At 42.0% G+C, this 139,018-nt stretch overlaps 5 protein-coding genes across 6 annotated transcripts; 1 reads left to right on the top strand and 4 right to left on the bottom strand.

Annotated features, from left to right (window-relative positions):
• Positions 1-7,387: 7,387 nt before the first annotated feature.
• Positions 7,388-22,583, bottom strand: C1D (C1D nuclear receptor corepressor). Of its 2 annotated transcripts, none has more exons than XM_054383647.1 (5): positions 22,540-22,583; positions 12,532-12,678; positions 11,173-11,239; positions 10,694-10,749; positions 7,388-7,862 (listed from the first exon to the last, which is right to left on the bottom strand). In XM_054383647.1, exons 2-5 carry the CDS (start codon positions 12,676-12,678, stop codon positions 7,686-7,688), a joined length of 447 nt encoding a protein of 148 aa, XP_054239622.1. In that variant the 5' UTR covers positions 22,540-22,583; the 3' UTR covers positions 7,388-7,685. The 2 variants fall into 2 exon arrangements, with proteins under 2 accessions (XP_054239622.1, XP_054239623.1); XM_054383648.1 differs by lacking the exon at positions 22,540-22,583 and adding an exon at positions 17,729-17,762.
• A 13,714-nt stretch (positions 22,584-36,297) lies between these two features.
• Positions 36,298-45,600, bottom strand: DNAAF10 (dynein axonemal assembly factor 10). Its single transcript, XM_054383495.1, has 8 exons — positions 45,415-45,600; positions 43,995-44,095; positions 42,885-43,015; positions 42,309-42,410; positions 40,867-40,982; positions 40,270-40,404; positions 37,800-37,897; positions 36,298-37,062 (listed from the first exon to the last, which is right to left on the bottom strand). The coding sequence occupies exons 1-8, from the start codon at positions 45,598-45,600 to the stop codon at positions 36,855-36,857; spliced, it is 1,077 nt and encodes a 358-aa protein (XP_054239470.1). The 3' UTR covers positions 36,298-36,854.
• A 199-nt stretch (positions 45,601-45,799) lies between these two features.
• PNO1 (partner of NOB1 homolog) lies at positions 45,800-50,095 on the top strand. The gene is made up of 7 exons (XM_054383735.1): positions 45,800-45,952; positions 46,112-46,261; positions 46,975-47,058; positions 47,931-47,991; positions 48,724-48,841; positions 49,360-49,430; positions 49,883-50,095. Exons 1-7 carry the CDS (start codon positions 45,800-45,802, stop codon positions 49,948-49,950), a joined length of 705 nt encoding a protein of 234 aa, XP_054239710.1. The 3' UTR covers positions 49,951-50,095.
• Positions 50,096-53,855: 3,760 nt separating this feature from the next.
• Positions 53,856-95,466, bottom strand: PPP3R1 (protein phosphatase 3 regulatory subunit B, alpha). The gene is made up of 6 exons (XM_054383564.1): positions 95,426-95,466; positions 70,143-70,182; positions 59,867-60,043; positions 57,393-57,452; positions 56,338-56,522; positions 53,856-54,158 (listed from the first exon to the last, which is right to left on the bottom strand). The coding sequence occupies exons 1-6, from the start codon at positions 95,426-95,428 to the stop codon at positions 54,111-54,113; spliced, it is 513 nt and encodes a 170-aa protein (XP_054239539.1). The 5' UTR covers positions 95,429-95,466; the 3' UTR covers positions 53,856-54,110.
• A 31,994-nt stretch (positions 95,467-127,460) lies between these two features.
• CNRIP1 (cannabinoid receptor interacting protein 1) lies at positions 127,461-133,588 on the bottom strand. The gene is made up of 3 exons (XM_054383802.1): positions 133,410-133,588; positions 132,584-132,728; positions 127,461-127,625 (listed from the first exon to the last, which is right to left on the bottom strand). The coding sequence occupies exons 1-3, from the start codon at positions 133,586-133,588 to the stop codon at positions 127,461-127,463; spliced, it is 489 nt and encodes a 162-aa protein (XP_054239777.1).
• Between the last annotated feature and the right edge of the window lie 5,430 nt (positions 133,589-139,018).

Raw genomic sequence — 139,018 nt, forward strand, 5'->3', positions numbered from 1 at the left:
TTTGAAACACAGCTGCCCAATACAGTAATCAGCAGAGAAAGAAGAACATATTTTGGTGCTCATTTCTGTGGATTTTGTCAAATAGCGTAAGCCCTCTTAAAGAAGAAGAGAGAGTCGGAATAGATTAGAACCTTCCTGGGGAATCCAGGGCCAGATTAAGGAAAAAGGCAGTATAAATATTTTTAGTAAGGAAAGAGTCTAGATAAGGATATATATTGACTTCAAGGAGACGGTATTGAGCGGTCTGACAGTACTGGATGACTGATCTGCACCAAGCACCTTCTTGAATTGCTAAGTCAGATGTTCCTGGTTCTAGAAGTTGTAGTACCTTTATGTAGTACCTACCAAAAGCCAAATTCTCAGTTTTTCTGTGCTGGATTTTTGCTGACTTAAAGCAATGGAGAATTAAGCTTGTGATGTTACACCCAGGCTCCAACAACAGCGTGTCACTAATACGCACTTTGTATTCTGTTGCACACCAAGAGAAGAACTTGTTGCCATTCAGGAGATATATAACACGCAGGTGGATTTGTGATGTGTACATACACAGACAGCACCTCGTGAGATTAATGGCCTCGAGGAAATGCTCTCTCCATGGCAACTTTGCAGCAGAAAACATGTTTTGTCTTGTGAATTGGGGAGTAGGTTTGTCAACCCAGGGCAGTAAGTCAAAAAGACTGTTTATGCTGTCCAACTTGACAGTGTTTGTTACCAGCTATTTCTCCTTCTTACCTTTTAATAAAGGGGAAAGCAACTCTGTGCCTTTAAACAGCAACTGATTTGTTCCCTTGAGGCCAAAAACTCATTCAAGTGACAAAGAAAAAATAAACATTCTAGGAAAAAAAAGCGTAAAACATACTCATGAAAATGAACATTCATATCAAATGAGAGGATATCAAAGACTGTTGCTTTTTCAGACAACTTTTCACTTGCATAACTCAGCAGCTGCTCATTTACTTTAACTGAATCTGCTGGTAAACAGCAGCTTAGGAATTTGCCACCCAGAATTACTACTTTAAGAGTTTACTTGCAAGCACAGCTGAGCTTTGTTTCTTTTCTGCCTGTTCTGGATGATTAATATGCAAGATATATTAACATGAATCTGAAGTGATTCTTAGCTTGAAAACTCTTTGGAGTACCTTTGTCTTGATGTAAAGCTGCAACACCAGAGTGCTGAATTAGACCCATTTTCTATCACTTAATATAGGCTTTAAATTCGTCCACAGAATGCGTCCACACTAAACTGAGAAGAAGCCTCTTGGCAATACCGAATTATCATATGGAATTGCTTCCATCCATTTGCTGGGGCTGCCAAATTGAAATGATGCATGTCAAGGCAACCCTACACTGAAAAGTAAAAGATAGCCTCTTAAATGTTCCATTTATAAAGCTTTTTATTCACAGTCAAATTTAGTACCCCCTCTGAAATATATCACTTTACAAAATTGATACCTTGCCATTACAAGATTTCCACACCATATTCACTCAGCTTAGTAGTAAAAACAAGCTTTTGCTCTTTTCCCTTTGGTACAGCTGATGAAAACTGAGCAGTTCAAGGTCTGCTTCTTAGATCACCAGCACTAAGTATTCCATAGATCTGTAATCTTCTCCTACAGGGCAGGTTAAAAGTCAGCAAAAAGGCAAACTGTTAGTTCTGTCAATAAAATATTGCAAGTGCATCAGATTGGAAGACAGACATTGAAGAAGCTGGGGTGCTACAAGTGATATGCAAAACAAAAGCATTCATGTGGACTTTCTGAAACTCCCTACAAGGAATATCACTCAAAGCAAATTAGCAAACAGAATAATTACAGTCACAATAAAAAACTTGAATGCATTTTTTTTCCTAATACTTGTCACGTGATTCTAAAATGACAAATTGCATTGTTTACTTTATTATTGCCCTGAATTCCAGCAGCCTAGCATTTTTTTTTAAACCAATAGCAAATTAACTTCTAAGAAACAGATACAGTCTTTATAGCTAAGGCCCTGGTTTGGCATCTTTACCTCTCAGTTATTGACAAAGGGATAACCTGCCTACATTTGGGATGTAACCAGTTTCAATTATTTTGGCCCTCTTCAGTTAAAAAGTTTCTTTGGCTTAAAGTTCGTCAAACTTACATTTTGGAGAAGCAGAACATTTCCACAAAGGCTCGCCATCATTTCTCCAATTATACTCTGATTCGGAGGTCACTGTTTAGCTAAACTAAGCTTTTTTGTTTTGTTTTTTCCCCCAACTTCAGATTTGCATCAAAACCAGCTTTCTGTGTTTTCCTAACACTTTTAACTCTCCAAAGCAGCCATACTTTACTAGCCCGTCCTGTCTGACAGAAGAAAGAAATGAGATTCTGATCATTTCAGTTCTTCTTATGGACAACTTGGCACAAATCCCAGCTTGTAGTGATGTTAAACAGAGGAAAAGGCTTCCCCACCTCCCCTCCCTCCCCCCCGGGTGTAAGGGGCTTTTGCAGTTGCTTGCAATAGACAAGAATCTGCAAGAATTAAGTCAAAAGTTCATTGGGATCTTGCCAGAAGGAACTGCGTGTCACAAAATGCCACTTAGACCAATATACCTCCACCCATTTCCAGTTACGGATTAAGAGTTTGTTATTCCTGATTCCCAAAAGGCTTCTTGTGGTCAGCAGCTGACAGAGCCTTCATCCAGGTAACCAAGGTGTCTTCTTCTGAGGCTGCAGAACCAAGTCTTCATCAATCCCTGGGCAAAGCATGTGTCATTTACTATGAAAAGCAGGATTTTCCCACTAAATTTCTAATGATCTCAGCTCCACAAGTGAACAGTGAATTTCCATCTACCTTCTTAAATCCAAGAAATTCTGAGAGCTAGTTTGGTTTAACTTTTATCATTCCAGATAACTATGATTTGAGGTGATTTCAAGTTCAACTGCAGCACTAATATTTTTTGACATAGCTTTATGCCAGGAAAAAAAAGGGAAAACCATCCATGCTTGAGGATGCAGTTCTCCAATCATAAAAAGACTTTAAGGAGCAGAAATGAGCACCAGTGTTGTGTTGACTGTCCAACTCCTGGCTTGCATTTATAAGGGTGGGAATTGAAGTTACAGTGAGATTCCTCCTTTGTATGCAGCTAGAGTAAACTCTCTGTCATAGAGAGGTTTTCTAAGAGACTTTATGCAGCTCAGAGAATAACAGAGTTTGTCAGGTCAAAGATACCCATTTTGTTTTGGTAAAAATGTCTTTACACAGCTGGGAGAGTTAATGACATGGAGTTTTCTCCCTGCAATATTTTTTTTGAGAAACTAGGTGTATAAGGAGGGAATTTTTCACTAGACATGTAAAGATGCATCTAAGAAAAAGGTAATTCACTGACTGAAAAAAAAAAACAAAAAACAACAAAACACTGCATTGTGGCCAGACATCTACTACAAAGGGCCAAACCACTGATCTGATAACTGAGTAATTTACTTTTCCTGTCCAGCTGTTCAATGAAGCCAGCTAGCTCAAGAACCAACATCCTTGAGGAACAGGTAGAATGTTTCCCACTAACTCAGTGAGTCAAGTCCTTACTATCCAATGTCCTCCAAATTTTGCCAAGCACTGAGCTTCCCAGATGTTCCCAAGTCCAGTTGTTGAACACTAACACTAGGGGGGCTTAAAATCTTGAGTTGCTTTTTAATTTCTCTTCTGAAGTATGGGTTTTTTTCCCAATCTTTGAAAATGCCCCATGTAACCTCAGATCAAATTTTAGCCATAGCTGCTAACCTCACATGTTCTTGCCAAGCTCATCAGTTTCCTGGTGCAAAGATTAGAAAGCAAGAAAAGTTCCAAGAGCAGGTAACACATTAAGCACATTTATCAAAACACAATCTTTAACAGAATAAAGACTATTGTTCACGTTTAACTTCAAAACCTGAACACAAACTCTTCTAATTTTGACATCATGGATTACAGAATTGCAATATCTGCTTGGAAGAGACCCCAAAGATCATCCAGTTCAACCCCTGACCCAGCAGCACACCTAGCTCTCGTCAGTCCAACTACATATATATACATATATATACATGAATCAGTTAAATAGGAATTTGGAGTTTTACATCATTTGCTCCTTGCATTAGTTAGACACATTCTCAGAAACAGCAATTTAATTTGTGCTTCTCCTAGCTGGTATGCTTAATATTAATTGACTCATATTTATAGCACAATGAAGACAAAACAGGAAAGTGTTACACACACCTTAATGTTCTCTTCAAATATTTGAAGTTCATTGAGACTGTAATTCGCTGTTACTAGTAACTCACTATTGTAATAACAATTTTTGGCATTGCCATTGGCATTAACAAACAGCCATGGGACTGGAAGTCTCCCAGATCTTTCCTTCCGTTTCAGGCCCTGTAGAGGCATTGTACAAACGATGGCTCACCCGGGTTTCTGCATATCATCAGATGTTCTTGCCAGCCTCCTATTTCAAGACAGGAAATCCACTTTTTATTCCCATAATTCTGTAGCTTTACCAGGGAGTAACTTCCACAAACAACGTTCAGTCATGTCATTTCCCAATGGAGGGCTCAGTGAAGTTAAATATGTATCCTGCAGCCCAAGTGTTCCAGGAACACTTCAGTGATACAAAAACCCTTAGCATTCATGACCGTGTACTTCAAGCCTCCTTCTGATAGGACTCTTAGTGAATAACAAGCCCATGATGATGTCCCTCTGTAGGGCATTTGTCTGGGTTGTTTTCTTTGTGTTGGAAAATTCACAAATTCAGGCTATGAATAGCCATACTGAATGATACAAGCCTTTAAAAAAAATACAAGTTTACAAAGTCACATTTGTAACATCTATTTAAGCTGCCCTATCACAAATATCAAATAACTGGATATAATTAATTACACCAGATGGACTTCAGCCTCAGTCTTGCCTAATAGCCTTGTATTATTCTTGTTTAAACATTTACCAATTAAACCTGTGTACTTTCCTGGACACTGAATTATGATCCCTTTCAGAAATTACCCTTTTAAGACAAAAGCTATAATTGAAGCTTAAGAGGAAAACCATGTAATGGAAATGTCCATCAATCCCCTTTAAATTAACAGCATCGGGCACAAATACAAGCTGAGCTACTCATTTCCTCAAGACAATGCCTCTCAAACTATAAGATGTTATCTCTCAGAAACCCCCTGTATCGAAGTGCTTGTGCCACTTCAAACTACTTCTATCCTATTGTCTTCCCAATTAGTTCATAGGGCACATGGCCTTTTTCCAAACTGATGGGTTTGAGATTAACATTTTGAACCTCAAGCTCTGGCTTTACACATGCAGACCTCTACATCCACACAAACTCCAGAAGTCTGTTTAGAATAACCTGCAACTGCCATTTGCAGTAGCAGGTTGAAAGGGGTAAAGACAGGACACAGACTGCTGGATGAACTCTGTCCAAACCTCCTGAGCACACCAAGAACTACTTCACATGAGTATTGCTATCTTTGGTTAAGAACACACTTTGGGTCTTTTGCATTTTTTAACCTTAATTGCACAAAAAAAGACTCCCAAGTCCAACAGCTCATTTGGCACAGCCACACCATTAACCTGTAAAAACAACAACATTCTCATTTTAGCTTTGCAGCTGGCAAACGTCTGTGGCCCTCTGACATGCACACTGACAAGCAGCAGTCCTGTAGATCAGTAGGCAGCAGTTAGGTACCTGAGTGAACAAATACACAATCAGGTTCTCTTGAAGGAATTGCTATTTATTCAAAGAGTTTATCATAAACAAAACTGTGTAAATTCATACCAGTCACTTTAAAAGTTTCTAGAGCTATGCAACGATTGTCTGAGTTTAATAAGCTTCTCAGTGTATTGAACTTGTACTTTCAAGCATGTCTTTTTAGATAGCCAGTGACAAGAGAACCTTCACTTTAGCACCTAATTCAGTTTAGTCTGTATTGAGCACAGGTATTCTGGACCCATTCCTTCTTTCGTTTAGTTTTTCACACTGACAATCTTCCCCAACCACTTTTGTAGACTGCCAACCACACTGCATTTTGGTGAAGTAATTTGATTACTGGTAACAACTGCTTTTGGACAGATAATTGGGATTTGCTTTGTAATATACTGAAAAATAAATTAATGAGGTTCTTCTGAAGGAAGTAACACACCTCCTCTCCTAAATGACTGAGCTTCACCTTTTGAGGAAAACAAGTATTTCAAGACAGAGCAGTAGTTTTTATTGCACCTGAGAATGCTTTCCCTGATGAACGATTGAGAAACAGCAATGTATGACCACACTCAGCATCATAGAATGCACTGGTTGGAAGGGACCTCGAGAGGTCATCTAGTCCAACCCCCCTGCAGGAATCAGGGATATCCCCAACCAGATCAGCTGGCTCAGAGCCCCATCAAGCCTGACCCTGAATGTCACTAGAGAAGGGGCCTCCCTCACCTCCCTGGACAACCTCTTCCAGTGTTCTTCCACCCTCACAGTAAAAAGCTTCTTCCTGATGTCCAGTCTAAATCTGCCCTTCTCTAGTTTCAAACCATTGGCCCTTGTCATACTGCTACGTGCCTCTGTAAACAGTCCCTGCCCAGCTTTCTTGTAGGCTTCCTTCAGATACTGGCAAGTCACACTAAGGTTTCCCCAGAACCTTCTCTTCTCCAGGTTGAACAACCCCAACTCTCTCAGCCTGTCTTTGTAAGAAAGGTGCTCCACCTCTCTGATTATTTGTGTGGCCCTCCTCTGGATCCTCTGGATCCGGTACATGTCATTCTTGTGTTGAGGGGAACAGAGCTGAACAGAGCAGAATCCCCTCCCTCCATCTGCTGGCCATCCTTCTTTTGGTGCAGCCCAGGATGCTATTGGCCTTCTGGGCTGCAAGTGGACATTGTTGGCTCATATCCAGGTTCTCATCCACCAGTACCCCCAAATCCTTTTCCGCAGGGCTGCTCTCTGTATCACATCACATCACTCCTACCACCTCTGAGCACACTTCTCTTTCTCACAGTGTCAGCAGCCAAAATTCCAAGCTATTTGCTAAGAGCTGTCCCCAGCCTGCTCCATAATTCGGACACTACAAATATTCCCTTGGGGATAATCTGGTTTTTCGATTGACCAAACAAGGTGGCTGAGAATGGAAACCAAGCTGCCTGCTTGTGGCCCTTGACGTTCAGCTTTCTCAGAGGCAACAGAAGTAAGGAGATATGGCATATGTTCAAGTTCAGAGGCTGAAAAGGAAACAGTTTAACACAGTAAATAAACCTCACAAAAATACAAATACAGCATTTCATACAGTGATGTAATGAGAAAGCAAACATGGCTCTTTTACAAACACCACAGACTGGATAGCACTGGTTTAGACTTTTTAATACTCATGGGAATAAAGACATATAAAAAAAAGTGTAAATCATTCAGGTGTTAAAAAAAGAGAAAAGGGGATTCTTAGGCATTATGAGCAAAGTATCACTTGTATCTATTACCATTAAGTGTATGTCAAGTCACTGCCATTTGAACACTGAAATGTGCCTTCTCTCATATCAGATGACAGACACACACCTCAGTGTTCTGGGCAAAATGAAACCCTGTCAACATCCTTAAATATACTTTCATCAAGGTGTTGCAATACAACACCTTTGCAAGATCCGTTCAGTATACAAAACATTTCAAAATCAGTTCTAGGTGTCTCACTTTTACATGAGGGGAAACAAAGTCCCCTTTAGTCCATCTTTCTCTTTTTCCCTTTAGCAGGGGTTTTGGAGGTATGTTCGTTTTCAGCACTTGGTTCCCAGAGTGCATTTCTTACAAATCTAGAAGCAGCTCCTTTATTGAGTTTGGATGCCTTTTTCTTGTCTGCTATTTCTTTGACCTTGTTCATGTAGGTTCTTACTCTCTCCTGAGGAGAAAACAGGAATAAAAGAAGAATGAAAAAAAAAAAAAATTATATTTCACACCATTCTCCCAAGACTGCTGTTACAATAAAATCAATGAGTAGAAGCCCTCCACACCATGCATTTCTGTAATAACTAGAAAAATACCATCATTTAAATATAAATACCAGGCTCTTAACTAACTTGAGCCTTCCCCTTTAACTAATCTTCCACCACAGGTGCCTACCATACTAATATCTGCATGACATCCACTGTCTTAGGAACATGAAGTCTACAGAGACGAAGACTCTAATCTAATCTACAGTAAGACAAGAATTGTTCTTGCAAGCAAAGTTAGAAAACAAAACCCTGGATTCAGTTTGGAGTTTGGCCTGCACAAAGATGGCAAAGTAATATTTAGCTATTTCCCATACTTACAGATGAATTGTTCTACCTGACTACTGCACCACCCCCCCCCCCCCAAAATTACAATTCAGCATGTACAATCAAAGCCAAAAGCATCTTACACAAAATCAAAGACTTCACAAGTGTTACACATGTGGCTACAGAGAAGTTGTGGTTAAGATCCTGAAATGGTCAAGGAAGCTTATTAGAGAGCCTATTTAAGGCAGCTTGATGAATTTCCAGCTACACCAAAGTTCTTTCTATGATGTAAATTAAAAAAGCTTATTTCCACTGCCATTCCATAAAGCAAGGAGATACTGCCTTGCCATCTTAGCCTACCATATTCATTCAGTGCCTAAGGGGTTTTGGAACAAAGCACGGCTTAGCTTCAGCCCCACCTAAATACACCTTCCCAGTTTAACAACATCATTTATGTGCCTACTCATCTTCATCTACTTCTGCAATCAAAGAAAATTATTCTGAGAGGGTAACCAAACCCTTCTAAGATGGAGGAACCACCCTCTGTTATGTGCCTGCTTCTCTTCCCTGACTAGAGAGGATACTTACAGTAATTCTGTAAAATACATGAAAGTTTGGTTAACAGATTTCATGTCTACACATTTAGCCTAATAAGGCCTCCAACTCCGGGGCCTTTAGGTGTTACTGGAATGAAAACTTAATGAAAATATATATAGGAATAATAAATGTGGATTAACAGAACATTTATGGATACCCCTAACTCAAAAAATGTTATGCAACCCACACGTTTCTCACATAGCCACTGACAGCTGTTTGAGTCTGGAACGTAAGTTACAAGACCTGCATTACAGAACTGATCTTCAGTTCTGCAGGATTCTAAGCAATTGATTTGCTGAGACTTTGGCCTCTTTTTCTGTATCAAAAACATAGCTTTAATGAGGAGAGCTTTACAAGGTCTGAAACCATGATAGACTGTCATATTTCTTTGGTGACTGAGATGGCTAATGAGAACAGATGGCAAACCCACATCTATCAGCTTGTGGAAAATAGCTGACAAGTGCCAATGTGACAAAAGGAATTAACTCAAATAGCTTGAATCTAAGTTTTAATAAAACACTCTTGTATTCCCTGTACATACACAAGGAAAACAACTCTAAAAACAAAGCAATTGTGGCAGAATAGTCTTTTTTCACTCCCTTTCCACATGAATAAGAACAATCACAACACTCTTGGAAGGAAGGAATGAAGGAATGTGCATTTATTCACCTTGATACTTGTAAAAGGGAAGGAGAATTGACTAAGAACCTAGGCTGTGACAATTTGATCATTCTTCAGAGTTAAAATGACTGGCAACTGTGAAGTAAAATACCAGCATAAAATATCCACAGCAGAATTTTTTTTAGTATCACTAAATTAACACAATATTCAGACACTACATAACATAGAAGGAACAAGAAATTGACTGAAAGCTCATGAAATATTAACTGATCCATTTTTTTAATATGATCCAGCCTAGACCACTGATATTAAAAATAGAAGCATTCTTATTATTCAAGCTAGCTTTGCCACATTTTTTCAGTCCTATCTTCTGCTGGTTATGTAAGGATTACATTTAAGCTAAGTATTTCCCTATTGCCCTGATGTAATATTTTCATTTATACAGGAATTAAAAGGGGTAACTGTAAGTTTTGATTTCTTTTTTTTTTTTTTTCCCCTTCAGGCTAAATGATTTGATTTTTTTCAGTCAGCAGAACTTTCAAGATAGCTGGGCCTTCTAGACTGTAGTCATGCATCTAAATGGAATATAAAGACAAACCCAGAAGATTTATTATAGGTTGTAAATATGTCACTAATGCAAAATTACTGGACAATACACATACAACTGGTGCCAAAAAAGCTTTTAGCTTTGTTGCTGAACTGGATTCTTTACTGCTGAGAAAATGAATTAATGGAGGTCTTGGAAGGGGGAGGGGAGCTCTTTCTTGTCTTCGCAAGTAAATCAACTGCGTTATGCTTCCAGAGTCATACCAAAGTAACGAAAAGCAGCCTCGGAGTTTAACATGATTCCACGTATTTATAATAAAAAAAAGTCATAGTGGAACTTATAAATTATTATCAGACATGTAACATTTTTTCATTTAACAGATAAAAGTGAAAAGCTGCTCTGTTCAGAATCCAGTTCTCAAAGGAGGAGAAAAAAAAAAAGATGACACTATTCATTTTCTTCTTTTCTAATTTCCGAAGACTACAACTTTGCTTTAAACAGTACTTTTTGGAACTAAAAATAGAACTATTTTAGTTTTAAGAGCCCACCAGGGCATATGAACAGTTATTTAACACCAAATACCATACGCATACTAGTATGACAACATAGCAATTCTAAACATAGACATAAACATTTTTTTACTTCAGTGTGAGTTAACCGTCCTGGACAAGTAAAATATCGCAGTGTATGCAGCAAAAGAAATCTTACCAATTCTTGTTTCACTGGATGTTCCTTTGGATTGATTCCCTGAGTAACCAAGTATACTAGAATAAAAAAAAAAAACATGGGTTGTTTTTTGAAACTGAAGGCTGTCGTGACTGAGGACCCTTCCACATAAAACCATTAATATGAATTGGAGTTAACTGTGTTAAGAATCTGACAAACTATTACCATCAAAACAAACCCAACCCAATAAACTTAACATGGTTAAACTTTCTGTCCTTAAAAGGACACAAAATGTTGTCATGAAAAAACATCCTCATGCACATTGAGAGTCAGATTTTGAGAATACCCATTTCTGATTTGGGGTTTAAACACCGTTTACCCCATGGATGGCAGTAATTTGTGTCCTCGGGGTAATTACAAGTTTCTAATTATTTAGCACGAAGTCTGATTATTTTGCAGCTGTCTAGAAGGTGCTTAATAGCAATCATAAGTACTACTCGTTCCTCCTACCACAGACTTACCCCAGAACATTGAATTCAATGTGTACACCGAAACCAAATCTAGCTTTGCTTGCTCAAGAGGGTCTAACTAGAATGAAAAACAAACACACGTTTGAACATTTGTGCACATATTACAATGGTAATATGCACGTTTTACAATGGTAAATGCATTCAGAATACACACTGAATGAGTCCACTTTTGCACCACAAGTAGATTGAGACTATGCCCATTTCTGTGCCATCACAGAACCACTCTCCTCTGAAAGTATTAACATCGTTTTTCCAGCCTGATGTTAAATGCTGCAGTCACAGATGGCCAAAAGCGCAACAATCTCTTGGCCTGTAGCTCTTAGACTACTTTCCCCATAATCAGAAATAAGTCCCTATTTTTCCACAGAAACTTAATTCAAAATAGTTGTTGCTACCAAGGGGTAAAAAACCCCAAAAGCCAAGCTGAAGCTCAAATGTGACTATAGTGGCTGCAGACAGTCAATGAGTATTTACACCACACATGGCAGACTCTGTTCAATGCATTCTGGAATACTTAGGGCTGTAATGCAAAAGAGGAATAAAGGTAATGAGGTTTTTTTTCCCTTGGCTGTCAAAGTCAATTTATTATTTCAGTCCTATAGCATTTCCAGAAACACTGATAACATCATTGTACAGCTCACTAGTTCTAGCATGGATACTGTCAAAAGATCAGTGTTGTCAAGACTGTTTTCTTTGTAATTTATTTGTGTTAGAATCCTCAGAGGATGAAGAAGTTCCCTGAAGTGCTGGCTTTTTCTTGCCCTACAGAAAGAAATTTTGTGTTAGGCTTTCAATGCCAAAAGACAGAGGGGCTTGTATGAAGTCTTTGGGCAGTACCCTGCTTTGCCTTTAAGCCCTGAAAAAAAGCCCACATTTTACAGACTTATGCTTCATAACATACCTAGAGGACACAAGTGCCAGGTTCTGCAAGTCTAGACTTCTAGAATCAGATCAATTTTCACCACCGTCAATTCACCTTCACTTCCTTCTGGGCATACCCAGTTCCATTTAGTCTGTCATGAAAAGGTCTCAAAAATGTGAATGACCTCCCTGTGATGAAAGAGCACCCAGCAGGCACTTCAAGGAAAGTCAGGAATAAGCTAGAATGTCCTCTACCTAAATGACTCACTGGTAAAATCATGACTTTTCAGCTTGACAGAACATGTCTTTAATTGTTTCATTTGTAAAATCATCTGGATACTTTGGAAAAGTAAGAATTTAACATATTCAGGTATCAAATGTAGGAAGTGTCATAGTTGTTACTTCTCTGTATGCTCTTTTATTTCTGTTTGGGTTTCCAAGGATTCTTGTGTTAATAACAAAAGAGCTATCAAAAGCCAGATTATTTACCTTTTGGAGAAGCTCACTCCTGGGAACTGACATCATTGTCTTCAACATCTCATCTACAGACCCAAGAGATTTTTCAAAGGCTGCAAGATAATCATGAATCTCAGTGGGGTATTCTTCCGTGTTAGTGTCATCTTCTGACATTTCCATCTGGAAAAAGGAAACAAAACTAATCATCCTTCTCCATTAAGGCCCTACAGAGTCAAAAGACTGAATTTTATGATACAAAGCACTAGCATTCACTCATCAAACATAAGAAATGCCTACTTCTGAAGAGCTCTGGCAGGTTATGTCAACAGTGACACAGCTAAAGGTCCTGTAGTTTCCGAGGTGTCTCCTAACTGCTGTGCAAAATGGCATAAAGGAGTGTTACAAATGACACAGCTATAAGTAGCTACCCTCCTAACAGTCCCAAACCAGTATTTAGCTTTTATGGTCTGTGATAGAAAGAAATTATTTGCTTGTTTAAAAGAAGTGCTCCATAAATCACAGCATATAAAGAGCTACACCAAGTAACAGGCAGGACACTAAAAAAAGAAAAAAAACCCAGACATTACTTCAGCTTTAGATTCAGCTTTAGAGCAGTCATACAGCACCATTTAAGTCAGGCTCAGTTACACCTTCCAGTGCTAAATTTAAGGGTTGGTCCAAGAAATCCTTTGTGTGAGCCCTGCATCCAGTTTTCCTGAATTCTCTATGGGATATTACAGTCTGTGATATAACTCTACTAGCAACAAAGCTGAGTTGGTTTGGAGATTTCAGAATACTCTGGAAATCTTGTAGACACATCTATGCACAGCAACTCTGAGAAACAAAAAAACCCAAAGCACTCTTTTTTTGATCCAGCATTCATGGTAACATGGCATGGCTATTGCCAAGCCATCTGGCTGCTGCCTTACAACCAGTATTCTTTAATTCCTCTCAAATCATACATCACCATCAATCTTGGGGACTTAATGGTACTGACAGCTAGCTTATTTTCTACAACCTTCTACTGACTGAGCAACAACATTTGGAATGTTATAAGGAAAGAAGAGGAAAAAATAAATCATTTTGTAAGTTTTGGTAAGATCCACTGATCTGGATCTTACTGGTAAAATCACCTCTGAAACACTATGTCCACTTCTGGGTTCCCCAGTTCAAGGACAGCGACTTGCTGGAGAAGGTACAGAAAAGGGCTACAAAGATAATTAGGGGACTAGAACATCTCCCTTATGAGGAGACTGAGAGAGTTAAGTCTTTTTAGTCTGGAAAAGAGAAGACTGAGGGATTTCATAAATGCTTATAAATATCTAAAGGGTGGGTGTCAGGAGGATGGGGCCAGGCTTTTTTTCAGTGGCACTCAGTAACAGGGCAAGGGGTAAGGGGCACAAACTTGAACATAAAAAGTTCCATCTAAACTTGAGGAGGAACTCTTATTTAAGGGTGGTGGAGCACTGAGCAGGATGCTCAGAGACGTGGTAGAGTCTCCATCTCTGGAGGCATTGAAAGCCCACCTGGACATGTTCCTGTGTAACCTGCTCTAGGTGAATCTCCTTTGGCAGGGGGGTTGGACTCTGATCTCTGGATCCCTTCTCTTCTACTCCCTACCATTCTGTGATTCTGTGACTTTCCTGCTCATTTGGTGAGCTGCATCTAGAACAGTGGGAGCATCTGGATCCCTGCAGTCCTTCCTACTTAAGATCTGATAATCCCACTACCCAGCTGCTGTGTACAGAGCAGGGGCACATAAATTGTAGAAACTGCACTTTATCTACAAACACCAAGTGCAAACAGCAAGGAAACAGCAAACAGCTGTCACATCACTGGAGTTTGTTTTAGATAACGATTTGATCTTTCCCTTTTCCTGGCAAGAACAAGGTATGTGTGAGAGAAGTTTCTTTTTATTTATATTGTCTCCTGGAGGTCAAACAGGGGGAAGACTGGGAGGAAAAACAGTCTGGAGCTACTCAAGCTTGTCTGCAACTCCAGTTTTAACTGCACCAGTGTGATTTCAGAAATATCAGCCAGTTAACAGGCCCAGTTTCACCACTGCTGTTTGCACAGTTCAGTATTATAATCCTGCTCAGCTGCATGACTTTTCATCCTGAGCTGGTTTTCAGATTGAGTACAGAATCACAATGCTAACAATGACACTGAAGGTCCCCTCCCCACCCCAGCATGCAACTCACACACTTAACTACTATTCCAGTCAGCTGCAGCACACCTAAGCAAAAAAACATAGCTGAACCCACATGATATTGCCCCCAGAAGAAAGCTGAAATGGACTTACAATATTGCCCCCAAAAACCCCAAGCAGCAATACAATTATTTTTGCCATTTAGGATAGCATTTTTTGTGTTTGGTTCTGTCCTGGCCACTTGCATTATAATCACCCTTCTTAGGCTGATTAAAAGAATTCAGAATCCACGTTTGTTGTTAACTTTTAGTCACATAATACAGCACAGAAAATACTCAAAGCTACAGAAGAAACTACATTTTCCCAGCTGTTAGCAGAGTTAAGCTTGGTTAGAAGGTGTCTGTCCATACATACTTACTATCCTTACACATGCAGGGAGAGAGGTGTAATCCAATCTAACAATCACCTATGGAGCTTACCATCATGACAACTTAATGTACTATGGTCTTAATTTGATGGACAGGCATGAACATAGGGATAAATTCCAACTTTTCTCTCTCCCTTTATCAGAGCATCCAGCAACAGCAACTGCAGGAATAAATAAAATTAAAAAAAAAAAACCAAAACCAAAAACAAACAAACAAAAACACCAAAACCCCACAGCAGGAATATGTTATCAGTAAAAACTAATTTCATCTATTTTATGGCATTTGCAAGGATAAGCAGCCACTAGAGTATATATGATATTCTTTCTAATATCCCAAGCTAGACCAAAAGAACAAGACAGAGAAAAAATGGCAAGATGGAAAGATAACAGAGACAGTCCAAAACATATTTTTCTATGATTGTTGCCTCATGAACCAGGAAAAAAACCCTAAAGTTCCCCTCATATGACCAAGTATTTCCTTGACATTGTCAATTAGCAAGGAAAGAGGAAAAAAAAAAGAAATGCATCATCCTTCAATGGATGGAGGCTGCCCATTAGCCCACATACAGTACTCTTCATTGATAAGTCTGCTCCTTCTGCCCCAGGAGGAGGAAGAATTTGTTGAACTTGGGTTTTCTGACCGTTTTAACAGGAACTAGCAAGTTCCTGCTCCTGCTGTGGAGGGACCTCTCATTAGACTGTTGTTTCAGCATTACTAATCTCTAAGCAGGATATGTTACAGTGTTGGCACATGCCAGCAATAAGGCAGCAGTCAACAGCCTAAAATAGTTTTGGTAACATTAAATCAACAAGAGCAAACTCACACTACATTACAAAACATGTACACCGGAAACTCCCCAACATGGTTTCTGCCAAAATCAACACACAGACTGCAAAGTCACACCTGCAGAATGACAAGGCCAAGGACAGGAGGAACCAAGACCACATCAGTGATTCTCTAAACACACCCAAAGGCTACACTGCACTCAACAGTTACTAAACCACAGACAAAATTTACCTCACAGTTTACAAGTGCATCTCTATATATTCTGAACAGTTACAAATTTAATTCAGTTCCTGAAGTCAACGTTTACCACACAGTTTCAATGTTGAATTTGCTGACCTTCTACCAAATTTTGTTTGACACAGAGGAAAAAAAATAAGGACAGTAAAAATAGTCAGAGAAGTTAGGAAAATACTTGCTGAGTGAACATGTGAAAAATAGGAAAGCCTAAGGGAAATAAGGATGGTGGCATTTTGATGACGAAGTAGTAACATTATTCATAGATTCACAGAATTCTTTGGGTTGGAAGGGACCTTAAAGATCATCTAGTTCCAAAACCCTTGCCATGGGCAAGGACACCTTCCACCAGACCAGGTTGCTCAAGGCCTCATCCATCCTGGCCTTGAGCACCTCCAGGGAGGGGTCACCCACAACCTCCCTGGGCAACCTGTGCCAGTGTCTCACCACCCTCACTGGGAAGAGTTTCTTTCTAATATCCACTCTAAATCTACACTTTTCCAGCTTAAATCCATCTCCACTCATCCTATCACTACAAGCCCTTGCAAAAAGTCAATTCCTGGCTTTTTTATAGGCCCCTTCAAGTACTGGAATGCTGCTATAAGGTCTCCCCAGAACATTCTCCAGGCTGTACAGACCCAATTCCCACAGCCTGTCCCCACAGGGGTGGTGCTACAGCCCTTTGATCATCTTTGTGGCCCTCCTCTGGACCTGCTCCAGCAATTGCATAGAATCATAAAATTGTTAGGATTGGAAGGGACCTCAAGGATCATCTAGTTCCAACCCCCCTGCCATGGGCAGGGACACCTCACACTAGATCAGGTTGCTCACAGCCACATCCAGCCTGGCTGCAAAAACCTCTAGGGATGAGGCTTCTACCACCTCCCTGGACAACCTGTTCCAGTGTCTCACCTCCCTCATGGTGAAGAACCTCTTCCTCACATCCAATCTGAATCTACCCATTTCTATTTTTGTTCTATTCCCCCTAGTCCTATCATTACCATGTCCCTCTTATGCTGGGGGCCCTAGAACTGACCACATTACTCCAGGTGGGGTCTCAGAAGAGCAGAGCAGAGCAGAATCACCTCCCTCATCCTGCTGGTCACACTTTTTCTGATGCAGGCCAGGACACAGTTGGCTTCTGGGCTGCCAGAGCACGTTGCCAGCTCATACTGATGCAGAACACAATCTATGGTTGTGTGCATGATGGTAATACTCCATATGATCTTTAATTTTGAGAACGCAAACCAAATTTCACAACCCATAAGCATAAAATAGAAGAGACAAAGCCTGCCCTAAGGACCCCGAAGTAAACAGACAGTGATGAAAAATGTGGTATGACTTCATAATACCAATCTATCAGAAGCAACTTTCCCTTTTTAACCCTAAGCTTCCAACACTGCCATGTAGTTTATTGGAAGACAGTACCAAAGAGAAAGCTATTTGAGAAAGAAAAGGACTTCACATCACAGAAGTAAACTATTGTCATCAGAAAGCTCACTCATTGATTATTCTGATCAAAAACTATTGTATAAAATTAATTTCTGTGGGTGGCAAAATCTCTGAACATTCTCAAATTCTTGAAAAATTCTGAACATTTTTTTCCCCTCCCCAGAAACATGACTACACTTACGTTAACTTCTGCTTAGGAAACAAGAAACACCTTGTTTTCTCTCCAGCCAACAGAATATAAACTACGGCAAGTAATACATTCAACCTGCCAAAAAGGGAAGGGAGGAAAGTATCAGACATTATCAACCACAGAAAAGACACAAATATGAAAAGAAGAAAGCAAGGCAAAGATGACATCTTCTGCAGACTGCATAAAAAAAGACTAAAACAGCTGACAGACAGAAGCAGTTTACCATTGTGCTAACGTGGCTATTGCTCTAAGATCCAACCAAGTTAAATGCTATATTAAGGAAGTTTAAATACAAGAAAACAAAACATGGGTGACTGTGTAGAATACAAAAATCATCCATCTTCCCATTTAGCTTTCAGTGGAATGATGAGAAGATCTCTGTAGACTCCTTGCAAGAAAAGCACACCCATGACTGGCATACAAAGGTAAAGGAAAAGAAGGAAAACTGCAGACAATTTCCAGGTAGCTTTTATGACTTGTCATTAAATATATATGGTGCTTTAACACATGGCTTAGAAAATAATTGCCAGCTGGTTTAAAAAGCAAGAACATACCTCCCTTCCTGCATACCCCAACAGGAAAATCGTATCTGTCATAGAGACAGATTCTAACTAGGCCCTGGGTACCTCCGAGAGATTCTGAACATAAACAGTGAAAGCAATGCATCCATGCAGCTATCAACATGAAAGCACAGAATAGTTTAGGTTGGAATGAACACGGCAATAGGAAACCCAAAAAAGACAGAATTAAAGATTGCTCAGTGTTAGTGCACATAGTCTTCAAGTGGAATTAAAACTGCCAGTTCAGGATAAAAGTGGTCTGCCTGAAACATTTTGTAACATGCAAACAGAAGGCAAAAGTAATCTAGCATCCTTCATTATGCTTAATATTGCAATTCACTTCAGACTTGTGAGGCTGGAAAAGACCTTTCAGACCATGAAGTCCAACCATTAACCCAACACTACCAAGACAGCTGCTAAACCATGCCCTTCAGCACCACGTCTGCATGTCTTTTAAATTCCTCCAGGGGTGATTCAATTACTTCCCTGGGCAGCCTGTTCCAGGGCTTGACAAGCCTTTCAGAGCAGAAATTTTTCCTAATGTCCAACCCTAAACATCCCCTGGCACAATTTCAGGCTGTTTCCACTCATCCTGTCACTTGCTACTTGGGAGAAGTTTATTCTGATCTGTCTTAAAAGAGAAGGAATAATATTTTTTGAGGCTCACTTACACTTAAGTTTAAACAACTCATACTCACTACAGCTCCATCTATATCCAGCAAACCAACTCTACTCTAAATCTGCATGATTCATACATTTTTACTCTGAGCTGTCCTACATTCCATGTTTGATGGCATAGTCATCTCCCCTTCCTAACAAATCCAATACAGCCTGGCTCTTGTTCAGCTCCAACCTGTAGGAACAATAACCAGTAAGTACTGAGCTTTCTTTAGGTATGTCCAGAACATGTCTTAGGGAGAGGTTTTCATAAAAGCTGTCACTCAGACTATGCTACCACAGCTCACTTCAGGAATGGGACTTTGAAGTGATGGTAGTCAATTTGTACATCTAAACTGGTCTGTAAAACATCCACTTTTGGTTGCACTGAACCTAGCAACAACTTCTTGTGCAGCAAAATAACATCTGCTTGCACAAAACAGTTCAGACAGAGTAGGGTTTTGTTAATGACAGCAATCACTACTGAACACTTCTGTCGTACCAAATCTGCAGTGAACGAGAAATAAATCTGCTTGCAGTTCCTGTATGCCCTAAGATTAAACTACCTCTTCTAAAATTTGCTGCCACTCTCCATTGGTATCAGCACCATGAATATCCAGAATTAAAGCCAAGGAGTATTTTAATCCTTTTAACTGTTGACCTCCTTTGTTTCCTTTAGACACTAGTTCCACAACATTCTGTGTAACATGTGACAAAGCCCTTCCTCTCATCAAAATTCAATTTCCTGTATTTGCACTGCATGCAGGGTCTTTCTCTAGCTGTTTAAAACAGCAATCCCAATCTATTTTTGGTTGTTCATTACCTGACTGTGCTAAAAAAATCTGTTCAACTATTAGGAGCATATTTACCCACTTTTCAGTTGAACATAGCACAGTAACTGTGGGATGTTGTGTTCTAAGCATTGTATTCCAAGCATCAACCCTTACTGATGGGGGGAGAATCTGTTTTTTTTCCCCTTCAATAGAATTTAAGGCTTTTTCCCTGAATAGAATTTAAGAGCTGATGACCTGACAAAAAGAAGACCAACTACTATCAGCAAAGGGATGTGCAAAATCACAGAAGTGATGGAGTAATAGGGAAAACTTACTTCATTTGAGGATGTGGAGTTTTCACTGGGATTGGAACACATGAAATAAAACCTTGCGAGATGGAGAACAGAGGTGCACTCTAGCCTAGCACAGGAAAATAACACATGGCAATAACTACAGCCTGACACAAAAGGGACAACAAAAAACTAGAGAGAACAGAAGAAGCCAATATAAAGGAATTCAAGCTACTTCCTAGCACAGCAAAATGGAGTTTGTACAGAACAGCATGCATGGGGAACACGGTCACACAAAGAGATAACTAAATGTAGTGTTACACCACAAGCAAGCCTGCATGAAGAATGAAGACCAGCCAGAGTTACAGGGAACAAAGAGAGCTCAGACAAAGATAATACAGTCTGCAGCCTCAAACCTTTCATAGTCTGTTATCACATCCCTAGACATCATCTCTACAGTTAACAATATCAAGCTTCACTCTCATTGTTACTCCTCAATCGACCACCTCTCTTTCTTCTCTCTGTGCCTGCTTCTGTAACCAGGAGCTGTAGTGACCAGCACCATTCCAGTGTACTCTTTATGTGTTTAAAGGAATTCATCATTTCTCAGCTCACCATTCCATTCCCATACACAGCCTACAATTTTCCACTGCTGCCATTAAAAGCAAACAAACAACTTCACTAAAGGCAGGCAGTCCACATGAAAAGCAGATCAACTGCACGGAGATGAAGATTTGATTCCAAAAATCTTAAACCACTTCAGAGAGAAATGCATTTGTCAGAAAGGTCTGCGTCAGGTCTGTGTGACTGCTGCACTACATGCCTGAAAGAAAGCCTAAGAATTCTAACAAGCACTTCCAAGCCTCCCATGCTCTGAGCTATAGCTTTAGGTTAAGTGCTTTCCGAATCCTTTAGCAAGAGTCATCCTGCCACTCAATTAGTGACATCCATGTATTCCTCTTTGGAAGTGTTATTCTACGTTGTTAACCACAAAATGAGCTAGACACCTTTCAATTTTGATTTATTTTTACAATCAAGTGTTGCCATTTTTGTCTCAGAAATGAGGCCTTTTAATTAGCATAACCAGAAGTGTAATTTGCAAGGCAAAGCCCCTTCTAAGTTGCTAGCAGCAACTAAGCTTGCAGAAAAGCTATGACAAAGCATAAGAAAGGGGACATCTTCACCCTTGCAGCAACATCAGAGAAAGGTGACAAGATCAACTTCATTACAAGCACCTGAGCTTAGTAATTTTAACTATCACCTGCCTTTCCATCAGGGGAAAAGAGTGGTGAACTACTTTAGTCATGACCTGGATGTGCAGGCTGTATCTTCTATTTGAAAAGAATGTTCTTCTTGCAACAACTACCAAGTTCTCACAGTTGCAACACTATTTTCCTCACTTTTAACAGGAATGTACACTGTTTACTGCCCAAATATAGCCTTCCTGAGTACAACCCTTCTCAAGGCATGACTCCAGCTGAAAATCCTCTTTTTCATGGGCAGCTACACAAGTCATGAATTCAACTGTGCTTATGCTTACTAACAAAATCAGTATCACACATGACTCCACCCTCAGTTCTAGAATGTTTCAGAAGAGCATCCACACTTCTGGGACAGGGACTTAGAGCTCCCCTGGAGGCCTAGTTCAGCTCTCTGGCCTCACATGCATTCCAGGTGAAGTAGGTATGCATGCAAACCAAGGCCTTCCCAGCAATTTAGAGACAAAACCCCCTGTTCTAGCACCTCTTTGAGAAAAATTAAACACTGTAGCGATTCTTCACACACAGCAAAACCGGATTTTAAAGGAGGCCTGTAAGAACGACAGGGATAGGCTGGGCCTGTTATGACAGGCCAAGAGGTAATGACTTTTTTAAACTAGGATTTTTTTTTTTTTAAGATAAATGGATTTACACAGCAGATAAGGAAGACATTTTTTTAGAGACAGAGTGATGAGACACTGACCCAGGTTGTCCAGAGAGGTGGTATAAGCCCCATTCCTGGACACATTCCAAGTGAAGTTGGAAGGGGCTGTCAGCAACCGGCTCTAGTTGCAAATGTCCCTACTGCCTGCAGCGGGGGTGAACTAGACAACCTTTAGAGGTCCTCTCCAATCCAAACCATTCGGTGATCCTGCGATTCTTAGCATCCGAACCGAATGCTTTCGGTTACAAAACTTTCTCAGGGAGCTGGAGGTACCCTTGAAGGCCGACACAGGACTGCTGCTTACAGTACATCGCTAGGGTCTGACACTGATCTTTTCGGCCAGCCTCACCTCCACTTCTAAACAGACTGGAACCCCAAAAGGTCATCACAACGCACTTGTGAGCCGCTACCAGAGACCCTGCCTCCCACAACACAGCTCCCCCTTTTTCAACGCCTCTGAAAAGCCCTAAGAAGCACCCGGAGCAGCAGTCTGACTGCCTGGACGACACCCCTCACCCCAAGCCAGGTTCCTGTCTCTCCATCCTCCCTGGCCCGCCGGCTCTGCGAATCCCCAAAAGAGGGGAAGAACAGGCTCTTACCTGCGGGCCGGCAGCCGAGCCCCACAGGCCGCGCCGCCAGGAGAGGTACGAGGAGGCGGGGACTGCGCCGGCGCGCGGCGGTGACGTCAGTTCCCAGGACGCTGGGCGCGGGCCGCGGGGCGGAGCAGAGCAGGCAGCGTAGGTCACAGCGGCCGCCGGTAGCTGTGGTACTGCTGTCGTGCCAGGCACCGGGATGGCGGTCGCTTCTGTCCTTACGGAAGAGAAATCGGGCCCGCTCTTTTAAGGCAGAAAACCTTGCTGCCCGGCAGTCAGCCCTGTGCGGGTGGAGAAGGGAAACAGCCGCGTCTCTCAGGCTGTTCCCAAACGCTCCAGTTGACTCCTGGAAAAAGGGGAGGCGCAAACTGGTTTTCGAGGGGGAGCGCCGGCGATGCCTCGTTTACACGGAGGTGTCCCAGGGGAAGGGCTGTATCTGGCTGAGGTTCACAGCATGGCAGGAGTTGGAAGTGACCTGTGAAGATGATCTAGTCCAAGCTCCCAGCTAGGCAGGCTCACCCAAAGTAAATCGCACAGGAAGGCGCCCAGGCGGCTTTGGAATGTCTCCAGAGACAGAGACTCCACAACCTTCTCTGGGCAGCCTGTATCCCAGTGTTCTGGCACCCTCAAAGGGAAGAACGTTTTTCCTTATATGGAATCTCCTGTGCTCAAGTTTGTGTCCATTGCCCCTTGTCCTGTCACTGCATGTCACTAGACCCCACTGAGAAGAGCGGCTCCATCCTCAGACACATCTTCACCTAGTCTTCCAGTAAGGGTTAGTTTCTAATTGCATTACAGGTTGTAACTGCCACATTTTGTCCTCAAGATTTCAGCAAATAAATCTGGGTTCAAAATGCAGTGGATTAGTATTTCCCCACTGCAAGAGCTTAGTGAGTGGAAGACTGTGTAAATACATCTGTGGCTTCCAAAGATAAGACCTATATTTGACACATTTAACTTCTGGAAAGTGCTAAAAGAGAAGCCTGCATCTGCATCAAAAGCATTGGCATTACTAGCCAAAGACCTCTTTCTCCTTGTTTCTGGTCACAATCTTATCTGAAGCTTACTATAACTAAAGCCTGCAGCCTATCCCCTCGAGGGTACATTAAGATAGGATCACTGGAATCCTTCAGCGTAGTTGAAGAGGGCCAGTTCTCAACTGTAGGTTAGCAGGAGTGCATGTGGCTGATTAAGTCATGGTTGGTTGCCTGAATGGAATGTGCTGAGCTGGCTTACTCAGCATCAGGGTTTCTAGAGAAAGAGAAAAACACGTCCAGTACGAAGAAGGACAAGGTCACGGCTGGGGAAAGTGGAAGAATGTATTCACAGAGGGAACAGGAATAGAAGTTTGGGGGCCTTACTTGGCTTCAGAGCACTTCTCTGTGCCTTCAGTGCAATTTAAAATACTGCAAAAGTGAGGTTCTTGTTAATATGTTCATTTACATCTAAGTGTTATACTATGTCTATTCTAATTAAATCAGTATGAAATGCAAATAAGAGTCTTTTCCCCTACTCCCAGTTGGAAGCATATCTAAAGATCTTAAGATCGAGTAGTTACTTGTTTACATCTTGTCATCTCCTTTTCCTTCAGGAGATTTAGAGGTTTAGGTTTTCAGTTTTAACCAAAAATGTCTGCAAAAGCAATACAATTTTTTTTCTAACAGAGTATTTATAAAAGCATCAAACAGGGATTCTTTAAGAGCCCTTCAGCTGTATGTGGGATGTATATACAGATAGAATATCTGGGGCAGGAGATGGTATCCCTGATGCTTTTTTCATAACCAGTTCTTAAATGCAAAAAACAGTCTGAATTATTTTATCTTGGTCATTTTTACTACTACAAATACAGAATTATGCACTGTTGGTAAAAGGAATAATATTTCACTGTTTTGTTTTTTTCATAACCATTTCTTACTTTCAAAAACCACCACCTAAATTATTTTATCTTGGTCTTTTTTACGTGTATGAATATAGAATTACACACTTCAGATAAAAGGGAATTTGGAAGACATTTTAAAGTAAAATAAAATTTTAAAATTAGAAATGCAACAGCCTGAGAGGTAGCAGAGAAATAGCAGGACCTGCACTCCAAAATAAAATAATACTTTGCATTTCCAGTGCACAAAGTGTCTACAAGGACCTCAGAACACTTGACATATGTTTAGCTCATTCCTACCTCCGTATTCACGTGTCACAGGTTGGGAAATACAGAGAGGGAAGTCGACTGATAGACTAATTGATTTACCAAATGTTAGGTGGAAGTTTCTGCCAGAATCTTATTTCCTAAACCCAATATTTTGTTTCAATTACAAGATGAAAGGGAAAGGCAACACACGCTGATCAATGTTCAGATTCAGCCATCTCTGTTTGTAGAAGATTGTAACCACGTCTAGCATTAATGCAACACAGGTTGTACTCAGAGCATTTCCTGATCCTACAGAGTGGCTCTCTGTCTCCTTCCAGTGGTTTACATTTGTTATAGATTGGCTACTGGCTCCAAACTACTACAAAATGTGTATTTGTCATTCCATTTAGTGGAGTTCCTAAAGTATGAGTGCCTTAAGCCTTGGAATTTCTTGGGGCTGTTCACTCAGACAATTACTAGGTATATAAACATTTGTTTTCTGCTTAAAATGCCTGTGTTGCTTGGTTGGTTTGCAAAAGCAGCAAGTGAGGAGTTAAGGATTTACATTTATCCCAGACAAAACCTGACTGAGATACAGCTCATATAATTCAATTGTTTTATGCTGGTGCCACTCTGAAAATATATTATGATTTTATATATATGGATATCTATACAGCAATCTATCCAAGAAATGCTCTTCTGCCAGCCAGTACTTAATGGAAGCCATTTCATTTGAGACCCCTATGAATGATTATTGATTTTTCTCTACGATCCCCAAAACCACAGAAAACAATCCTGAATATTTTCTCCAAAGTAGCTGAAGTGACAGGCCTCTTTAACATAACTACTCCTTTATTATGATGTACCTCACTCGTTGTGCATACTCTATATTGATTCCTGCAGAGTCAATGTTCTCTGTGGAGCACACATGGAGGCCAAATCTTGCTGTCTTGACCTCAGCCTGGGTCAGGCAAAGCACCACAGCCTGACCTAGAGACCAGCTGTGGCAACCCCAGCTCCCAGAAACAATGCCATTTGAAAAGCTCACATAGAAGGTAACATTTAAAATAGCCTAGATTCTTCTTCTGTTAATCTGCTGTGAGTACAAAGGAGGACGCTAGAAGCTGTTTGTGGCAAAAGGGTTTATAAATCGTCAACAGGATTAAAAACAAAAACAAAACCAGATGCTACAATCAGTCCAAAAGCAAAAAGTGGTTGTAATAAGCATCTGTAGTTATCCTAAGGGAGAAAATAAAGCAACAGAATTGCTTTCTCTGCACGTCCAGCTGCTTCTGGCACTAACTCCTCTTTTTGGCCTTTTAAGGTGCATCCTAATGCAGAGATACTTCATTAAATAATTCACCCTTTCTAAGTAGACACTTTTATCATGTGTACACCAAAAGCCCTTTCTAGCAATTACTGTGAAGCCCATACATCCAAACATGCAGGGCAATTCTCTTTTATTGAGTTTGTTTCTTAAACCTCTAGAGGTTCAGCAACCATGCTGAAAATGCTAAACCAGCGCTGGCTTACATGAGATTTAGTCTGCAAGAGTGCAGCCATGCTGGGTTGAAGCTAAACTGAGACGTTTTGTGTTTGCAATCTGGAGGATGTGTTCAAAACACCTGTGCAACGTCGCATTTTAAACTGGTTCGAGAGTTCGTTCATACCTGGGGAACCTGAGCTGCAGTCCAGAAAGAGTTCCTCACCTATCCTGTTTAAAGTCCAGTTGTGGCCAAACTCATTAAAAAGCAGAGTATGAATTGGTACCTATTAAAATCCCAGGTGAGGGCAAGCAGACCAATTTGAGAGACCACACAGAATCACAGAATTCTAGAGGTTGGAAGGGACCTCTGGAGATCATTGAGTGAAACTCACCTCCCAAGGCAGGTTCACCTAAAGAAGGTTGTGCAGGAACACATCCAGGTGGGCTTCGAATGTCTCCAGAGATGGACACTCCACCACTTCTCCGGGCAGCCTACTCCAATGCTCCAGCACCCCTAAATTAAAAAAGTTCCTCCTCATGTTTAGATGAAACTTATGTTCAAGTTTGTGTCCTTTATCTTTTGTCCTGTCACTGGGCACCACTGAAAAAAGCCTGGCCCCATCCTCCTGACACCCACCCTTTAAGTATTTATAAGCATTGATAAGATCCCCCTCTGTCTTCTTTCTTCTAGACTAAAAAGACCCAATTCTCTGCCTTCTCTCACAAGGGGAATGTTCTAGTTCCCTAATCATCTTAGTAGCCCTCTTCTGTACCCACTCCAGCAAGTCCCTGTCCTTCTTGAACTGGGAAGCCCAGAAATAGACACAGTATGTCAGAGGTGGCCTCAACAGGGCAGAGCAGTGTGGGAGATGTTAGTATGTGTAGTATGCTTGGGTCTGAAGAGCCTCAACCACCTTAGCTGCTTCTGGGGTAGGCATTTAGTGGTTATGAGGCCAGGTTCCCTGCAGTATCATCTAATGAATTTGTACTCTGATTTATAGGCAGGCTGGCAAGTTCCCAGCAGAAGGTGCAGCAGGAGTAAACTGAAGCATGAAGGTCCATCTGCTCATCAGTACTTGCACTGGCCACTCAGTGGAAGATGGGTGAGTACCTGATGTTTCCTTTGACATATCAGAAGACAAAATACTTGCAAAAGGACAGTTAGAGGCAGCTGCCTGGCTCAGTGGCATATTTATGGTAACGTGTCTCTGCCTGTATTCTGCAGAGACCAGATGTATGCAGGGAGAGGGGAGGCAGGGCAGCAGTAGAGTTTACAGAGATTTATTGCAAGGTGGATGGCGAGCTCAGGAAGAGAGCTGGCTGCCAGCTTTGTTCCCTAGCCACTAGGCAGGGTAAGAAGGGGAACAGAGTCTTGAGGCTAACCCACAGAGATGCCCCACCTCTTCAGGAACTAAAAAATCATGTAGCAGTGACACTTAAGATACTGGAAAAGAAGTGTAACCTCCAAAATTTTCTATGATGTGATACAGTTTGCTGGAATTGAGGACTGAGTATGTGGCAGCTTAAGCCCAGGTGAACTTAGACTCACCTTTCACTTAAAATGCTCTGGAAATGTCTTTTTTTCTTTTTTTTTTCTGCACTCAAATTAAATTAGAATGGCTTTAAACTTACTAAACACAGGCTCTTTTCCCTTTTGAAAACATAACATTCTTAATCAAAATACAGATGGAAAGGTACATGGAAAGAAGTAAACTGAGCTTGATGTAGGTTTGTTTTAGGGAGGAAAAAGAATATAATTCAATAAGACTAGCTCAAGCCCTCTGATTAAAGCTTTTTTAACATAACAGATAGGGAGGATGAGATCTACACTGAGATAAAGATAGTTAGTACAGATCAAAAGAGCTTGTGTTCATGCCAACCAGATTAAATGACAGGATGTGGTGAAGTGCTGGGCACCGTATCTGGTTCCTTTCCACACAAAGCTTTATTGGCTGAGTGCAGATACCTCTATTAGGTTACATGCATTTATAGGTGGGAACTGGAGAAATAAACTGAACACAATCTATCAGCTGTAGACTGTTCTGATACTCTTCTAAGACTGCATTTCTTCCTTTTTATTTCTTTTTTTTTTTTTTAATACCTCTCACTAAGATTGTGGAAGTAAATTGTGTCCAAAATTGAGGTTTGTTTCTAACTGCATTAGTAATGCACTGTTCTCACTCATTAGCTTCTGTGCATAAGTTCAGCAGAACCATGTATTTCATACTCCAGCTTCCTTGTATCAGAAAGCCTAGGACAACTTTAGGAGTAACTTAGAATTCCAGTTGTCTTTTTTTAAAGGAGTCTTTTATATTTATTTCTCTGCACATGGCCCCTGAAGTGGCAGGATATGGGACTGGGAAGGCTCTTTGGTCTAACCCAGCATGGCTGCTCTTGTATTCTCCTACACTCTGCAACAGCAGGATGCGGGAGGAAGGGAATGTGAATGTCAAGAAGGGAAAACTACCGGATATGAAGATGCCACAGGCCTGTGCCACTGCACATTTCAGCAAGGCAGCATGAAGGGCCTCTCCCCATCTGCTGAACAGGCTGCAAAGTCCTGCCTGGTTGAGCTATGTCAGAAAGAAACATGAAGGAGAGGTTCTGTCATCTGTGCAAGAAGACTGATGACTCAGAAAATGAAAGGTTTAGCATGGGGTGCAACTGAACAGATTTCTTTAGCTGCTCCTACATTTTATTGTTATTTTGCATTGTTGATACAGCACTGCCTAGAAACCTGAGCCTCACAATACTTCATGGTGCAAATAATCAAGAGAAGAAATCTCAAACTATCAGCAAAAGACAAAAGCTGAGAGGAGGAAAAAGCCTTTAGTGCACAGAGGATGTCTATAATGTTGGGTTATTTCTGGTGGACAGATGCAGAACAAGCTGGAGCAGCATCCCAGCATAACCAGAGCCAGAAACAGCTACAACTGCAGCAGAAGAGGTGCATGGTTCCATTACGACATGTGACATGGGGAAAGGGGGTAAGAGGCTGCAGCTTCCTCTGCCCTCCCAGCAAATCCCCAACTAAGAACCATGTGTAGTCATTCACACCTATGCCAAGTGAGAAAGCAGCATTTCTATGCTGATGGAAGTGTTTGCACAGAAAAATATCAGGTCCTCAATACTGTCTGAAATAGAAATATTGTCAGTGGTGGGGTTTAACGCAAGCAGACTCTGCCTGCAAGAGAAGGAACTGATCTAGTTGGACATGTCCCTGCTCACTGCAGGGTGGATGGACAAGATGACCTTTGAGGATCCCTTCCAACCTGATACATTCTGTGACTCTGTGAAGTGGAAGCAGCTGGGACCTGGAAGACTTAACCATTCATTTACTTTATAAGAAATAGCAGTTTCAACAGCAAATCTTTACCAATGAGGCAGCTGGCAGCTGATGGATACAATGCAATCTGGTAAGCAGGCCAAGCTGCTATTTGTGAATCACTGCCACAGAAAAAAGGCCCATCAGATCTTGGCTGCTCTGCAGTCCTGCAGGCCTCACTGCCACTCTGCAACACACACATCCTCTAGCTTCAGAGAACGCCTTAAATGTTTCATAACCTTAAAATCCCAAGCAACGTGGGGGAGCTTGCCTGTGCTTGTTTTATTTATGTTACTGATGGGCTTTTCATAGTGATGGAAAAACAGCTTCATTGCCATGCTTAAGGAGGTCAGGGTGTAACGTTCTGATCAGGAAACACCCTGAGAGGCTGGAGACTTTAGGTGGCCTCTTGCACATGGACAAGAGGGAAAAAGCATTGGTTTGGGAAGGGAATCCCAAGCTGTGCATCTGCACAGGCTGGTTTTACTGCCAGGCTCAACAGAGGAGGGAACTCAGGGGTGCCTCCACACAGTTGTGCAGCTCAGCTCCCTCTGCATATCCCCAGACACAGAGCTGGTGACTAAAGATTTACTAACACTGTGGTAGCAGGGGAATACAGGCAGGAAGGAAAGATCTCTTCAAAGTAAACTGGAGGAGACACATCTGTTCCAGAGACTGTAGCTGCACTACTGAGCTAAACAGCAATGGGTTTGTTCTCTGGATAAGAGAAGAATTGGCATAGCTTCTGACCACACTGCTAAATTGAGCTGGTCTCCAAATCAGAGCTGCCACACATAAGCTGCCTATTAGGAACAGCCTCTGTTCATCCCACAGTCCTGAATCACATCTGCAAGTCATTGGGCCAGTTGCCAAGGTCAGCTACTGAAGAGTAGTGAAGAGTATTAGAGGGAAGAGATACTATTCTCTGATTCCCTTTGCTACAGGGTCCTGCAAAACTTCTCTGCCTCTTCACTGTCAATTGCCTTATTGGTGGCTTAGGAGGAAGAAGGTCAGAGCATGGGGCTGCTACTTACTGTCCTCAATACTCTTGCAGCTGTGAAGCAACACTGACTCACTTCAGTGTCCTCTGCAGACAACACTGCAATTTTAAGGGCAGGCTATGTGGTAGGAAGCAGGTCCTCTCAAAAACACCAGAAAGGAATGAACACCTTTTAGGGCCAAGGCCAGAGCTGGCCACATCACCAAGTCACCACACAGTACAGTTTGGTTACACAGAAACCCATCAAGCCTGTGCTCTGGGTAGAACCTGCCTGCCACAGATTTACAGAGCCATCCTTTACACAAAAGGATTCTGCTCTCAGCTCTTGCCCCAGGTGACAGCTGCCCTTGCCCAAAGGACTGGGACTTGCATTTGCTGCTACAAAATATCTTGCATGCACAAAGAATACACTGCAGACAGATAGATGGTCACCTGGAGAGTCTGAGAAGTGGGCAGTTGTTCTCTTCAGAGTGCCCACTACTGAAAACACAGCAGGGACAGCATCACAAGAAAGAAAATGCAGGCTTAATAATTGAGAAAATAAAAAAGTAGTAAATCAGTATCTTTTCAGGCAGGTTGTCAATACCAACTTTAAAGTTGGACAGCTTTATTACGCTGATGAATATGCAGGCCACAAGTTCGCGGCTTCTTACTTATAAATCAGTCAGTTTAGCCAAACAATCCCTACTTGCTATTGACCAGATTTGATGGCAATCATTTAGGGAAGATTAACTGAACTGTATGGCCAAGATGAATCTGCCCTGTCTGATGCTATCACTGAGGGCAGATTTCTTTTTCCCACCTAATTCTCTGTCTTCCTTCTGCACACCAGTTCCCATGATGGCTCGAACAGCACCAGTGGCTCTGAAAAGGCCAACTCTGCCCTTCTGTTACAGCTGCCAGCTTGGATGGCACAAGCAATAAGTAATCATAAACTAATGCAGTTCAGAGATGAGCTGTTCTGACTTCATTGGGTAAATTCTCAAATGCTGGCAAGCTACTTAATTTCCTCCTCAGTCCTTTCTTCTGTCATGGCTCTTTTGTTGCTGATTCTGGATTCAGATACCTTCTGTATCACAGCTGATGTGATCACTGCTGGTGAATGCTCCACAGAGAAAGACCTTGGAGTCCTGGTGGGCAAAAAGTTATCCTTGGGACAGCAATGTGCCCTTGTGGCCAAGAGGGCCTGTGGTATCCTGTGAAGCATTAAGAAGAGTGTGGCCAACAGGTCAAGTGCCCTAGTGAGACCACATCTAGAGTATTGCGTCCAGTTCTGGGCTCCTCAGTTCAAGAGGGTCAGGGATATACTAGAGAGCATCCAACAGATGTCCATGAGGATGGTTAAGGGACATCTGTCTGATGAGGAAAGGTTGAGACACTGGGGCTGCTTGGTCTGGAAAAGAGAAGACTGAGAGGGGATCTTATTAATGTTCACAAATATCTGAAGGGTGCGTGTCAAGAAGAAGGGGCCACGCTTTTCAGTGGTGTCCTGTGATAGGACAAGGGGCAATAGTTGGCCTGGAACACAGGGATTTCCACCTCAATATGAGGAAGGTTCTTTACTGTAAGGGTGACAGAGCACTGGTGCAGGCTGCCCAGAGAGGTTGTGAAGTCTCCTTTTCTGGAGACTTTCAAAGACCCATCTGGATGCGTTCCTGTGTGACCTGCCCTAGCTGATCCTGCTCAGGCAGGGGGGTTGGACTCTATGATCTTTGAAGGTCCCCTCCAACCCCTACCATTCTATGGTTCTATAACTGGCCTAGCTATTAAAAGATAAATCCTGTGTCCCTAGCCCTTCTCATCTCTGAGGCACAGCAAGGGGATTCATCTCTTATTACCAAATGTATCCTTCTTTAAGTGCAACAGCAATAGCTGGAAATTTGGGCAACGCCTGTTAAAAACCAAACCAGCCACCCAAGGTGTGCAAGAAGTGCCCTTATCCTGGCTGCAGGAGTGCCCATGAACAGATTTTTCTCTTCCAGGAGCACAGAGCACAGGTTTGCACAGGAAACGAGTTACAGCTGCCAAGCACACACACTTGTAAAACGTGGTCACTCCTGGTACAGCCATCAAGCTCAGCAGCACATTCCATCCCCTGGCCCAGAGGGAGGCAGGGGTTTTCCAGAATGCTCCTCAGTGCTGCGTCAGAGGGTTTGGCCCTCTGCACTTCATCTCTGATGCATGATGATTTTATTTAGAACAAGCTTTAGCTCGCCAGCCTCCAGGCTACAGAGGCAAAGTGCCAGTCTTCAGCAAAAGGAGAAAGGGCTATAAATAGGGCAAGCTGGGCTGCCACAGGCAGCTTTTGGTCTGCCTATGTTTTTTTGTTCAGCCTGGCAGAAGCAGAAATCCAGTCTGCTGAGGAGATACAGCATAGAACAGGCACTAGCAACAGCTCTTTGCTCCAGCCAGTAGCTACCTTTTGTTTTTTAGGTACATAGATTCCACCACTTACCTTTGCTGGACACCAAGGGCACAGGCACCTCTCCTGTGCTTCCCTCCAGCCCTCTGGGTTTTCTGCAAACCACCATGCATTGTCATGAAACCAGCTACTCAGGAGGGAAATGCATTCCTTAGTTTCAAAACAATAACATGAATCTCCCAATTAAGTACCCAGGGGTAACACACATTTTATCTTCTGGAGAACCCTGCAGCTTTAATAAGTGTTGTTTATTAGTTCTTGCTCTAATTTGTGTCACCACCATGTGGGCTCCCTAGGAGCTCTCTCCCTGGAGTTGTTCGTATAAGGAAACAACTTATACTTTGCTGCAGGCCAAGTACACAATAAAAATACCACCAAGAGCCCAGTCCTGCACTCAAGAGTTCTTTATTCTCCCTCACAGGTACCTGAGCTTTCTCTTCTCTGTGCTTGGCTCAGAATTACTGTTACAGACAGAAACCATACTTCCACAAATTGCTGCTGCCTAGCCTATTTTTTAAAGAGTACATTTTACTTACAGCACAAAGCTAATGGAGGCCATCTCTGAGCAGTGCATTTTTGACTCACAGAATCACAGAATGCATCAGGTTGGAAGGGACCCTCAAAGGTCATCTTGTCCAAGTCCCCTGCAGTGAGCAGGGACTAGATTGGCTTGCTCTGGACCCTATCCAGTTTGACTTCCAATCTCCCCAGGGATGGGGCCTCAACCACCTCTCTGGGCAGCCTGTTCTACTATCTCACCACTCTCATTGTGAAGAACTTCCTCCTTATGTCCAACCTAAATCTGCTCTGCTCCAGTTTGAAACCATTGTCCCTCGTCCTATTGCTACAATCTCTTCTAAACAGTCCTTCCCCAGCCTTCTTGTAGGTCCCCTTCAGATCTTGAAATAAGGTTTCCCTGGAGCCTTCTCTTCTCCAGCCTGAACAGCCCCAACTCTCTCAGCCTGTCCTCAAAGGAGAGGTGATCCCAGCCCTCTGATCATCTTCACGGCTCTACTGCAGACCAAGCACTTGAATCAATTCTTTGAATCCCACATCCCCAGCTTTTCAAAGCCAGCTACAGCCCAGCTGGCAGAGCTGTGATTCCCCCTATTCCTTTCTGCTGGGATGCACCCAAAGAGGGAGAGCATTTAAAATAATTTCAGAATATGCTCTCAGCACTTTACTATGCACACAAGCAGATGGGATTACTTGTGTCAAAAAGAAAGAAATCATATATTAAATATTACACTTGAAAGCAAACCATTAAGTCTTAAGGAAAGCAGCTGAGTCTCATAAATCTTTGCCTTCCACCAAGCAGTTAGCCTGCATCACTTGGTAGGGCCCTTGCAGACCTACATCTAACATACTGCACAACCTGCCATTACTTGCCAAGCCAAAGTGAACCTGCATGTACACCAGCAGCAGAGCTTAGCTCAGCACCTTTCTGACAGATGGACAGACCTTGGTAGCCCTTGCTTGGGGATCCTGATGTTCTGGCCTCAGCCTTAACAGCTTTGATGCTGGCCCCCACAGCACTGGAAACCTCACCAGGTGGCCCTGTGGCTCTGACCATGCTGGAGCACCTTCTCAGTACCAAGCAAGATGCCTCCTTCACAGGGGGCTGGATTCCCACTGGTCAAATGTAAGGGCAGCATTTCTGGAAGCCAGCCTGTTCCAGTTTCAGATAGCCTGCTTTGTTACTGTTCATTATTATGCTTTCAGCCCTGCTGGCCCTTGCTAAACTGGAGGTAAGAGAGTGAATGTGAAGGCAGGCTAGAGCCCAGCATCAGTGACCTGCTGACAGGAAGTCCATCCTGCCATGGACTCCCACAGGTACCGTGGGTTTATGGCCCATTGCAACCTCCCTGCTGGCCCCACTCTGCTATGCAGGCATGAATGATTCCTCCACTCCACAAGATTTAACAGCCTGTGATGAGCCTTCTGCATTCTTTTTTCCTCAGCTGGTCTAATCAGTTAAAATACCCAGGAGTTAATAAGGACAATTTTATCCCACTTGTGTTGGATATCTCAATAGAAGTCTGAAGTTTCTCAGTGCAAACCTTGTCACCTTGTGCTCTCCAGAACTGACTGACAATGCACAGGCAAATTTGCATCCCATTTTCAAGTTGTGATTCAGCTATCCCAAAATCAAACACAAGCTGGGGCAATCTTTCTAGATGTGGGGAAGCTGATGAGAATAGAAATACAGCAAGATCCAGTTTGGATCCATCAGCACATTCAGACCTGCCTTTACCCTCTACCATGTCACTTGCTGAAGCAGAGAACTCATCAGTCCCTAGCAAACCATACAGACAATTTTGGCACAGGTTTCCGAGCTGCTCTCCAGCAGGCAGAGGACATTGCATAGTTCCAGGTCTGCACGTTTGCTGTCTCTCACTATCTAATCCCAGCCTCAGTGTCACCCTGCCACAGCTCACCTCTCCCTCCAGCCCACCTTCCCCTTCTACTTTCAGTAGTCTCTGGCTTCCATACTGCTTCCCCCATCTGCCACTTTCCCTACCTGAACCTCCAGTATTTGGCACTTTCCTCTTCCTCCTGCATCTTCCTTGGACACCAGTTGGTGGCAGGACTGGTACAGACATAAGGCCGTAGGACCTCTCTCTCTACATGAAGCAGCCTCTAGTTCTCAGGAGCAGTCCCCTAGTTAGGCTTGATGTGACACAGGTGGCACCTGAGTTTGTCAGATCCCAGTTCCTCACACTCAAGTCTGAGAAAACAGAGCTGCTCTGCAAATGGCCACCAGGGCTTTTCTGCTGTCACCCTGGACAGAGCCAACACTTTCCCATCACAATCCAGCTTCAGACATCGTTAAATACTTTTACCAGAAACCTGCATATGCATGTAGAAGTCAGCTGAAGGCTAATGCCAGCCAAAGAAGTGACCTATTAAAATCACCTGACCTTCCTGAAATTAAGGAATCCCACACCACACATCCACGGAGAGAGGGCAGAAGCTGGATGTGCCTGCTGAAAGGAACCGGCAGCAGCACGCAGCAATAAAATGTGAGAAGAAACACACCAGGGGGTAAGGGGAATTAGAGAGGTGAAACTACAATAGCAAAGCTACTATCTCACATGGGGTTTGGAAGAAACACTGAAGAAAAAAAAAAACACAACAAAATAAAACAAAGAAAGTACTTGTGAAGTATTTTTCCATGCAGGAGGTAAGATTTAGTGTTTTTTGCTGCAAAATCTAAGCACTGCAGGCTGTAAACCTACACAAGAACATTCCTCCTCCAAACCCCTGGATGTCTGAACAGTGGGACTTTGCTCACATTAAGACAACACTCTATATAACTTTATTTGTAGAATACCAAGTTGCAAACAGATATAAAAACAACAGAACATAAAAACTTGTTATCAAACCAAACTAAAATAATCTACCAGTCCATTTTGCTCTATAGTTTCAGTACGGTCTTGAATAAAAATCTCAAACCTGAATATTTCAGCATTCACTGTAGTTTTTATAATGTATTAAAGAATTCTAAGTCAATCTAACAAACATTCTCATTAATATATCGAGTAACACACAGAGTTTCTGTGAGGGAATGAGCATAAAGTAATATTCATTGCATGAATGTATATGGACAATATGTAAAAAAAGCCAAACTGTTTAATGGGGGTGAAGAGATTTGCACTGTAATTAAACTGAACACAAACAATTTAAAGTGATTGCTAAAAATCACAGGTTGCTCTAACACAGAGGCACGTTTTATTGTAACTCTAAATTCACATTTCTAGAAGGTAAAAGTCTTGTGCCCAGGCAACTTCAAGTCACTGCAGCACAATCAGTCAAACAACTCTAACTGCATGTATCTGAACTTTCAATAGAAAGATCTGGTTTCTATTTCTTTACTCCAGTTTTAATAAGAGAGGAATTAAATTAGAAAGAGGAGGGCTCTCCCTCCCATGTTTACAGCCTGCAGACCATACTGTTCTCCAATCAAACTTTGTTAAGCTTTGTAACTATCAGCACCCTCACAGTTTGGTCAAAGGCACCACAAACACACAGTCCCTTTTTGTCAGGGCTCCAGTCTAGGCTAGAGATGGGCTGCGTGGACAGAGTCACATTCTGCAGGAGACTGACAGAACCTGCCACCCCCATCTCAGCTCCTTCAGAATCCTTCCTCGAGCGCTGAGCTGGGTACTCACTGCCAGTGAGAAAAGTAAAAAAAAAAAAAACAAAAAAAAACACCGTGCACTTAGAATTTACCAATACAAACACATCATCATCCTCTCTAAGAGAAGAGTTTCCTCTGTTCTATAGGTAAGACAAATAAATGTCTGAAAAATAATGACCAATCATACCCAGCTACCTCCACACTGCACACTGAGTAGATATTTCATTAAAGACAAAATGAGGCAGGCAGTCTTGAATCCTCACACCCCTCTCCTACAGCCCTTCATTTTCTAACCATTTGGCTTTTGCCATAGGAAAGAAAATTTCATCTCAGCTATCCCTCCGAAACTTAAAGCACCTACTTCACTGCTTTCAGGAGGATTCAATTATTTTTTACATGTAGAAGAATCATTACAAGTCCAGGCTTTCAACATTCTCCTCAGACACAACTGCTACCATATGAGAATTTTAAGAAGCCTGTTTTCTTCCATCTATCACCTTCCTAACCAAGGATATAATTACACCTTGCTTATGTGAAGAAAAGTGACAAGGGCAAGATTCATCTCTGCTGTTGTCACATTCTTTTAGGGATTACCTCAAGATTCCAGATCAAGTACTGACACTGAAATCACCCTTTCTTCTGCATTTTAACTGGATAGTTTGAGGTCAGAAACAGAAGCCCACTTGCTTGCAGGAAGATTCTTTCTTAAAACATTAACAGGTTGGTTTCTTACTGCTCCTGTGATAGGCTGGAGAGTGCTCACTTACTATTTCCAGAGATGAAGGCTCCCAGCTCCTCCACTTGTCATGAAGATGTCCCTGTTCTGTGGCAGGTGCCGAACCTGCCATATGGTAGACTTTTGTGCCTAATAAAAACAAATCAAAACAAAAATCAGCATTATGTAGAAGTCAGCTGTGGGTGAGCTTCACAAGAAAGGACACAGAATCTTAAACCAGCAATCACTTCTGTGACAACAACCCAGCCTTTGCAGAGTGGATATCGGAGTATCCATTGTGAGGAAGCTTCCCTTCCTGCAGGCCTGCTGCCCCAGGAGCAGCCAAGCCAAGTTCCCACACAGCAGAAGCCAGGTCAGGTCTCCAACACACTACGTTCTTCCACAGGGATAAGGCAGCAGCCCTGCCAAAGCTACCACTCACCAGAACTTCAGCTTCTTTGGGACTGCTCATGGCAGCAGGGTTAAAGAGAAGTAAAGTGGCTGTCTACACAGATCACAGAATCACGGAATGCTTTGGGCTATAAGGGACTTGAAAGATCTGGTTCCAACCCCCGCCTCGCCATGGGTAGGGACACCTTCCACTAGACCAGGTTGCTCAGGGCCATGTCCAACATGGTTTTAAACACCTCCAGGGAGGGGGCATCCAAGCTCATCCTGGGCAACCTGTTCCCATGTCTCATCACCCTCTCTGTAAAAAATTTCTTACTGGTATCTGGTCTAAATCTCCCCTCTTCCAGCTTCAATCCATTCTCCCTCATCCTATCACTACAAGCCCCTGTGAAAAGCCCTGTTCCAGCGTCTCACCACCATAACTGTAAAGAATTTCTTCCTAATATCCAGATCTTTTGGAACTACTCTAGAACTACAGGATTCCCAGGCTCTTAGGTGACAGTTCCCACAAGTCACCACAAGGTGACAGTCACCACAAGGTTAATTTCACTCTCTGAATGACACAACGGGAATGGTTGGAAGGGACCTATGGAGATCATCTAGTCCAACTCCACTGCTAAAGCAAGTTCATCTAGATCAGGTTGCACAGGAACACATCTGGGTGGGTTCTGAGCATCTCTGGAGAAGAAGACTTCACAACCTCTCTGGGCAGAGTGGTCCACTGCTCCATCACCCTCACAGTAAAGAAGTTTTCCCTCATGTTCACTTCCTGTGTTTCAGTTTGTGTCTGTTGCCCCTTGTCCTGTCGCTGGGCACCACTGACAAAAGTCTGGCCCTATCCTCTTGTCATCCACCCTTTAGATATTGATAAGCATCTGACATCACTTAAAATCACTACTGGAAGAGAATATACTACAAACACTGTATAAACACAGCAAACCATCTACAATTCAAATTTAAATCTCAGCCGGGGCACAAGAAAATCACACAGCAACACAAATGACTCAGGGAAAAACTTCAACACACATACTCTGACTTAATGCATATCTGTCTTCAAATGTCCAAAAGGAAAAGCTGAAATGCAGTGAATGAAAGATCAGAAATTTGACATTTTGCCTATCAACACCACTAATTCAGTAAATACTTTTGCATTGTCTCATCAAAGTACTGCCAACATCTTATCTGCTTTGAATTGATATTACAGAATCATAGAATTGTCAGGGCTGGAAGGGACTTCAAGGATCATCCAGTTCCAACCCCCCTGCCATGGGCAGGGACACCTCACACTAGAGCAGGTTGCTCAGAGCCCCATCCAGCCTGGCCTTAAAAACTTACAGAGATGGGGCTTCTACCACCTACCCTGGGCAACCTGTTCCAGTGTCTCAGCACCCTCATGGGGAAGAACTTCTTCCTAATATCCAATCTGAATCTACCCCCTTCTAGTTTTGCTCCATTCCCCCTAGTCCTGTCACTACCTGACATCCTGAAAAGTCCCTCACCAGCTTTCCTGTAGGCCCCCTTCAGATACTGGAAGGCCACAAAAAGGTCTCCTTGGAACCTTCTCCTCTCCAGATTGAATTAGCCCCAACTCTCTCAGTCTGTCTCCATAGGAGAGGTGCCCCAGCTCACTCCCAATATGCCATCCAAATATGTTTGGTTCTGAAGGACAGCAATGACTTCTGTGTCTCATATGAGGTCTGGTGACTGCAGGATGAAAAACATTTGCAGAGGGCTCACTTGGTTTGGAGATATATTTAAGGTTTGAATCTGCACGCTCATCACAATTTAATATGGCCTCTGCTAAACATGACTCCCTGACTAGGGGCACAGCTGAGTGGGCAGAGATACAACTGCAGCAGGCCCAGACCAGGGAAGCCCACATATCAGGTTATAAAAGGGAGGAGGAAACCTGAGTGCTGGCAGCTGGACACGCAGGAGCCCTTTAACTGCTTGCCCCTGGAGCCACACCATCCACACCACCACACTGCTTGTGCCCCAGTAACCAAGGCATCTATCTAACCTGGCAAAGACAGGAGGTACAGCCCTGTACTACTTTGCTGGCATACATTCAAAACGTTTGTCTCATACTGAGAAATTCTGTCACTCCATACCTTCTCTGAAACAGAAGCAAAACCTTTGGTTGGATGCTGAGTTCTCATATCAAAAACGTGAAATTTTCCTTCAAGTGATGTGGCCACCAGCTTGTTCATATTGACATCTTTTCTGTCAAACTCCACACTGCAAACCTGGAAATATTTAATTATATATATATATATATATATATATATATAATATATAAAATATATTTTTACTATAGAAATATATATTTTTATATATATAATGTAAACACATACATATTTTCTATTTTTTATTTATTTGTATATTCAGCCATTGAATTTAGCCATTGATGAAAAAGAATTTTGAGGTTTGTGATTTGTAAATACACATTAATCATTAGTTATTTTCACGATGACAACATCACCAACTTGAAAACAAGAAAATCATCTGAAAACACGAATTCACTGGAAAATATCCTATGCTATCCATACCAAGAATTTGAGGGATACAATTTGCTGAACTTAACGAAAATAATTCCTTGGTACAGTCTCAGCAGAAGTATCTTCTGGGTAAATTTCAGAGTCCTAATAATTTTTCCATCTTTTCCAGCACAGGAGCTGGAAACAAAGAGACTTTTCTGGTTTCCTTACCCCATTCTTAATGCTGGTCTCCCATCGCAGTGACATGGTTTTTAAGTCAAATAATTTAATATCCCCATTGTCATACCCAGCACACACAACACGTTCCTCTTGGTTGTAAGCATTGCCTAGGTACAGAGAAAGAATTCATCAGAATACAGAAACCCCCTTTAGTCTGTACATTTCAGACCTCCTAAGCTGCCAGTTTCAACCTATATTTATGCCAGAAAAATATTACTACCAGGAAATGAAGATTTAATGAACCAGCTGGGTTCCAAACCTGAAGGGTATAGAAAAACACAGCTTCAAAACTGGCAGTCTGCTTCTTTTCAATATATGAAGAGAATTTTCTCCCCTCTGTCAAATCCTGCCTAAACCACACAGACTGAGCTGTTCCTTCACACCTACACAAATATCTTCCTTCTCCTGAATCTTCATCTGCTACAAACCGTGTTTCCCAGGCAGCACCATGGCACCACACTGGAAAGCAGTTCCGCAGTTCCTTGACAAGCCTCTCAAGCACAAAATGTTAATGGGACAAGAAGACTTTTCTGTAGACCCAGACCTGTAGGGAGGCCTTGGGTGTTAACACAGCAGAAGCCTGCTTCAAAAACTCTCAGCTGACAGGAGCAGGAAGCTCATCGGCATCTGAAAGAAGTCAGCCCAGAGTATGCAGCTCAGGATGAACCTGGATTTGGCTCAAGGTGCACTAACTCAAAAGAAAACTGAAGTAAATATGAGGCCACTTTTATTATCCATTCATCAAAGAGGGAGACAAAGCTATCAACAGCAATGAGCATTATAGCTGCACCTTCTTGCCAGGCAATTTCATCTCCTTACTCTCAATTTTGTTACTGTAATCCATGCACTTACTAGCAGCTTGTAAAACTTACTCCCTGACTCTGGAGGCAAAAATGGAGTTAATTTTCTAGAGCAAAAGCAGCTGACTCTCTCCAAAAGAAAAAGTGCCAAGCACATACCAAGCATCGCTATTGTCTTTCATCAGTCCTTAGCTGTAAGGATCTTCTCTCAAATTGATGCCTTAAGGCTGAGAGTTGGAACTACACAACATCAGTGACTGCTTCTCTGTGCACTGCAACATTTACATTCCTTCAGGGAAATGCAGCTGGATGTACAGGCTTTATATTTCTAGGCATAGAAATGAAACCTGCACTGTGAAATGATGAAGCTTTTCTGTGAAATCATAGAATCATTTAGGTTGGAAAGGCCCTTTCAGATCACCAAGTCCAACCACAAGTGATGACCAAAGGTGATGAGTCCAAAATCCTACTATCACTAAATTGGTTTCTTTTGAATAAAACACTGAAAACAAATTCGACAACATTGAAAAGCAAAACCTCCTGCTGACTGGTCCACAGAAAATAAACCATTCCATTAACATCCTGAAATCCTTTGGTAACTCTCAAAGCAATGTTTCTCGTCTGGTAAATTACCAAATGCTACTGTCCAGCAGTCTCTTTTGCTCTCGCCCTCTGCAGGCTCCATGTTAGCAACAGGAGTGTCTTTCTGCCTCGGGTCCCACACCTTCACAGTTCCTGTGAAAGAAGGACAATGGATTTTCTGTTATGGATACACTGCCATGTTCTGATGATCTTCCCAGGAAAGGCCTTTGCTTTTCAGCCTGACCATTCAAAGCACAGGGATATTTTTCGTTCCATTCCAAAAAGCCAAACTGCCATTAGTGGATTGAATAAAACAACCCCAAACAAACAAGAATTAAAGCAAAAGTATTTGCTAAGGATTTCTTTTCTCCAGCTGATATTTTGCATTTATTCTGCTTTTAGTTCTTTCCATCCCAAGCCTCAGCAATAAGTTATCTTTTGCTGATCTGCAGCTTCTAAAAGAATTCAGAGGAAATGTGCCCCACTCAAGATTCAAAAGGCAGAGTATACAGAACTAGTTGCAGCAGATTTGTAACTAGTTCAGAGGGCAGCCTGCACCCTGCCATCAAAGTTTGCAGGCTGCTCTCTCAGAGTAACTGAAAAGACTTGTAGAGTTCACTAACTCACCATCTCGACTGCCAGTCACAATTTCTGGTGCACCTTCCCCAATTCCTAAGCCACCTACACCATCTATACTGTTTATGATTTCCTTATGACCTTTCACAGAATACACTGGTATTTCAGGAGCTTCTAAATTCCTAGGCAAGAAAGAAAAAGAACAGATAATATGGCATCTTTCTTGACACTCAAGATTCATATGAGAATGAGAGGATGCTCCAGCACAAATTAAACTCCTACCAACAGTGGGTACAAAACATAGATATCCCCAGGAAGAAACTCCACACTTTCTTCAACCCCTTCTTTGGCTGGAAGTTCTTGCTCAGTTCTAGACTTCTTTGTTTTTAAAAGCAATTGTGGGATTCACCACAGCAATCCTTAAGAACCAGTTTTTCTGTTGGGCTCAGAATGAATCATGTCACAGATCAAAATAATCCAGTTTGCTTTACTTTCAGTAAGAATATAAAATTACCTCATTCACTGATTCCCCACCTAATTCTCACTACTGCTCTTCTGCTTTGACTGAAAGCTGCACCCAGCTGTGAATTTCCTATTTCTTTGCCACTGATTCTCATCCTTTGAGTACCCCTCAGATGTGATTTTAAATTTCAACTAGTGATTAATCCATCTCATTCCTGCTGCTCCAACAAAACTAAACCAATAGTTCCTTGGTAAGGGAAATAAAACAATAACAATAATAATCACCACCATCACCATTCCCTTTTAACCCTATAGCAAATTAATTATCCACATCATTTAGAACCCTGAAAAAAATATTGCAATTTCAAGATTAAAAGCACATATTTCATCTAGGTTGAAAACAACCTCTTATTAGTACTCATGCACCCATTCAAAGCCTCTTTTCACAACAGGACCTAACAGAACTTTAAGGGGATGCAAGTGAAACAGCACTGAAGTAAATTATTGTGCAGAATTCACATTGGTTTTACAAAACAGGCATGGTCCAAATACAGTAGCCAGCAAAGCTTACAATCGAGTCCCAAGCCCATGCAGCACAGAAAGAGCATCTTGTCCAAAAGCCAGCTGCATCCAGAAACATCAGCTCGACAGACATGTGGGGCATCAAACGAGAAGCTTTGAGAGAACATGTGTGCTTACCATATGTTAAGGTTTCCACCAAAATCTCCTGTAGCTAAGTATCTTTGCTGCAGAGATGTAGCACCAAAAGTTCCACATTTTAGAGGTTTAGGCTTTTCAATCTTTTAAAAAAAGGATACATTTTTGTGTCAGCACAGGGGGAAAAAGCAACACAACCGCAGGCTGGAGGAGCAGATTCTTCAGAGCCTAAGAGTGGCAGATTTCAGTGAAACGTACATAGCATTTTTAAGGCAATTCACAATCAAACTATTATCACAGGCAGATTACACTCTGTGTTTATTTCTTTGTGCACAGAAATGGTCTTACAAAAACCCAAACACCTTGCACTTCAGCTTGTTAACGATACCCTGAGGCTGCTTTGTCTTCCAATTTACAAATGTAATGCAGAGGGAATCCCAGCTCTTCCCAAAGCCCTGCTGATATGCTGGGACAGGGAGAATGAAGCCATTCTGTCAGTTAGCCTGTAGTGTGTGCACCCTCAGTGCCTCATCCCTACAGAACTATATTAAAGTGAGAAAATTGATCTGCTAGGAGCCCTGTGGGTCTTGATGCACCTGAGGCACTACTGCCCCTGAAAATCAGGAAATCCTCAAAGGTCTGTTTAAGTAAAGAAAGAAAACAAAACAAAACAAAACCAAAAACCCCCAACCAACCAAAGAAAAACCACACAAAACCAAGCAAACAAAAATAAACAAAACAAAAGGGGAAAGTGACACACACTGGCGCTTGTTTAGTTTGGAGAAGACCCTAAAGGTCGACTCCAACCGTTAACCTCACACAGCCAGTCCACCGCTAAATCATGTCACTAAGTGGCCCTCTTTTAAACCCTTCCAGAGATGGTGGCTCCACCACTTCCCTGAGCAGCCTGTTCCAGTGTTTAACAACCTCTTCAGTAAAGTTTTTTCTAACGCCCACTCTAAAACGCCCCTCTGGTGCAACTTGAGGCTGTTTCTACTCATCCTGTCGCTTGTTACTTGGCAGAAGAGTTTGATCCCCACCTGGCTCCAACTTCCTTTCAAAACGAGGTCTCCCCTCAGCCTCCTTTTCTCCAGACTAAACCACCCCGCTTCCCTCAGTCGCTCTTCACAAAACGTGTGCTCTGGACTCTTCACCCGTTTCGCTGTCCTTCTCCTGACCCGCTCCAGCAACCGGAGCCCAGAGCCTCGGGCGTTCCTTGTAACGCAAACCATGGCAACCAATCAAGCCGAGCAGGCCAGAGCAGCGCGAGTGAAGGGGACGGTGCAGGCTGGCGGAGTTCAGCGAACGCAACAGGCAGAGCAGGCTCGGTATCACGGGTTTCTTCCAGTTTTCTCCCACCGGCTCTAGACGCGCGCCCGTGTCTCCCTCCCCAAGCGGGCCTGGTCCCCTGGAAGGCGATCGGTACGCTTTGGGCCGAGGCGCAGCCCCGCCGGGCACTCACCTCCTGCAGCAGCGCCAGGCGCCCGCTCCGCAGCTCGTAGAGCTGGAGAATGCCGGTACCGCGGGCGGCGCTGCCCAGGCAGAGGAGGCGAGCGCTGCGGGGCACCCACTTGCAGTCGAACAGGGTGTAGCTCAGCGCCTGCTGCGCGTGGGCCACCACCTGCGGACGCTCCGACACCGACGACATCCCTCCACCGCTGCCGCCGCCGCCCCCGGCGGGCCGACCTCACGTCGCAGCGCCTGACGCTTGGCCGCGGTCGGGCAGCGCCGGAACGGGCGGGGCGGAAGCGCCCTCCCAGGGCCCTTTGCGGCGGCCCCGCGGAGGGCACGTGGGCTGGCGCGAGCGGCTGTGCCGGCTCCCTCCGCCCATCGCCACGGACAGCGAGATGGCGGCGGCGGAACAGGCCGAGGGCGCCTTCACCTGCGTCTCGTCCAAGCGCAGCCGGCAAAAGCGGAGAGCGGCCGTCAGCATGGACACGGCGGAGCCGCGGCCCAGCAAGAGGCCCAGCTTCCCGCCTGTGGCCGCCGAGGCGCTCGGGGTACGTGGGGAGCCGGGCGGGGAAACACCGGCCTGGTCGCGCTGCCGGGAGCAACCGAGCGTCCGGGAGCTGCCGGGGGCTGAGCAGTCCTCTGGCACCCGCGACGGTGCCCGGTTCTCCGCTTGCACTGGCTTCATGGCCTGCTTCTTCCGCCACTAGACAGGGAAGAGCGAGATTCGGAAGGTTCCGGTGCCGGCCAACAGGTACACCCCCCTGAAGGAAAACTGGATGAAGATCTTCACCCCCATCGTGGAGCACTTGCAGCTTCAGATCAGATTCAACTTGAAAACACGGAACGTTGAAATCAGGGTAAAGAGAGCTCCTGCTGTCCCGCTTCACACCTGCCGGGTGCCGCCTCACAGAATGGCAGGGGTTGGAAAGGATCTCTGGAGATCTGCTCCCAGCTCTCTCCTCAAAAGGCCTTCCTGTGCCTTGTGTAGAAGGGCTGGGAAGTGTTCTGAATCCCAGATAAGTGATGAGATTGTGCCAGGGGAGGTTTAGATTCGATATTAGGAAAATCTTCTTTACTGAGAGAGTGGTCAGGCACCAGAACAGGCTGCCCAGGGTGGTGTTGGAGTCACATACGTTCTATTGGATCTGTCCAGGTTCCAATGTACCTGCTAAGACATCTTTAGGATGCTGCCATCAGAATAACTTGCTATCGTCAATCTGCCTGTCCCCATCATCCTTCGCTTTTTTCCTGCTCTTTCCTGTTGCAGTTTAGTTTATATTGTTCGGGTTGGGGTTTTTTTCCCATCAAAAAGATTTTCCTCAGTTGGTATGAGTGGGGGATTTTCAGCAGCTTTTCTTTACCCTCCCTTCCAAACCTAGGCTGTGGCAGCTGATGCTGTATTCTTGTTGAGGGTCAAGGTTGTCAAAAACCACAGAGTATATCATTGGGGGCTTTTAGTAAAACAGTGTGGGAACGTTATCTGAATTTTCTTTGGTTAGACTGTAGCTCTTAGATCGTTTTCAAGTCCTAATCCTGCTTGTGTTTGCAAACAGAACTCCTTGTCTTGCAGACTTGTCAAGAGACCAAGGACCTCAGCGCACTGACAAAAGCAGCTGATTTTGTGAAAGCCTTTATACTTGGGTTTCAAGTGGAGGTAAGTCTTTCAGCAGCCCCAGTGTAAAATACTGGCATCAAGTCTTTGATCTCTCCACAAAATTACAGTAAACGAAGAGATAAAAATCCTGAGGTGGCTTCATAGAGATAAATTTGTTTGAAATCATGACTGGAAGTCATCAGTTTCTTAAGTTAATGAAGAAATAAAAGTAATTTTTCAAACAACACAAGATTGTGCAATGGAAGATAGCTGTGAGAGAGAAACATGAAGTGCTCTGCACGTTTTGCTTTAGTCCAAGCCAGTAAAAGCTTTTTAAATCTCAAACTTGGAGAAAACAAACCCCCTTTGTGCAGTACTGTACAGACATCACTCGTAGGGGTTGGGGGAGTATGAGGTGCCTAAGTAAGGGGTAGGGTTGTTTAGGCTGGAGGAGGCTGACTGGAGACCTCATTGCTCTTTATACCGCCCTTTGAGGTTGTAGCAAGGTTAGGGTTGGTCTCCTCTGCTTAGTATCAGGTGACAGAACGAGGAAATGGCCTGATATTGTGCCAGGCAAGGTCTAGGCTGGAGATTAAGAAAAACATTTTTATGGAAAGAGTGGTCAGGCATTGGAACAGAGTGCCCAGGGAGGTGGTAGAATCACCATCCTGGTGTTCAAGAAATGTGTGGACATGGCACTTCAAGCCTATCACATGTCCATAGAGGCCATGGCGGTCTTAGGTTGAGTATTGGACTTGATCTTAGAGGCCTTTTCCAACCAAAAGAATCCCATGACATACAATATTGCTGTTATCTAACCCTGCATGTTAGGTAGAGAAATACTGCTGATGTCATCTGTTTGTGTGTATAAAGAGAACATCAGCTCTGCTGCAGTGCTCATCATGCTGATATCAAATCTCTTCGTATTTTAGGACGCTCTTGCTCTCATCAGATTAGATGACCTTTTTCTAGAATCATTTGAAGTCACAGATGGTAAGTGGATTCTGCTGCTGTATTCAAGGAGTTGTGTGTACCACCTGCAAGGAGAGTTTTATGTTTCTTTTCCCCTCCTTCACTTCTGTCACTTATCCTCAGGGCAGCTGTCAAACCATTATGGCCATTATTGCCTAGGGATGGGCAGCATGAAAGGGTTGTCCCTTTTCTAACAATGTCCTAACACAACCCCTCCAAACCTTCATCCTTAGAAGTATTACTTCTTCAGGGTGATTTGCTTTTTCTTGTCAGTGTAAAGATTGTTCTAACCTTAAAGGTGAAATGGAGCACTTGGGAATACATCCACTGGATTTTTAAACCGGAATGGGCTTTGTTCCTTCCAAAACCTTGACAGCAAGGGGTGGGAAGTAGACAACAGAAACGTCTTTCATTTCATGTACTGCTGGGACTCAGGCTCCCATTTGGAGCAGCATTCTAAAGCCGACCCACTCCGTTTCTCCTGGTGTTAATGGTGTGTGGTTTGGCTCTGTTTCTTTCCTCAGTCTCAGTTGCTCAGTAAGGAACTGCCTTCCAGTGCAGTTCTGCCTGGGAACTCAGTGTTACGAAGCACTGGATGCCCTTTTCACTTCTAATCACATAAGGTGAAACATCAATGTATCTACAGACAGTCCCAACAGTTGCTTTTGTATGACTTTAGGATGAGTTGATTCCAGTTTCTTGAACAAGGACAGCCTTAGTGCTATTACACTGAACATCTTACTCTAATTTCAGTCAAGCCTCTGAAAGGAGATCATCTGTCAAGAGCCATTGGGAGAATAGCAGGGAAAGGTGGGAAAACAAAATTCACTATAGAAAACGTGACCAGGACACGAATCGTTCTTGCTGACGCGTAAGTATTGGGCTTCCTTCCTTCTAGGGAGAGCGCAATCCCAAATCTAAGCCACATCCTCTTCCAGGAGAGAACTTGGAATGTTGGAAACATTTTTAGGGCAGTAGGAAGATAAATCATTTGTAAGTGCTACTTTTAAACAGTTTCAGTATTTTGACCTCATTTGTCATTGCTCTCCTATGTGAGCAGCACACCTAGAAGCTGAGTAATTTCTAACAACAGAAGAATTCCTTCTTAGGAACAATCAAAGGTGAACCCACCAACCTTGCAGTATTTTCCTCCTAAAGCTGCTATGCTGTTACATTTGCAAATTATGAAATGTTTTTAGAAGGGTTGAGGTGAACACAGGTTTATAGTGTAGGATTTCTGGGTTTGAAGTAAGTGTAGAAAAGAGTCTAATAACTGCTCTGAAATTCCACGTTCATCTCTAACCTTCAACCCTATTAACTATGTGAGACTCTCTGGCAGAGTCTTTCCATTAGCTGAAACTACTTTGCCTTTTTTTTTTTTTCCTACAGGAAAATTCACATTTTGGGTTCTTTCCAGAACATTAAAATGGCACGAACAGCAATTTGCAATCTAATTCTAGGTAAGTCCTGTTGTCTGTTATCCTCTCCACTGCAGAGAAACAGCTCTGCCGCCTGTGGGTCCTGCCTTCTTCCCTGGTGCATCCACAGGCTGCATTTGGAGCAGGTAGCTTGCTGGGTGTTGCCTTGCTGCCTTTAAGAGGAGGCTTTGGGGAAGAAGGAGGGAGCTCAAGGCTTGATTTCTGGCTCAAAAATCTTCCCCCTGCTGCAAAAAGAAGATTTTCTGCCTCTTGCTTTAGCTGCATTCCCTGAAGGGCTATTTTGAATGCCAAAGCAGACAGCCTGCACTGAGAGAAGTGTAACTGTACTTGCAGGACTAGTCAAGGTGGTTAACCTTGCCCATACTTCTCCCATGGGCTTATTTCTCCACTTTTAACACAAGAGAGAACAAAACATATGTTTCTGTGACATCAGGTATCATCTGTGCTGACTGAATTTGTGCTTTCTTCTGCAGGAAGTCCTCCATCCAAAGTGTATGGCAATATCCGGGCAGTGGCCAGCAGAGCAGCTGAAAGGTTTTGAGAGCAGTATAGCTGCACCACCAAGGGCTGGAAGTCATGGTTCCTGTGTGCCCAAGAAGCATGGAACTACACAAGCACTCACTCTTCTGCTTGATTTGGAAGCCCAGAGGAGAACTGGGACTGTTTGTACAGTCTGATTTGAACACACACAGCCATTAAAAAAATACTTTAAACTGATTGTGTCTGTGTTAGAAGTACAGATACCCGATTTTACTTAAACATCCTCACAACAGAACCATGGTTCATTACTGACTTCCTGAACATCAAAGTATTAAGGAATGTGCTATAAGGACTCCAAAAAGCCTTTGAGCCTAAGGGAATCGCCACACAGCATGAATCGGTATTTTCCTGGGGAAAAAAAAGTCACGTGGAATGCAAAGTTCTGTAGCTAGCTGGCTGCCCAAAAAGTCTCTGCTGCTTCTGGGACAAGGTGTCAGATGAATATGGTGAGCCAAAGAGAATATATAAACTCCAGTCTGTTATCTGCATCAATGGAGATCTTACTACTTTATTCTGCTGATCTGTAAGGGCAGCCTAGTGAAGCCAAGAGCCACCAGGTTAAGTACATGCCAGTGTACCAGAGCACAAACAACTGGCAGGTGCTGGGGCTCCTTGAAATGATACTTGCAGGGAACAGGGTAGGGGGAGAGGTAACAGAGCCCAGCTGTAGTCAGAGTCTGGCATAAACCTGAGCCCTTTGCTGCTGCCCCTGCCAGCCAAACCTGTTACCAACTCTCTGGCCAAGTAATTCAGTTCAGGTTCGTGAATGAAAATCAAAAGATGATCTGTAGCAAACTGAGTAAGGATTGCTCTCTATCCCAGGTTCCAGGGCAGCACTTTCACCATGTAGAATTACCATCATTCTAGCCCAATTCATTCAAGCCTTCTGTTGCTAAGAGATTTAAGACTGGGCTGAGGTACCTCCATGTACACCTCTCAGCAGTGTAAGCTATACAAAGGGAAGCTGTTCACACTGGGCACCTCAAGGTAAAGTCCTGCACCTACCTGGTTATCACATTTTATGGTTCTTAACCTGGTTAGCTTGAAAGAGTGAGGGACAGACACAGAATAATCTAATCTTTATCCTGAAGCAGGTGCCTACTGATAATGACTAAAAGCAGTAGAGGGAGAGGGCAGCACACAAGGCCCAAACTAACTGCACTACAAGGAGCATCAGCAAACAGCTTCTGTAAGGGAAACCTGCTACAGGGTCTCTAGTTCAGAGGAGACTGAGAAGTGACTTCATTGACGTTTATAAATACGTAAAGGGTGAGAGCCAAGAGGATGGAGCCAGGCTCTGCTCAGGGATGCCCAATGACAGGACAAGGGACAGTGGTGGAAGTTGAGGCATAGGAAGTTCCATGGAAACAAGAGGAAGAATTATTTCACTGTGAGGGTGAGGGAACAGTGGAACAGGCTGCCCAGGGGTGTTATGGAGCCTCCCTCTCTGGAAATACTCAAAACCTATCTGGATGTGTTCCTGTGTGATCTGCTCTAGGTGATCCTGCTCTGGCAGGGGGGTTGGACTGGATGATCTTTCGAGGTCCCTTCCAGCCCTTAACACGTTCTGTGAAAGAAGTTGCCTTTCATTCTTTACCTACAGTATAAGGTTTCAAGGTCTTATTTTTCAAGTCACTTTCCACTCACCACAATCATCCTGATTTTAGGAGGGTTTAAAACAAGACCTTTGTTCCAATTCAGGTATTTAGCTGAAAGACTCAGATGTGCCTTTAAGAAAAAAAAAAATTAGGTAAGTGGTCTTGAAATGCTGAAAGTGACTACACTGGCTTTCAATAAATCTTGATAATAGAAGAGGGAACAAAAGCTATGAACAGCAAGATTTCTTTTCTGTAGAGCAGGAGGGGGAGCTGCTTTAAATTGAACAGGAAAAGGTCCAGGTAAGTACTGAAGTGCCCCAGCCAAGATTCAAATATTTTATTTTGTATTCATATAGTATGAAGGTTCTTATAGTTCCCACAACGTATGATGTAGCATGCAGAGGAAAAACTAAACATTCAACATAAATCATTTTCCCCACACAAACAAGAATAAAAAAAAAAAAACGAGAAAAAAGAAAAAAAAAAGAAAAAAAACAAAACACCTCATCCCTCCCCTTCCAATCCCCCTAAGGAAATAACATTAGCACTAATTTCTAGAATGCCAGCCAAGATATGCACAAGCAAGTAAGAGAAACCAAAAGCATTTGCTAAAATGTTTGTAACAAATCCTTATGTACAAAAAAAAAAAAAATTCACAAATGACTAGTTCCCCCTTGAAGCAGAGCACATGGCAGTTGACACTGGAGCAGATACAACCACTGGCTGGGATTATAAACCACGTACTGATCCAGAGGAAGGAAAGTTACATGTAGTGGAGAGTTTTCTTTTGAACATTAACATTTACCAAAGTTTGGCAACATCATCCTTTAAATTATGCAAATTATGTAAACAAGAGGAACATTTCAAATCGATCTACATGCAAAACTTCATGTCATGCAAGGACACCAAGCACCTGGATTTCTCTCTCACAGATAGAGCCCATGATGTGCAGCACTCAGTTGAAGGAACAGCTATGGCAGACAGGTGCTTGACTGAAGTAGATTCAGACAACCTGTGCTTCCCACTGCTGATTATAAAACAATTTCTTTAAATAGAAAAAGCTACTATACAGGAAAGATAGTACTGTCCTAAAAAAATCTAGCAAATGTGTTTTTTTGGTTTTTTGTTTTGTTTTTTTTTTTTTCCTTCCAGCCAATAGTACCATTGCAGAAAAGGGAAGGGATGATATAAAGTTGTAAAACACAGCTCTCTACTTTTATATCACACAAATATATCAAGTTACCATCTGTTACAAATCATGATATGGACAAACCTAGAAAAGAAAAAAAAAATAATATTTAATTCTCCAGGCAAAGGGCTGGAGAACTGTGAGAGGTATAAATTTAGATAGTGTGAAGTTTTCCTCCTCTATGGCATAGGTTAACAAGATTTTCCCCCCATATGAATCCTATATACATATATATATAAAATATTACCAGTTATTTATGCTACCTGGAAGTATTCTTTAAATGCAGAGGGGAAAACTACCATGGTTGAAACAACAGAATTTAAATGGCAAGAACATTATTTCTTTTTTTTTTTCATCTAAGTACTGTATAAAATAAGTAGGTGGGAATCCTGCACAGTTACATTGATCCTAATTTCATTAAGCTAAGCACAAGAGAAAAAAAATCAGGAATGCGTCTAACACCTTGAGCAGCTGTATCTGACATGAATCCAGAACAGCAGATTTGCCTTAACCTTAGGACAGCTCTAACTGTTCCCAGTTCCTAGGTGACAAAAATCTAGCAGCCGTCCAAGCATTCTGCAGTAACTATATGCACACAAGGGTTGGTTCTTGGCAGTAGCATTAAACTATATTCTCATATTAACTAGAACTAAGTCATTGAGCAAGAGAGACACAGTCCCTGGTAATATATTAACAGGTATAAATAAACTTAGTCTCCTGTGTTACAAAAAAAAAAACCAACAAATGTCGTTGAAGTGAACTGAATTAATAAGAAGCAATGCTTTGTCAGCCAGTCAATATATAGAAACATCTGAACAGTCACAGGAAGAGAGTTGACCTAACACCCAGTTAAAATTTTACATTCTTCTACTATATATATAAAACTGTGTGAAATAAAAGTAAGGATGTATTATCCATATATTGAACTGTTAATATTCTGCTTGGCACTTTGTACTCTAGTTTTGTTTCTGAATCAAGTATATTAAATTAAAGCCCACCTAGCTACTACATATAGAAAGCTACATATATATCTATATATAAATACACACACACATATATATATATAGATAGATATTTCCTTGTTATAAAAGATGAAGAAAAATAAATTAAAAAGCCAACCCCTTCCCTTTCTCCACCACACTGATATGCTCTTTCCATCTTTGCTGTCCTTCAGACTTTAAAGTGCTACACTGAGTTATTGAGAGAATCAAAGTTCAATAACACTTAGTTGGCTTCATGAGGCTCATGTTGGAAAATGTGGCTTCACAGAGAAAAATACTTCCATTTAAATACACAGAGAGCATTGCTGGACGTCTTGAGCAGATCTTCAGAGATGGAGAAGAAAGCAAAAGTGTTGGGTGGTGCCCTACAGAGTCACACGTCTACGACCATCTTTTTGTGGATATCTAGGCCTCCTACAACCTGGGAGAAAAAGAAAGTGCTCATGAGTAGATGAATTGAAACTCAGCAAGATATCAAGAACACATTTCGTTTGGAAGATACAGTCAGGTTGATCATAATTATAGGACCTCTCCCAGCCTCTCCAAACTAACTGACAATTTCACAAGCACTGTGAGGTATGTCCACGAATTACCTATTGCCCAAGGCAGTTATGATAGAGCAATTTACACACTCAAGGGCCAGATTAAGTGTAAATGTCACCATTTTGGCTTTCCATCCTCATCTCACATTGTGACCTATTCTGTTTCAGCACACAAAAGGAAAGGCTAACTTTAGTTCTGAACCACCCCATGAAACTCCATCATTACAGGAGAAGCAGAGGGTCTCAGGAGTTCAGACAACACTGCAGGCACCCAAAACAGAAAGACCAGCGTTCAGAGGTGTATGATTCATGCACAGAGAAAGAACGAGAGGGGTCATGTCAGAGGAATTTGTTATAATGCAGAAACAAAATCCAAAGGCCAAATGCCACAAGTGAAAAAGGATGTTTGTAGAGAGATGACCTGAGATTCAAAGATAAATGCAAGACCAATAGAGTAAGATTGTCAGGAGGTTACAAAAAAACCCAAAGAAATTAAAGGAAAGGTAGAGGAAAACCAAACAGTACAAGAAGTTTGGGCAGAAGCTCAAGGACAAAAGAAAGCAAGGGCAACGTGATGTTTGATGGATGTCTGGAAGACAGAGCAAGAGAGAAACTGGTATTTCACTAATCCAGGTGTCTGCAGGCTGCAACTCATTCTGAGTTCATTGTAGGTGACCACACAATGCCATGAAAAACAGCTGAATCTGACAAAAATATCACACAGACGATAGAACAGCTTTACTCGAACACTTTGGGGGAAAGCAGATTTTTTTCCAGATTTTACACAGGTCAAGAACATGAACAAATCCTGTTTGAACTGAAGTTACAAATTCAAGGAGTAAGAAAGGAGCAGTGCTTGAGTGCCTGTCAACTCCAATTGGTATACCCAGGTGCCTGTTCACTAATACACCATTTAAAATAATGTATAAACACTCAGTGCCATTTTCAGATGTTCACCTTCCAATGTGTAAGCTCTTTCTCTCTAAAGACAAAAAGTAAAGGACAACTTGCTGTCAACTAATTAAATATACAACATGGGTGAAAACCAGCCCCTTCAAGTCTCAAGAGTTACATTAAATCACTCTGCTCAGTGAAATCCAGAGCTGCTAAAATTCTCTTTTCAACTCTCTGCTTTTTCCAGAGCAGCACTGGAGGGGTTAACTCTCCCTGAAACTGACACAAATCCCGCTGCTTGGCCTTTCTCAAATCCCCACAGATGGTGATAATCTCCCCAGGCTGTCTCCACACCCTACAAAGATAAATCTTTCTGCAGGGCGATTTGGAGCAGACACCTAGGTTAGAGACTGGGAGATTAACCTGGAGTTCACCTCTGTGGAACACACCTCACCCCTCCAGGCACCACCTTGACAGGGACACTATTTGAAAGGGAGCTGCTATGTCCTACTCTGGCTTTACAGCTTTCAGGTGGTTTGAAACAATTTTCTTCCCTCAGCAGACTATACATGCCCGTCCAACCATACTTTTAATTTCTTTTGGTGTATTCCATGAAGCAGCTAGAGACATTTAAAACACCTGGAAGTGCTGTTTCTTTAACCAAATGTCAGGATTGGAAACAAGGAAAAGCAGCCTCCTAGAGCAAACCAGTCACTCACAACTCATCTTTAAAGCTGCTATTCTCTACCAGCACAGAGACTGGAATCCAACACATGTCTTCATGGCAGGCTACAGCATTTTTGCCTGTAATGCAAAAATAATTAGGAATGGTCTTGTGTGCAGTGCATCAGAAACTGACACAGCAATTACTCTGCTTCCTTCCGAGCACAGCACCTTCCACAATCTTGTGGAGGCATGCTAGATTCAACGGGAAAAATCACATCCCCGAAGGAAGGATTCACAACTTGCTCGTATGCCACAGGATGTGTTGCTCCTTTGGAAGCCATGAAGCAAAAATGTTTCTTATAACAAAGCGGTCTCAAAAAGTGACTGTTACCAGAGCAGAAGAAACACTCTGCTTTACACTGCTTACTACTTTTCCTCCTTTTTTTTTTTTTCCCTCTACATTCCAGATTACCAAAGCTTTCTTTAGAGGTTACTTACAGCACAGAATTCTTCAAAGGATATTCTTCCATCGCCATCCTTATCTGCATTAATTATGGTTTTATCTACAATTTGCTGTAACTGTGTGTCTTTGAGATTGTTCCCAACCATCATCTTCAGCACCTGGAAGAGCTCCCCATTTGAGATGTAGCCATCTTTGTCCATATCATAAATGCGAAAAGCAACTGCAGAAAGAAAAAAGGTATCTGTGTGAAGCTGACAGTGACCAGTGTGATGGGAAGAGAGCAATCATTCACTTGCTTTGCATTAACACAAGCAATGACACCACCCTGAACAACCTGACAAAAACATTGCCTTTTAGGTGACATTTCTAACAGCTTTTCCTTTTCATCCTTAAAACCATGAAACAGGAGGAGAACCAATATAATGAAATGTGCTACTACCAAACTGAAAAGAAAAAAACTTGCTTTAGGAATGTCAATCAAAATGGTTTTAGCACTTGCAGTAATAGAGCTCTATAACCACTCAACTGGAAAACCTTCATCACCACAAGTAAAGCACCAGCTAGCAGCTCACTAGCAAGCAGGAATCATTGCAGCCTTCCAGGGAACAGATGAATCAACATCCCAACCTGGTTACCTTGCTGCACACAGCTTGGCATTAAGATTAAATTTATTTTGAAATATTTCAGTCTTAGTTATTGAAAGCCACCCCCCATAACCTTGGGTCATGTTGTGTTCCTGAGGTGCAAGCCTCAAACCAGAATTTAGTGCTGTTCTGTTCTAGCAGCAACTGTTCTTGAGGTCCCACAATGCAACAGATTGCTATAGAGTTTTGTGAACCAAGTCTTCTTAAATTCATTATTTCCTTTTAACTGGGAAGCAACTGGCAACCCCCTCAGACCTTCCCCAGAAAAAGAGCACTGGAAATTTCTCCCCAAAATTTGCACACAACATGTGCAAAACCCATACAATCTTCCTTCATGATTTCTCACATAGCATTCAATCCAGATTCTTTTAATTTTTCATCATTCACTAACAAAAGGATATGATAAGCATCAACAAATTTTTGTTCAAGGAGATGAAAATACTTACACCTCAACTTCTGTTCCTTATCTCCTTTGACACTGAACTGGGAGACTCCTTCTATAAATTCTAAAGGATGCAAGAAGGAAAAGATTTACAAAACACTAAACTTTTTTTTAATAAACAAAGGAACTTAACATTCAGAAGCCTTGTAAAATGTAAGAAGAATCTAAATTACCCAAAAAACCCTTAAAACATGGCCTACCTCATGCACATGAGTGTCCACATGCTTGGATACTTTAATGTTCTTTAGCGGGAAGTCCTCCAGATCCAATACTGAGCTCCCTGAACAGACATTTCTCACAGCTGTATTTAAGTCATTTTGTTGCTAGACTTTCCCAAGGCTCTGATACAAAACTCCAGAGAGATCTCTCCTAAAGCTACTCCTGAGGGCATTCTAATTGTATAGCTCCTCTCAAGACTGTTTTCTCAACTTAAATGCAAGAATTACATTAAAAGTGGAATCTGCTCTAAAACAAGTTTCTATAAAAAAAAAATCTATAATAAATAGGGTAAAAAGAAAACATACACTGTTCAACATTGAAGCCATTATCCCAGGAGCAAGCTCTTGTGTTGCCAAGTAAAACAAGCCCCTGGGATGTGATGTGTCTGGATGACATCCCGTAACTATACTTCTTAAGAAAATTTTGGTGGTATAAACGACAGCAGAGCCAAACTGCAGGCTGAACTATGGTACAGGAAGAACACAGAGGTATGGCAATAGAGCATCAGGTCAAGAGGACTATTTCAGTTTGATCATGGTTTGGGGAATCATTGGGACTGCTCATTTTTAACCACTTTGCTCAAAGGTTAATAAGTCTTAAAAGAATGCACATTGCTTCACACTCCCTTTTGAGAGAATCACAGAAGGGTTTGGGTCAGAAGGGACCTTTATAGACCATGTAATCCAACCTCCTTCCCACAGTCAGGGTCGTTTTCCATTACATCAGGCTACTCAAAGTCCCATCTTGGAACACATCCAATGATGGGGCATGAATAAGTTCTCTGGACACGTTGTTCCAGTGTCTCACCACTCATAATAAAACAATGTCTTCTTCATATCCAACTTAAAATCTACTTTCCTTCAATATAAACCCTTTCCTGTGAGCTTCCCTCCAGACAGAAATCAAACTTGACAAGGTGACAGCAACAGAATTCATTGCCACTTAATACAGGCATCATCATTTTACTATACAAAATGGATTCTGGCATCTTCATGTTCCCACCCAAGAGGAACAGCCTCACCCACAACACACCATCATCTTTCATCACTGCCTAGTCTTCACAAGGGAATTTGAGACAACCCTTAGTGCTTTGAAAACTGATACCAAGTAAGTCTCAAAATCTCAACATTGCAGTTACACCGTAGCTCTCCCAACAGAACGGTAAAAGAGGTCTGCAAAGGCTCACAGCTTTTGCAGAAATTGCAATTAATAACTTTCGCCAATTAAAGATAGCAAACAAAAAAAAAAATCAAGGAAAACTAATTACCTTTTCTAGTCATGACCAATAAGTAAATGTTGGAGGAATGTGCTAAATGAGAGAATAAGTCTTATGAGGAGAGGCTGAGGGAAATGGGATTATTCAGTCTGGAGAAAAAGATGCTGAGGAGAGACCTCAATTGCTCTCTACAACTCCCTGAAACATGGAAGTTGGTCTCTTCTCCCTAATATCAGGTGATAGAATGAGAGGAAATGGCCTGAAACTGTGCCAGGGGAGGTTTATTTTGGAGATGAAGAAACATTTCTTCACTGAGAGAGTGGTCAGGCATTGGAATAGGCTGCCCAGGGAGGTGGAGTCACCATCCATGGGGGTGTTGAAGAAACATGTGGACATGGCACTCCGAGACATGGTTTAGTGAGCATGGTGGTGTTAGGTTGATGGTTGGACTCGGTCTTCAGAGGTCTTTTCCAACCAAAGCAATTCTATGATTCTAGGAAATCACAAATTTCTGTTTTTCATTGCAAGTGTCTACCCAATATCATCAAAAGAACCCTGTGAGTGGATTATCAGAGATATTTGTCTCACTTGCACAAATTAGAAGACTATTTTCAAAATACTCCAGAAGGCAGATCTGGAACATTTGGATAAAGACACCTTCTGCACAAACACTCTGCTTATGCAATCTACCCCATTTTTTTCAGTCTCTTCAGCCTAGGAATGTCCTTCAGCCAGAACCACAATTAAGAGTCTGAATTAAGTGTACCTCAAGAGATACCTCCTGAGCAGTCCTTCAATGCAATGACCTGGAAAGCTGTTACTAAACAATCTGCTTTTAAGCAGGTTTTTTTTCATGCGTGCATTGCCCTAATGCACCAGAGAAACTAGTTTTACTGGTACTCAGTTTCATGAGCAATTAGAGCCTTATGACAATTAACAAGTTTTCTTCACCCTTCCTTTCTCAGCTAAAGCAACATTGGAATTCTGAGGCTCCAGGTATTCCAATAAAACACCACCACTTGTCCCAAAGCATCGTGTCTTACCTTTGAAGTCCACTTCCCCATTTCCATCTGTGTCAAATATATCTATTACTCGCTGTACTAATGGGTTCTGTTGCAATTCAGGTAAAGACATGAACTCTTCCACACTCAAAGAACCAGAGTTGTCCAAATCAAGCTTCTTAAATCTTTTTCCTAGTCGTTTTATCTCATCAGCATCAACTGAAAGGAAAAACAAACAAAACCAAACATAAACCACATCTATTCTCAGAAAGGCTTCAGTAAACCATTTGTCAGTTAAAGACAGTGCACATTTCATTGCTTTCCTACCAAAATTTCTCCTACTTTATTGCAATTACTAAATATTCTCATGGAAGATTATAAAGACAATATCAAATTCTGAGGACAAGCAGAAGCTTTTAGATTAACCTTACTTTTTTTCTTCCCTGCACCAGCCATAATACAGACAGCCTTGTGACTCACTGAATACCATATGCTGACACCACATCCTTCAGGATCAAGGTGCTTAGCTAGCTCTTAGACAGCTCATACAAATACCAGGTATGAAGAAATTAAAGAGACTGAGTTTTCTTTGAAGGAATTACCATGATGTTTACACTAAACTAACACAGTAAGTTAGAAAAGCAATTACACTAGGAAGCATTGGCAAACCCAGTGCTTATTCAGCACACCAAACACCAGGCATCTCCTGGGACACACGCCAAGTCAGGCAGGTTAACACAGCCCCACTGTTGACCAATTATCACTCACCTACAAAACAACACCCAGACAGACCTAGTATCTTTTTTTGTCCCCTTCCATGTCAAACAAGAAAATGTACCTCTAGCCACTGACCCTCATACATCCACTTTTATTGGTCCAGAAATTAAAGGAGATTCAGGTTCTGCAGCAGTAAAATTTCAGCTATCCTCTTCAAACTCGACTCTAATCTCAGTTAAAGCACACACCTAGTACCCTCCTTGACACCTCTGAATATGCCATGAACAGACTAAATCTGTGAATCCATAAATATCACTGAAGTATCTTGTATTCTGTTACTGCTGAAAAGCTTGAAAGATTTCCCCTGCAACAACCTGAAAATTCCCTGACAGCAGCTTGATTTATGGTAACTAAAGTTAGTTCACAAACTGCTCACCATGTTTGGGTATGAAGGAGGAACTGGGGCTCTTAGGAAGCCCTAGGAAGCAGTCAGCAAACCACAGCAAATGTACTTTACAGAACCAGCAGCTTTCAAATTCCTTGTACCAATTTCTTTCCTAATATGAATGGTCCCCTCAACCTCTCCTAGCTTTACTGAGTGCTTTTGCTGCCTTCGTAAGACATTGTTTCTTCCACAAGGTGCATACATACCACCTGCTCTACTTTAATACCTTCTTAGGCTTTTCTAGAAGTGCAGCATAAAACCAAGCAGCACTTAGTCCTTCTGGTACACAGTCAGCCAACAGGCAGAGCTTTATCTTGGGAAATTATAGCTGATTCCCAAGACCTGACCCTCTACCAAAGCAGTGGCAAACTTCCACCTAAACTTCTTGATATCCTTTTCTAAAACACAACCTGACACAAATCCAGACACACAAACCCCCACTATTTCAGAATAAAAGGGAGAGAGAGCATGGCAGATATGTAAGATGATTTTCTGTCAAGACTGACTTTGCCTGAATTGTAAATTCTGACATTCTGCAACTAGTCAGCCTTGGTAACTGCGTGCAGCCACAGAGGCAGAGGGCAAAAGAGTCCATATACCCAGAAAGATCTTCCCTTTGCTGTGCAAGCAAGAGACAGAACTGTGTCTGCCATTAGGGTTATAAAAATTAAGACTAAAGAGCACTTGCAGAAGCTTGAAATAGTTTTCTCAGTTTCCACTATGCAATTGAGCATTTCAGTTAATTAGACTCTCAACTGCACTAAAGCCACGTTCCTTTTCCCACCAGCCTAGAACAGCATGACATTGCACCACGGCATCAAGAGCACATTACTGTTGGCATAGCTACACAGAAACCCCTCTGGCTGACACCAAAGGAGCCCTATCACCATATGCTAAGCTATATGTAGAATATCATCATGGGACTGAAAGAAGATGATCTTCAAAGAGAATGGCAAAGCAGAGCTCCACTGGCAATTAGCCCAAATAGTTGCTTTTGCATTCCACCAGCACAGAACACTTCTTCACATCAATATACTGAAGGTATTAGCCAGCTCTTGCTTCTGTCCACAGAAACTCCTTGCTTTCCATTTTCTTCCAAATCTTCCAGCTGTAAATAGAGAGTCTTTGAAATGATATCTACCCTCAAGCCCTCCTTGCCTGGGTACCAGAAAGTTGCCGGACCCACTACACTTTAATGCTAAGCCAGCACATGGAAAGCTGTTAACACAGGAACTTTATGTTGACTGCAAGCTCTTCTCCAGCTGTGCTGCTTGCACAGAAAGAGTTAACAGCCTAAAAAAGAAAATCCTCACAGCATGTTTGGAAAAGCACAAAAACATGAAGCATGGCTTGTGACATTACATACAGAAACACATTTTCCACTGTAATATGAATGTGTCAATAGACAGAATTCATACCAATATTACAAAAATACACTAGAACACATTAGTGTTCAGTCACGTTTAAAATGATATCCTGGTCCAACCACAACTCTTCTGCTTCCTTATCTGGACTCAAAAACAACAACATCTTTCAAGTAACTGGCCACTACTTTGTTGAGACATCCCTCACAACTGATCTGTTCTTGAAATCAGAAGTTTTTAATTGTGCCTAGAACTCATACTGGGAAACTCTGAAATAACTTTTGTGAGGGTTACTATTAGAATTATTTCCTACTGGAAAAAACAAGAACAATAAAAGGTATATGTATTATTTCTTTCTTTAGAAAAATTAACTTCCCCTTTAAACAACTAGAGGTAACTAAAGTCTTATCTGTAACATACATAATGCACTGTCCTCATCAGATCAGTAAACTCTCACTTCCAATGTTCATAGAAACATTAGCACTGACCAAAACTGAAAGATTAAAACCTCCTAAGAAACCTAAAATAGTTAACAGTTCTGTAACTTCACATCGAATGGAGAAAAATGAAAGAAGCAATATAGATGGATCTCTTCTCCCTTACCATCAACTAGTGAGTTAATTGCAAGTTCTGAAACATTTCTAATGTACACTTCAGAAAACCCCAAGTATCAGAATACAGCAATGACATTTTTACAAGTTAGGATGTAAACACACAGATGCCTGAGCCAAGACCGAAGAGCAGCAGTCATTGAACAGCATTTCCTCATAACCTGAAAGCAGCATTAAGCAAAGCCTTATTTCATGATTCCAGCCCATTTCCTGGTTTGTGAGATCCAGTCCCTGTATTTTGCCTTGCCAATATAAAAGGAAAAACTGAAAGTGAGACCCAGAGCCCTGGCAATGCTCTGCCGTGAAGTGGAGCTAACTGCCACATAAAAGTCAGTTCAATACTGGAGAAAAGAGAAAACTAGAGAAGAGCAGATTTAGACTGGATGTTAGGGACAAGTTCTTTATCATGAGGGTAGTGGAACACTGGAACAGGTTGTCAGGGAGGTGGTTGGGGCCCCATCCCTGGAGATATTCAAGGTGAGGTTCAACAGGGCTCTGGGCAACCTGATCTGGTTGACCATGTCCCTGCTGACTGCAGAGGGGGTTGGACTGGATGACCTTTGAAGGTCCCTTCCAACCCAGACCATTCATGATTCTACTGCTGGCACAAAAGACAGACAAAACCACTCTGCCATCACACTGCACTGCTCCTGACAAGATCTTCCATACAAGATGTGCTAAAAAAACAAATTTCTGCCAGGAAGGGGTTTTGGGTAGAGCTAATCTACCTCTAGCAAGAGCTACCAGAATGAAATAAAAAAGAATATTTTATTGGGCCATTCAGAAATGGATCTGTAGAAGATGAAGTCCACAACTGATGCTATGCTGGAATGCCTTGCATTTGCAGTTAGGCAGATAGTTAAATTTGCAAGCCAGCAACAGTTTATTTTTTTCTTTTAAAAAATATAGTCAAGATCATCAATGATAAAGACAAGAATCACATTATAGGAAGAGGAAAAGGTTGGAGAAGCATGCAAGAACACTTCTCAATGTCTTGCTTTGCTGAACCACAGCAAAGCAAAAACTGCCTAAAGTATGAAATTGAAGAGTCTTCATACTTAAACAATATTACTCTCTACAGACACACATCCAATTTCATAGGTCCATTCCAGTTCACCTACAATACAGAGTCCAGGTATAGATGCTGAGCAACATTTTCTGCTATAGATGGATATTATAAATTTCCCATTCTTAACACTGAAATGTTCAAGCCAAGGGTTTGCCTGCATTAGAGAGCTTAGAGAGGATCTCCTCTTGCAGAGAAAAAGAAACACCACAAGAACACAAAATCAAATCAAATAAAAAATACCCCACCCCAAGCAAGTCAAAGAACAGTACTGAAAACAAAAAAAAAAAAAAAAAAAAATCAGTATTTCTGCAGAAAGCTGACCAAACATCAGTCTTGTCCCATGTTTTGCTTCCGGCAATGGATACACCATGGACAAGAGCATTGGAGGAAAAAATAACAAAACCCCAAAGTAATTGCAGGAATAGGAAGATTTCCTTTAATAGTTCATGAAAAGAAAAGCCTCTGTTTGTAATGAGCATATTCAGACTAAAACAGCATCTGCAGATCAGTGTTTCATAACTGGCAATTTTATATTGGAACAATCTATTTTTTCCCTTAAATGCACTGCAAGCACCTCACCTACCTGCAAAACCCTCCCCCCAAGATAAAATCTTATTTCAGTCTTTGTCTTCATGAGATGGCTTTAAAAAAAATAAAAATACAAAGTTAAGGGACAAATGCAGTACATTATAAGCCTTATTTTAAACATAGTTTTTCCTCTGTTAATTCAGTCATCACTTCTGCTGAAGTTTTTCTAGGTTTGGGGATTTGTATAACAACAAGTTTCAAACATATCCCATTCATTTTTTGTTCAGATTTCCTCATGAATACACACATACAGCAGTCCTCATCTAAGCTGGATGTGCCTCTTTTACAAGGGTGCTTTTTTTCTTCAGTATTTTAGCAACAGACTGACTTTCATAAAATTTCACACAGCTATCTCTGAAGAACAGAGTACTGAATTAATTTATCAGAGCCCTAACAGATGACTTCTTTCCTTCATCTCTGAAGGCTCCTTACAGGCAAACCCAGTGCCCACAGAAATATACTAAAGCTATACTGTGAAAGTAAAGCACAAGATAGGTCAGATGGAGTGAAGGTTTATGAGCTGGAAGGACTGATGGTGGCAGTAGCAGACAGAATTTTCCAAGATTCAAGCTCAGGAGACCAGTATAGAGATGAAAACACTGGGAAATGCAAAGGAGGTCCAAGGCCACAAGAGTGTAAACAGGGTGATAACATGACTGAGCAAAACAAGGAGGCTCCAGCTTTATTTACATCATTTGAGGCAGAGTTTGCCTGTGACTCATCACAGTGGCCAGAGCTTCCTTGAACTGTGGCCACAGTGAGCATTTCTCTAACCTCAGACTCAAGTTAGCCTCTTTTACGCTTTGCTCACCAAACTAACAGGAGGCTCTCCTGCTTCCCATGCTTTTCAGCTCAATCAGAAACTACCCCATCAACTTGGCACCAATGCCCGAGCTTACAAACCTACTAGTTGGCTAGAAATAAGACCTGGAACATGTTTTGCTTTCAAAGGCTCTGCTGGCAGCCCTGTAAGAACATCAAATTACCCACTGTTTTAAAAACAGAGTTATTTATGTTTATTTCACAATTCACTTTGAATTTCATACACATTCTAACTAACACAAGGTAGGGTTTTTCTAAGCACCTCTAGTATTAGGATTTTTGCTTGAAGTGCTATCAAATATATTGAAAAGATTCCTTTTTCTTCCAGGTATTCAAATTCTAGAGCCAACAATACCTGCTTGCTTTCTTGGATTCATTTGCATACATCTAAAAATGTGATGAATCAGGTGAAAAGACAAGAACTCCATGCTTGCAAGGAACCACATGTAAATGCTCTGTGTAGCTCCAATTTTGGTAGAATAGTCTTTCAGCTGCATACTCTCTCATATGCTACTACTGAATACCCCATTCCTTTCCCCAACACAAGAGCAGAGGATGATCCACGAGGGTTTAAAACACTCGTTTGTTTCAGGATGTTACTCACATCACTGCTGCTCAGGATTGTAAAAAGCATTCAAATGGCAACTCAGAAAGCTTTGTTTAAAGAATTTCTGGAATGCAATGTACTTTACATTGAAACAATCATTTCACAAAATTTGTTTTAATGATACAGGGTTTTTTAAGTCAAAGTAAAGATGCATGGCTAATTTACTTTCTGCTGTCATACAGCAAGGAATGCCTTCAAAACCCAGATTCCTGAAACCCACTACATTCAGGGATATTTTAACAGCACAACCACTTCTGTATTCAGAAGCAATCTACATCCATTGCTGCAGAGTACACAATACTACTTAGGCAGGCACCCACAAAGTATACCTAGCCTAGAAAAGCTGTGCACAGAAAAACTGCATTTCTCAGCACAGAAAAGCTGGGCACTTCTCAGCAACGAGGTGATGGGCACTTCTGAAATCTCACATTCACAGAACCCATTGGAAGGGACCTTCCTTTCCCACTGTTCAGTTAAATGTTTCAACCTGGACTTAGAAGGTTGGCTTTTCAGATACTCCTAAAATACTGGCTCAAAGTTATAACTATTAAAAACTAGACCAGAGCATGGTCACAGAGAGCCTAATTTTCACATACTTTACAAACATGAAACCACTATAAACAAAAGTATTGCTAAGGTATAAGAAAAAAAGATGTTTTTAAGTGAAACATGTTCTGAAATCTGTTTTTAGTGCTTCCAAGTTAAAAAACAAACAAAATAAACATTTCCCATAAGAACAGATTGCAGATACCTCAAAATAAAACAGACCTTCAGCAAAAGCTCTCACCTCACTCTACAGTCTTGTCTGATTCACCAATATAATGTTTCAGAGTAGCAACCAAGACAGCCATTTCAGTCTTGGAGATCACATTTCAAAAAGATGACGCCCTTGAGAACACATTCAACCACTTGCCTTGTATATGCTTACAGGCAGCTGGCCTAGTCCTTTTCATGACTTCAGATGTGTCAGTTACAATTTCCTAAGTTAGGAAAGAGATGCTAGTCCCCTTATCCCTAAAAAAAAAAAAAAAAAACAAAAAACCACCCTACAAAATATTGTTTATAAAAGACTATACATTGTTTTCTACTATAAAATATTGCTTATTATAAAACAGTTTTCTTCACACCTTTTTGCTGTAAAATTTTCTTACTGATAATTTGACATAGCTTGGCTGACACCAAGTTTTCACCATGTAAAACAGCACCAAATTTTCGGTAATTTCCTCAAAGCACAGCTGGGAAACAAAGTAATACTTTAAGTAACCCAACAACATTCATCCACCCACTGAAAAGAACTAAATGTTCTAAAACGAAGGGTAAAAATAATATTCCTGACTCTTTAACAGTGTGAATCCTCAATTTGCTTCCTGTAACTGTCAACTTTGAAACAAAATTATTCTTATGAGACCATAAAATAGCAGCTGCAGTGCCAGGCAAATATTACCACCCAACAGCACTGTGCAAACAGCATAAATACATTAATGCTAACTGAGAGTCTCCCACAGGTCTAACCATCCAAAATCCTGATCAGATGATTTTCAAAACAATTGCCTGGTCTTGACCTGAAAAGCTTTTGTCCTGTCAGGGACAACCACTTCAAGCAGTGTGAACATTTAACATGTGAAGAGCAAGGTGAGCATCTGCTTGGGGGCTTAATTCACAGACACAGTGCACTGCTGTACACACCTGCATCCCAGCCACCCTGCTCTTCTGATACTCAGGCACACTGAATCTCTAAGCACACTGCCATCATTGCAGTGATCAGGCACAACCCAGGAAAGGAACAACTCCATCTTCCCCAGCATAGGAAATTATGCTGCCCTGATAAACAGCTGCCTTTTCTCTCTACTGAGAGGGTCCATCAAAGCAGAAAAAGCTTTGATCTTGTATAACCTCAGATCTACACAATGATATCCTCAACATACAGTTTAACCACAGAATACAGAGTGGAGATGTTCTCTTTCTCTGCAGTAGAAGGGGGCAAACAAGCTCAGCAATAAATCATTAGGTTGGCAGCTGCTTGTCCTTGACTTAGAAGTTCAGGATGACAACACACTGCTTTACAGAATCACAGAATTGTCAGGGTTAGAAGGGAATCTCAAGGACCATCTAGTTCCAAGCTCCCTGCAATGGGGCAGGGATACTTTCTGCTAGGTCAGGCTGCTGCCAAGAGCCACATCCATCCTGGCCTTAAGAATCTCCAGGGATGAGGCTTCCACCACGTTCCTGGGCAACCTGTTCCAGTGTCTCACCACCCTTTATGAGAAAGAACTTCTTCCTAACGTCTAATCTAGATCTCCCCTCCTCTAGCTTGGATCCATTCCCCATAGTCCTATCACTACCTGACATCCTAAGAAGTCCCTTACCAGCTTTCTTGTAGGCCCCCTTCAGATACCAGAAGGCCACAATAAAGGTCTCCTCAGAGTCTTCTCTTCCCCAAACTTAACCCCAGCTCTCTCAGGCTGTCCTTACTGGAGAGGTTCTCCAGCCCTCTGATCATCCTCATGGCCCTTCTCTGGACACATTCCAGCACATCCAGATTTCTCTTGTAATAAAGATTTCCAGGACTGGACACAGTACTCCAGGGTGAGGTCTCACCAGAGCCGTGTAAGAGGAGGAGAATCACCTTCCTCCACCTGCTGGCCACACTTCTCCACTTGCAGCCCAGGGGTGCAAGTGCACACTGATGGCTTGTGTTGAGCTTCTCATCCACCAGCACCTCAAAGTCCTTTTCTTCAGGACTGCTCTCAAGCCAGTCACTGCTGTATCAGCGCCTGGGATTGCCCTGACCCAGACACAAGACCCTATACTTGGTCTTGCTGAACCTCATGAGGTTGGCATGGGCTCACCTCTCCAGCCTGCCAAATCTGGCAGAGACATATCTCACTAAAAAAACAAAAATATTCAGAAGCCAGTTTGTCCCTAAGGAAAAACTGGCCAATGGAGCAGTAACTGATAAACAGGATTCTATTGAAGTCTTCAAATATGAAGCCCCTACCCTTATACAGTTGTATTCAACAAAATACAGAGCTGTGTGAAACATGTGAGACTCTTATCCAAATCGATGACTCAAATTTTAGTTTATGTGGACGTGTGTATTAGGCATAGAGGACTTGCTAATTACTAGCTCAAGCCTCATTTCTCTGAAAAAATCTATTTAAAAGACAATTCCTCCACAATTTTTTGGTTTACATTACTGTTTGACTTAGGAAAGCAGGAGTTCAGTTATGACTAGCATTGTGATAGCAATCTAGAAGACAGTCCCTATCTTAAAGAATTTATTATCCTGCTTGAAAGCAAGCTCTGATTAACTGAAGATGAGAAATCTTATCAAGCAGTCTATACATACACACAAGTTTACACATGATTTAGTCTGGAAGAAAAACGTTCAAGGAAAAAAAATGTTCAAAACAAGTTGTGCTTAGCATACCACCACAGGGACACTTCACAAGACAAACCTTTCTTTGGTCAGCATTAGGCATGAAACACTTCATTTTTACAGGGCAGACTAACCCCATAACCTGCAGCAAGGAATTCTATGCTCATGTGGCCAAAAGCAACTAACACCAAGTGGCTTTCCACCTAAATGCCTGGCTTCAAGCATACGCAGAGAAAAAAAAAATGCTGTTTTGGCCTCAACCTCTCCTTCCTCTGAGAGCACAAAGACAGCTTAGGTGACATACTTTGCACCTAACATAGCACACACTGCACCACAAGCTGTTCCACAGCTCTGAGGAACTGGCACTGAGAAGAATGGAAAAGCCCCAGCAGTTGTACTACCAGTTATAAGGCTTCACTAGACAGACATCAAAGCTATCCTCAGTTTGTTCCATACTCTAACAGAAAAACTGAAGCCATCTTTAGAAGTGATTTTCTTTTAAAGATGGACTAGTTTTTGATTTCACAATCTAACACAAAAGCTGTATTTTTTCCCAAAGGTGATCTTCCACCTTTGAATTTGACCCTCTGAGTTAGTATACAAACTGCATTAACTTTTGAAGCAGTGAATTCAGTGAACTCATACATAAAAGTTGTATACAGCTATCTCGAAATAAGATTAACCTAACAGTATAACATAGCAATTAAAACACTTACAGTGCGAGCACATTTCCAAAGGGTAGCTTGCCTCGTTTCCCTGAAACACGAAAAAGAAAGAACAAAGTTGCAATTACTCTCAAGTTAGCTTAGAGGAACTGTTTTCAGTTTCAGCACTGTGAAGAGCTCAGGTAATACAAGTTACATGGTTATTTTAAAAATATGTATTTTAAACCAAACAACCACAGACAGTGTTTTATTTAGATAGGTGTGTGTTACCCAAACACAAGAAGAAATATAAATCCATTGCGGGGTCTCCTCTCATAAGAATTCCCATGGAAATACCAGTAGTCCAGCAAGGATAAAAATTCAATTCCATATTCTGAACTCCAAATATCAAAACTCACCACTTACACATTGTACAAATGCTACTTTCCAAGTTCAAATGGTATTTCATTTCGAGATTTCACATAATCTGGGTTACCATTTTATTTTACACACAGAAACAGATACGTCCTTAGGAAGCACCATGATCAACTTGACTCAATTAGCATAAGGAAAAAATCACAGCATGTTTTCTCCCCAGAGTCACCTGCCCACCACCCCCCCCTCAAAAAACTCACACAGGAAGAATGATGCAAAGAAAGTGGTCTACATGACAAGAAGTTCAGACATAACAGCTTTACACTTAATATTTTTGTAATGTACCATATTAATATGTTACTGTTAAACTAAGGTGTTAAATCCGTGCTGCACTGTAATATGGTCAGAGTAGGAAAAATTCAAACTTTGAGGGTACAGTCACTTTGAATTTTGACATACTGAAACCTGGAACTACTGCAACACACGAACGCTAAAACACAGTAAAATTCAAAGTTGGTCTTCTTTTCCCCCAAACGCCTCACTTGGAGGCAGAGAAGATCACTAAGTATTTTTTCAGAATCAGTAGGCAAAGGAGTGACCAGATAGCTGAAAAGAGTCAAGATCAACCATCATCAAAAAACTGTTTTCAAGAGAGCATTTTACACAAGCGAACAAAACATTTAAGACGCGTTGTATTCAGCAGTGATTCTCTTACTGCGTGAAGCATGGCTGAGCACTTGCACTGAAAGATTCCTCAAAATTATACAAATTTGAACCAAAATACAGGGATTACTTGACCAAAGAAAAACTAACACAACACACAAACACACCCCCTCACCCCCTCCCCCAAACCCCAGGAATAATAGCCTGGAACCATGTGACTAATGTCCTAGTGAGGCCTCACGTGGAATACAGCATCCAGTTCTGGACTCCCCAGTTCAAGAGGGACAAGGATCTACTCGAGGGAGTCTGACAGAGGGCGACAAGGATGATTAAGGGACTGGAGCTCTGCCTGATGAGGAAAGACTGAGAGACCTGGGGCTGTTCAGTTTGGAGAGGAGAAGACTGAGTGGGGATCTAATAAATGTTTATAAATATAACAGGGCTGGGTGTGAAGAAGGAAGGGACAGCCTCTGCTCACTTGCACCCTGTGATAGGACAAGGGGCAAGGGATGTTAACTGAAGCACAGGAAGTTCCACCTCAACATGAGGAAGAACTTCTTTACGTCTTTAGGGTCACAGAGAACTGGAATATGATCCCCAGAGAGGTTGTAGAGTCTCCTTCGCTGGATTTCAAGACCCATCCAAACGCATTCCTGTGCAACCTGTGCTAAATTCTATGGTCCTGCTGCGGCTGCGGGGTTGGACTCAAAAGATCTCCAGAGGTCCCTTCCAACCCCTAACCTGTGATCCTGACTGCATTTCCTAATAAGGACAGAAAGGGGCAGAACAAGCAATGCATGAACCTAAACATGTCTGAGAGGAGATGTGTTGTTGAGGGGAGAAAGGGGTGCATTTGCCTTTTTTTTTTTTTAAACTCCAGCACATACTCACTCTTTTTAACCCCCCACAACCCACATACTCTCTTGCTTCTTTAAAAAAGTGAATACACTTGCTTTGTAAGTAGATCAGCCAATGACACAGCCCTAACTTCTTCCCCAATGTCTACTTATAGCAAGACAAAGAAGAACAGTAACATAGGTAAGGATCATCAGGTCCCTAAAACTTCAGAAGCACGACTGAGATATTCCACTCAGTAGAAACTTATTCCACTATGGCAGGAAATCCAGGAGAGCAGTGCCACACGGATAATCTTGAACACAACCCAAACAGTCTCAGAAAAAACAGCAAAGTCTAAAACAGGCCATAAAAGTCTAGTGCATGTATATGAATACAAAAGGGTAGGGGACTCAAAATGAGGGAAAGCAGAATTTTGAAATAAGAAGAAACAGGAACCAGCGGATCCAGCTAGGCTGCTCAAGACATGAGATCATGAAGAGGCAAGAAAAACACCAGACTGGAAGGCTGCAAATTAAAGGAGAAAGTTGAATTAAAACCAGGGCACTTATGCACATGCAGAGACAAATATACAATCATAACTACATTTGAAGGCTGTTTTGGATGCTTACATCCTTGTTCAGACTAAGTTAATTTCTAGTACAGACTACTGAAACCAATCTACCTAAAGCAGCATAAAATGCTTCTTTAAACTGAGCAGCAAAAATTCTTTAAAATGGAAAAACTTTTCTCAGTTCATGAACTGAGTAAGTGTAACGTCTATAAAGACCCTTACTATGCATCTGGATGCACATGCTAAGCCACAATCAAGTTACTTAACTTAAGCAGCCAAAAAAAAAAAAAACCCACAACTTATTTGAAGAACAAAGAAAAGTAAATAAACTTCAGCTTAGTTTTTCCTTTTAAACAGTTCCTACTAAAAAGAATTGTTAAAAATACTTACCTATCCAGGACTGGAATTTGGATATCTACAAAAAAATTAGGAAAATCTAGTAAGTGACAATGGAAAAATTATATGATTACCCACTATTTCCTACATAGTAGTTAAATAAGATATATTTAAAAAGTAGTTACCTGCTAATGGGATGCTGAGTGTTCATCTTCATAGGAGAATCCAAAAGTCTGCTAAGTTTTTAAAATATTTTAATCCTTTTGGGTATTTTTTTTGGTACAAATAAACGTCCCAGCCAAGACTCCTGTTTGCACAGCTGTGGCCTGGACAAACACAAAGGTGTTCCTCTGTACTAAAGACTTGATCCTCAGAGATGAAGATCAATGATTTGTTCCTGAGGGCAGGCATTTTTCACAATATTCTGAGCAGCAGTAGAAAAAGGTCACTTATATGTCCCCAATTACAACCAGTGTATGAATATACAATACAAGCCCTGAAACCCAAGTGCTATGTGAATAGGCTGAATGTTTTCTTGCTGCTTAGGAAAAGTAGGTGGCAAGATAAAAGGCAAGAGCTATATAGCACATAAATGTATTATGAAAAAAAGCAGGGAGGGAATCACAGCTATTAGACTTAGTGAAGTATCAAATGAGCCCTTTAAGAAAAGAAGGGGGAAAAGTCAGGTAAACATTTTCATGCATACAGTTTGAATTCAAAGAATCACCAAAGTTTAACACCAAGAATGCTGGAAAAGATCTTTGTGCTTAGATGCACTAGCACAAAATTCAACAGTTGCCACAAAAGATCATCATAATTATTAACCTTATTCCACAAAATAACACTGCACAGACACATACTTCTTTATTTTAACAATACTACTTTATAATGACAAAAGGCACTGTGAAATCTGCAAACAGCACGTCACTTCAGCTTGGAAAAGTTGATTTATGCAAATAAATAGGTAGAGTAACAAGGTTCTGATGTAACTCTTAAGACCGCCAACTTAAAGAACTCATACTGTTAGTATGTCCTGCCAGATATATATTTAGCATACTTCACATGAAGTGAGAGTATCCTCTCACATACACCATATCAGCACATCTAGAAACAAGTGACATGTGGTTTGTTGAAGAAATGCAGCTTGTACAGCATCAACACTGCACAACTGATTGACATTGCAGTTATGCCTAGAATAAAACATGCTTTCCTCAGGTGCATCTGGGTACTGCTGCCATCCTGCTGGAGTTCAATTCTTTTCTCTCCAGTCACACAATTAGAACAAGTGGCTGGAATATTGCAGCTATTTTGAACAGCCTTATCCTTTTAAAATAGCTTTGACATTTTTCTTGAATGCTGTCGGATCCCTACAAGTTCATTCCTGGTTACACAGGAGCAAAACCATGACTTATAGACACAAGTAATTACAGGTCAAGGAACAGTCCAAAGTCCACTAACAGAAGTCTGACCAAATTCTCAATACTGTAGAAATATATTTGCTAGAGAGAAGTCAAAACACATCAGTAAAATATTTCAGAAGCTTACACAACATGTAGTTCACTACTGTAAGAATAAAAAAAGTTCCTTGCCATTTTATCCTCTGTTAACTATTCTCCTTCTCTCCTCTCAGCAGCTGTGCTTTTCTACTGATTAAGGATAACCTATTAATGCATTTTAGCCTTTATTTCTGCTGTAGATTATCCATAAAAACATTTCTCAATTTCTCTCTTCGGCAGTGACTTCAAATACTAATTGCTCTGTCTTCTTAAGATCAGTTCTGTACACACTCCTCTGAGGTAGGACAGTTGAGGGCAATTCTCTTGACAAGCTTCCTCTTGAAGGACACGAAGAGCTGTGGATAGAAAATAAAAAAAAAAAAACCTAAATATGCAATTAGCAAAATTAGCAATAGACTTTAGATTCTTAGCTGAAGTTTTTTATACAAAACAGTTTTGTACACAGTAAGACAGACAGCAAAACAGCTCTTCAGCACACACTGAGCTTTTATAAAAGCAGAAAACGTGTTGAAATGCCAGCAAGCCACAATGTCAGCTTAGGACTCATCTCAGATTTAGTCATCAAAGGTAGTGTGTGAGAGACTACAGACACAAATGAGCTCCTAGAATAGTTTAAAAGTTAGATTGTTTCAAAGCTTTTGATTTGTTTCTATAGCAAATGAATTGAATAAGTGTCAAGAGTGGTCTCCTAAGATCTGTTTAGTGTGTGTACAGGAGTAGCTGTCCAAGATGTATTGTGATTTCTGCAGGAACACACAAAGAAGAGTAATAAACTCATCCTCCTTATAAGTGGCCTTAAACATGCAAACTACCTGAACATTGCAGCTGGCTGCTACACCTGTGCACCAAAGCTTCCCACAGAAACTGAGCATTACTGAGGTTTCTGCATTAACAGGCATTTTGTGGGGTGCAGCCAACACACTATAACTTGTGCTTCCTGCATTTGTTCTTGAGCTTCCATGCTCCTAATTATCTTTGTTATCATGTGAAAAAGTACAATGTGCAAGTGAAACAGTTAGCCAAACCATGTCAGCTGGCAGTCAGAACCACAGATTATCAAGATGAGAAAGTTATGCATAAAGCTATTTTCCGTCACCCTCTACTTCAACTAGAAAAGATTGGGAGCAGCAAGAAGAAAGAAGGCAGAAGCTGGCAGTCAGCATTTAAAAAGAGCCTATTCCAAAGACCCTTCTTCCCCTTTCACGAACACACAAACTGCTTCTCTATCTTTTCTCATTGTTCTCCATAAGATCAAAATGAATGATGAAATTACCTGTTGCAGAGAATTCTTCCTCCTCCTGGTTCTCCTTTGAGCTCATTTTCCATGTATTGCCACTCTCACAAAGCTTTAACAATGAAGAACTGCCAGCTTGGTGAAGAGAAGTTTGGTTTGGTTCAGTTTTTAACGACCATCATTTAACAAGTTACTAGAGCTTTGGCTGTCATAGGTTGGCACCATATTCTTCATCAATGAGCACCAGGCAAGTTGTCAAACTGAAGAGGACAGAATTATCTAGGCTCTAAAAACGATTGCATTAGCGAAGATGCCACATGGACACATAGACAGTGGTTTAGATATTTGCTAAAAGGAATTTCAGACAAAGCCCAGGAGGCTTTAAGCCACTAAGATTTGAATTCCTGAACTAAATATTGGCCACAAAAATACAACAGAGCTCACCCGTTGCAATTTGTACATTTCATGTTACTCAGAGGAGCAATTAAAGCCTAAGAGCTGTTCTCCAGAGCACCGATGAAAGATGTGCCCGAAGTTTTGATAAATATCCACAAGAAGTATGGCTCATAAAAACCCAAAAAACAAATGGGAATAAAGTCTGAGAGGGAAAAATTAATAGCAAGAAAAACACCTTCATCTACCTCATTCAGAAATGGTAAGAATACACTTGGCCTTCTCTTGTGTCAAATCTGATTAGAAAAAACCCAAAACAAACATACAAAAATCCCCAACACCCTTAAACAAACTACTCAACACAGAGAACTCTCTTAGCCCCGAGAAGAGCCTGTGAATCAAGAAAAACACATTACTGATTATCTTGCAGTGTATTTACAGGAATTTCTAATTTGTAGACAACCAAAGAAAACTTGTAAAGCAGCTGTCATAGATAAGATGACCAGGGAATTTGGCATTTCTGTTCGACTCAGAGTAATTAAGTCACCTTTTAGGCTTTCCATTGCAGCCACTAAATCTACTTAAAATTAGAATATCACAACACAGTTACCCAAAACCAAGACTGAACTTAAGAGCTGACAACAGTGCAGACTAACTGCCAAAATTTAGAAATTAACATTTAAAACAACTTGGTGACTTTTACACTGTTTAATGCGAAGCAACTAAGTACATTGCACAGAATTACTCCAGCCAAAGGGAATGCAGCTCCCCCAAATACTAGCTCCTTGGAACTACCAGCTCTCTAGCACAAGACTTCTAATCAAATGCTAAAAATAAATCTACCTCTAAGGATCTTAAGGTCATACTAGTGTTGAGTCAGATATTGTAACACAGAAGAACTAAGTGAAGCCAAGAAATCAGAAGGCATTAATTTAGAAAGCAGGTAACTTAAGAGCAGTCAACAGTTTCACTGCCAACCCCAAATTCTCAGCCTAGTTTCCAAGAACATGACCCACAGAAGGAATTAAAATAAATACATAAAAATGCCTGATATCCACATCACACTCAGTAAGATCCCAAATTAATTATCTTCTCGCAGCATGCTGTACTACACTTCCCAATCTTATGTTATTGTTCCAGGCTATTGACAAATCCACTCACTCTTCTGAATGGCAGCCTAATTCCTTGCCTCTCTAATACTAAGGCAAAGATTGCACAACAGCAGTTGAAGATGCAAGACTTCCCAGCTGCATCCAAGTAAGACAACAGTCTAATGAAGCTTCACAACCACACCTCTGCTTATGCCCCACTTATTTTTGTAACCAGAGTTGTGAAATAGTCCTGCCTTGTATTTTACACCCATGGTCTTTGTCCAGAAGTCTAGTATAATACCTACAAGCACTTCTGGCATCTGGACTGTCAAATCTGGGCACCCTGTTACTCTGCAGCGCAAATACTTGGTTTCCCACATGTGCAATGGTAGGAATTAAACAAATTACAAACAAGCAAGGAATTCTTACAGGCCACCCAGAAAATCAAGGAATTACAGAAACAAAACAAAAACACAAACCAAAACCAAACCAAACAAACAAAAAAAAAATCCAAACCCCAAAAAAGCAGCAACAAAGTAAAGGCAAAGAAGAAGAGAAATATCAAAACAGCCATAGTGGGACCAGGTAAGTAGCACAGACTGCAAGCATAACAGCAAAGGACTTAAGTAGACTCCATCATTCAATTGGTCCTTAAGAGTTGGGATCTTCTGCTATTTCAGTACAACTTCCAATTAAAATTGACAGTTTTGATTATTAACACAACTCAACAGCTAGAATTACCATCATATATTGAATTTACAAAATAGCATGGGTCAAGAAAAAAAGAGACACAGCAGATATACTATTCCAAGACTTGGTAAAGACTGTTAACAAAAGAATAAACAGTGTTTTTATGGAAGTGTCTTTAGTCAATCAGAAACAAGGTACATATAACACCAATGGATTACAGCTGTTTTCTCCTGGACCACTGAGCAGAATACATCTACCAAAGTAAACTATGAAATTTATGATTGATTTTTAAACTTGGTATTCAGTACCTCCTACAAGCTGTTAAGAGCTCCCCAGGTATACAGAGGGATAAGAAATGGATTCAACATCCATCAAGGTTTAGGATGCACACTTGAACTTGCTTGTAAGTTACTCGAGGTGGTGTTGGGACACGTTTGCTTCCCCAAGTACAACTGTTGATCATTTGGAAACCCATAAAGAATGATGAAAAAAAGCTGCAGGAAGATTATTCAAGCTAGTACAGGAGTTTATTTTACTTAGTAATTTCTCTAAGGATTCTTAACTTCTCTGATTCAGCTACAACCCAATACTTGAAGCTTCCCTTAGTGAAGACACCAATCATTTGCAACAGAGAAAACAAAACCTGCTTTCATCTACTTATACCTTAGTGGAAAAAATGTGCAAGTTTTTCAACTCTAAATTTAATAGGGGATTGTTAACATTTGGTCCTCTATTTCTGATTCACATACATAAATATTATCCAAATGTTGATTCTGTAAGAGTTGGGGAAAAAAAACAACGAGAAACATGGCCCAAACACAGTAACTGAAATGTCAAATCCTTTCGGTGTAATAACCTTTTATCATTAAATAAATAAAGCTAGAGGAAATGTAGAAGTTTAATTTGGGATTAGAGAAAAAAACCTTACAGTCACAACTGGTTAACACACTGCTGTCCAATCAGTTTATGGTTTCATTTACAGAGGTAGATGCATTTTTCATTTCCTGGCAGTGGGAACTTTTGAGAGGATACAGCTATCTGGCATAATACATCCACAACTCCTCAGCGTCTCTTATAATTCCACCTAGCTGTTTGAGACCAACAGCATAAACCTGCCAACATGCCCTTGCACCCCACCATCTTCAGTTACAGTCTCCATTCTGGGACTACAGCATAAACTCTATACTTGCTGATGAGTGCAATCACCATGCCTCAATGCTATGGTAACTCTTTTTCCCCAACACTTTCAGTTACACTTCTTGAAAGGTTTACTAGAATTCTAATAAACCACTGAACTTGTATCAGCATTCACATTCCATGTATCATCTTAGAAGTGAAACTACATAGGTAGGAAGGACAGGTCTTGGAGCTGTCAAAATCCTAGCTCACTATCTCACCTAAATGCTAATCAGTAGCAAACATCAAGGAATGCTACAAGCATTTTGCAATTTCAAAAGGACGCTTCTGGGAAAAAAAAAAAAAAAAAAAAAAAGAGCCACACAGCATGTTTTAACTTACCTTTGGACAGAGAAGATTAAGTTTTAAATGTGCTATCCTCAAAGTAGCCTAAATGTCTTACTCCTGTCTCTTTAGAAAACACTGTGACCTTCAGTCCTGAAGGAACTCAAAAAAAAAAGATTAATACCTAATTCTTCAACATGGCATTTAAATTGCAGACATCAGAGATAATGAACCAAGGCAAAGGGGATTGCCGGCTTTAGGATTACAGTAGAGATCAAGTAAGGTTAAAACTGTTAACAGCGTTCTGGCATTGTTGTTCTTTGCAAGTAGGCAGAATAAGTGTTATAATTCCCTTGGCCACCTTTACAAAAAGCCTTATTCCAAAAATTTGGGGTTAGGCACATTTATTCCACACCAAAAGACGTGACGATTCTTTAGAAGATTCTTCCCTCTGGGAAGTGCATCACATTCCACCACATCCCTCCTAAGGATGTAGGAGACAGGAAAGACTGTATGAGTCTTAGCAAAAGCCTACAGTTTACTCCTTAGTCACCATCTAATCCAGTCATGGCTCTGGTCAAGCTCTGTCAGTCATTTTAAGGGAAGCCACTTGTCCTCTAGCTGGCAGCTGGCCAGTCACTTCTGCTATGCTTTATTTAAATCCTTCGCTGTCCACGGGTCTCCTCCAAAATGAGATGGCTTAAGGCCATCACAGTGAAGCAGCTATTCCAAGATACCACAGGGAAGCCCTAAACCAACGAAGCAAGAAGCGAACCTGAAATTAGAGATAGCTGCTGTTGCCAAAGCCGCTACCGGACAGGAAAACTAAAGAAATCAAGAGTGCAATTATAAGAGGATTCAGCTTTAATCTTCAATACGTCCTTTGGCTTTATGAATATTAAAGGAAACAAATAAAAAAGTGCATCTATTTAACAGAATAAAGCTATTCACTTTAAGGCTTAACATTTTGAATTTTCAGTGTTTAGGACTGCAAATCAATCCATAAAGTCTGTCCAGTTACAGCAGGGATTATACGATTCATATTCATATACATTAATGTCCTAGGGTTCCCTATTTGAGCTCAAGGCACAACTGAAGAGCTTTCCACAGAAGTCTAAACATCCAATCACAAGTGGTGTCCCTCAGGGCTCAGTGCTGGGGCCAGTTCTCCTTAGTATCTTCATCAATGATCTTGACAAGGAGATTGAGAGCGCCCTCAGTAAGTTTGCAAACAGCACCAAGTTCAGTGAGAGTGTTCATCCACTGGAAAGTGGGAAAGCTCTTCAGAGATACCTGGAAAGGCTGGACTGATGGGATGAGGCCAATGAAACTGGATTCAACAAGACCAAGTGCTTTGCACTTGGGCCAGAACAACCCCTTGAATACTCCAGGCTTGGGACAGAGCAGCTAGAAAGCACCTCACCAGAAAGGGAACTGGAAGTTCTGCTGACTGACATCCAGCTGACCATGAGCCAGCAGTGTGCTAAGGTGGCCAAAAAAGACCAGCAGCACCCTGGCTTGTATCAGGAACAGTGTGGCCAGCAGGACTAGAGAAGTGACTGTCCCCTTGAACTCTGCAGGGGGGAGGAGAAGGCTGCATCTTGAGGACTGGGTTCAGTTTTGGGCACCACAGTGTAAGAGAAAGAGATGCTGTAGCACGTCCAAAGAAGGGCAACAGAGCTGGTGAAGGCTCTGGAGAACAGGTCTTGTCAAGAGCAGATGTCAAGAAATGGGGTTGTTTAGTCTGAAGAAAAGGAGGCTTAGGGAAGACCTTATTGCTCTCTGCAACTACATAAAAGGAAGCTGCACAGACATGCGTGTGGGTCGCTTCTCACAACTAACAACTGATAGGACAAGAGGAAATGGCATTAAGTTACACCAGGGGAAGCTTAGGTTAAACATTAGGGAAAATTTCTGTACCAAAAAGCTTCTAAAAGACTGGAAGAGGCTGCCCAGAGAAGTGGCTCAATTCCCATCCATGGATGTATTTAAAAGCCATCAAGATGGGATGCTCAAAGATACAGTACAGCAGTAGCCCTGGTAGAGTTAGATAACAGCTGGAATTGATGATCTTGGAGGTATTTTCCAGTCTCAGTGATTCTGTGATACCATGATTTTGAAGGTATGCTAAAATACTTGGTTTAATAATATATGTACATACACAGACATGCAACACTACTAGTCTGTAGAAAAACCTAAGTTGTCCCCAAGGAAAAAAAAAAAAAAAAAACAAAAAACAAACAACACAACAACTGTCATCCAAGACAAAAAGACATAAGGACCCTGCAGAAACAGCAAAGAGAACAGTTTGCAAAACGGATTAAAGAAGAAAGAGTAATTAAAGACAGAAAAGTTTTCCTGCAAATTCCTTTTCCTGAACCTGGAAGAAGAAAGGAGTCTTTCACTCAGAGCACACACTGACAATATACCATCCACTAGACACATGTCAATCCCCAAAATCATCATGCAAAGGTTTGATGCAGACATAAAAACCTACAGGCTAACTGGATTGCTTTAAACTTAACTCTATTGTACCATCTGTAACATGTGACTATCAAAGGCTTCTGTTCTGTTTTATGGCCCCCCGACACAGTTTGCAATGTCAGGTAGAAACACAATTACCCAACGCTAGAGTCAAATGTAGTGAAGGTTTTAAAACAAGAGAAAATTGCATCACATTTAGAAAATGAACAAACAAATCTGGTCATTTGCAGAACAGAAGGCTCATATATGAAAAACCATACGCTCTCACACAAAGTAATAAGAGCTCTCACTGCAAAAACTTGCATAAGCACTGCCATCTGTAGATTAAACTTGAGAGAAAAGCACTCACAAGGACAAAAGTCAACTTGGAGCTAAGGTCCAATCCCCTGTGCGGTATTCAACAATTTCACTTTTGGCAGTTCCCAGCTGCTACTCTTCAGAGGCAACAATCCAGTCTACTTATGCAATCACTACAGAGCTGGCATTTCTAAAGCTTGCATCACTCTCGAAAATTCTCAGAAGCCTGTAATTTTAAAGTGCATGAATGAATAATGAACTCTCCAAAGCCAAGAAAAAGAGCTTCCCAGAAAAGATTAAGTAACTCATCCTTTAGCAGGAGAACGAGAGTGCTGCCACCAGTAAGTCAAAGTAAGTTCTGATGCACTAAGAGTTCACCTCAGGAAGCGTTCAGGATAAGTAGGTTGGTGTCTCATTGCTTCTGAAGAGTCACAAAAAAGTCCGCAAGACACTGATGTATTTGTTGCAATTACGTTAACTTGTTGCTCTCACCTACAAAACCTTTTACTACACAAGCCACTTCACTAAATTTTATTCAAATCCCTTTGCTAAAGAGACCACGGCATCTTTCCTTCTCAACTTTAAAGATAATTGCAATGAAGTCCAATCAATGCACCCCGTGACTGTCCTAATACACTGACAAAGATTACGCTAGTGAAAGTGAAAAACCATGCTGTCCAACCAGAAAATTTGTAATCCAACTACAAAATAAGGTAGAAGATACAGAAAAGACTGAAAGGCAACAGACATACTAATCATGAAAACAAACAAAAACCCACCAAAACAAAAAGCCAAACAACACATACACACCTCCACCCAAACCCACAGAAATCTTCATGCCTAACAGAAGTGAAGTTGAGGCATCCCAGACAGCATTTCCAAGAAGTCCTTTTGTTTCTAAGTATATAGTGCAAAAGCTTACCATAAATAGGATGGAGGAAAGCAGAAACTGTGACTGAAGACTATAACAAGTGATTATGGTAATATGACATTAACTTAACACTCAGAGGGAAACAAAAGACTTAAATCTATCACATGGATCTCACTTTTCAGGACACTGATGGATGCAAGGCCAAGCACATTGTCTCTGATTTAGTTATTTCATTAATAAGAATGATTTTTTTTTTTCTCCTCACTGGTAAATATGAACATAGAAAATCCAAACACTAAATTGAATCACACTTGTGTGAAAGAGCAACTTGAGATTTGTTAAAGTAACACAGAACAAAAGAAATACAACTGCATTCAAAACATTAAGCCAAAGTATGCAAATATGACTGAAAACCTGGAGGTCTGTCAAAAGAAGAAAGTCAAAACTACCTAAGAATCAAAACACCTGTTTTATAAGTAAAGTATTTAATAGACAATTAAAGCTCTTTCAGCTTCTCTTTCTCTGCAACAATTTGGAGAGGAGATAGTTTGTCTGAAGCACCTTCCCAGAAAACACACAATGTTTAAAACTTCCATTTCAACAAAATGCAATAAAACAGCAGTCCAGGAACACTGAGAATTCATCACTGCCTGACCTACACAGAAACAGAACAGATACTTTAAAAGATACTAACTTGACCTAAAGCCATATTGAAATGTATTTTGCTATGTATAGATATACTCTCATGAGGCTGCTTTCAGTTACACCAATTTAATTTTCAGCACTCCCAGGTAGCACAAAACCAAAAAGAACTAGGGAGCTTCAGGAAACAGCTCTCTAGAACAACCCCAGTAAAACTGTGTCAGGCTGTTCAATGCCTCTCTCCAAAATCAACACAAAGTCAAAAATTAGTTCTTTCTCCAATGCTTCCAGTCAAGCACTCTTGACACTGGGTTGATGAGGGGTGTGAAAGGCAGGCTTTGTTTTCTCTCCATAGTAGTATGTTGTAGAACTTAACTGTCACTTAAAGGCATAGTACTTGTTACCACGACTGTAAATTTAAACCTTTTTGTAGTTATTTTCTAAAAACTAAAAGTATTGTCAACAGCTGTAGAATCAAAAGCTCTACCTCTCAAAAATTTAATTTGTGAGACTCCAAATACAAAAAAAAGAAAGTGAGTAAAACTAGGGTGTGGCCCAGACTTCTTAAGTTTCTGAACTTCCTGATTTCACTTGTACCAAGAAGATTAAGAAAATTGGAAGCCTCCGCAGGAGGGAAGAAAACTGATCATCATGAGATCAGTTTCACGCTACTACACTTCAGCAATGAGCATTAGAAAGGAGTATTAATACTTCTCTTTGCTAAGGGTTTTCCAAAAGCAGAAGAGGAGCTGTAGTACTCAGACAATCTCCAGTAGACAAAACAAACCTCCTGACTAACTTCTTCAAGAAACAGCTTCAGGTCTGCTTGTGGCTGATCAGATATAGCTCACAGGCTGAGGCAAATTCAAAGACGAGGACCAAGCTGGAAATTAAATGGAGCATGCTATGCTCTGACAACAGCTGACAAACACACAAGCTACAGTATTTGTTCCTAACGTATCTGCTAAGGCTCCCCTACTACAAACTTCACTAATGCTTGTGAACGAAGATTGGAAGATCACTATCAGTGAGAAAGTAAGTTTAGAAGGCTTCATTTTTTCAGGTGGCTTAGAGGAGATTCACTGTACTGCTACAAGTGGCATTTGCAGAGGGAAAAGCAAACAGCAAAGATACATTTTAGAAATTAAGATAACAGATTATACTGTATCATATAACATCATTATACTGTTCAGTGCAACAGATTATACTAGAGCTAACATTAACTGCTTCTTCACAGCAACAAGTTGCAAATACTCAGAAACAAGGTGACTACAGCATCTTTGGCTACCAATGTATCTACAGTTTTCAGATGTTTACAGTGCATTCAGTAATGGGCTAATTGCAGAAGTGAAGGTTTTGGAAACAGTTGCACAGATTTTCTTAAATTGTATCTGAGAAGACCTGGAGGAAAAAGAAAGCCAGTGCAGCTCTACTGCATACAACACTGACAGTTTGAAGGAGTCAAACATCCTCAAGTAGGAAAGCTTAAGTGCAAATTTAGACAATAACACCAATTCACATAAATTGTACTACAAGAACTCAAAAACAGATTCAGGGAAGTTACACGGGTCAGTGCTCAGTACTTGATCAAATGGTCTAACAGCACAGAAACAAGATGCATGAATAAGTGCTGTCCCCAGCCTTTCTTCCCATGTAAGAAACTCACAGTTTAATGGCACTTAGTGCAAAAAGAAAATCTGACTTTGGAAGAAGGGAGATAAGCATCTTCTGGCTGCCCAACAAGAGAAGAGAAAATGGAAACAGTACAGTAAAAAAATACTACAACGAAAGCAGACAATACAATTGCATTCAGGATTTATCACAGAAAAAACTGAAGAAGGTTGCAAAGAACTGTGCAAAGGACATGCAACTGAAAACAGAAAAGGCAGTTCAAAAAATGGGATTTGATTTCATAAGCTGACAAGAATAGAAAACAATCAAGAAGGCAAAGATGCAGAACTGCGAAAGATGTGCAAATCAAAGGGACAAGCAGACTATGCTGAAGGAGAATTGCTGCATAGATACAGAATCTGCAAAACAGATTGTACTGCAGCATTCTTAACCATCTCTAATAGTTAACATCTATCCTTAGCTGGGTTTGGTTCTTGGCCGGGGGGGTGGGGTTGTGGGGGTTTTTTCTGCCTAAAAGAATAATAACTTTGTCAGAACTTACAGCTGTCAGCTACTAAATTGAGACATTTTAACAAGCTCTGGGTTAGTTTATGCCAGTCACAGACTCATTAAGAATCCCATAAAGAATAAAGATGAGTCATATGGTTTGAAAACAGGCCCTACCAACACTGTGATCCAATACAGAGGGATCAAAACCATTGTAGTTAAAATATCATGAGTTTTACAAACCATTAAACAGGTCTTCTGGGCGTTACCAGCTTCCATGCTAATCAGAATTTCCACCAGATTAAGAATTTGTTTTCTGAAAAAGATGCACTGTAAATTTCTGTAGTCTTCCAAGCACCATTATCATAGGCTTCCTGATCAAAGGAAAGCAAAATGAAACAGAACAGAACACAGAAAAACACTATGCTGCTTTCAATTAAGTGTTTCACTGTTATGGAATATTCCAAAATGTTGAAACATTTTCCTTTATATGAATTGTAACATGGACAAAATACCGACTTTTTTTTTTTTTGTACTCATAACACTGAGGTGATGTCTATTCAGAAGTTGGTTATATGAAGTAATATTCAAATGCAATTGAAAAGATTGAATATTTAGGTTAAGATCTCTAGGGCAGGAACTGACTTGTTTCTTTTATGTATGTACAGGAAGGCAAATATTTAACTTTCAGTTAATAAAAGCATACTCAAAAAATTAAATTAGAACTCCAACTCAGTTTCAGTAGCTTATAAACAATCCTATGCTGAATGTTTGAAGAATTATTCAGAATCTCATTTCCTTACAGATTTTAGCACTATTTTGAGTAGATTAATGGTTTAGGGGTCCAGAACATCTCTCATGTGTAAGGACGGAAAGAATTGAGTCTTATTATTCTGGAAAAGAGAAGACTGGGGGGGAATCTCATAAATGCTTATAAATACTTAAAGGGTAGGTGTGAGTGTCTGGAGGATGGGACCAGTCTTTTTTTCAGTGGTGCCCAGCAAAAACCCAATAGCTAATGGGCACAAAGGTGAACAGAGGAAGTTCCATCTAAACACGAGGAGGAACCTCTTATGTTAAGGGTGGTGGAGCACTGAAATGGTCTGTCCAGAAAGGTGGTGGATTCTCCTCTGGAGTCATTCAAAGCCTGTCTGGACATGTTTCTGTGCAACCTGCTCTAGATGAACCTGCTCAAGCAGAGGGGTTGGACTAGATGCTTCCCACAGTCCATTTCAACCCCTATCATTCTGCGATCCATCACTCCAAACTGGCAAAACCACGTATATCTGCACACAGAACCACAGGCTACCATCTTTCTGCTGCTTTTCATCTTCTCTTTATAGGCTATGCTTGCAAAAGTGCACTGCTTTCAAACCTTAAAAGCAGTATATAATATGTATGGATTTGTACACCAGTCTGTAATATGAACTGCAAACCAAAGAACACTAATTTTGCAGTGTTTTCACTCCTCTTTGTGAGATGCTGGGTAACATGGCTTGACTTCACAGAACATTTATGGCACTGCATGGATGCTAACACCTCTTCTGAGAAAGCTGCCAAGGTAAAACTACTGCTAAAACCTCCTGTTCATTCTCTCTCAAATAAAACCCTCCCAGTTTTTCAGGATTCTTTAGCTGCTTTCCTGCAGTACTGCAACATCATATCTAAATCTTTAACCACCAACAGTCCCCTTTAGTCCCTTCAACTTTAGACCCCTTTACTTGCGCAACTGTTTCCTCACCAAGGAAGGGAATTTGGCCACCTTGTAGCTCAGAATTGAATTCTAACATCCAAGACTAAACAAGATTCAAACTGTTCATACATTATAAATTACAGTTGTCTTTTTTTCAGTGCCCTCCCTGAAATAAAAAACTAACAGCAGCACACCCAATTGTAATGTTTTAACCTTATTACTAAAGTAACCAAACTGAGTGTTTTGAATAGAATATTTCAGGAAAACTAACACCATTATTATAAGAATCCCTGAAAAAGGTTAAGTGGGCACCAGGTATTTTAGTGGATATCCCCACGAAGAACAGCCATTAGAGTGCTATGATAGTCAAATATGAAAATCAAATCTATTCTTTCGCATTTTTTGTTACTATTTAGAAGTTCTCCTTTTTATGATTTCCCCCCCCACAACTTGTTAGCAGATCTACATGCAATCAAGCTTTTACCCAAAAAAAACCCTGTGAAGTTCCTTCAGTGTTATCAACAAAATTGACCTATGACTGCCCCGAAACCAAGGTGCTAATCCCATTAAGTGATGGCTCAACACTAAATTAAACTTCCCAAGGAAATAGAATTACATGCACAACACTGAAATAGCAGTTTAGACATCACGCTTATGAAGTAGATAAGAAATTCTCCTTCATAAGATAAACTCAAAAAGTCGTTTCAGTCTATTTTTAAAAGTCAGTTTATTTTTAAAACCCCTCCTTTTAAAGCCCTCTCTGCTAGCCATAGTATCATTGAGCAGATGGAATTCAAGTGACTACTTTCAACTTCAGTGATGCTATTTAGTACCTACACAGTGAGTAGTGGTAACAGTTTTTTTGTCTTTTACTACCTATTTCAAAAAACCAAAACACCCAGTGATGTACACAGAAGAGCTATTCACAGGGTGACAATGGAGAAAGAGTAGAAAGAGAGGAGTACCATAGCTGAGGTTTTCCTTCCCATAGGTTCCAGCTCCTTAAAATAAAGGGCAAAAAGACTCCACATTCGTCACAAATAAACTGGAGAAATAAAAGAAGTCCCACAGCATTTAAGGATGATCAAGATTATGTTCTTGTGAGAATCACAGCTGGATCCACTGCTCCAGTAGCTGGGTTTTTCGCCAGAAACATAGTAACCCTGGCCTCTATTTCTGAGCTTTCTATCCCTTCCTCTCCTGCCCCTCCCAAATTCTGACTGAACTTCTTTAACAAATGTCTTACCCACGCTTTTTAACTCCTACCTTACCTAACTTAGACAATGAAATAAAAGCATTCGTGAACCTCAAGGTGACTACCTAGGATTTGTACAACATGCACAGTATCAGTTTCCTAGGGGAATTCTGGTTCTTTGCCTTAACAGTCTGCTTAAAAAAAATCCATCACCACAAACTTCACAAATATCTGAATATGAACTGGCACAATAGTATGCAAGCCTGGATTTTTATTGGCAGTTCACGAGCAATGCCGTCCTTTAATCAATCCAAAGTATTTAAAGGGTTTCTAAGACTTGCTTAACACAGTTAAGTTTAAGTTATTGATATTACTTCCTTTATTGTGGAACTGAGTATCAATAGCAGGGTCAACTGACTGTCAATGTTACAAGCAAGTCAGATATAGCCTGCTTTGTACCATCTACACAGTTTTCCCAAGCAGCTGAGTAACAATCTGATAGTGGCTGTGAAATGTACCATCTAAAAGCAATACCTAAAATATCTGCATGTTTGGGTTGGTTTTTGTTTGGGTTTTTTTTTTTTGGGGGGTGGGGGGTTGGTTGAAAAAGCCTAATAAAGCATAGTTACAAAATTAAAATTTTCAAGCTATACATTCAGAAAGCTGAATAAAATATCAGGGTTCAGTTTTCCTATTTAAAATAACTGTCACTTCAAAAATTAATCCACTTGAAAGATGTGGACTTTATACTTAAGACACACCTGAAACTTTCAAAAGCCCAAACATCCTCTTTCACAGACTTAAGCCATTCAAATTCCATAAAACAGACCTGAACAGGAAGATATGCATAAGTTACATTTAGCAAAATATTCAATATTAGTAAGGAAATACAGTATTTCACATGGTGATCAGAATAATCCAGCCATATCATGCATCAAGCAGAATATACTGCTTCTAGTCCTGTGCTTAAATCATTCAAGTCATTTAAGTTCCCTCATCACTGATCCAGGGAAACAGCAGTGAAAATATTCCCCAAATACTTGAACTGCCATACTGAACGATATGCCTATTCCATATTAAAAGATATTGGTCCTTATCCCTCTACTCTACCCTGGTGAAACCACACCCACAATACTGTGTCCAGTTTTGGGCTCTCCAATTAAAGAGACAAGAATCTGCTAGAGAAAGTCAAACCGAGAGCTACAAGGGTGACTGAAGTACTTGAACATCTCTCCTACGAATAAAGACAGAGAACTGGGGCTGTTTAGTCTGGAGAAGGCTGAGAGGAGATCTTACCAATGCCTCTAAATGTCTGATGGGCATATGTCAAGATGAAGATGTAAGTCTCTTTTTGGTGCTGCCCAGGACAAGGAACAGGTACAAGCTGGAACACAGGAGGTTCCACCTCAACATGAGGAGACACTTCTTTATGGTGAGGGTGATGGAGCCCTGGAGCAGGCTGCCCAGAGAGCTTGTGGAGTCTCCTTCTCTGGAGACTTGGAAAACCCACCTGGATGCATTCCTGTGCAGGCTGCCCGAAGTGATCCTGGTTTGGTAGGAGGGTTGGACTCTGTGATCTCTGGAGGTCCCTGCAAACCACTAACATTCTGTGATCCAAGTCCATGCCACTTCATTCAGCACATTAAGGCACAATTTGTAGCAAACCAATGTCAAACCACTGGTGTCACAATTACCTTAGGCCACTGCCATCTAAGAAACTGAACAGCTTTTACAGGATATAACGGATAATCTCCAGGCCTATCTCTGAAAGAAGCCCCTCTGAGTGGCTAATACAATGCTACAAAGGCATCAAACAGAGGTAGCATACGGCCAAGCTTTCAACCCCTGCGCACGATCCCAGGCCTTGAGTCAAATGGACACTGCACAGCCTGTCTCTAGTGGCTGCAATTCTAATGGCAATAATTTACCAGCCCCAAGACCACAGAATCTGTAGAGACTTAGAGCCCTTTTTTATTTTCAGAGCTACAAACATTTCCGACAACACATACTAATACTAACTTCTGAACAATAAAGAGAACCTGGGATAAGTTATTGCCCGACCATGACCTCAACCTTTTTCATTTGTAGAACAAGGACAATATTTACCAGCTTCACAGGAGCACAGCAAGATAAGCTCTTATGGTCTTTGGGAAAGAAAGAACATGTTTAAGTAATTTATATAGCCAAGTCAGCCAACAAAATTCTTACATTTTCCAGGATTTCCAACCTTTTTTCCTGCTTTAATTATCAGAGGCATGACAGTAAAACCAGATACTTATTTTCTTACAACACCTCAGTCAGTTCTAACTGTGCCATCTTTAAGCATAAGTACTTTTTGTCTCTTTTGATGTGGATCCATGCCCCTCGTCATCCCTTACCCATCACTTCAACCTTTACTCCCTCACCCCTGCAATGCTCACTCCTCTCAGAAGCAGAGGAGTTTGATCATGACAAGGACATCACACAGTAGCACCTTCCCCATTTCTGCTGATGATTCTGGCAAAGAACTATGATGTAGGAAGCACAGAAATTGTTGTCCCCCTTTGCCCCATATTCTTTCTATAGAGAATACACAGGAATAAACAAGCTAAGGACAACAGAAAACATACAAGCCAGAAGGAGGAAAGTATGGAAGACAGGGAAATATGTCACTCAAAGAGCTGGCTGCTAAATCCGCAAAGAACAGTGCAGTGTTATTCTTCTCTGAATTAGAACTTCACAAGTGATATACTACCTGGGGCACGCATGGAGAGCAGGATTGGGAGGAAAGAGGAGGGGCAAGAAGTCATGAGCAAATTGGTTTCAAGAAGTCACATATTAGCTCAAATTACAAAAAATGGTTCACATGAACAGAGTTTTTGGTCACCATTTTGTGTAACTAAACTGACGTCTTCAGTTTCATACCCAACTACCATAAAGACTTACAACATTTTAGGATACAATTTTCTTTAACAAAACTCAGCTAAACACAGGCAGTTAAAAAAAGGGAGGGAAAGCAAAATAATTCTTTTACTAACAGTAATACTTTTACTAGCAGTAAAAGTAGAAAAAAAAAGAAAAATAAAAACAAAAATCAGGCAAATATGACTAATTTACATATGTGTACAGTAGGAGCATACCTGCAATTAAAAAAAGCTTTCCCTCCTGCAACAACACCAGGTAATCATTGATTCAACACCCAGCTACAAGAAAAATCTTCATTGTCACACTAATTTCTTCTCAGAAGTATGCATTATATCACTTAAAACTGGCAAGTAATTTTCTCGTAGTGACTACACTTTAACAATTCTGTATGTATCAAAAATGAGGGAAGTGAGGAGGTAGAAGCAGACTAAGAAATGGTTTGGCACTAAACTGTGCATTTCTGCCTCATTTGTTATCCCAGAAATACCAAAATTACTGAAGTCTCCTTTTCTGGCACTGACTGACAAAACATAATCCCATCTCCTTTAAGACATGAATAAAAAGACCAATTTAGATGTTATAATCTCACTGTCTTAAGCTTCCCTTTTAGTGCTAAGTCAGAACATGGATATTCTGAAGTTCCTGAGATGTACCAACCATTAACCATTTTCCCTTAAACTATTCAATCTTCATTCCTCCATTGTTAAATTAATAGTTTAACCATATAAAGACAGAATTCTACCACAGAAACAGTGAAAAAATGTACTTTAAGAGTCTCTTTCCTCTTCCACCAACAGGACCTGTTCTCTTTTGTAGATTACAAAGTAAGCTTGCATATTCAAATTGGTTTCTAAACTACACCTCTGAAAATAATGTCCAAATAAAAATATTTTATTAAATAAACTGATTTAAATAAGCTTAAGACCTACACATGAACTTCAGAGTTTGAATTCTATACCAGTTATTCCACCTGTGGCAGAAGACCACCAGTAGTAGGCTGTAAGACATGAGACAGACCATGTAAGTGCCTCTCAGTTCCTGACACCTATTAAAATGTTTGTAATGGATACATTTTCCTTCAGCTAAGAATCAATTAATTTCATACTCTCCTTGCTGAAGAGTAAGCAATGATTGAACATGGTCGTCTGGATGTTTTTTTGTTTTATTGCAGGAAATGCTGTCATGTTTCTTGACTTCAGTAACTTAGAAACACTGTTAGATAAGCTTCAGCTGAGGAAAAGGCACCAGAAGCACCATCACACAAGCAAAGCAAGTCAAAATAGATGAATAGAGTCTAGCTGAGAAGGGTTACACTAATTACAGTTTAGGTGACTCCTATGGGATTCTTCGCCTTCTATCCTACAGCAGAGCTTGATATGAACCAGAATACAGGCCATCTCCCAAAAAAAATCATATTTATCTATCTAAAACTAAGACTGTTTAAGAGAATCTCCCTGTGCTATTTACCTTTTCCTAGAAAACACTACTCATCGGAAAAACTTGCTAAGTCAACTCTGACAGAAATAGCACATCAACATTACTTCTCACATTATGTAATGGCCTCCTGATCTTATACTCTGCCTGATAGATTATTTTAGAACTGGCTATACCAAAACATCCAGAACTACATTACTTGACTCGCTAGATGGTCACGTTTTATCTTAAATTACTGACAGCACAACACTACATTCACCTCTTTCTTCAACCTGGAGTAACATTTCTTCTGTGCTCCTACAGGACCAAACTGTGAAAAAGAATTATCTTCTCCTTTAATAGAAAAAATATTCTAATAAAGGTTGAAATAAGATCTATTCCTTCATTGAAACTGAATTCTTCCAGCGAAAACATCCACAGGGTAATGACAGCAAAGCAAACAGCAACTTGAATAAAATAGTTTTGCTTAATGTTTATCAGCTGTTAATATTAGCTTGGTTTTCAGACTACAAGACACCTAAGATCAGGTGTTATCAGAACCAGCATACTGATACAGCTACAGCAAAAACTCTCCTGGTATTGATACTGCTTATGTGAGCAAACAAACACCTTTACTAGTAGAGATAATATCCAGCATACCTTATTTCCCCAGAATCTGCATTTACACAGCACATCTGATGATGTAGAAAATTCAAAATGTCACAAACTAATAACACAATTATACCATCAAAAGATGCTAGCACAGCTTTAGTTACAACAGAGTGGAGGAGAGAAAAAAATGAAAATTGAAGTTAATCATACGTGAAAGTTAGGTTCATTACAGGTCACTAACACACACAGGCCACCATGGTTAAATCACATTTTCTTTCCTTTTACGCATGTTAGCAAATGTCATCAGGCAAGTGTCTGGGCACAGAATTTTCACAGAAGACCCAACTAATGGTAGCATGAGCACAACTGCTGTGTGGAAGACCATCATTGTTCATCTATATATTCACAGCAATTAATATTACCACCTTGGCATGTTTGCTATCATAATATTTTTCTTTTGAAAACCTTGATTTCATTAACATTTTTTATCAAAACATGAGCTTTCTTTGCGCACACTCTTAATGTACTCCAAGAGCATGTGAGGGCAATCAGTAAAACCAGCGCTTAGTCCCAAATTGAAACCAAATTTTTATGCATGTCAAAATCATTTCTCCAAGTGCACATCTACAAAGCATTAAAAGTATACACAGAAAGACAGCCCGAGTGTCTTTTCTACTACTACTTTATTTTCTGAAAGACAGACTGCAATCCCCTGCTTGAAAATGAAACACATTATTCAGTTCTCAGGCCCTGTGAGATTTAGTGTGAAATATGATCAAACCAGCTGGCCTTGCTTTTAAAGGGTTAAGTAAGAAAAAATTTAAACCACTTATAATTCTTCAGTTGTAAAAACTAAAACATTACCAGAGTCTCCCTGCAAGCAGGGTACTGGCTGATTTAGGGTAAAAGAAATGTTTATTAAAAAAGGGCGTTGATTTCTTGGCAGCGGTGAAAAGCAGGAGACACCCCTAGTGTCGACGTAAAATACTACAGCACTCCATACTGTATCTCTGGGTTAATTTCACGGCAGTAAAAGGGAAATGTAAATCGTCATGATTGAAAAAACAGAACGGCTCCGACACACGCACCTGGGCATACCGCATACCTTCTTCCTAGAGTCTCCAAACCCACACGCCTATCATATCTGAAGTGTCAGTTTTCTACACTCGGCCCAATTAAAGTATACATTATCTAGCCTGTCTCCCTGCCATGGGCTACGTGCATTAGAGCTTTCCGGTCTGCACATGAAGAGAAAAACGCTGCTGCTGCTGCACCAAGGGCGGGGAGGGGAACCCTATTGAGACTGCTGAACAACACCCACAAGACATCGCTACCAAAATGCCGGGCTTGCTCAAGGCGCTGTTGATGCATCTGGAAAACAGATGAAGCGCAGGCCGGGGAACGCGAACCCCCGGACTGAGACGGGGTGCGGGGTAGGGGGCGGGGGAGCGAGGCTGCAGGCGGGGGTGAGGTGAAAGGGTGCCAAGGAGTGAGGCGGGAGAGGGAAAAGGGAAGGGCCGAGCCCGCTAAGCGCTGCCGGACCGCGGGGGGTTGGAGGGGACGAAGCGAGGGAGTAGGCGGGGAGGCAGCAGGGCGCACGGGGGCGAGGCGGCCGCCGTGGGCGGCCGAAGGGAAACGGGGAGACGTACCCGCGCCCAGGGAGAGGCGCGGGGCGGCCACAGCGGCGGCCCGGAGGAAAGGACTGAGGGAGGGAGAGAGGGGGAAGACCAGCGAGGCGCTCGCCCGCAGGAGGACGTGGACAGCTCGGGGGCGGGAGGCGGAGGAGACGGGTCAGAGGCAGGGCAGCGGCAGCAGCAACGAGGCGGAGCGGCGGCCGGGCCAGGCCGCGGGGGTGGGGGGCGAGGCAATGGCCCCCACGGCCCGGCCCGGTCTGGAATTTTCCGGAGGGGCGGGAGCGGGGTCTCTGCGGGGAGGAGAAAGCGAGGGAGGGTCCTCACCATGGCGGCGAGTAGGCGTCAGGCGTCTCCGCCGCAGCTGAATCTACCGAGCCCTGTCTTCGCTATGTGCGTGTTCGGCGCCGTCGACGCCGCCGGGCCCGCCGCTGCCACCGGCTTCGTTTCCCCTCACTGCGGCAGTGGCTGGCGCTGACCCGCAACAGCGCGTAGGGAGCGAGGGGAGGGGGCGCGAGCGGCACTGAGACTCGGCAGCGGGGGCGGAGCCTCCCACATCCGGGCACCGCCGCGCACGGCACCGCCCTCAGGGGGCGGGGCGCAGCCCTTACGTCAGGCAGCGAGGCGGGGGGAGCGCAAAATGGCGGCAGTGTGAGGGCGTGCGGGGATTGTGAGAGCCAGGGGAAGGCTTTGTGGGCGCTGGGGCTGTGGGAGGCTTGGTTAGACGGCTTTCTTGCTGTTAGGTGCACTTTTGTGTTTTGTTTTGTTTTAATAAGGCCTTGGATGTTGAGTGTTGCTACAAGATAGGCTTCTGCCCAGAAGGTTCCTTCAGGTGCTCCGAGGGCTGTCACAGTTGTTGGCTGTCCTTGTTCTGCCATGCATCCTCTGCTTAGGTTGTTCCCTCTCAGCCGCTTTTTTAAGCTGTGCTGCTGGGGCCCTTGCTGTTTTAGCTGCTTTCCTTGTTCCATGTGAATCCCCATTCCTGGAGGTGTTTTTTTTAAAAGTCACAGAGATGTGCTGAAGGACATTGTTTAATACTAGGCTTGGTTGTTAGATAATGATTGGCCTCAGTGATATTAAAGGTCTTTTCCAACTGAAGTGATTTTATGATTCTGTGTGATATTCTTTGAAAAAAAAATTAGAAAGTCCAGGCAGGGAGAAAGCTCAATACAAGTGGATCTTTGGAAGTGTGCTTCTGGGTGGTGTAGGCTCCCCGTAGGTTCTGGCTGTTATTTTCTTCAGCTTTTTAACTTCGTATTGCATGAGGCTCCCCAGGCTGCAAGGTAGCCTGTACCTAACATTTTAGGGTGCTGTGTGTCAGTAGTGTTAACAGTGAAATACACAAAACTGGGGGTTTGCCATTATGAGATAATTCTTAAAAGAGTTTACAAATATGTTTTTCCTTTTCATGCTGGTAGTTAATGCTTTGTACCCTGGATAGTTTACAGAATACAGTTGAATGCAAACTAGGATGAAAGATGTAGTCTTAGTAATGCCTTTGAGGCAGGATTTAGGGCAGTGCAACTGCTTGCATAAGTAAAGCTGACCCTCGGGGAGTGATCTCTATATATTGTGAAGTAGGCCAGATGACATCTTTAAAAACCTCTGTGAAGGGTAAAGTAAAATAGCTAGTGAAGATGGGTTGATTTCACATTCCCTTTGCTGCTTTTGCCCTTCTCTCTGTGCTCATTCCGCTGAATGTGTTTATTTTGGAGCACCATGATACAGCACATAACACTGTGACAAATTAAGTGGTGATGTGAAAATAATAATTACGTATGAAGTATTGTTGCGCTGATACTGCCAAAGAGAAGATTCAGTGCCGTGTTGATGTTGTTTTTCAGGCATTTGCTATTTGGCTCACAATAGCTAGACACTGTGCCAGAGAAATGCAAATCAGTCTTGCCAAGTTAAAGGTGAATGGCAGCCTCATTTGTGAGGGAAGGGAAGACTGGATTATTACCTCAAAGTCAGGTTAAGTTTTTAGGACCATAGCTGAGCATGAGCTTTTCAGTTTAAAATAGTAATTTCCTCTCCCTTTAGCTTCTTCACTGCTGCTCTGCTTGTGGGAGTTTCAGGTGTTCTAAGGCTAGCAAAAGTTACCTCAGGAGTTCCTGGAGAAACCTGTAATCTTAAAATCAAATGCGGAGTGGGGAAATCTCCTCTACAGAAGCTTGCTCAGGAAACTGAAGTTCAGAACAGATTAGGCTGAAGCAAAGCACAGCAATAAATGTACAGTTCTTGGAAATCATTAATGACCAACAAAGGTTATGTATGGAAACTGACACTGAGCGTGCCTCTGTATCTGTAGAAAGGGGTGAGCTTGAGCAGGAAGAACAAGGAGTAGAACAGAGAGATTGCACAGAAAAATCCAGCAAAAGTAAGTAAATTGAGAACATAGTGATCAGTACAACTAAGCAGTGGTGAGCAAAAGGTAATGGGACTGAAATAAAGAGAAATGAGAAATACAACACGTTAATGGTTATCAAGCAGAGACAGCCAAGAACTTACGAAAATATAATTTTTGTCTTGCAATGCAGTTATGTCACTGCTAGTAGTTTTGGACCTCTATGTGCAGTACAAAGATGAGCTAATTTGGCTTTAATTCCTTTTCCTGTTGTGTGAATGTGTCAGAGTTGCTTTTCTTTTATATCTGACTTCCAAAAGAAGCTAGAAATGCAAGATGTGCATTGTCAGCGTGTAGATAAGTGTCTGTAGAAAACCATGATTCGTGTTTAACACTTTGCGTTATCTGTATTTCTGAATGTTTTTGCAGATTTGAATGGTTTTTAAGAGTGAGTTTCGACAATGCTGTGCTTCGTTGGTTTCTGCTTTCAGTGAAGCTCCTCTGCAGCATGATTACAGCCATTCCTACTCAGATAGAGGTTTGTGTTCATGGAATTGGAAGCTGGTTTGGCTACAGATTGAAAAGCAGGTATGTAAACTCTACCTCTGAGTTCTTCAGTGTTACTAGGAGCAATGAGGTGGCTTGCTTGACCTAATGTCTGGAAAAAAAAATTACTGTGCTTGTGCTTATGTGTCTGGACTCTAGCTGCAGTTCTTTTCGCAGCATGTTTCTTATAAAGTGTTAATTGTGATGCTTTATCTGTCTCTGAGGGTTTTTTAATACTGCACATATCTTTGCTCGCCTATCACTGTCTTGCCTTGTTCTAGCCTTCGTATAGACATCCCTTAACTCACAAGCACGATTGGATGCAGTTTGTCTGGAGCATTCCCCTCTCTGTAAACCCAGGGTGAAGGCTGTCACCTAATTAAATAATCTTCTGCCTTGACCCTTAACAGGCCATAAGCAGCTTTTCCCAGAAAAGCAGGTAAACTCCTGGAACAGTGCAGTAAAGCTTGGAAATACGTGATTTTGAAGTATATGTGTGTTGTGGGCTCCAGTCATCTTCTGTGAGAATAAACTCTTATTCTTCTTTAGTGCTCCAGAAGGAAAATGGGAAAGCTGTGTTTTATGAACTGGCTTTGAGGGAAAGAGCTTTCAGCTACAGTGGGTGGGAGAAGCTGTATTTATCAGCAAAAGAGGAAGCCTTTTTAAATAAAAAGGAAAACTCTCATCATGTTTGAATTACCCTGTTAGTGCAGATCCTGAACTCTAATATCTGTAAAACTGATATTTATTCCATCTCATTTCATTTGTAATAACAGGTGGAATAATAAGCAAATCTATATATACAATACTGACTGGAACTGACAAATGATTGGGAGGACAAAGTGCCTCTCATTGTATCTCTGTTACACCTACATCTGTCTTTTCAGTTGAAAGAAATCAAAGGGAGTCTGCCCTTATTTTCTTGCATATTTTTGAAGGCATGTATAAATTGCCAAGATTTGGTATGAGAGGGAGATGGTACTTTACAGATAGAGTAAGGCACAGCTGAAAAAGCTGATCAAATGAAAGGATAAGGGATGAAGGGGAACACTGCTCTCTCTACCTGAAAAATGAAGTACAGGAGTCTCTGAAGGCCAGAAGAAAGGCATTGGACCACAGAAACCTTGTGAATCTGTAGGTTAGTAGAATGATTTTTGGTTGCCAGTTGGCTCATTTTGCATCACTGCAGGATGCTGGGTTTCAAATTGCTGGAGCAAGTGCAGATGTATAAGTTATCTCTAACATATGTGCGTTTAACAACACAGTGGTTGTAAATGCTTCTGATCTGTGGATCTTGCTGCCCAATGTGGTGTGAATTAAATGTCTGGAGAGCAGGATTATTTTTCTGGGTAGCCTTTTCAACTCTTGACAGTAATTAACAGCTCCCAAGGACTTGAAACCACAGACTGAAAATTACTGCATGAAACTTATTCTTTTTCTTCACTGGGTATAAAAAGTGGTCTTCTGATTTCCTAGACTTACTGCCAGTTCTAGCTAGGATAAACTGGAGATAAAAAAGCTTTCTGCATCTTTGACCCAATGCCTGTAATTGTATCACTGTATGAGCTAGCTTTCTGCAGAACTAATACATGGAAACACATTGCAAGAAAGATGGAGACTGAAAGGTTACATTTTCCTTGAAACTCTGCTGTTTGCATAATCGTTTCATGTAGTTATCTTATTTGCCTAGCAGCTGATAAGTTTTTTTTGATGGCATCCAGCTGTAGCTAGGGTTGGTATAATTGGTTGCTTTTTTCTGAAGACATTTGTTCTGGGGAACTCTTAAGAGCTGTGGGCTGACTGCTCAAAGACCTTGCAGCAACTGGAGGCAAGTGCTGCAAGCAGGAGTACAGTGTTTGATTTTTTTTTTTTTTTCACTGATGTACTTGCCTAGCACTGTTGTAAAGGCTTCTTGCTTTTGTTTAACTCTCCTGGAGATAAACATGTTATCAGTCTGACTTCTGAAGTTCTTATCTTCCTGCAGTAACTGATTAGGTAGTAGAGATTGGCCTGTACAGGATATTAATGAGCTGTTAATATATGTAACGTCAATCTTGTGGAAACAATTACTTGAATTATTTTAAGGTGGTACTTATTTTATCACTGGTCAGGTGTTGGCTGACTGCTTCAGGCCAGTACAAATTGTAAAGATATTTCAGAAGGTACTCAGGCAGCAAACTAGACAAATAATTTAATAGTGAAACAACAGAGTCTGAATTGAAACAATGCCAAAAGGTCTTAGAATCATAGAATTGTTAGGGTTGGAAGGGACCTCAAGGATCATCTAGTTCCAACCCCCCTGCCATGGGCAGGGACACCTCACACTAGATCAGGTTGCTCACAGCCACATCCAGCCTGACCTTAAAAACCTCCAGGGATGAGGCTTCTATCACCTCCCTGGGCTACCTGTTCCAGTGTCTCACCGCCCTCATGGTGAAGAACTTCTTCCTAATATCCAATCTGAATCTACCCATTTCTATTTTTGTTCCATTCCCCCTAGTGCTATCACTGCCTGTCACCCTAAAAAGTCCCTTCCCAGCTTTCTCATAGGCCCCCTTCAGACACAGGGGGCACTACAAGAAAGCAGAGGTGGGACTTTTTAAAAGTGCTTCTAGTGATAGGACAAGGGGCAATGGCTTTAAGATGGAAGAGGTAGATTTAGACTGGATATTAGGAAGAAATTCTTTACAGGGAGGGTGATGAGACACTGGATGAGGTTGCCCAGGAAGGTTGTGGATACCCCCTCCCTGGAGGCGTTTCAAGGCCAGGTTGGACATGGCCTTGAGTAACCTGGGCTGGTGGGTGGTGCCCCTCCTTGTGGCAGGGAGGTTGGAATTAGATGATCTTTTAAGGTCCCTTCTAACCCAATCCATTCTATGATACTATGGTCGTTATTCATATAAATGTTCAAGATTCCCTCGGTTGAGGTGATGACACCATGTTGAGGTAAGTGTCATGCATGTGTGGTTCTCTGCTCAGTACCTCTGGTCCATGCAGAGACTTTTGGGAGTGTATGGTGAGGACTATGTGGTTTGTAGTTTCAATCTGAGAAATAGGAAGAAGTATAACTCCATGTGTCAGCTACGTCAGTTTGCCACAGGATGTGATTTTTTTTTTTTTTTTTTTTTTTTTGCCACAGCAATTCAGAAGTGCATCTCAGAACTCCTAAGGAACTAATTTACTGCTAAGACAGAATGCTGCAACTGTTTTTATAGCCATGATAGGTTTTACTGCTTTAGACATGGTGAAACTGGTTTGGGTGATGCCTGTTATTCCATGTGCTAAGCACCAAGTCTATTGACAGTGTGTCTGTCAGTGTTTGGATCATTATTGGATATTGCCTTTTTCTTACTGTGACAGTCTTCAGATATTCTAGATCTGCAGAGTCACATCAGCTCTTCGGTGCTGGGTGAAGATTCAGTCCTGCTTTGCCGCTTTCAGTAGAAGGAGTGAAATTACTCTCATGCTTCTGGATATGGTTTCTGTGGTTTGTTCCTATAAAGTAGATTCAGTTCTTAAAAACAAAGTGTTTGGACATCCTGGGTTGTATCATTTCACCCTGATGCTGGAAGGGGTATATTCTGCCACTGTGGATGAGACAGTCCTGCCATTGTGACACACCTTCTTAGTGTAGGTGCAGTCAATGTCTTTTTCCTGTTATAGCTCACACCAATTTGGGACTAGAATAAACAACACTGTAGTGGTGGTTTGGTCAATATAATTTGCAGTTTTTTCCGAGCACAAGTCAGCCAGGAGTATTTTGCTACCTTCCTGTTGCTAACCAGTGGAGCTAAAAGTGTAGGACGTGTCTGGGAAATATTTACGTTCTGGCCCTTTTGCAAATAGCAACCATTCTGAGAAACACCCCTCATGGTCTGGTGAGGAGCATGCTCCTCACTAATGTAGGCATGCATAGCAAGGAATAAATACATGTCATCAATCCTCTCTTACCTTGCTGCATATGCACTCTCCAATTCTACAGCACTACTTTGAGCAAGACCTCAGTAGAAAGCAACCAAAAGCCTTCATTCCCTATGCCTCCTGCATCCTGTAGTCATACCTTGGGATAAAAGGGACTAATTTCCCTCAGTACCAGGGAATACTATGCAATCTTCTACTGATCAAATGCAGTTAATACTTAGAGGGTGGGTGTCAGGAGGATGGGACCAGTCTTTTTGTCAGTGGTGCCCAGTGACAGGGCAAGGGGTACCAGGCACAAACTTGAACATAAGAAATTTCACCTAAACATGAGGAGAAGCTCCTTTAGTTTAAGGGTGCTGGAGCACTGGAGCAGGTTGCCCATCTCTGGAGACATTAATTCAAAACCCACCTGGATGTTCCTGTGTGACCTATTTTAGGAGAACCTACCTTGGGAGGGGGGTTAGACTCGATCTCCAGAGGTCTCTTCCAACCCCTACCGTTCTGTGATTTTGTGGATTTAACTTGGGCCAAAGAGAAGGATTGCTGTTAAGGAGAAAGAGGAGCATGTATGTAATCCTCTTGGAAACAAGTCCCTTTTTTACCCTTGCTGACCAGGACAGTCTTGATCAATATCATACCAGGTGTACCCACATCTGGTACAGTGGAAGAAGTTTTCCAGAGTGTATGGAGGCTTCCTCTTTTTCTGGCACACATAAACAGAGATCTGCCTTTCATGCAGAACAACCTACAGCCCTACTTGTGTGGGCTGCTAGTTTTTTGTGTTGTTTTTTTTTGTTTGTTTGTTTGTTTGTTTGTTTGTTTGTTTTTTTGTTACAAGCACTACTGTTCTGAGTGCAAAAAATACAGAATATTTTAGATTGATTCTCCCAGGAAATAATTTTCGGTATAACCTGGTTGCTAACACTTAGAAGCCTTTGGATATAGCCTAAAACTGTTTGTTGCAAACCTTGGGAGGTTGGAGCCTTTGAAATAGTTGCATGGAGAAAACAGTGTTTTAAAAATCAAAAACTTCTCAGATCTGAGCTTTGTTGCTTTGCAGCTCCTGCAAAGTCTGAGTGACCCTGCAAATGGACTTTTTAAAGAGGAAGTACTGTTACCTGATCAAGGCCTCTGAACAGAAGAGCAGAGAATGTCTAAAGATAGTAAAGCTTGTGGTGTCATCCATAAACTTGCTGAGGGTACCCCAATCTCACTGTCCATCCTGCTGGCATAGACATCAGACAGTACATTAACTTACACCCTGGTATTTCTGTTCTGTTTTATGAGATTACTAAGCCCTTCAGTAGTTTCCTGTAGAGCTGGGGATACCAAACCTTGATCAGGACCACAGTGATTCTTGGCTACAACTATTGACAATTGAATCACTTTAACTTCATCTGTGAGGTGGATTAAGTGTAAACTCTGAAGACAAGTTTTCTAGCATACGTGCTTTTCTGGATGTTGCTTTGGGAACACCTCCACCAGTACTCTGTTCACACCACTGAGTGAGATAGAGAATTTTTACCACCAAATTTGTCACTCATTTGTTCTGTGACCTTATACAGCAGGTATCTCAGGTGGGTGTGTGAACTTTAATGCCTCTTTTGAAGTGTCCCCTTTGTGAAAAGCAGTAGCATTGATGGAGGTGGAGCATTCAGAAATTGTTACACAATTATATAGTGTGTTTGTGTGTGCATTAATATTTATAAAATACAATCCATAATTACTTACAAAAAGTATGTGGTGTTCAGACACGGTAAATCAAATATGCTTGACATGTCTAGCCTAAAGACTTTTTTTTTTTTCCCTAGGGGAAAATTAAAACAAATTATCAAGCTTTCATCTGGACATAAAAGTTTCCAAGAGTAATATCAACAGTGTTAGGTAAATTCTTTTATTATCAGCAAAAGTCTGCATGAAAGAGAGATACAGAACAGAATCAGTATTGAAATTTCAGATATTAAAAGGGAGAAGAAAGTTAAAAGCTGCTTATTTTCTTTTTTTCAGTACCACAGTATAAATTCACAGTCAATTCAGTTTAAGTGAAGATATCTAAATTCCACTGTTTCATTTTTAAATAAAATCAGGATCTCTAAGCCTGTGTACAGTAAAAGTTTGAAAACCACTCAAAATATTACAGGTATTAAGAAAAATGACTTGGTGGGTGCTTAGCATGACTGATAGCTCTACTGCAGGTGTTTAGGGATGTCTGGTCCCTTGCTATGGGTTATTTTTAAGTGTGAATGGAAGTTTTGTGAATTAACACATGATTTTTAAGAATAAAAGGAGATTTATTTTGACTCAGCTATTTAGTTATTGCCTTTTGCAATAACACACTGCTCCCTGCAGCTATAGCTAAATATTCATCTGAAAGGAAGATCACTTCTATAAATATGTAAATGTTTGTCACTTAAAGAGGCTAAGACTGTAAATCTTGGTGTTTGAGAAGATTGAGTTGTGATTTGGATGGCCCTTGATGAGACTCAGATTCAAAGATGAGTTTCCTCCCCTCAGATACCTGCGTTGTCTTCACTCATAAATTTGCATGCGAACTGGAGGAAGGCGCTTGACCTATTCTTAGAGCAAGACAAAATTACACTGTGCTTCTTCATGATCATCTGTACATCTTCGTAATACCTTTGGTGTGTCAACAGCATGTGCAGGGCACAGAAGAAAGTCTTTGTCTTAGAGCAATTTACAGCCCAAAGGTAAAGGATAATTAAATGTTATAAAATTATTTGATTAGGGTTAAGATGCCACTGCTTTTTTTTTTTACCATTAGGTTTTAGTGTGCCAGGCACGTAGAATCATAGAATTTCTTCAGTTGTCTGAGACTTCCAAGATTGAGTCTAACCTTCAGCCCAACACCACCATGCCCATTAAACCATGTCCTGAAGTACCATGTTCAGATGTTTCTGCCACACCTCCAGGGATGGCAGCTCTACCACCTCCCCTGGCATATTTTCAGGCCATTTCCTCCCAGCCTATCACCTGATACTAGGGAGACTGACTCCCACCTCACTGCAACCTCCTTTCAGTGGTAGAGAGCAATGAAGCTACCCCTCAGCCTCCTTTTCTCCAGACTAAATAATCCCAGTTCCCTCAGCTGCTCCTCACACGACCTGTCCTCCAGACCCTTAACTGGCTTTGTTGCCCTTCTCTGAACATGTTCCAGCAGCTCAATGTCTGTCTTGTAGTGAAGGGCCCTAACAGAAGCCAGTATTGGAGGCGTGGCCCCACCAGTGCTGAGTACAGTGGCATGATCATTTCCCTATTCCTGCTGGCCACCCTGTTCTTTATTCAAACCAGGATGCTGTTGGCTTTCTTGGCCACCTGAGCACATTGCTGGACACGTTTTACATTGGCCTCTGCCATAGTGCAAGTAAAGAAAAATACAGGCTGTTAGTTTTGCCCTTCTTACTGCAAGCTTCCCCTATATGATCTACTTGCATGAACCTGCTTAAAAGAAACCCCTTTGGTTCTTAAAATATTATCCATCTCAGCTTAAGCATTTTATGTACCTAAGGTTCTTCTGAAGTTAATTGCCATGGCAGTTGGATTGAGGTGTGGATACAGAGAATCATGGAATTATTTCAGTTGGAAAAGACCTCCAAGATCACAGAGTTCAATTGTCAATCTAACACTACCACGAGCACTAAACTATGTCCCAAAGTGTCATGTCCACATGTTTCTTGAACACCTCCACGGATGTTGACTCTGCTGTGTCCCTTGGAAATAACTGCACATGTAGTTATCTTGGCAGACTGGGCAGCAGGGAGACAAATTTCCATGAAAGTAAAGAGCTGCAACAGGTCTGTGGGAGCAGAAGCCTCTTCATCCAGCTGGCAGCCTGTCACTAGTGGTGTCCCCCAGGGATCAGTGCTGGGCCCCATCCTGTTCAATATCTTTATTGATGATCTGGATGAGGGGATTGAGTCCATCATCAGTAAATTTGCAGATGACACCAAGCTGGAAGCAGGTGTTGATCTGTTAGAAGGTAGAAGGGCTCTGCAGAGGGACCTTGACAGGCTGGACAGATGGGCAGAGTCCAACAGGATGGCATTCAACAAGTCCAAGTGCCAGGTGCTGCACTTTGGCCACAACAACCCCATGCAGAGCTACAGGCTGGGGTCAGAGTGGCTGGAGAGCAGCCAGGCGGAAAGGGACCTGGGGGTACTGGTTGACAGGCGCCTGAACATGAGCCAGCAGTGTGCCCAGGTGGCCAAGAGAGCCAATGGCATCCTGGCCTGCATCAGGCATAGTGTGGCCAGCAGGAGCAGGGAGGTCATTGTACCCCTGTACACAGCACTGGTTAGGCCACACCTTGAGTACTGTGTCCAGTTCTGGGCCCCTCAGTTCATGAAAGATGTTGAATTGCTGGAGCATGTCCAGAGAAGGGCAATGAGGCTGGGGAGAGGCCTTGGGCACAAGCCCTATGAGGAGAGGCTGAGTGAGCTGGGACTGTTTAGCCTGGAGAAGAGGAGGCTCAAGGGAGACCTCATTGCTGTCTACAACTACCTGAAGGGAGGTTGTAGCCAGGAGGGGTTTGGTCTCTTCTCCCAGGCACCCAGCACCAGAACAAGAGGACACAGTCTCAAGCTGTACCAGGGGAGGTTTAAGCTGGAGGTGAGGAGAAAGTTCTTCACAGAGAGAGTGGTTGGCCTTTGGAATGGGCTGCCCAGGGAGGTGGTGGAGTCACCATCCCTGGAGGTGTTCAAGAGGGGATTGGACGTGGCACTTGGTGCCATGGTTTAGATAGTCATGAGGTTTAGGGTGACAGGTTGGACTCGATGATCTTTGAGGTCTCTTCCAGCCTTCATGATTCTATGATTCATTTGCCCACTGTCACAAAGTACCACCTCCAACCACATGTGTGGTTATTGACATCCATCAGAAGTTCATTATCAGACTTGAGAGCGGGCCCAGGCTGAGAGTTGGAGGGAGTGTAGTGCATGTGAACAGGAAAAGCTGGCAACAGATGGCATCATAGTGGAAAGAATGAGGCAGCTCATCAGCTGGCACTGTTTCTGGCACATTTTGTCAGTTTGGTTTTTTTCAGGGAGGAATTCAGTATTTGGTTAAGTTTTGTAATTAGTTTTTATAGTGATTGATCCTAGGAAATCATCTTGTCTACTCTGGCTGTAGTATCCCTTCAATTAAGAGCAGTTTTAGATGCTAACAGATATGACCAGTGATCACAATATAGAGTGGATTTTCTTTTTTCTTTTTTTTTTTTTTTAAAGTCCAAGTGATACATAAATGTTGTGGTCAAAGGTTCCCCAAACCCCTTTCTGTGGCAGATGGTTCTATAATTACTGTTTCATCATGTTTGGAAAAAGGAAGTAAGCTACCAATTTAGAGTTTATGAGCTAAGTGTTTCAACTTGTTTATATCAACTTACTGCTTTTACAGTAAGTTCAGAGTTAGAATATACTGAGGTGATTTACTTTAGTAATTGCACAGAAGAAAAGGACTCCTAGATTAATTTTGTATTCAAATAAGTATTTCTTACGCTTTGTTTAAAAAAAGGAGATTGAGTTTCATTAATCATTTCTGTGTTTCTTAAGCAAAACTCTTAAAATGTATAAACCCAGGCATTAGCTTCATCTCTAGGGAGTTTAGCAGTTCAGTTTTTAAAAGAGATGGGCTTCTCATTGACTTAATTTTTCCTGTGCTTTTTGTTCTTGCCATAGGTTGAAATTGTCATTAAGTTACTAATGAATAATAATGATTGAGCTTTAAAATTATATATTTTTTTAATATCTGTTAAAAAAAACAATAGCTGACTGTGAAAAGGACAACTGCTTTCTAGAAGGGAGAATATATCTAATTATATATAAACATTTATTCCATGCTCATCACCATAGTAACTGAAGCCTCAAGTCAGAGTGCTTTGCTGAGCAGGGTTGCAAATACTGTAGTGAGCCAAGGCCTGAATGTCTGTATGAAAGTGCAGTCTTATATTTGGCAGAGACACAGCTAGTCCCTGCTACACCTTTGTGACCTCTCTACCTTGTGCCACGATGTATATTCCTGTGGTTGTAAAGTGTAGTGGGATCAAGGACTCGACTATACTGTAGTTGAAATTGTTGAAAAACAGATAATGACTTGGGAGTTAAGTTGGTTTTAGTGAGGACAGGATCTAACCAGTATTAAATATGAAGTGTTTTTGTGATTTTTATTAGTATATTCTTGAGCCAAGTATATCTACTGCCGATGCTGAGTGCTGTTCTGAGAAAGGAAAATGCTAAATGATGGAAATTTGATGTCTCATCTCATATGCTGACCTTTGAAATGTGGCCACAGCGTTTTATCAGAATGTTCACTTCAGCAGCTCTGTTACCATCAACTTACTGCGTCTCTGTAGTTTCAGATTTATCTACTTTCATCTGTAGCTAGATAACTGCTGTCAGTGAAGCCTCATCTTTTTATTTCAGCTTTCTTTTTAACAGCAGCGAGGGCAACAGCAAGCTATTTCTGTAGCCTATTTGTAAATAAATCTCAGACGTAGTCTTATAAACCATTGGAATAGAATGCATTTTATAACCACAGAACTTTACAGACTCAGCTTCTAAAATATTTATCCTAAAATCTTGATGAAGGCTTTTGCTTTTAATCTGCTCCATTAACCCGGCCTTCATTTTGAGCCTTTAAAATTATGATGCCATTTTATTTTCCAGCGCACTTTAGATCATCACTTCCCCATCCAAGGTCTCGATCCCACGGAGACTTGCACAGTTGTTTAACAATACCCATTTCAAGTGGTTCCACTGATTTATTACTGCTCTTGTGCTGTTACGTGATTTGAAGACAGTGAGGTACTGTGGCATCTGCATTAGTTCTGCAGTATTTCCAAAAACATAAATAATTTGCAGGTGTGACACAGCACTGCAGTTAATCACACTAGCGAACTGCAGCGTGAGATGTGGTTTTGTATAGCCATTTATAGTCTGAGTTTTTAAGAGCTGTAACTCTGCTTTTGGCTGGGTTAACTTCTGTGGCTGTTGTAGATTACGTTTGCAATCAAGTTGTTGCCAAACTTCCACTCAGTGTTAAGGTCATGTTTACTACTGCGCAGCTGCATAGTGAAGAGTTGCAGTAAAAGCAAAATAAACTTTAGGACTCTTCATGAAGCAGCTTAGTGTTGCTCTATGGGAGGCTGAGAGCAAGTGGATGTTGGACAGAAGCTCGAAGTGACTACAGACCAAAGCAGAACGTTGCTGGCAGCAGTTAAATTTTACTGTTTCATTATAGCTGATGTGTCCTTGACTGCAGCTCTAATAAAAACATATTGTCCATGTTCTGAGTACTGTTTAAAAAAGAATATAGCTGTGAGAAAACTGGAGTCTGCAGCTCTCCATATGTGGTGTTAATACTATGTGAGGTTTCTTCTATTAGCCCGCTTGAGTGATCTGCTAGCCTCCTAAAAGAGCTGTGCACATTGAATTTCTGGCACCGCACATGAAAAGAGTGCTGGAACATTTGAGTTCCTGTTACTCTTCCAGGATGAAAGTGGTCCTCCTAGATGAGGGTTGAGACATGCTAGCTGAGAGCCATCATAGAGCTTCCACTACGTCTGTAGCTGTTGTGGATTAGACATCCACGCTCACCCACCCCTTTTCATGTTAAAAGCTTGTAGATAGATTAGATGCTTTTTTTCCTGGTGTCAATGCCAGTAACTATTTGAGCTTAAAAAAAAAAAAAAACACCACCACCCCAAAAACCATTGCCAAGGGAAGGAGTATTACTCCCACTGACATTTTGAGAAGCCTTTTTTAGCGAACTCTAAGGAGCAAGGTGTATGATGTGATCATCAGCTGCATGTGACAAGCAAAATTCTCCAAAATACTAAATTCCCTGTGTGAAAACAGGCCTCAGACCAGAGGAGAACTATTTATTTGTTTATTTATTTACTTCTTTTGGTAGTATTATCCTTATGAGAGGGACAGTACATAAACCTAATGTTTGTTTAAAAAAAAGAAATCCATGGAAGACCAACACCTTATTGTCCCACTTGTATAAAAGTCAAGTGAAGGTCTCAACCAAATGGGGAATACTAATGCACAGAAATGTGAACTTGATTTCTGGTGCTGTGGACAAATTTACTTTCCCAGTGTTCACCTCCTGAAAAGTTGATACAACTGCTATTTAGGGCCGGATTGTGCTTTCTGGTGTGTTGCAAATACAGGTTCAAAAGTTCACTGTATTGGAACAGGAGATACAATAGAGTTATGGCATGACTCAGTATGGCTTGTGTACTCAAATCCCAGTGAACCTGAGGAGGTCTGAAACCTTTTATCACAGCTGAAATCAGCCCTTTTTTCTGCTGTCAGTCACTTCTGCATATCTATTTTTGGTTTGGTATTATTTCCCATTATAGATGTGATTAAAAGCAATTTTGGAATAATTCATAGAATCATAGAATTATTTCAAGTTGGAAGACAGCTCTAAGATCATCAAGTCCAACCATCAACCCAAGACTACCACGGACATTAAACCATGTCCCAAAGTGCCATGTCCACACATTTCTTAAACATCCCCAGGGATGGTGGATCCACCATCTGCCTGGGCAGCCTGTTCCAGTGCCTGACCACTCCTGCGGTGAAGAAATTTTTCCTAATATCCAAACTAAACCTCCCCTGGCACAATTTCAGGCCTTGCTTCTCATCCTATCACCTGATACTAGGGAGAAGAGGCCAACCCCGCTTCACTCTAGCCTCCTTTCAGGGAGTTGTGGAGAGCTATGTGGTCTCTTCTCCAGACTGAACAACCCCAGTTCCCTCAACCACTTCTCATATGACTTGTTCTCTAGACCTTTCTCCAGCTTTGTTAACCCTTCTCTGGTCACAAAATTCCCCCATTCAAATGTATCAGAGAGGAACTTAGCTGCCAAAAATGGATCAGTTTTTGTTTTCTCTCCTCAATATCATTAATATGTTTCAAATCTCCATGAAGATGCCCACATGCTTCCTAAATAATTTTACTTAAATATCAGATTTTGTTGTACAGAAATGTAATTTTCAGTTACTTCTGTTTCAATGCAGGCACTTTTCCAGGCTCCTGCTCTTATTTCATTGTTATATTCAAAGTATGTAAAGCAAGAACACTTTTGCCTCCACTGGTATTTTACAGATACAGATCACTGGGAAATGGCACTGCATCATGTAGAATGTAGTAAATGCTGTCTTTTACCAGGCAGGCCAAATACCTTAAATAAAGCCATTCTTGGACTGTACAACTTCTAAAAGGCTTCAATGCCTTCTGTGAAGCTTCATACATGTTACAATGATGTCCAAGCATCATGTGAGAGTTTCATGTTCCATAAAAGTGAGCTTCCAAATCAATGTATTGACTTTGCTCCTAAACCAGAGGCATTATAGTTGCCAAAGTTCAAGTTTCACACTCAAATAGCAGTCTAATTGAAGCAGAATAGTCCTGATAACTGTTCTGGTTTTCTGTGCTTGCTTTGCCATGCAGGAGTTAGATCATGCCCTCTGGAGACTGCAGTTAGTCTCTCCAGTGACATCCCCTTCTCTTTGATTAAAATGGTGGTATGCCTCCTATGGAAGAGTAGCACAAAAAGGAACTCCTATTGGGAGAAAAAACTTGGTAGTCATTAATGATCAAAGTTAAGTAGATACATGTCTTATTAAGGATCATACTCTAATATTTTTTGCACCCATCACTACAAAAAAGACGTTGAGTTCCAGGAGCATGTCCACAGAAGGGCAACAAAGCTTGCAAAGGGTGTTGAGAAAAGGTCTTACGAGGAGCAGATGAAGAAACTGGGGTTGTTCAGACTGGAGAAGAGGAGACTGAGGGAAAACCTCATTGCTGCCTACAACTCCCTGAAATGAGGTTGGAGTGAGGTGTGGATTGGTCTCTTCTCCCTAGTACCAGGTGATAGGATGAGAAGAAATAGCCTGAAATTGTGCCAGGGAAGGTTTAGGTTGGAGATTACAAAAATTTTCTTTACTGAAAGAGTGGTCAGGCATTGGAATAGGCTGCCCAGGGAGTGGAGTCACTGTCCTGGAGTTCAAGAAATGTGTGGACATGGCACTTCAGGACATGGTTTAATGGCTGTGGTGGTCTTAAGTTGACAGTTGGACTCAATGATCTTGGAGGTCTCCTCCAACTGAAACAATTTGATGATTCTACGAATTGTTTTTGCTAATTTATAGTAAGAGAAAGGGTCAAGGTCAAGAGAGCCTTAGAAGGGCAAATGATTGCTTTAACCCTTCTTCTTGTTAGAAAACAATACTTAGAAGGAGAAAAAATTATCTTTAATTTTTATCAGTCTTGTGTCTGTAAGCCATAGTAATTTTACAAGCCATAGTAATTTTACAAGATGGAAGTAGTCCAAAATACTGCTTAGTTATATAAAATCTTAGTTGTGAAATAATACTTATGGAGCTCTTTAGACCAAAACAAGATTTTGTAGGAAATGTTGTTACAAGAATTTCCAGCTCCTAGATGAAAGAAATAAAGCATTCTAAACTTCCAGTTAACTTTTTGTGTGCAAATATTTCATTTCTGCTTGAATATGCTTGAAAATGTAAAGGTTTTGGTAAAGTTTTAGTTAGCATGTTTTTTTTTTGAACTTCATTAAAGAAACAGAACAGAAGTCATGGAATGAGGGCCTTTGAAAGCCACAAGACCTATGGGAAACCTGTAGGTTTAAGTCCTTGTACTTAAAATAAGTCAAATGAGTGCTGAAAATGCAGTGTTCCTTAGTAAAGACTTTTACTTGATCTAAGGACATTTAATCTTCCAAAATGATCCTTGGCTGCCTTCAAATTATATCACTGAAAATGCCTTTTTATCTGCTTTCTGTGTTCAAGCTTTATCAGCATTCATACTGAACTTTCAGGAGACTCTCTGAGCATTTCATTTTATGAAACACCAGTAACAGATGTAATTATGATGAGGGAAAAAAAAATAAAGGGGGACAACCAGGGCAGCTTTACACAGCTGTCCCTTTTCCCTCTGGGACTTGTTAAGTGTTATACAAACAAGACTCTCTGGTTGCCATTGCTTGTGTTGGGACTTGCTGTCTGGGCTGTTTTGTTTCGTTATTAATACTTTGTTAGCAATTTGCTACGTAGCATGATCATTTTGCAGAGTTAATTATCTGTGACCAGTAAAAGTTTTGTTCTGAAAAATTGCCCTGAACATAGAGTGTGGTCTGATAGGGTCTTCAGATTGTTTGGATGTAGACATTTTTCCCTAAAATGTTAGGTAGAGCTTTGATTAAAGATAATTTAACACTACTATGTTGTCACACCAGAGCTGGTTTTTCTGACTTAGCATTTAGCCTTCTGTTTAGCCTGAAGAAATAGAGGCTGAGGAGAGACCTTATTGCTCTCTACAGCTACCTGAAAGGAGGTTGTAGTAAGCCTGGTGTTGGCCTTTTTTCCCAAATAACTGACAACAGGATAAGAGGTAATGGCCTCAGGCTGCACCAGGGGAGATTTAGATTGGATGTTAGAAAGAATTTCTTTACTGAAGGAGTGGTCAGGCATTGGAACAGGCTGCCCAGGGAGGTGGTGGAGTCACCATCCCTTGAAATGTTCAAGAAACGTGTGGATGTAGCACTTTGGGACATGGTTTAATGGCCGTGCTGGTCTTAGGTTGATGGTTGGACTTGATGATCTTGGAGGTCTTTTCCAACCTTAATGATTTTATGATTCTATGATTAGCTGACCAAGGCCTGCAGCTGAATCTTTCTTTACTAGGGTTGATTTTGTGTAAGCCAAAACACAGCCCACATGCTTGTATTATAGTTGGCTTTGAAGTAAGAGCAAGTATTGAAGACAAGGAAGACTTGTAATGTTTATTAATTTAATAGAAGGAAAGAGTTCTGAAGCAGCATGTGCTATTTTTGGGGACTAAGAAATCAAGACTGTAGGATATTTGGAGCAGAAGATGTGTTATGGTTGATGGACTCAATGATCTTAGACATTTTTTCCAACTGAAACAAATGCATGATTCTGTAATTCCATGATTCCATCTACCCCATTTGATCTGTGACTAGGTCTGTGTGTACAGATCTGTATATATAGCAGTTAGTTATTTGTGGCAGAAGTGTTACTCAAAGCTTGTACAAAGCTGGAAACTAGATAAGTAGAGTATCTCCAGTGCACTGAGTGTACAAACCCATCATGAATTCTTGAGCACAGAAACTGGTACCCAGTCTTATTACCTATCATGTGCAAAATATGTTTACCCTGATAATTTGAAATGACTACTACAGGCCTCAAGAGCTCACTGTCCTCTTTGTGTGTGTTTGTTATTCCCACTGTTGATAGTGGGAATTAGCTGTACACATCAGGAGGAGATTATACCCTCTGGACTGGAACTTAGACAGCAGGGAATAAGAAATTCTCTAGCTATTGGCTGGTGAGAACAGCACAGCTTAAGCATTGCTCCCACTTGGCTTGTCACCTCTGCATTTTGTGATTATCTTTTTTGCTAAGGAAACAGTAGTGGAAGTAGCAACTGTGAAACATGATGATAGCACAGTGCTAGCCTGAAAGAAACTGCAGCTCAGAGCTGCAGCTGAAGTGTGGCACAGAATTTGGAATGATGGAAGTGAGCTGTTTTTCTGGGAAAAGGTAGCCATCCAGGTTAACCCTAGTATAAAAGCCAACTGGCACTTACTGGATCAATAAATGATTGTCCAGAGAAAAGATTGCTTTCATTTGTGTCCTTTCAAGTATATTTTCAAATTTGTATTCAGTTATTTCTTTCAGCTGTTGGGCCAGATTTCTTTTCATGGTGTTTCGTTGTTTAAATTACTCTAATTTATTGTTTCTCTTCTAATACTTTCTGGATAGCTGATACTTTTTTTCATGTAAGTGAATCATAGAATCACAGAATGGTAGGGCTTGGAAGGGACCTCTGGAGGTCTCCAAGTCCAATCCCCCTGCCAGAGCAGGATCACCTAGAGCAGGTTGCACAGACAGCATCCAGGCAGGCTTTGAATGACTCCAGAGAAGGAGACTCCTCCACCTCTCTGGGCAGCCTGTTCCAGTGCTCCAGCACCCTTAAATTAAAGAAGTTCCTCTTTATGTTTAGATGTAACTTCTTACATACAAGTTTGGGCCTGTTACCCCTTGTCCTGTCACTGGGTGCCACTGGAAAAAGGACTGCTCTCATTCTACTGGTGCCCACCCTTTAAGTATTTATAAACACTGATAAGATGCCCCCTCAGTATTTTGTCTGCTAAAAAGCCCTAAGTCTCTCAGCCTTTTTTCATAAGATGTTTTAATCCCTCCATCATCTTCGTAGCCTTTTGCTGTGTCCTCTCAAGCAATTACCAGTCCTTTTTGATCTGGGGAAGCCAGAACAGGATACAGTACTGCAAATGAGGCCTGATCAGTGTGTGTCAGATATGTCTGGGCATAAATAGGATTGGGCTTGACATTGGCAGGCTTTTATAGGTATGACATTGCATTAAAGTTGGCAGTGGGATGAGAGGAGTAATGGTGTGATCAAACACAAGGGTCCAAAAGTACTTTGGCTTATAAACACTCCATTTTGGTTTTCTGGGTTGTTTCTGATTTGTGGGGTTTTTTTCCTTCATTTTCTGAATCTTTGCTAATCCTGTGTGGAAGCTGTCAGGCGTGGGGCACTTAGAGCTCCTACACATTTCCAAAATGAGAGCTGCAGAAGAGATTCAATCATCTCTGCAGGAGAGAAGCTCCCTCCTGTGGAACAGAGGAACCTCTGTGGTGACTAGGAGCAAGGTTAGGGCATGATACTGGGATTTTTAAATTATCAGGAGAAAGGGGCACAAGCTTTGGAAGGGTTTTCAGATGCTGGAGAACCCCGTTCCCTGTTGTTTTATCCCAAAGCAAGTTCTTAATTTTTTAATGACTTCTTTCTAAAAATGTGCATCAGTTTTAGCCATTTGCTGTGGGTAAGCAAAACTGGATGGTTTAAATAAAATAGTGTGGCTACAGTGGAATCTTTCATGTTAAAGAGGTCTGATGCAGCTGATATTTATATAAATTTTGCTTTCTGTAGCTTTTTTCTAAAAAAGAAAAAAAATCAGTATTTTGGGCACTTCTATGAATTACGGTTCATAGAACTTAATATTGCATTTTTTTTTCTTTTATCAAAACATAATTATTTTCCCATTTTCTAAGTGTGGCAATCTGTTCTGTGTATCTCAAAGATCTGTATCACAATGATTTTGGATCTTGCCACAATTCACAGAATCATAGAAGTGGTTTGGTTGGGAAAGACCTCCAAGATCATCAAGACCCCCAGGGATCAGTGCTGGGCCCCATCCTGTTCAATATCTTTATTGATGATCTGGATGAGGGGATTGAGTCCATCATCAGTAAATTTGCAGATGACACCAAGCTGGGGGCAGGTGTTGATCTGTTAGAAGGTAGAAGGGCTCTGCAGAGGGACCTTGACAGGCTGGACAGATGGGCAGAGTCCAACAGGATGGCATTCAACAAATCCAAGTGCCAGGTTCTCCACTTTGGCCACAACAACCCCATGCAGAGCTACAGGCTGGGGTCAGAGTGGCTGGAGAGCAGCCAGGTGGAAAGGGACCTGGGGGTACTGGTTGACAGCAGCTGAACAGGAGCCAGCAGTGTGCCCAGGTGGCCAAGAGAGCCAATGGCATCCTGGCCTGCATCAGGCATAGTGTGGCCAGCAGGAGCAGGGAGGTCATTGTACCCCTGTACACAGCACTGGTTAGGCCACACCTTGAGTACTGTGTCCAGTTCTGGGCCCCTCAGTTTAGGAAAGATGTTGAATTGCTGGAGCATGTCCAGAGAAGGGCAACGAGGCTGGGGAGAGGCCTTGGGCACAAGCCCTATGAGGAGAGGCTGAGGGAGCTGGGGGTGTTTAGCCTGGAGAAGAGAAGGCTCAGGGCAGACCTCATTGCTGTCTACAACTACCTGAAGGGAGGTTGTAGCCAGGAGGGGTTTGGTCTCTTCTCCCAGGCAACCAGCACCAGAACAAGAGGACACGGTCTCAAGCTGTACCAGGGGAGGTTTAAGCTGGAGGTGAGGAGAAAGTTCTTCATGGAGAGAGTGGTTGGCCATTGGAATGTGCTGCCCAGGGAGGTGGTGGAGTCACCATCCTTGGAGGTGTTCAAGAGGGGATTGGACGTGGCACTTGGTGCCATGGTTTAGATAGTCATGAGGTGTAGGGTGACAGGTTGGACTCGATGATCCTTGAGGTCTCTTCCAACCTTCTTGATTCTTGATCAACCCAAGACCACCATGGCCATTAAACCACATCCCAAAGTGCCATGTCCACACATTTCTTCAACACCTCTAGCAACAGTGACTCCACCTCCTCCCTAGGCAGCCTGTTCCAATGTCTGACCACTCTTTCAGTAAAGAAATCTTTCCTAATCTCTAACTTAAACCTTCCCTAACACAGTTTGAGGCCATTTCCTCCTTCTCGTCATGTGATATTAGGGAGAAGAGACCAACCCCCACCTCATTCCAACCTTGTTTCAGGGAGTTGTAGAGAGCAATGAGGTTTTCCCTCAGCCTCCTCTTCTCCAGTCCCAATTAGGGGTCTTCAGTTGAAGGCTCTGCTGAGCTCAAAGCCCTGTCTTGGAAAATACAAATGCACAGAAAGCATAAGGATGAGTTTGTGATAGAGGAGCTGGAACTAGAACTCATCTTGATATGAAATTTCTGCTAGAAATAGTATTTTTGCCTTTGAGTTGAATAGGATTCATGCTTATGATCTGAAGGTGGAAGGCTCTAGCTCTTTAGCACATTAGCAAAACCCTGAGGCATTTGCTTCCATAAATGCTAATATTATTCCCCTGAGACTGGAGCACTTTGGAGGGGGTGAGGAGAGATGGATCTTTTAGCATTGCACTGGAGATTTAAATTCACATCTCAGATTCATTGCCATGTAGAGCAGTGAGAGAGCACAATGTGCTGACCCACTTGCAGACAAATGCTGTGTTGAGATTGAGTATTAGGATCCTGTTAACTGGAAAAATGTTAACTTATGGTATTCAGAGCTAGCTGGATTTTGGCTTGTAGCACACAGCAACACAGAATCATAGAATTGTTCCAGCTAGAAGGGACTTCTAAGATCATCAAGTCCACCTGTTGACCTAAGATCACCATGGTTATTAAAACATGTCCCAAAGTGTCAGGGACCAGGGACCACCTCCCTGGGCAGCCTATTCCAATGCCTGACCACTCTTTCAGTACAGATATTTTTTCCCAGTATCCAACCTAAACCTGTCATTTCCTCTCGTTCTGTCCCCTGATACTAGGAAGGAGAGACTGACCCCAACCTCATTCCAACCTCCTTTCAGAGAGTTGTAGAGAGCAATGATGTCTCCCTTCAGCCTCCTCCTCTCCAGACTAAGCAATCCCAGTTACCTCAGCTGCTTCTCAGAAGATCTGTTCCCAGACATTTTATCAGCTTTGTTGCCCTTCTCTGGACATGCTCCAGAACCTCTATTTCCTTCTTGCAGTGAGGGGCCCAAAACAGAACCTGGTATTGGAGGTGTGGCCTCACAGTGATGAGTACAGGGACATAATCACTTCCCTACTCCTGCTGGCCATACTATTCCACAGGCCAGGATGCTGTTGGCTTTCTTGGCCACCTGAGCACACTGCTGCCTCATCTTCAGCCAGCTGTCATCCAGCACCCCCAGGTCCTCTTCTGCCAGGCAACTTTCTGTCCACTCTGCCCCAAGCCTGTAGCGTTGCATGGGGTTGGTATGACCCAAATGCAGCACCCAGCAGCACGTAACTTTGGTTACAAAAGCATGTGATTTGGGACAGTCTTTGTGATATCTATGGGTGAAGTGAGATCTGTTTCTTTCTTTAGACATGTATCATCTATTTGCTCATTTTGATGCAATTTGGGGTTATCTTTGAAGTGGGGAACTGTTGCTCTGTTAAGGAAGTGGTATCCTCATTGGTAAGAACTGTAAAGGTGCTGTAACTTGGATGAATAGTTCTTATAACTGTGCATGAGGAAATGCAAGCTCCTCTTGCTCTTATGGGGAAGCAGAAACTTCTCATGAGGCTACGTGCAACAGGGTCTAAAGTCAGGGTTATGAGGGATGCTCTCAGAAATGCCCTATTAGGGAGATTCAGTACTGTGTGGGGTCCCTGCACCCCTGTCTGTTGATGGTCTCCTTCTGAACTAGAGACACCCATTGCCTGCTCCTCTTGAGGTGCCAGTGTGAATTAAAAGAAACTTGGCAATAGTGAAGGGGAATCTCTTTTGCATAGAAGTGCTTGCAATAGATTCTGCAAGATTGTTGTGTGCCTGCCTGGGAGAAGTGGCCTACACAGTTACAGATGCGATGGAGAGTCCTTTTCATGTGGCGTGCAGCTTATGGATGGCTCCTGGGTTTTCTGAGTTCCTCCATGGTAGAGTTTTCTTAGTAGCACCATCTAGTGATTGCTTGGAGGATTTTTGATCATTGGATTTTTTTTTTTTTGCCTTTTTTTTCCTCTGGCAATTCTAGTCTGGTTTCTTAAGAAACTGAAGCTTGTGTTGTACGCATTTTTGTCATGCTGCTCTTCCTCCTCTGCAGCCCTCCACCCCCAATGTTAAATGTGGAGTCACTGTCCCTGGAGGTGTTTAAGGAACATTGAACATGACCATGGTGGTGTTACGTTGATGATTTGATCTTAGAGGTCTCTTTCAGCTGAAAATTCTATGATTCTGCTTTAGATGAATCTGTTGGCATAGTGACTTTGAGCGTCAGAGTGCCGTCATAGACAGAAAATCGGTTTTGTTGTGGTATCATTGTATGCTACTGCCACTCCTCTGAAAGCAAGGCCCTCTGGGGTTCATATTAAACTCATAATGATTCAGTTTGAGCTTCTGAGAACATTTAGTCCCTTTAGCATATACTTGGTTCCTGTAGTGCTCTATCTTAGTGTATGTATCACAGTCACTCCCCTAATGGCAGGATGGCGCCTAACCTTGCAGTTACCATGCTGAGAATGGGCAGAAGTCCATCCTACCTCTGACAGAGTCGTTTGGGTCTTATCTTCATCACCAACAACTTCTATTATTCCTGCTCTCAGGATTGTTCAAAGGCTGCAGATGTCACCAAATGGGATACGAGGCTGTTCCTTGCTATTTGGGACTGTGTCTGGGCAAGTCCTGCATCTGGGAAAGAACAACTCCCTGTATCAGTCCTGGTTGAGGGCTGAACTGTTGGAGAGCAGTTCTGGGGAAAAAGACATAGGAGTGCTGTTGGACAACCATGAGCCAGCAATGTGCCCTTGTGGCCAAAAAGACCAATGGCATCCTGGGGTGCATCAAGAAGAGTGTGGCAAGGAGGTCACGGGGGATTATCCTTCCCCCTGTTTTCTGCCCTCATGAGGCCACATCTGGAATACTGTGTCCAGTTCTGGGCAAGAAGGACAGGACCTTGCTGAGAGAGTACAACAGAAACCTACAAAGATGATTAAAGGACTGGAACCATCTGCCTTATGAGGCAAGAGTGAGGAAATTGGGTCGTTTTAGTCTGGAAAAGAGAAGACTCAGGGGGATCTCATGAATGCTTATAAATACTTAAAGGGTGGGTGTCAGGAGGATGGGCCCAGTCTTTTTTCAGTGGCACCCAGTGGCAGGACAAAGGGTAAGGGGCACAAGCTTGAACATAAGAAGTTCCAGCTGAACAGAAAGAGGAACTTCTTTAATTTAAGGGTGCTGGAGCACAGGAACAGGCTGTCTGGAGAGGTGGTGGAGTCACTGTTCCTGGAGACACTCAAAGCCTGCCTGGATGTGTTCTGGTGTGATCCTCTTTAGGTGAACCTGCCTTGGTTAGAGGGTTGGACTTGATGATCTCCAGATTCTGTGGGATCCCCTATGATTCTGTGGGATAAAAGAAGGAGGAGTGTGTGTTCCCCCAGGGAGGTAAATGAAACCATTGCTGATGGCAGGCAAGGCATCATTGAGACTCAAGTTTATCTACATTAGGAAAAAGAGAATATCAAAGCCTTAGAATTTTTCAATGCAGATGTGATGTTAGGAATGATTTTTTAATGTAAGATTTTTGGCATCACCATGGATGGAAAAGCTGCCATTGCTTTTAACCCCTGTCTCCAGTGAAGATCTCTGTATCTGTGTACTTGTATCCGAGCGGTGTGACTCACTGCAGGGCAAAAGATTACAAACTCAAATGACTGCAGAGTGTGAAGTCACAAAATCTTGTGATTCTTGGCTTGTGTATGTCTTATTATACAGAGAAGTTCAGTGAGCATTAGAGCACTGTGTAAACAAGCTGTATTTGTCTGAGTTCTCCAACACTGCTGGTGGTCAGTGGAGGAGGTGTTGTACCATCTGCAATGGCAGATACTGCAAGATCTCCACCACTGACCATCAGCAGTGCTTACTGTAATCTTACCTTATTTTTTTTGGTAGCTGGACATTTTCTTCTTATTTTATACTTGTGATACAGTTGGAATCTGTATGAATTTCATCTGCAAGAAGAGGCTGAGAAGGTTATGTGTAATGAGCAACAGCACTGGTCAAGGGTCCAGAGAACAAGTCTTATGGGGAGTGGCTGAGAGAAGTGAGAAGAGGAGGCTGAGGGGAGACCTCATTGCTCTCTACAACTCCCTGAAAGGCGGTTGGAGTGAGGTAGGGGTTGGTCTCTTCTCCCTAGTATCACGTGATAGAATGAGAGGAAATGGCCTGAAATTGTGTCAAGGGAGGTTTCATAGATTGGATATTAGGAAAGATTTCTTTACTGAAAGAGTGGTCAGACATTGGAACAGGCTGCCCAGGGAGGTGGTGGAGACACTGTCTCTGGAGGTGTTGAAGAAATGTGTGGACGTGGCCTTTTGCGATGTGGTTTAATGGGCATGGTGGTCTTAGGTTGGTGGTTGGACTTGATGATCTTAGAGGTCTTTTCCACCCAAAACAAGCCTATGATTCTATGTGTAAGGTCCATCATGGAATTATCCTTCATGAGTGCACAGAACTATGCTGTGATGACTAATAAGAGAAATAATAAACAAATTTGAGGTAAGGACAGAAAATGATGCAGAGGACTGGTTTGGCTCTTGCTATGTTGATGCAGCTTTTTCTTTCCAAGGCTGAAAGCCAGGGCTCACAGGGATTTGAAGCTTTAAATGCTGGTCTCATGGAGAGTGGAAAAGGAAGCAGTCCAAGAAATGCTGGTGAAAGCTGCCAAGTATACAGCAGGGAAGGCCCGTGGGCAGGAGTGCCTCACTCTCCTAGCCAAAGATCTGGATTAGCTGCAGTAATGGGACTTTCCAACCATTGCTTGCGAGCTTTGTAGAGCTAAGGGAAAACTTGAATGTTTTAAGACTCATCACACTGCCACTCGGTGCTTCAGAAGTGGCAAAGTTGTGAAGGCAGTTCTCAATGCTTTGAATTCTGAGAGTCACAGCACTTGTTTCAGATCTCAGAAAGAGGTTAGCATTTACAGCCTGCCACATCCTTACGTAATCAAAGCTTAATGTGAAGACTCTAGAAGAATAGAACTATGCAACACAGCTCATGCATCAACATTTTACATGGCAAGTGCTTTTAACCAGCTGGCACGTAAAAGCCTTGTACTACACAACTTACAGCTTCATTGTACATCCTTTAGAGGAAGAATGTAATAAATGAGGTTTTCTGATACTCTGCTATTCTGGAATCACTAAAGATCATTCTGCATCTGCAAAACAATCAACAGAGTCTCAGCTAAAGCAAGCGAATTGGAGTCATAGAGTGGTGGGGGTTGGAAGGGACCTCTGGAGATCATCAAGTCCAATCTCCCTGCCAAAGCAGGATTGCCAGGCCAGGTCACACAGGAACACGTCCAGACAGGTCTTGAAAGTCTCTAGAGAAGGGGACTCCACAACCTCTCTGGGCAGCCTGTTTCAGTGCTCCAGCACCATTACAGTAAAGTTTTTCCTTATGTTGAGGTGGAACTTCCTGTGTTTCAGTTTGTATCCTTTGCCCCTTGTCCTATCACAGGACACCACTGAAAAGAGCCTGGCACCTTCTTGACACCCACCCTTCAGATATTTATAAACATTAATAAGATCTCCTCTCACTCTTGTGTTTTCCAAACTAAACAGCTCCAGGTGTCTCAGCCTTGTGTTGGTAGACCATGGAGGTTTTAGCAGTATTACTTCTTTTTCACAGTAGGAGATACCAAAGCACAGGCTGCACTAAACATGAAACCTTGTGCAAACTCTTACTGCTCTCAGATCATTTTACTCAGCAGTCTGAAAGTGACAACTGCTACCTAAATGCAGATGAAAAGGTGACTGAAAGATTTGGTTATATTGGTTTCAGTCTTTCATGTGAAAATGAAAGCTGGACACTTCAGGAGAAAAAGTCTTGAACTCTGACATGTATAAAAACCTTCAGATATGAGTGCTTTGTGGTTTCAGCTGGATTGACACACTGTCAGCATTTTCTGGCATTGTAGTGGATAACAATAAATGTATCTTTAAGCTTAGAGTGTTGTGTCCTATTGTGAACAAATGTGGAAATACTACTTCAAAAAAAGGGGTGTAAAGAACAAACTTGTCTGGAGATTACATGCTGCTGGCTGAATAATGCATCACACTGTCGCAGCAACAGTTTTCTAGTGACCCAAGCCTTATGAATATTTGCCAGAGTTGTCCTGGATGAAAAAAACTCAAAACATTACTTTCAGAGAACTGCTAAAGTCTTGGGGTCTCCTTTACCAGGAGCCAACGTTTGCTGTGTGTCCCAGTTTGAGCTGGTTGCCCTTAAGGTAGCCACAAAGCAAATCCCAAGGGAAAATTGATGGGGCTGTTTTGCTTTACATGTGCAGGGTATCAGTGCTGTTGTCCATGGTGATACTCAACAAACATCATGTGAGTCATCTTCTACGTAGGAATAATGTAAGGCCATACAGTCACATTTCTGTATGTTTAATCCTCATCTAGGGGAGGAGGATATAACAGCAGCTGATAAATGCCATTTACACCTTCCCAAGCTGTTACCTGATTCTTATCCTTTTAATTGCTGCCACTGTCTGTAAAAGGAGTGCTATGGCATGGGCAGCAAGGTTCAGTGTCAGGACATGGAGCCTGCAAGACACAGCTGGTCTGGCTGTTCCCTTCTTCCTTTTCAATCAGCTTGCTGCAGCTGTAGGCTCTTTCTTGACCGCCCTCTGAACTGAATTTCAGCTGAACTGCTACAGGGCTGGCTAGGACATGAGAAAATTGCTGCCCTATTTGACATTAATGTGAACATGAGTATTGTACCTTGGGAAAGGTGTGCTTCCAGATAGCTGAGTATAGCAGCCCCTCCAGGAGAGGGGAGGCTAGAGTTATTTGTTGTAACATGCTTAAATGCTGGAGGGATAGGACACTGTGGACCAAGGGTATCATAGAAGGTGAACCTGGAGTACTGTGTTCAACTCTGGAGCCCCCAGCAGAAGAAGGACATGGACCTGCTGAAACACGTCCAGAGCAGGGCCATGAATTTAATCAGAGGACTGGAGCACCTCTCCTGTGAGGACAGGCTGTGAGAGTTTGGGGCTGTTCAGCCTGGTTAAGAGAAGGCTCTGGGGAGATCTTCTATTTCAATATCTGATGGGTAGAGGAAGGCTGGGGAACACTGTTTAGAAGTGTTTGTAGCAATAGGATGAGGGGCAATAGTTTGAAACTACAGCAGGGTAGATTTAGGTTGTACATAGGGAGAAAGTTGTTTACAGTGAGAATGGTGAAATACTGGAACAGGTTGCCCAGAGATGTGGTTGAGATCCCATCCCTGGAGACATTCAGCTTCAGACTTGATGGGGCCCTGAGCCACCTGATCCAGTGGGAGATGTTCCTTCTCACTGCAGGGTGGTTGGACATGATGACCTTCAAGGGTCCCTTCCAACCTGATGTGTTCTGTGATTCTGTAACTCAAAGTGAAGGCCCATCTCACACGTTTTAACATTATTTGGACAGAAGTTTCTCTGTTCATTTATGAAGCCCATATATTTCTTGCTGATGTGATTCCAGTGTGTATGTACAAACAAAACAAAAGCATGCCAGTTGTTATGGAAGAAAGTCATGTTCCATCAGTGCAGGGATGGACTTCATTGACATCTGGAACTTTCATTGAAGCCTCTTACTTGGAAATTTCTGCCAAAGTGCTGGCAAGAACACTTCTGTCCAAAATACAGATTTCTTTTGAATTAGCTTACTTCAGCGTTTTCATTTTGAAGAATTCTTTCTATTGTCTAGGCCAGAAAAGAAGTTAACACAGATTATTTCTGGAATTTCCTCACAGCGAAATTTGCCTCTGCCCTACTGCCTGAGTAGAGATGCATCTGGCTAGTTCAGTGTTCCAGTGGTGCATTGCATCAGTGCTGCTGTCAGGCTTGTTTGTCTGTAGAAATCTGCAGATTTTTGATTAATAACTCAATGGAAGAAAGTATTTCTTTGGTATTCCACTTCCATCCTTCAGGTTTAACAAAGCTAAATACTAGGTCCTGCCCTTAGGTCACAACAACCCCATGCAATGCTACAGGCTTGGGGCAGAGTGGCTGGAAAGTTGCCCAGCAGAAAAGGACCTGGGGGTGCTAGATGGCAGCTGGCTGAATGTGAGCCAGCAGTGTACTCGGGTGGCCGAGAAAGCAAACAGCATCCTGGCCTTCATAAGGAGCAGTGTGGCCATCAGGAATAGGGAAGTGATCATCCCCTGTACTCAGTGCTGGTGAGGCTGCACCTCAAATACCAGGTTCAGTTTTGGATCCCTCACTGCAGGAAAGACGTTGAGGTGCTGAAGCATGTCCAGAGAAGAGCAAAGCTGAAGGGTCTGGAGAACAGATCTGGTGAGGAGCAGCTGAGGGAACTGGGATTGTGTAGTCTGGAGAAGAGGAGGCTGAGGGGGAGACCTCATTGCAACTACCTGAAAGGAAGCTGGAGTGAGATTGGGGTCAGTCTCTACTCCCTAGCATCAGTTGACAGAATGAGAGGAAATGGCCTGAAATTGTGCCACGGGAGGTTTAGGTTGGATATTGGGGAAAATACCTGTACTGAAAGAGTGGTCAGGCATTGGAAGAGGCTGCCCAATGAGGTGGTGGAGTCAAAATGGCCATGGCTGTCTTAAGTCAATGGCTGGACTTGATCTTGAAGGTCTTGCCTGAAAGAAACAATTCTATGATTCTTTACTTTCCATACTATATTAGTTCAACAAAATGCAGTTGAATTTTATCACTAAGATCTATCGAATGCTATCACTGCCTGACTTTCTAAAGCCACTGCCTTTTTAATACAGTATTTTCAACTCATTTAGATGGTCATACTAGCGAAGAGATTGTTTGAATCCTTTATTACAAAGATCAAAAGTCATGGTTACCATTTACATACACCATTTACAAATTATTCACAAAGGGAATAACAGATATGCAAGAACTTACAGCTTACTTCAGCATAAATTGGGGATGGAACAGTGCAGTTGTTTCCCTGCTGTATTTCCTGGAAGAAAAGATGTGGAGTTTGTTGTCTGGATGTGTTAAACACTGATAGAGTGTTTATGTAGCACCTTTAGTCATAACCATGCAAACGCTTACATGCTGATCTTCATTTGCAAGGGTGCAGTGCATGTAGAAACATGGCACTGGAATCTACACTCTTCACACTGCAGAGTATTTGTTGGTCAGAAAGCCTGTTGATTTTGGTGTGACACAGTGGCCACGCTTGAAAAAGTGGTTTTCTAGGATTTCACTGATTTGAGCACTGTGTCATTGAGACAAAAATGGGGAGATTAGTATCAGAACTCTAAGAAATAAATGAAGTATGGCTGATATATCTTTCTAGAATACTATATGATCTTAAGATAGATACTAACAATGTTGTTAGATGTCTTCGATACCACATCTGATTTATTGTTTTCCCTTCATTCAGGTTAGCACATTTTATACCATTTCCTAAAGCTATTTCAGAGAAAATTAAAAACAAAGAATCCTGGCTTGGTTTGGTAAATTAGCAAATTTCACAGAATATCTTACAGCACTTAACAAAAGGGAAAATGAGTTTCCAAATTCCTTGGTATGAAAGCACAATATCAACAGTGCAGTAGCTGCCACTTATCTAAACCTACTAATACCCATAATTTGCACTTTTTGCTGTCCACTGGGATGACATGTACAAAGGAGCACACTGATTTAGGAGCAAACACAAATATAAATACATAAATCACTGACCCCATGTTGCATCCAAATTCTAAGTGATAAAGCAAAACATTTCACAAAAGTTGTCAGGTGAAACCATTGAGTGGGAATAAGCCAAATACTTACGACAGTGTTATGATGTTATGACTTCCTACCCAGCTATCAAATACTCTTTACCATGAACTTTTCAGAACTCTCAGGGTGACAGAGAAAGCAAGCTGCAGATGCCATGGTAAACTTAAAATATGGTAAGAGGCAAAGATTTTAGTGGCACCACCTGTATATACAACAAAGTTGTTGGAACCTTATGGAACAAAGAAGTGTTACAGGATGCCTTTGTTAAGGCTTCTTGCTGGTTTGAAAAGGTAGCTTTTTCCTCAGGGAAAGTCCAGCAGTATTGGTTTTACCTCTCTTCAGTGGAAGGTCTCTTTATTGATCCACATAAGACTGCGTGTTTCGTTTGGTTTGCATTCGTACTCGATGCTGCCAAAACTGTTTCCCCATTGGCAATGATCTCGTTTGTGGTAGTTGTAGAATTTGACTTGCCAGACTGTTTCAAAAACACCAATGTCGTTGAACTGTAAGGAAGAGGGGATATCAGTGCTCGTGAATGGATTCTTTTGTTTGTTTCTCTGTCTTAAAGAGAAACACCACTCCTCTGAAACCCTGGAATGTGAAACAGCTGATACAAGGGTCAATAAATCTGTAAAGCCTGCTCTAGCAGCATTTTGTGCTTAGATATACATAAAATGTGAAGGATTGAGTACTCCATCTTCTGTCCTCTTGCACTGAGAAAGGCAAGTAAAAATGTTGAAGTTCCCATATGGATAATGTCACTAACAGCAAGAGTCAAGGCTACAATCATTCTTAAGATGACACAGCAGTAGTTGGCCCAGTGATCTCAGAATGTCTTATACATACTGCAGATCATGTAGCCAGCGACCTGTAGTGATACTGGCTATCACTGCACCTTTATACCTATAGCTAGAGACTGCAGTTAGGATTGGGAAAATTCCTTCTTCTGTGCAATCTGAAATCTCTAACATCCCTCTATTTCATAGCCTTGTGTTTGCAATGTCTTGACTGAGATGTGCTACTACTAGACTACATACTACTTCCTGGGGAACCTGTTCTATGTTTTATATGAAACTTAAACAAAAGGTGTTCTTTGTGCATTTCCATAGTTACTAGTTGTACTGTGATAGTGCAGCTTTTCAGACTTGACTGTAACAGATGCTAGGTGTGTCTAATACAAGTATTTAGTACAAGGAAGGAGTAGAGAGACATTGACTGAAGTGTCTGATCATGCTTGTAATTTTGACATGAACAAGGCTATGGCTGTAGTAAGTTATGTAGAATACTGTACTCTGTCCATTTCTGGTACCCTCAACAGAAGAAGTACATTGAAGTGTTAGAGGGGGTCCAGAGGAGGGCCACAAAGATGATCAGAGGGCTGGAGCACCTCCTCTATGGGGACAGACTGCAGGAATTGGGGCTGTTCAGCCCAGAGATGAGAAGGCTCTGGGAAAACCTTATAGCAGCCTTCCAGTACCTGAAATGGGCCTATGAGAAAGCTAGGGAGGGACTTTTTCCAAGGGCTTGTAGTGATAAGATGAGGGCAAATGAATTGAAGATGGAAGAGGAGAGATTTAGACTGGATATGAGAAAGAAATACTTTACAGTGAGGGAACCCTGGAAGAGGTTGCCCAGGGAGGTTGTGGATGCCCCCCTCCTGGAGGTGAGGTGTTCAAGGCTAGGTTGGACAGGGAGCAACCTGGTCTAGTGGGAGGTATCCCTGCCCATGGCAGGGAGGTTGGAAGTAGATTATCTTTAAGTTCCCTTCCAACCCAAACCATTTTATGATTCTGTAAAAATGTCCTCTGAGCCACTGCTGGACACCCTTAAAACATCAGAAAAACCTTGTGAGTAAAGCTTTCAAGGGTAGATTATGATTTCAGTTGTAGTGACGATGTAAAATTCAAGTTAGTGTCCTTTGAGACCTTGCAGAGACTCTGAAGCATGGCTGTGAAGCTTGCATGTATTTCTGTTTACCCCAGTATTGTGGCCTGTTGATTGTGTATGTTATTAGATCATGGATTCAGCACTACTGAACAGCACTGAGTTTGATTTTTTTCCTTTTAAATATTTCCATCACTCACTTCAATGACAGCTTCTTCACTTGACTGTTTTCCATTCTCATCATGTGCCTGGGAGCTGACCTTTGCTCATCTGCCTATTACCATCACACTAGCAAAGGCAGTGTGAAAACCTTTTTACCAGAATGGCTCTTCCTCAGCTGCAAGCAGAACCTTCTGTACCCAGTTTTCTCAGAAGGATATGAATTTTTTTTTTTTTTAATTCAAGATGTGGGTTATAAGCTGCTGATGCATAATGGACATTGCTTCAAACCTTCACCCAGCCTGCTGTGGTAGCTTAAATTTAGCCTTGACAACAGCAGGAGCGGAAGGTTTTTATTTGGCTCCAGTTCCAAGTGTTACTTTCAAGGTATAGCTGGAATATTTCCACTACTTCCTTTGACAAAGAGAGGCTCAGATGTACAGGCTATTTTAATCTCTTCCAGCAACTAAAACCTTAATTAAGGATTTTGGGGTTTATTAATCATCTTTGGTAGTAATCCAGATATACTCATCATGCAAGATAGTAAAGGTTTGGCAGATTGGATATGACTGTGCACAATCCACAGAGAGAAATAGTCAGAGAGGAGCAGCAGCCATCCACAGGGTGGAAACTGAGGAAGAAAAGGAATTTCTGTAGTTTTGTAGAAGGCTATATGGTACAGGAGCAGCATTTCATTTCAGGAAAGATCTGAATTTCAACAAGATAGAGGAAGAAAACAAGTTCCTCCAATGACCTAGTTTGCTGAGCTACCCTGAGTAGTTTGACTACTGTGTATTTCCAGGAGAAGGAAAGAATTAATTACAGAGCTTTTCCACTACCATGTGCCTTGCCCCCCCTAGCCCTGTACTTAGCAGATGTAGCAGCTCTGTGGCATAATGAGCATACAGAATTCTCGGAGCTCCCCTGAATTCCCATGGCTCCTGCATCTGAATCCTTGCTCATCCACTGGGCCTGTGTGCTGCCTTCCACAGGGAGGAAGGATGGCCCTGCTCTTTGTAGGTCAGGCTTAGAAGGCTCTTTCCCTGTCTGCTATGCTCTGTCATTCAGTGTGTGACCTGCCCTAGGTCATCCTGCTTTGGTTGGGGGGGTCAGACTCAATGATCTCCAGAGGTCCCTTCCAACCCCTACCATTCTATGATCACTCTTGAATTTGCATGCTAGGACGATTTGATGGCTATTTATTACTGGGAAAAGAGGTCTAGCATCTTTATTCAATCTTAGTTTAGTCTGACAAAAGACTAAAATCAGACCCAAGAAGAGGTTTGTAACTCAGTTTATACCATTTGGTGGAGAGTTTAGGAGTTTCTGGATAATGCACATAATTGAGCATCCAGGTAATGCAAATGGATCCTCAGATTCTGCAATTCAGAAACAAGGTTGTTGTTGGAGATGTATAAATCGTAACAGGCCAGATGTCTACTCACCACTTAAAGTAGGAGCTCAAAGAATTATTTGTTTAAAACTTTAAAGCAGATGTAAGATAAATTCCTATGGAGCTTTATGGACCTTTATGGACCTTCTGTCTTTCAGGAATTGATTGGCAGTGTCAGACCAGTTCTTAATGGGTCTATTGGTAATGTGAGTTCAGATTTTATGGCTTCAGTAGTGTCCTTATCTCTGTAGGATGCATCAGGATCCTGCCTGTTCTAGAAAAGGAATGGGGGCAGAAGGTGCTCATAATTGAAGGAAATGGGAAAATTTAAAGCTGTATGCATTAAAACCAGTTTTGAGAATTCAGGAAGTAGGTACTGGAAGCAGTTTTCAGATGAGTATATCTGAGGCTGGTTCCCTAAATCTGTTATGGCTCTGTCTAGCTAAGCAGCTAAATGATGAGTTAAACATAAATCCCTGCTGAGTTGCTGATGTTTAATACCTAAAAGTATCAACTGTGGACACCTAAGTCTGTACTGGAGAACCTATTTATCAAGATCAGATCCCAAAAAGGGCTGAGGACCTGGTTAATGCTAGAAAATCCTATTAGCTTCATGATTGATATCCCAGGATTTGATTTGTAAAAGCAACAAATATTGTGGCTACTCAATCCTGATGCTGCAGCAAACGTTCTCAGAGCTTGTATCTGAAAATCAAACCCTCCTTACTTTTCTTGGAATTGCTTCATTTGTGGTTTGCCTTGGTTTTCTCCATAATAAAAGTTAAACTTGCAGGTTTTCAGAGTTCACAATAGTGCTACACTTCTGGGTAAAGGTGGCAATCAAACAGGAATGCATTGAAACAGCTGAGGTTTTTTGGAGCGCTGCCCTTTCACCTCCTGGTATGAAAACATTGTAAAGTATGACTGCAGTACTCAGCAGTGGCATCCAGCAGCCCTGTTCTGCTCATTGAAAAGTTATACTGGGTGTTTGGTTTGCTTGGGCATTGAAAGGAGAGGTCTGTATATGAAAGTGATATATGTGCACAAATACTTCAAGTTACTCTTACTATCCTAAGACTAGGAAGTGGTACCTGGGATGTGGGTCTCCAAAAATTAAGTTACATGTACTGTAACTATTAAAAACTCCAAATGGAGATGTTGCAGTTCTTATTTAGGAGATGGTTATCATACTAAAAGATGACTCAAAAAAATAGTGAAAATGAAGATGAAATCTTGCAAGCAGTGAACAAATGCATTGAGAAAAAGCTGAAATCTAGTGGCCTTAACATGCTGCTAAACTTGTATAAATTGGATCAGACCCCTAGAAGAGCTTCACATGAACATAGCTTACTGTCCCATTTTTTGGTGCAGAAGTTATAGAATAAACAGCAGGAACCACTCACAACTGGAATCAGGAAGAGGGAGGGAAACTCCAAACAACCAAACCAAAGTCAAAACTAAACAAATCTCCCTCTGCACCCCACCCAAAGAGCACTATGGAAATCTGCCTGCTGCTCTTCCTGTCTTCTGTCAGCCTGCTGCCTTACAGGCTGGAGCTTTTGTCACGTCTCTTAGGGCCATGGTATATCCAGTTCTGGTCCTTGGACCTTCTCTGAAGGGCTGGGGTGAGGAGCCACCTGAATAAAATCTTAGATTTGGAAATGCAGAGATAATGTGCTAATGGAAGCCTATGGGGAAAGAAAGGGACAAGACAGTCTTGGAGGGAGGGGTGTGTGTTCTTCTGTACGCTTTCAGCCTCTGGCAAGCCCTGAAGCATCCTGCAGATGACAAGTCAAAGGGGAGAGCAGTCACCCCTTGTGCTCGGGGAATGCTCCTACTTGGGAACCAGGGCTTGTATTTTCCAGCTATGCTCTGACTGGCAGTCTTACTGACACAAAGCAAAGAGGAGGGCAGCAGTTGTGATCAGACTTTGACATGAAATATTTACCTCCACAATTCCCTCTGGGAGTCAACACCCTGCTGCCTTCCCTTGTCTTCTTATGCTGGGATAAGAGGACCACATACCTGCATGTTCACCTGGATGGGCTGTCTCTCCCCACTCTTGGTATGGGGCACCCCTTCTGTGTCGTAGATGCCTGTGTAAGAGGCCACCTGTGCATCCCTTGATTTCTCTTCCAGTGGAACATTGACTCCCCCGATGCCCATTGTCCTGCAAAGAGATGGGATGCAACCTTTCAGCAGCAGGTCCTCTTCCCTGGCAGCTTAGAGCCAGCATGTGGGCTGGCCTCCTCTGTGCTAGGAGATGCTTCCAGGATTTTAGGAAGACCTGTGGGTGCTGCTGACTCACTGGGGCTCCTGAAAAATGTCAGGGCTCTGCCGTCACCCAGGGTAGAAAGGAAAGGCAAGAGGGTTGTGATCTCGAGTATCTGGGGAGAGGTTAGTGTAATCTCTTCTCCTAGGCTGCCCTTCCACCCAGACCCGATTCTCCATCTGCATCCCCCCTGGTGCCGCTCTGCTTTGCAATGCTGCTACGAGGCTTGGCCGTGGTGCCTCCTGAACACGGCCTCTTCCCTCTGCCTCCAGCACGAACTGCAGGGAAGGAGGGAGAAAACGGGCTGGGTATGAATGGCTCCGGGAGAAGGTGGGGAGGGAGAGGAAAGAAAGCGACTCCCAAATGCTGTCTCTCTCCCAAGCCAGCTGAGCAAAGCACTGGGAACAGCTGGCCAGGGACCCAGAAACGGGGCCACCAAAGCGAAAGGGCGGGGAGAACGAGAAATCGCGGAAACCCCGTGCTGTCAGCCTGCCAGGAAAAAATATTAAACCTCTAAAAATAAAGCAGCGGGGAAGGGAGGGCCAGGGAAGCCGCGCCGAGCGGGGAGGCTGCACTTACGTGGCCTGGACGGTGCCGGGCCGGAGGGACACCTCGATCTTGTACTTGGCCCCGGTCAGCAGCTTGATGGTGCGGTTCTGGCCGAAGCGCTGCCCGTCCACCTTGAAATAGACCGCCCCGTCGTTGGGCTGGATCTTGAGGGAGACGCTGATTTTCACGAGGCCGGGGATGTCGCCCATCGCTTGTCGCCGGGGAGGGGCTGCGGGCTCTGTGCTCGTCTCGCCCCCACCAGGATAGGCGGCTGAGCCGGGAAAGGAGAGCGAGGCTGAGAGGGAGAGGAAGAGGAGGAGGGAGGAGGAAGAGGAGGGGCTGCCGGATCCCAGCCAGCCCAGCCCTGCCCAAAAGCAACGGATGACAGATTTGGGTTTTTTCCCTCCCAGTAATCGCGGTGCAGCATCTGGGCGGCAGATGCCCATCCCACCCCCGATCTCCTGGGTTGGGGAACATTTGTGCAGCTGCTCAGATTGCAGCCGGTTTCCAGGCAGTTAATCTGGCTCCGATTACTGCAGCCTTAATCCCGCCATTCGGCCCGAGAGGAAGCATGCTTGCCCGGGCAGGGCCGAGCCGGGCCATGCCGAGCTAGAGCCGCCGCCGCCGGCGGTCAGCACCGCGGACAGCGGCACGGGCTCCTCCGCGCCCCGCGGGGCTCCCCCGGCGGCGGACAGCGCCTCACGGGGCTCCTCGGGGGGCACTCCCCCTCCGGCGATCCCTGCGAACCCCTCACTGCGACCAGCCGGGTCCCAGTGCTCCCTTAGAGTCCCTCACTGCAGCCAGCCGGGTTCCAGTGCTTTCTGTGAGCCTCTAGCCGCGGCCAGCCGGGTCCCGCGAGCTGATTCATCCTTCTGCAGTGTGGCAAAGCATCTGCGTAGCAGCACGCAGGAGCTGGAGCTGCCCGAGAAGAAGGTCGGAAAGCAGAGACATATTTGTGACTCTTTTGTCCCTTTTCCCTTCCCTTGTATGGCAAAAGCTTTCTGTTAGCCACCGTGCTTAGTCTGAAGGTCAGTTTTTTGCTTTCTGAAGTCAACAGTCAGCATCAATATTTGTGTCAGCGTTTCTGCTGGGATTTTAAAAATAATTTTATTGCAGTCTTCCTATTTTAGTAGTAAAACATCTCACTGCAATTGTAATATCCAATCAGAATCTTATTTCTTTAAGTCTAATACTACTCTTTACCTATTGCTGGCACCATTTTTGTAACGAGAAAGATCTTTGAAACTGAACGTTGCAACACAAACAAGAGCAAATGGCCTGAAATTGTGCCAGGGAAGGTCTACATAGGATATTAGGAAAAAATTCCTCACTGAAAGAGTGGTCAGGCATTGGAACAGGCTGCCCAGGGACGTGGTGGAGTCACCATCCCTGGAGGTGTTGAAGAAACCTGTGGACATGGTACTTTGGGACACAGTTTAATGACCATCGTGGTCTTAGGTTTACAATTGTACTCAATCATCTCAGAGGTCTTTTCCGAATGAAACAATTCTATGATTTTGTAATTCCACTCTCTGCAGGTCTCATTCCCATCTACCTGGCTTTTAAGCCAGGAACAGGTTTCTGCATCCTTTCCATTCCTTTCCATTTGTTCTTGTTTGTTGCTAAAAATTCTTATGGCTGGCATAGGACTTGAGGTGCAAAGTATATTTGTTGTTTGATTGGGCATTATGGCAAAGTTAATGATTTTTTAGGAGAATTTCACAAGTACAGGTTCCACTGGACTTTTCTTCAGAGTGTACACATGGTGGTAAAATGTATTGATAAGCAAGATGGAAGATACAGCATTACCCAGCTGCATTTATTTGCACATGAAAGTATTTGCCTGGATTGGGTATTCAGCTAAAACTAGGCTTTATAATGTGTCCAGCCAGACAAATTTCCACAAAGATAAGGACAGGGCATGATCCTTGCCTCTTAGAATTGTGCATGTGACAAGTTTCAGCCTGTCTAGGTCTTCCTGTGTATGATGAAGTAGTGGCATTGTCAACATGAATGTATGAGAAGAATCTTTTGGGCTTGCTGGGTCACCTAAGACTCTTGTATCATCAAAGGACACCTAAGCAAAGAGTAGTGCATCTAATCAAGTAGTAAGTTGCAGGAGCAATTCATCCTACAGTGGAAGCCAGCACCTGATCATTAATCACACTCTGAACTTCATTGATTTGTTGCAAAGGTCTTTGCAGACTTTAAAAGTTCTCAGAAGCAGTCTACCAAAACTTGTGTAAAATTCATCCCTCCAACCATTGTCAAGGTCAACGATGAATAGTCTTGAAATATATTGGAAGTAATGCAAGAATAAAGTGTTGTGCACAGGTTTTAAGATGAGGTAGCAGCTGCTATATATAGCTATGGATCCTGTAACAGTATGGCTCCACAAAAGACCACATGTGCCTTTCTCCCTATCATTTTTGCTTGTTGCAGGAGAATTCTCATCTTTTTGTTATATTCTGCTGAAACTGCTGCTCTTTGTGGCTTGATGAAAGTTTTGCTTGCAGCGACTCCCACTTCTCTAATTTGAAATGCAGTTCAGTAGGAAATCATGAAGGCTTGAAATGCAGTTCAGTAGGAAATCACATGGGGAATCCAATAGCATCACTCAAAGTGGTGTGTGAAGAATAATGGCCATTGCCAGGGATCAGTTTTACTTGCCTTACGGACCAGACATATCATGTTGTAGTAAATTGTGTGTGGCTAAAGACATTGATTGCAATTAGCTTCCCACATACATCAGAGGTCAGATCTATAACGAGGGTTTTTTCCCTTATTACTTGTGCCTGAATGATCATCTTTCTCTGGACACAGCTTAGGCTGTGACTTTATTCCAGGCCACTATGATAAACAGTGGCAAACGTGAGGGAGAACTAAAAAAAAAAAAGCATTGTATTATGGAGTATGCATGCACAGTCTGAGTAACTGTTTTGTCATGTGGAAGTGAAATGTGGTGAGAGAAGAAGCTTTATGAAGAAGGGATTTTAAAAGTAGACATTGCCTTTGTTTTTATCCATCTGATAGCTTTCTATATTTTAGTATGTTTGTTTATTGGATCCTACCAGATGTTCTTTATCAAGATCAAGGGGAGGGGTTGCCTGTGCTAAGTCTTTTTGGCATTAGTTTTGCTGCTGCCCATCTTAATAATCCTGACCAGCTGAACCTGCGGCCTCTATCCACACTTCTGCCCATCAGACCTATTTCATCTCAGCCCTGGGCCACCACTCCCTTCCTGAGTTATGCTTAGGACTTCTGATCTGCAGCCATGGATGATGCTGATTTTGACCTGCTAAGCTGACTACTGGCTTGATCCATGGAGGTGTCTGATGCTCTGGGCTGCCCTCTCACTGAAGGTGGTGAGATGGGCTCTAGCTAGAGAAACCCATGTCTCCACAGGGATTTTCTGAGGGTCTCAGCCCCTGGGCTGCTGCATGGTTATGTGGTACTAATTGCTTGAGATTCTGTAGGGAGAAAAATACCTGCAGGAAGAGGAAGGCAGTTTGGTTTTACCAGGAGCACAGAACAAACGTGCTGACATTTACAGGATTCAAAGCTAAATAGATCAGCACAGGACAAGGTCCCATTTCTCCTAAGCTGCAGCAGTAATTTCCTTCCAGGAGCCAAGAGATAAATTTGTGCCCATTCCTCCAACTCTCAGCTCCTACATTTAGGGGTAGGGGTTGGAATCTTTAATACCGTTGTGAAGTGCAAAACTGCCTTTTTTGTTGTTTGGCTTTGTGGGGTTTTTCAGTTCTTCAAATCTACCTTTTGTTCCCCTGGCAGCTAAGGCTTCCCAGCCTGTTTTCTAGAGTCAGCAAAGTACTCCTAACCCTAATCCTAACCCTTCCCTTGGGGCAGGAACATTGCAGTGCTCCCCTGTGAGCCCCTGGTGCTTTGAAGGGAGTGGGGAGCTCTCTCAAGTGAGCTGCAGTCAGCATGCTCAGCAATTCTTATCTCTCTTTTTTTCTCAGAACTAGGAAAATCTTTTCATGCTGCATCTTCATCCACCTAGGTCTACCCTGCTGCAGCCACATTGCCTGTGTGGATCACTGATGGGGAACTACTGCAGGAGAGAGGTGAGTACGTCACAGGTGAGGTTGTATGCATCCAGTGAAAAATCAGAGAGAATATGGAGATAAGCCATGGCCTAGACTTTGCACTGGTCCAATTTCTCTAGAAAACATTCTGGTGAAATCCATTTGGTCACTTGACTGTATCTACTCAGTATGAGCTCCCTGTGCATGATAATCATAGAATGGTTTAGGTTCGAAGGGACCTTCAAATCATCTAGTTCCACTCCTCCCACCATGGGCAGGACACCTTTCACTAGACCAGGTTGCTCAAGGCCCCATCCAACCTGGCCTTGAACACCTCCAGCTAGGGGGTATCCACAGTCTCCCTAGTATGTTGTCTGCATACTTTTCAGTGTTACCTTTCATGCAGGCTTTCCCACTTGCAGTTGACGTACTAATCCCACTGCATAGCTCCACAATAAGTAAATATATCAAACATTCCTTCAGGTCAGAACAAGATGGTTTGTTTATGATGGCCAGCCCGTGGCATTTAGATTCCAAAGTGACATGGACAATACCTGTAACAGTCGTTTCATGCTTGCCCCTCTGATTCCTTTCTTAATGCTGTGCTAAACTGGGAAATGTTCTGCTTCAGGGTTTCTTTTTGAGAAGTGGATGCAAAGCCACAATATCTCCCATACTAAAAATAGTTCTGTGTGTGATTCCATATGAAGTGAATCGTGCTGAGACTTGCACCTGTCAGGTTTGGATTTAATGCTGTCATTCCTTCCAGACCTCTGCCTCTGCCCAGAAGTGAGAAAGACTTTTACTGAGTTTCAAGCTGGACTTCATCACCCTTGTAAACCACTTGGGTATGTTATTTTTCCCAAGCAGACAATCATTTTGATTTAAATTCCCTTGGAAATGCAGCTCAATTTGCTGGGAAGATGCATATTTATGGAGAGCTCAAATGCTCTGCTACAGATGGAGTGGGCTTATGCCTTTACAATGCAGCAAACATGTTTGAGGAACAGCTATGTGAGGGCTAGTCGAGCGAGCAGTGAAGCTGATGTAACAAGCTGAAAACCACCTGTCTTCCTTGCAGCTGACACCTTCATTGGCCAAGATGTGCTTCCAATTTGCACATCCATCTCTCAGCTAGTTCCCTTGCTCAGATAAATGTGGTTCATAAGTATATATGTGTTTTTAAATGCTTGCAGGAGTGGGCCCTGAAGTAGAAGGAAAACCTCATAATTTTCTGAAAAGAAGCAGCAGCAAGATCTCCTGCACAAGAACAGATCACTCACCAGTAAACTGAGCTAAGGTGTTTAGCTCTGTGGCAGATGGTGCAATTGTGGTAAATGTTGCTAATCCAGCATCATGCAGCTTTACCTGCTTCAGACAGAAATGGGCAGAACAGGGTAAGTTCCAGCAGGTTTCCACAATGCAGTTACTTTCTCCTTCTGCCAGGCAAAGTTCTGTCCTCCCCTCTCTGGAGAGCCAGAACCACAGCATCGTTTAGGTTGGAAAAGACCTTTAAGATTATCAAATCCAACCAGTAACCCAGCACTGCCAAGTCCATCCCTAAACCATGTCCCTCAGCACCACATTTACCCA

This window comes from Indicator indicator, chromosome 9, assembly GCF_027791375.1.
Source record: "Indicator indicator isolate 239-I01 chromosome 9, UM_Iind_1.1, whole genome shotgun sequence".
In the NCBI taxonomy this organism is placed as follows: Eukaryota; Metazoa; Chordata; class Aves; order Piciformes; family Indicatoridae; genus Indicator; species Indicator indicator.

Excerpts from the sequence above, each read along its gene's own strand:
- C1D (XM_054383647.1), bottom strand. The coding sequence starts at position 12,678 with ATGGAAATGTCAGAAGATGACACTAACACGGAAGAATACCCCACTGAG. Across the intron at positions 11,240-12,531 it reads GGAGTGAGCTTCTCCAAAAG|TTAGACCCTCTTGAGCAAGC; the intron begins GTAAATAATCTG and ends TTTTCATTCTAG. Across the intron at positions 7,863-10,693 it reads ATCCAGTGAAACAAGAATTG|GAGAGAGTAAGAACCTACAT; the intron begins GTAAGATTTCTT and ends TTTTCTCCTCAG.
- DNAAF10 (XM_054383495.1), bottom strand. The coding sequence starts at position 45,600 with ATGTCGTCGGTGTCGGAGCGTCCGCAGGTGGTGGCCCACGCGCAGCAG. Across the intron at positions 43,016-43,994 it reads GGTGGAAACCTTAACATATG|GAATTTAGAAGCTCCTGAAA; the intron begins GTAAGCACACAT and ends TTTCTTGCCTAG. Across the intron at positions 40,405-40,866 it reads AGACCAGCATTAAGAATGGG|GTTTGCAGTGTGGAGTTTGA; the intron begins GTAAGGAAACCA and ends AAATATTTCCAG.
- PNO1 (XM_054383735.1), top strand. The coding sequence starts at position 45,800 with ATGGCGGCGGCGGAACAGGCCGAGGGCGCCTTCACCTGCGTCTCGTCC. Across the intron at positions 48,842-49,359 it reads CGAATCGTTCTTGCTGACGC|GAAAATTCACATTTTGGGTT; the intron begins GTAAGTATTGGG and ends TTTTTCCTACAG. Across the intron at positions 49,431-49,882 it reads AATTTGCAATCTAATTCTAG|GAAGTCCTCCATCCAAAGTG; the intron begins GTAAGTCCTGTT and ends TTTCTTCTGCAG.
- PPP3R1 (XM_054383564.1), bottom strand. Across the intron at positions 56,523-57,392 it reads TAAGGAACAGAAGTTGAGGT|TTGCTTTTCGCATTTATGAT; the intron begins GTAAGTATTTTC and ends TTCTTTCTGCAG. Across the intron at positions 54,159-56,337 it reads CCTTTGAAGAATTCTGTGCT|GTTGTAGGAGGCCTAGATAT; the intron begins GTAAGTAACCTC and ends TTTTTCTCCCAG.
- CNRIP1 (XM_054383802.1), bottom strand. The coding sequence starts at position 133,588 with ATGGGCGACATCCCCGGCCTCGTGAAAATCAGCGTCTCCCTCAAGATC. Across the intron at positions 132,729-133,409 it reads CCCGGCACCGTCCAGGCCAC|GACAATGGGCATCGGGGGAG; the intron begins GTAAGTGCAGCC and ends ATCTCTTTGCAG. Across the intron at positions 127,626-132,583 it reads CCATCCAGGTGAACATGCAG|TTCAACGACATTGGTGTTTT; the intron begins GTATGTGGTCCT and ends TCTTCCTTACAG.